Source organism: Beta vulgaris, chromosome 8 (genome assembly GCF_026745355.1).
Source record: "Beta vulgaris subsp. vulgaris cultivar EL10 chromosome 8, EL10.2, whole genome shotgun sequence".
NCBI classification, from domain to species: domain Eukaryota; kingdom Viridiplantae; phylum Streptophyta; class Magnoliopsida; order Caryophyllales; family Amaranthaceae; genus Beta; species Beta vulgaris.
In genome coordinates, this window is record NC_079209.1 from 41,957,447 (window position 1) to 42,101,625 (window position 144,179).

At 35.7% G+C, this 144,179-nt stretch overlaps 5 protein-coding genes, 2 long non-coding RNA genes and 2 other non-coding genes across 10 annotated transcripts; 4 read left to right on the forward strand and 5 right to left on the reverse strand.

The window, feature by feature from the left end:
* Positions 1–1,142: 1,142 nt before the first annotated feature.
* Positions 1,143–35,528, reverse strand: LOC104901581 (dnaJ homolog subfamily C GRV2). 2 transcript variants are annotated; one of them, XM_010689171.4, is made up of 22 exons: positions 34,414–35,528; positions 30,023–30,256; positions 29,738–29,825; positions 29,421–29,629; positions 28,130–28,231; positions 27,980–28,042; positions 25,612–27,843; positions 24,017–24,379; positions 23,675–23,815; positions 16,805–17,197; positions 16,105–16,599; positions 13,702–13,925; positions 13,257–13,601; positions 12,267–12,561; positions 8,623–9,078; positions 8,199–8,544; positions 7,782–8,125; positions 7,238–7,708; positions 6,677–6,801; positions 5,740–5,863; positions 2,234–2,302; positions 1,143–1,575 (listed from the first exon to the last, which is right to left on the reverse strand). In XM_010689171.4, exons 1-22 carry the CDS (start codon positions 34,903–34,905, stop codon positions 1,378–1,380), a joined length of 7,809 nt encoding a protein of 2,602 aa, XP_010687473.2. In that variant the 5' UTR covers positions 34,906–35,528; the 3' UTR covers positions 1,143–1,377. The 2 variants fall into 2 exon arrangements, with proteins under 2 accessions (XP_010687473.2, XP_010687474.2); XM_010689172.4 differs by lacking the exons at positions 29,421–29,629; positions 29,738–29,825; positions 30,023–30,256; positions 34,414–35,528 and having other exon boundaries at positions 27,976–28,042; positions 28,130–28,186.
* Positions 35,529–49,854: 14,326 nt separating this feature from the next.
* LOC125492989 (small nucleolar RNA R71) lies at positions 49,855–49,961 on the reverse strand. The gene has a single exon (XR_007269374.2). It is a non-coding gene; the product is annotated as a small nucleolar RNA R71 (small nucleolar RNA).
* A 13,628-nt stretch (positions 49,962–63,589) lies between these two features.
* On the forward strand, positions 63,590–65,268 carry LOC125492325 (uncharacterized). The gene is made up of 2 exons (XR_007268898.1): positions 63,590–64,580; positions 65,058–65,268. It is a non-coding gene; the product is annotated as an uncharacterized LOC125492325 (long non-coding RNA).
* Positions 65,269–71,104: 5,836 nt separating this feature from the next.
* LOC104901600 (uncharacterized) lies at positions 71,105–74,283 on the reverse strand. Its single transcript, XM_048635487.1, has 5 exons — positions 74,004–74,283; positions 72,929–73,114; positions 72,627–72,817; positions 72,137–72,545; positions 71,105–71,547 (listed from the first exon to the last, which is right to left on the reverse strand). The coding sequence occupies exons 1-5, from the start codon at positions 74,281–74,283 to the stop codon at positions 71,105–71,107; spliced, it is 1,509 nt and encodes a 502-aa protein (XP_048491444.1).
* A 1,631-nt stretch (positions 74,284–75,914) lies between these two features.
* LOC125492992 (small nucleolar RNA R71) lies at positions 75,915–76,021 on the forward strand. The gene has a single exon (XR_007269377.1). It is a non-coding gene; the product is annotated as a small nucleolar RNA R71 (small nucleolar RNA).
* A 16,631-nt stretch (positions 76,022–92,652) lies between these two features.
* LOC125492769 (uncharacterized) lies at positions 92,653–93,728 on the forward strand. Its single transcript, XM_048635485.2, has 3 exons — positions 92,653–92,765; positions 92,847–93,009; positions 93,306–93,728. The coding sequence occupies exons 1-3, from the start codon at positions 92,653–92,655 to the stop codon at positions 93,726–93,728; spliced, it is 699 nt and encodes a 232-aa protein (XP_048491442.2).
* Positions 93,729–95,840: 2,112 nt separating this feature from the next.
* On the forward strand, positions 95,841–98,116 carry LOC125492768 (uncharacterized). The gene is made up of 7 exons (XM_048635484.2): positions 95,841–96,008; positions 96,096–96,363; positions 96,511–96,595; positions 97,130–97,247; positions 97,347–97,504; positions 97,615–97,735; positions 97,835–98,116. The coding sequence occupies exons 1-7, from the start codon at positions 95,841–95,843 to the stop codon at positions 98,114–98,116; spliced, it is 1,200 nt and encodes a 399-aa protein (XP_048491441.2).
* Positions 98,117–98,556: 440 nt separating this feature from the next.
* On the reverse strand, positions 98,557–101,716 carry LOC125492583 (uncharacterized). The gene is made up of 2 exons (XR_008967457.1): positions 101,602–101,716; positions 98,557–101,489 (listed from the first exon to the last, which is right to left on the reverse strand). It is a non-coding gene; the product is annotated as an uncharacterized LOC125492583 (long non-coding RNA).
* A 14,038-nt stretch (positions 101,717–115,754) lies between these two features.
* On the reverse strand, positions 115,755–126,264 carry LOC104901580 (heavy metal-associated isoprenylated plant protein 7). The gene is made up of 3 exons (XM_010689170.3): positions 125,592–126,264; positions 120,253–120,328; positions 115,755–116,226 (listed from the first exon to the last, which is right to left on the reverse strand). Exons 1-3 carry the CDS (start codon positions 125,895–125,897, stop codon positions 116,105–116,107), a joined length of 504 nt encoding a protein of 167 aa, XP_010687472.2. The 5' UTR covers positions 125,898–126,264; the 3' UTR covers positions 115,755–116,104.
* Between the last annotated feature and the right edge of the window lie 17,915 nt (positions 126,265–144,179).

Below are 144,179 nucleotides of genomic sequence, written 5' to 3' on the forward strand. Positions count from 1 at the left end.
GCTATGTGAAATTTATTGTACAAGAGTGGTAATCCTTCTATTTTTGTCCAGACTAGTGCTTTATAAGGTTGAAACGATGCTCTTGCACTGGAGTGGGTAAAAAGGAAAAGAGCACCTTGGAAGCTAGTAGAGCCAAGAGCTGACAAATTCTTTTTATCTCTTGCATCAAGACAAAAGAAGAAGAACTTACCTATTTTTTTTAATGGAGATTTCATCATGGGTTGTCCAATGAAAAAGGACTCATTCCTCAATAGTACTTTCCTAAAAATCTCTAAGGTCTTTCACTTTCCCTATTACCGCATTTAGAAGGAAATTATCTTCAGAGACTAGATCTCCATCTTAAGCGGAAAAACGAAATTACCAATATAAAATTTCATTGTAACAAAAACTTTGAAATGCCATAAACCCATAAGGCCATAAGTCCATAACCTTGACTTAAACTTTCAAGGTTAGCAACGGAGCAAATTTTAATCGATTATTTTATCACATAATTTATCAAGTTCTACTCTGCGAGTTAACAAAAAAATGATATAAACAATAGTCATAAAATATAAAGGTTGTCAAAGCTGAAATCTTGGAAATCAAGCAGGTTCTTCAATGAGCAACGAATTGCAAGAATGCCCTTCAAGAACTAATGGAGCCGAACAAGTTAAACCATGAATTGCAGCGCATTCCGTAAGCCAATAAAAGAAGCCACACCTATGTTTGAAAGACCAAAGCATTTTCAACTGCAGAAGCTTTTGCTTGAAGGACGATGCCTTTCAAACTTTAATTTGTTAACGGAATTGTATGAATTTCTGAAATTGGGTGCTCAAAATAATTACAGTACTGCCGTAGCTACCAGAAACATAGTTCAAGCAAGGTTTCTTAGAGAACCAATGCTCTCTATTAGGTAGTCTTTCTAGCACAAATTCTATCTAATGCCGGTATTATAACCCCCCTCGGGATCCCTCCCAAGTCCCAACAAAAAAAGGTTCAGAAACCACAATTACATTCAAAAATGTTTTGGATCATTCTAAGCGTTGGCGATGCTTTTGAAAATATTAAGTCCAACTTTTTTGAGAGAGAACATCACCGAAAAATCCAAAATAATTTTTTCTTCTCTGTCTCCAGCGTTGCCAACCTTCACAATTACCCTATCATGTTCCAACTAATTTTACTTTTCTATTGAGTAAACTTAAAAGAAGATACAATTTACAAAACTCAGTTGTCACCTATACAGATTCCTCTGATCTCAGCGTGAAATCACTCAAATCCGAACAAGATTGGGCCCACCAAAAATAAGAGGGAAACCATAAAACAAAAAGACTGTACAATAAGCTATACACACAAAAAAAAGGATCAGGAAAAATCACAGAACGTTTTTATTGTTTGTCATTATTGGTACAGGTCCTGCACTCCATTAGTTGCAGATGGAGGTGACCTTGCTATGGAAGGTTGTGACGGAGGTGCAGTTAGGGCATACGTCAGTCTTGAAGAATCGCTCTCAATTAGGCCAGCAACACCAGCAGCAGCAGATTGGGCATTAGAAGGAAGAAAGAGGTCATGCCTTTGATCTTTGTAAGCACTCCATACCTGCAAAAGGTAGTCATGCAGCAACTTTCAAGAACATCCCCTTAATAATATTGTATGTACATAGGTCAGACAGGCCACTGAAGTACCTTAAAATGGAAGAATTAGATATACGTATCACCTTCAGATGGTGCCAGCAATTACATTACTCGACTTATATATATATAGGGGCAAGATCACATGAGAATGCTCCTTACATGAGAAATGAGAATGAATCTCAACCACACGATTGGATTAGAGTTACAACACTTGTTCATTAGAGTTATACCCCTCCTAAAAATTTTGAGCCCAAAAAAAAAAAATTTTTTTGAATTATTTTTCTTATAATTTTTTTTGGAGTTACATCACTTATTCATAAGAATTATAGCGAGTAAATTTTTTTTCTCATTTCTCATGTGAGTATGCATTCTCATATGAACTCACTTCTATATATATATATATATATTGTGTGTGTGTGTGGAAAGGAGGGAGTCAGTATTTTATATACTACAAAAGCTTCATTGTTCCTACAAGTACTAATTCAAAAGCTTAGTTTCATCTGGCTTTATTTTTGTAGCTTTCAGCCCAATGTTTTCACTCTTCGGTGTAGTAACTGTGTGTCATGCAAACCCCCCTCCTCATCAGAAGAGAAAGATACCAAAAAAAAAAAAAGCAAACTTACATCAGAGGCATCTAATATCTCACGCACACTACTGCAGTGAGCTCCTTCTGTGGCAAATGCATGCAATACCTGGATCAGCAGCATAAAAGATAAAACATATGTTAGACAGTCATAACAAGTAGAATATGTGCCAAACATTGTGTAACAGAATTGGTGAAGTGAATTTGACCTCACTGGATCAAATTTAAAGCCGAAATTTTTCCCGCAATTAAAAGGTTCTCATTTATCCTATACAGGGAAGTGCTGCTAGGGGTAGTGTGAATATATATATTTTTTTGACGAGCAACCTGAACTCAGTCAGCTAAATCTCATGTCTGTTCCTTAAGCGAAAAAATGAAGCGAGCTTGAACAAGTTTTAGTGCTTGGTCAATAATAAAGCTTCAGTCAAACAAAAACCAAAAAAAAAAAAAACAAACAAAAGGTTGAAGTCTTCTATACAAGCATAAAGATCCTAATTTACGTCTCTTCATGAACACTTTTTTCGTTCAGAAACATGATTCATGAATGCCTTGTTAATTCATGTTCAAGAGCAAAAGGTCCATTTATGCTTAAACCTAGTTCAGTTGTTCATTAAAGTTATACTTCCATTGTTTCCAAAGTGCAACAGTTTGACTTTCATGCTTGCCAAGCACAACTTTGACCATTAATTTCTCTAATCATCTACTTATAAAAAATTATAAAAAGTTGATATTGCAAAAATATTCATTGAAACAAATCCAACAACATATTAAATGACAATTTCTGTTTTTATAAATCAGTAAAAGAAATTTGGTCAAAGAGAGGTGTGTGGAAGTGCAAAACTCAAAGTGTTGCACACTTGCACTTAACTTTTTCCTATGAATTCATTTTTAAATCACAGTAATTATTGGTACACTATGTATCTTTACTTGTATTGATACTGTAAAACTATCTATACAGAGAATACTTGAGTTTATTAAAGTCAAGCGTTAGAGAACTGTGAAAGCACAAAGCTCATCTTAATTGAAACATAAGCTACGCTCGATCACTCTAATTGCTAAAAGAACTGAGCCTAGATAAGGTTTTAGCTCAATTGAAAGCTAAAACTCGAACCTATAATCAATTCCGTTCGAGTCATATGAGCTTGATTATTAGCAGACTTTTAGTAGGCTCATAAACGCTTAGGTTGTGGTCTCCGTCACACTTTACATCTCCAGATTAGTTGTTTTAACCATAATAAAGTACCCAACCTCGTACCACTTCAGACACACAAGAGCACAGTACTGGAGTGCTTGACATATCTACATATCAGTGGATGAAAAGTTCCATGTAAAACATGCCCAGTACTGTCATGCAGCACAGTATGTCACAGTTGCTCATAGTCAAAACACACATGAATGAGTATGAATTCAGTCTGAACTACTGAATTATCCATGAATCCAATCCTGCTAAGTTCGCTTGAGGCCAATATTTAATCAGTCCAATCTTGCTAAGTTCACTTGACGCCAATATTTAATCCTATCTGATTAAAAATATAAAGTCTACCTATTACTTTGACACTAAAATCAAGCAATCTTCATTTCAAGAGAGAGCCCACATGTAGATTTGAATCCAGAGAAAGCCGCAACAGAGGTAGATAGGCATAATTGCATAGATGTCATGCTCTAAAACTAATAAAGTTCAAACATGTACCTGCGTAAATTTTATGAATTATGCAACTAAGACTTTTGATGTTATTTGACGTACAATAATTTCTATATGCCTATTATGGATTTGCACCCCATTTATGGGATCAGATCAATACGTTCTAAGAAAAAAGATTTGAATATTAATCTCATCGATCTCATTGTTTTCATTTATCAACTGAATTTTTAATTTTTTAACTCCTAGTTTGGATTTCAGCAATACTTCATAAAATATTAGTCCACAAGTACTCTGAACTTTGTAAAGTCCTATGTATTAGCTACTAATGATTGGATTTCATCCAAATAAAAGGTACTTTATACCTTGTTTTCATTAAATGGAGACACAATTATGAAAATAACACAGAAAAATCCTCATAAGTTCAAACACTAAGTTCAGACTTCAGAGCCATAAAATTATAGATAGATATAGGTATAATCAAAGTAGAAGAAGAAACCGCTATCTTACACTCCCATCATAATCCAATATTGATATCAGAATCAAATAACCTCCATTTCAAAGAGGTTGTCCAAATCCAACTTCCTTTGTGAAATTTGTAAATCTTCTACAGTACTTTTATAAAAAAAAAAAAAAAAAAAAAAAAAAAAAAAAAAGGCAAGTGAACTCCAAACAAATTCAAAATTTTGAAGAATACTTCTATGTCATGAACAAAAAAAGTCAATTAGGATGATGAAGGTTTTTCGGAGTTCAGTCTCTGTGAGGCTTCAAATTACTGTGAAGAGGGTGGAGCAAATATGCAGACTTTGCTGTGGCCACCGAGAAGTTTCCATCTGAAAGAAATGATGTCTTTAACTGCATGGAAGTGTGAAACAAAGTAGCTCTAACTAAGAGTAGGTCATGTAGGATAGCAAAGTGTAGGACATGACTCCACTGGCAAGCAAACTTGGGATGATATGACTCCACTGGCAAGCAAACTTGGGATGTGCTTATAGCAAAGTGTAAGACACTCTTTGCTCTGATTCATCAACAAATTTCTAAAATGGATAAGGATGAGCTGGCATTGGTTGGAAATGAATACAAGCACAAAGAAAGAAAAAAAAATTAACTCTTTGTTTTTATAAAGAAAAAAGGAGCTGAGAGCTGTCCATGATGTTGGAGAGTATATATTGATCTTCTGGTAACAGAGATATCTAATTTGTGAGGAGTGGCCATAACAGGAAATGACTCTGAAAACTGACATGAAGTCGGACCTCAGTTGCTATGAGAAAAATAGTTGCACAACATGTCTATAGTTATGGAGCTGACTTGTTTCTCAACTGGGATGTATGTCTTTATACTAGGCTCCTTTTAGTGAATATTGTTCAGTCTAGCACATCACTCAGGTATGGTTTGGGACCCAGGATGTGTTTACTTGAGATATAGTTCAAACAGGCCCTGCATGAGGAGCTCACCCCTCTCTGTCTCACTCACACAGATGCACACAACAGATGCAAGTATGCAGCATAACTTAACGTCACTGGAAGGCCATCTAGTCACTGGCGCATCAAGGCTCTACAAACTTGTCACTTTAAGAGTGCGAAACCCCACATCAACCCCCCCCCCCCCCCCCCCCTTCAACCCATTTTCTAAACACTTTTCTTTTTCATGAACTTTTCTTGAATAACCCTCAATACAAGTGAAGCTTTGCAAGCTATTGCTTTTGCAAAACTATGAATATGGTCTGCCAGTTAAGACGTGTCATTTATTTAAAGTAAAGCACACAACAGAAAGATGTGTGGTTCATGGTATATAATGAGAGAGGTCAACCAAAATCATGACCTGTTGGGAAACAGGGTGACATAGTTTTCGAGTTGAGCTCAAAAGAAATTATGCTTGTGATAAACAAACATAGAATAACTACAAACCTCAACAGCAAGCACGCGGCCAATTGATGCTTCAGATTCATTCCACTTCATTTGTGAGCAAAGACCATTCCTTCCACCAGCTCGCCAGTCAAGAAGACCAAGGAGAACTTCAACAAGACCAACCCTTAACAAACAAGAACGCACTGATAAGAATACTAATTGTACCTTATTTATCCAGGCAAAAATAAAATCAAAGGCCACAAGAAAAGTAAACAGTTCACTAAAAGGAGCGTTTAGTAACACATTTTACAATTGTTCTTTCTTTCCACAAAATTATATGAAAGCAGCTCAGAGACGTTGCACTTTTCCCACCTCTTAAGTTAGAAACGACTCATTCTTTATCTTTGTCAGCCATTTAAAAAGTTAAAACTTCCAAATTAAAACAGATTGATGTCATAACTTCTGTTCAGCAAGATAAACCATATTTGTTGCCTAAGGGAACAGGGACATGTGAGCAAGTTGTATAGTAAGCTGCTTCTAATAATCCACAAGAAACAAATCTTTTGGTACCCTATCAGCCTTTCCTGTCATCAAATAATCTTAAAATTGCTTAACAAAAAAATTGATCTAGATAAAAAGCAAGAAAAACTGATTATAAGGAAACCCAGTCAGGAAAAGAGAGAAATGACACATTGATGGCAAAAAGGAAATGTTTGGAATATCCAAAAGATGCTTTTGGGATTTGTTTTGCTTGTTTATTCGTCCTTTGTTATGGTTTAACACCTTCCCTTATCTTTCTATCATTTTTTTTGGGGGGGGGGGGGGGGTGCAGGGAGGGGAGGAGGGGGGTTAGAAATTGGATACCTAGGGTTAAAATGGCAATGGGTTAGGTTCAAGTTGGCATAAACAGGTTCAAAAGCAAAAGTCAAGCATCAGTCCATCATAAGACATTCACCATTTAACTGTTGCCCAAAAGCAGTTTACTTCAGAAACTTACTTTAGCCCTTGTGCCACAAGTGCATCACGAGCACGATTTCCGGCAACTACAACACGTTTGAGAGTCTCAAGGGCCAATATGCTTCCACCTTGCCATCCGATGGCTTTCATCAAAAGTGGGACCACCTGCAAAGATAAGAAGTGAAAAGATTGAGCACATGAACATATTTCAAGGCCTTGATTTTTTTTTTTTTTTTTTTTTTTTTTTTGGTAAGAGCTAATATTCACATAAACGTAAGTTCCCCTTCTTAATACAACTTTCAGCATGGATATAATAAAGTACATCAAGTATTAGAAGTGCGCATGTTGAAACATGTGCCACACTATAAGAAACAGTTTATGCAGACAATTCAGTGAAAGCGAATTCACAAGCATGATGGCATTGAAGAACAAATATTATATTTTTGCACATAATACAGTTTACCTCATTAAAGATAAAGAGAACAGACCATATCACAACATTAACATTGTTGCGTGTTTATCGTTAAGACGTTTTGGGGACGGGGGTCACGTTTTGGGGACGGGGGTCAAGCGGGAAGAGATGGCAATGTAACCAAGTTACCTGAGGAGTCCCTACACTAGTTGCAGCCATAGCTTCAGCACATGTCGTACTAGCTGCAAGCTGATGCAACACACGCAAACAACTAAGACGAATTCGTTCTCGTGGAGTTTGTTTATTAGGCTGTGATGAAGCATCTTCAGTATCGTAACTACCATCAGCGTCATAGCTTCCAGTTTTAACATCAATTGAAGCCATGGACTCTCTCCTTCCTTCATAAGCCATTGCAGCAACGAGCTTTGGCACATACCCAAGATATCCTACATGATCTGAAAGAGCAGGGTGTACCCGGAGCAGTGATACAAGTGCAGCGGAAAGAAGCAGAGGGAGTTCAGGATCAGCAGCTTGCGTATCATAATGTGTAGCCGCCACAGACGAAACATACTGGTCAAGGAGACCTTCTAAAAATCTTTTTGGGTTTCTAAGAGGGAACTTGGGATCCTTCAAGAATAGTCTCACATATATTCCTCCAACCTGTGTACAAAATATCAATGTCTTCACTAACAAAAGACTATACAAATTACATTATGTATGCAGGATTGCATACCTGTGGCTCATCTCTCATATCTTGCTGGCTCGATGCTTGTTCAGGTACATCCCAGTCAATAACTGGACCCTTCATCTGTTCTTTATACAAATCTGAAGCCATAGTAGCAATTTGCGCCGATAAGGAAGCTGCCATAGCTGGTGTCCAGACAAGTTCTGGTGTCTCTGTTGTTTGATCAAGGGCAGAAACCACAGCTTCACCTGGACCATCTCTGATTATTGATACCAGACCATCTGGAAAGAATCTTGCCAACGTTATAGCAACTCGAGGGCCATGCATGGGCTGGCCAACAAGCCTTCCTAATAAAGAGGCAGCTGCAGCTCTCTGCGGCAAGGGAATTTCTTCTGCACAAGATCAAGTCACTATAAAAAAATGCCACCTTAGAGCAAACTCTAATTCTAGTTAGTCCAATATTACCTTGCAATGGCAGCAGAAGTTCAAGAATGTAAACTACTCCACCATGCTTCGCAGCAGCCCAAGCGAGTTCCGATGTGCTTGCTAAGGCTGAAAGAACATGAAGAGCTCCTTCACGACAGCTTGGAGAAGAATGGAGCATTTGGAGTAGGAGAAGAAGACTGGATCCATCACCAACCATAGCTTCTAAACAGGGAGCATATGCAGTCAAGAGAGACAGCACATTCAAGCATAGTTGAGAAATGCCAGTATTGGATGCATCAGAAACAGAAAAACATTCGAACAGAGGCAACAGCCTTTCCTTGATGGAAAAAACGGAAGCCAAATTTGGATTACTAGTCAGCAGGTTCTGCAACACAAGTAATTTATTGTGAATACAATTAACTGCAGGCTCACACATTATTCTTATACACAAAAGTTGATTTACCTTAAGCGAAGTTAACACGGAGCGAAGATGTTTCAGCATACTTGAATCATCCTCCTGTGAGACCCTCTCATCAGAGACGACTACAGAATCATCAGTGCTTGTCTGCTGACCATATGATGGATCTTCCATTTCAGTTGCTGATTTAAATTTATCTGTGGAGATACTCAGATCTTCATTACTGGCAAGTAAAGAAGCTGCAGTGCTTTGCGCATGTACTAGAGAATATATATAATCCACTAGGGAAATACAGAAAGCTTCTGGTTCACTGATCTCAAAATCTGGTTGGTCATTATAGACCCTCAAGTAAACATTACCAACACAGAGCTCCTTGGATAGAGAAGTATATGAGAAGTCATGAGCATCTTTTAGATCATATGATCCATCAGGACCCTGTGATGTACGCTGGTCCTCAACAAACTTCAACAGTTCCGAACGTGTTGAAGAATTCCATATAACCTGTACATAAAAAAGTAGGACCTTTTAGAATCCACAAGCAAGTCACCATTATGTCAAGAACAACCGGGTGAGAAGAATATGATTTTTATCACGGCTATTCTCTAAAATCCCTTAGAACTCACTATTCTCTAGGGGAACGGCTCACTATTAATTCCGTGGTTTAAAGATTTGTTGATTAAGGCTCAAACTCAAAATATCACATGCAAAATTAGCTTTATGTTTAAAAGACATGTTCTGCAAATGAAAGGGTAAGTGAACATAAACCTCACCACCCCTAGGCTGAACATCTTGTTGGAGAAATTGGGCTTATGATATGGCTTAAATAAACTGAACATATGGTACATAGTTATGGCATTATAGAATTCATAAGTAAATAACTTTACACGATCTACTAATTAACAAATTTATTAATCAATAAAGATTAATTTTATGTGAAGTTAAAAGGTCGATGAAACTTAGTTAAATAGAGGTGAATAAATAGATATGTTGGTGGATATTGTTATTGTCTTCAATTGAGGTGAGAGAAAGAAAGACCATGATGCTTGAAGGGAGAACGAAGAAAGAAGAATAAAGAAGGAAAAGAAAACATTATTATACGTAGTGGACCCAATCTCAAGGAACAAAAACGAAGTCACTTGAGACAAACTGAAGGACCAATCTCAAGGAACAAAAACAAAGTCACTTGAGAGAAACTGAAGCAGATAGATCAGAAGTTTATAGAGGGTGTATGATATAACTTCGCACAGATACGTCAAATTTTTTTACTTGGAATTTGGATTTAAAATTGCTTTAATTGAGATAATAAGCATGTCAATATGTTTATAATCTTATAATTTGCAGTCTCTTTGTTCTTTTCCTCTTTCCTTTCTGGGGTAGATTTACTTCTTTCTTTCCTCTTTTACTATTCCTCTCATAATAACTACCCATGTGATCCTATCCGAATCAGATCCAAGTTTAATTATAGTGGAAGAAATAGAAAACATTTCCAAAGCCAATAGACAAGAAAATCATGTTTGAATTATTGAAGTGATAATGTTGGATTGTCATTGGACAAAAGTATAGTGAATAATGTTTAGTGAATAGCCAATAGCCAATAGAGATTTGTCTGCACGTCAACTTCTCTTTCCCATTGCCTTAAGAGATTTAATTGAGTACTTGAAAGTTAAACAATTTTGATTACGAAATATTCTTTCACAAAAAAAGAAATTTTTAACATGATTCAAAAATTTATTTTCTTGTCGTGATTCTTGAAAAACGATATAGTTTGATCGGCATACAGTTTTAGGAGCTTTTTGACTTCTTTATTTTCTTGTTGGTAGTTTTTTTTTGGTTACCCACCTGGTTCACCGGAGCTTGCTCCGATTACATCCGAGTTCGACCCGGGCCGGCGGGCCGCACACCTGGCTTTGGTGGGTGAATCTCCCAACAAGAGTTTCTGCATATGGTGAGGCTCGAACTCGAGACCCCCCTTAAGCGACATCAAGCTTCTTACCACTTGAGCCTAAAATTTTTGAAGTAAGAGTGTGGGTGATTGGTAGGGGACTATCTTTTTCTTAGTAGTTACTAGATGGTAGGGACTAAAATTTTTGAAGTAAGAGTGTGGGTGATATTTCTTTACTATTGTTGGGTTTCCCATGAAGAGAGGAATAATATTAAATTAGTGGAACCTGCCCTTTTAGGAAGAGTATCAATTAAATGTGGGACGAACGAAAATAGGAAGTGCATCGATTTATATGGGACGGAAGGAGTATCACAATTAGTCAATTAGATTAAGATATGGTTTGAGAAAGTTTTGTTGTTTCGAGAATGTCTTAAGTTCCTCGGTTCCTTCAGCAACGACGGGGGGTCGATGAAGAAGGTTGACGACTACATGAGAGGGATGTCTACAAAGCTTAGCGTATGCTTTATCATATTCAGTAGAATTCAGGTAATACTTTCAATTTCCAAAGCAACTCTCGAGACTTGTGGCAACAGCCAGAATGAGATACTATTTAACCATTGGCGAAGAGAAAAGGTAAGGGAATAACCATACATTAGAATGGATGAAGGGGTTTCCCCGAGACTTGTGCATATTTAGTGTAAACAGCTATATATTAGGTTAATACTAATAGATCATAACATCTTTTACTTCGACAATTGGTTCTGTACTCAACATTGCTGATGTTACATCGTTCGTGTGACTCGTCTCATGGTGGGAGGCATACCACTATAGTTTGCAAGTCGAATAGTTGTCAAGGCTACAGAGTATTAGTCAAGAGTGGCTGGGTGTACTATGTCTCAACTCTCAAGCTGCATATATTGTTGTGAATTTCAAGGAGAGGACACTGACTGCGTAATAATCACTTAGTTATACATGAGGTAGTGTTTTGATTCTAAGAAATAAAAGTTCTGAATCAATATTTCAATTAGGTTAGTAATTTATTTATTTTTTTAGATTTGGATTTTGTGTTTGATTCTCTTATTTTACTAAGTGAATGTCATGGTAATAAACTGGGTTAACTTGACCAAAGGCGGTCAGGAATATCCTTAGTTTTAAAAGGCGCAAGGCGAAGGTGCACGCATCTCGTAGGTGAGGCACACCTTTGAGGCCAAAATCTTTAAAAATCAATTATATAACATATTACTACTAAAACAACATAATAATTACACTAAAGATGCAAAGAAGGATATAGGACAGCATAGTTCATCACTAAACTACCGCAAAAGTTCAAAAGTACTAAGCACAAACTTAAATAAACCAAATAAAAGTAGAAAGAAAAACAAAAATAGTTTCTTATTATTCATTCTTATTCTATTTTATTTTTGGTACTAAATTTTTGGTAAAATAACTCAAATATAAGCATAAAAGAAACAATTTAGAAAAGAGGTTTAAAAGAATGGGTTGGAGAGAGAATCACGTGAGTACCAATTTATTATAAGGTGGGTACCCATTAACCACGTGAAATAAATGGAGAGGAAAAAAAGAAAAGAAAAAAAACTGGGATTGTCGAGACTTCTAGTAACATATTTATCATGAAAAATGTCGAGGATACTATGAAAGAAATCCGGAATGTATCAAGATAGAGCCATTCACAAGCCATGCAATGATATAGCGAGCAATCAATCACATCCAATTAACTTTTTCCTAATATAAAGAGAGCCGGTAGTAAGTCAGAGATGATATATCAAGGTAAGAAAAAGGTATTTACCTCTGGGGACTCCAAATTGGAATTTAATTTTGATAGCAGTTCTTTTGGGGATTGTTCCTTTAACATACTAGCCAGCTTAGGAGTCAGCAAAGCCTGAAGGGCAAGCACTGAAGCCTTGTTATATGGTGCTGGAATCCCATCTGTACACAGACCACTTAGCCTTGATAGAGCCTCAGATGCTCGAGCAGCATGTAAATTTTTAGCAATTTGAACACTAGCACCAACGCCATGTGTTTCAGTCATATCAGACTCCTCTGCTGTAGAATCATACTGAAGCAACAATGGCAAAAGGTACCTAAAAATCACGACGACTCAGTGATTCACTAATTACTCATCATGATAAAGTTGCACTACATTTGTAACAAAAAACTTCTATAAGCAAATGATTCAAATGTTGATTTATACTTCATGTCTAATCAGCTAATCTCAATAGGGCACAAGCACTAATTTAAACTTCAAAGGTAAACCCACATCTTATATCCCTGTTATCTCACGGCTCTTGTCAACCTGGTCTCTATCTTATATCTGCTGGTAGGCATCCCCCGACCCCCATACAACCAACCAGCCCTCCTCCCCTCAATCTGCCCCAACCCCTTAACCGTCATCGCTTCTTGCAAGGACCAAATTACAGCCATTGGCCCATTGCTCTCGTCAATAAAAGAAAATGTGGAAGCCGGATGGCCTGCTCAAGTATGAAAGATGGTTCCATTTGCAATTTGGGGGTGTGACTGAAAAGAGAAAAAAAAAATTGAGGATGTAGCCTCCCCACGTGATGCTATCACAGTAGAGTCGAGTTTAAGCTTCTCGGCGATTCTTGATGTTCTAGATATTGTACATAACTTGCTTTAGTTCAAGAGCACAATTTTTATGTCCTTCCCTCTCCTTCTGTAAGTGCATGACACCCACTTGTTGTCTTTATAACATTTATCTATCACTTTTAATCACTTTTTTTAAAAAAATAAAGGCAAATGTGCCAGTTCAATCACATACCATAGTACTCCTGCCTTTATCAGTGCATGTTGTAGCTCAGAGGATACAGAAAGATGAGCAATTGTCTGAAGTGCAGCATCAACGGCTCCAGGAGTCAGCTCAAGTTCAGTGCAATGTACAATGTCCTCAATCAGACCAGAAAGTTGAAGCATCTCAACCCTAGCAGTCTCAAATTGACTTAACACAGCATATGTCTGCATCACATTTGTGATAATAATTGCAGATGGTTCACTAGCTGGAGTAGTTGGCTGCACAACACACATGCACCGAGAGAGAAGCGTTGCAAGAAGTTGTATCCCTCCATCCCTCACAAGCTCTTCCCCATTTAAAGAGGAAGATGCACATCTACAAAGAGAAATGCAAAGACTTAATAAACACAAGCAACACATCAAATATAATACAAGTAATATACATAATTGTAACATGATGAAAAAAGCTGGTATACGTGAGCCAAGTAAGCTCCGAGGCCGCGACGAGAAGTGAAGCTCTATCAGATGAGAGAAAATTGTTATCATCCTTATCAACAGTGATTGCATTGAACAACATTGGATAGCCAGCATACTTAAAAGGCTCCAGAACACTTCCATATCGTCTGTATAAGATACACTGTCCCTTCAATAAAAGCAACACCCTCCATGCCTGAGGACCTTGCAAACCTTGCATAGAAGCCTACAAGAGTCACATCAGGTAAGGTGATCAAAATACTGCACGAGATAGCTCCATCCATTGTCATTATGAAAGCCATTAAAATTTATTAATTAATATGCAAACAAATGACCAAAGAGACAGGACGTCATCAGGCAGTATACAAGCACAGAGGAAGTGGATGTTTGCCCACAAGAGTACATAATAACAAGTCTTTGAAGATGATATACATGGCCAACTTTTAGATTCTTACCCATTGCTCCAGATTCAATGCCCTACCCCTTTATTACCATTACACATGGCAACAAAAAACCCCCGTGTCCAACTACAGTCTAAGAAGGTTAAGCAAAACCATGGCACCTGTAAATCACATTAATGTGTACTGAAGAAGCATATCACATGGGCAAATTCAAGATGGTCATAATTCCTCATTTGTGAAACACTGTATTACAAACAACACGGAATTATACAAGCAATCTCATCATTAGATTATTTCCATAATTCCATAACCTTCAGGTTTTCCCATCTCTTGGACAACTATGTCCTACTATCCTCCAAATCAAAATTGTTCTACCAATCTCTCCTTTGTATCAGACTCTATTATGTCCAACTGATACAATATCTTATTCTCGGGGCCAGACCTAGTGTTTCTGTCCTTATCAAAATATAAATAAAAAATAACTCTATTTATGTTTAGTTTGATGTTTTAGAGGGTGGCACAAGAATAGAGATTGAACCCAATCTTATGCCCTTTTCCGACTCACTCCAAATTACATGGCACATTATCAGTGGGATAATTTATAATTTTTGTCCCTTCTAACCCGTCTGTCTCTATTCCAATCCCAACCCTCATGCCATTCCATATTATTCTATTTGCAAGGCATGAGCTAATAACTGAATTCAAAAATGTCAGATAATTCCAATTGGAGATAAACAGAGGCCGCATAACTGCTGCCCTCATTCCTTTTTTTTTTTCTTTTATCTACATATAAAACAGAGGCCGCATAACCGCTGCCCTCATTCCTTTTTTTTTCTTTTATCTACATATAAAACAGAGTTTAAGAGTTGTTGGTAAAGGCTGTGTATTTTAAAAACAAGACCCATAAAGACTTTCACAAAGTAAAGAGAAAAAAAAATTACGTGTTTGTACCCAATGTGTAATAATCATCAGACTAAGTCGATAGGTGCAGACCAAGTTGTCTAGAGCTTTACAAGAAACAGGACTGGTACAAGTGATTCTAAACTGCCAAAAAGGGGAAGCTGTAGATGTTAACACTTTGGTAATCCAACACTTTATATATGGTAAGGCATTCTTCTGCAGCGTTTTCTATAAGTTTGAAGAAAATATTTCCAAACCCTGGTCTCATTGCCCTAGAATCAGGCAGTTCAACAAGTAATGTGTAGGATAAAATAAAGAATGAGATCAAGGTCAAAAATGTCAGATAATTCAAAAATGCACTAATAACTTGTATAGATAAAATTAGTGCAACTCTCTCAATTACAACTCATAACAATTCCAGAGGCTAACGACTCTCCCAGAGACCAGATACAAAGCATAATTTCAAATAGATCCCACGATCTCTCGTTTTATTTATATAGCCTTGCCACATTTCTCTATTTCTAACAAACTATATAACTTTTGTCCGCTATATTTCAGTGGTATAATCCTATTTACTGATATCATGTAACTAATTCAGTTATGTGTGCTTCCCACTCTGTACTCCTTTCTTCCTCTTTCTAGAATAAGTGAGCAGCCCGGTGGTCTGAGTGGGTTCCCTGCAATAAGCTAGTGAAGAGCTACATCCGACTATCCATAGTCATGGATGGTTGAAGAAGATCTAGATTTTCAGGGAAATAGATCAGAAGGAGAGTCAGTTTAGCATTCCGCTTCTTAAATGTATTATAAATTAGGCATTTCAGACCTCTCTCATCACCACGCACCAATTAACAGTTAAACAGATTACAGTGAAAAATATTATACATATTTCAAACTACAAGAATGATACTCGCAGCAAAAAAAATCCTTTAGTCACAAACCCTAAAAAAATAAATATCCAAGCATCAGATTCAAGCCAAACTGTTGGAGAGCTGAACGTCAATAAACAAGCAGAAGAAAATGAAGGGCAGTATCTTTACCATATATGTAATGTTTATAGCCACAGGCCCACAAGTAGATCAAACAAGAGATAAATTCAAGACCTACCTGCAAACGTTCATAAGCTTTCTGAACCGCGAGAAATTTTTCCCTCCCTTCAGGATTCTTGTCAGGATGATATCTGATTGCCAATTTCCTATACTGTCGTTTCAGTTTTTCTTCATCGACATTCTCAATTTGCTTGGACAAGCTACCATTCTCCTCTAAATTTTCAGGAAAACGAGTCTTAGGAGAATTCTCAGCTGATATATCCTCAAAACTTATCTCCAATATCTTGCAAGCTTCTTCTTCAGAAAGATCCATGGGCTTCCGTGTCAACTCCTCACGCCACATTGCCAATAATGACTGTAGAAACTCAACATGTTCAACAATAGGCCAATTTGGAAATCGGATCTCATCACACAAATTCCTGAGGTAATAACGATGGCACCACATTTCATCTCTTAGTTCTGGATAAGTAACTGGTGGCATAGGAGCATAATCATAGAGCGCATGACAATGCTGGGACAACTTCTGAGGAAAGTCACCAAGATGCTGCAACACCTGTAATAAGTCTAAGAGCTTTAGGTAGACAACAGTACTAAAAAGCAACAATATAACATTTCTGTATGCACTCACATAAATCCATCTTCGAGTAACCCCAAGAGACTTTCTTTTTTTTTTTACAGGAACTCCAACAGACTTTTTACAGGTTTATCCCCGAAACATTAAAAGGAACATGTAGAAAACAAAAACATGACCATGATACCTGTCGAATAAGATTTTCAGCCCTCATTTTGTGAGTCCAAATAATCTCAGGAGTATCAGAATCAGAGACCATAGCTGCAGAAAACGCTGCTGGTCCCGAGCGCTCCAATACATAAAGCAATGATTCTGGGAGGAGACCACCCAAAACACTACGTTTTGCCAATGGCAAAGAGGAAGAAACAGCTGCCTCTTCCCCGCCATGAAATGCTTGGTAGACATGTGTCACATGGAAGAGTTGTGCTATTGAAAAAAGATTAGACCCAGGGTATGCAAGGGCAAAATAAAATGCCCCTGTGCTATATAGGCGTATCATAGCCTTTGGATTTCTTGCAACAATTGCCTTCAGTAAGGCAGCAACAGCCTCCACAATATTTGGTTCTCCCGAAAGCATAGCCTATTATACCAACACAGAGAAACATACATACTATGTATTCAGTCAGTAAAGTCTCAGTATCTGCAGAAATTAACAGGAATCATACTAGCATTTATTGTAATGCAAATAAAGCAGGACACATAATATTCAAACTTCAAGTACAGATAATCACTGCTCAACAAAAAAATGGACCTTTATGCACAATGTTTCACCTAATTGAGTTCAAAACCCTGAATTCTAAACATACTACCCAAAACTCTCAGCATAGAGGCTACCAAGCCAAATGTATATGTGGTTTCCACTTTCCAGGATAGTAACAATCAATGTTGTAGGCAGAACAAACAGGGTACACTAGATAATAAAGGTCCTGAAGCCTGTGCAAACAGCACTCAGAAAAGGATCATGCTTAGACAAGCAATGCATACATGTTCATAAACACAAATAATGCCTTATATAAAATAATATCATATAATCTATAATTCCATATCGATATTGTTTGGGAGAAAATAAGCCTCTTTAAAGGGAACCACTCACTCAAGCACCCCATACCAAGATCCTTATGTTTTAGGCATAGGGGTATGACCTTAACGGTATTAGGCAAAAAGCTCCAAAGCCCCATGGAGGAGGGGAAGCCAAATGTTGAGGAACCTTGGGTTAGGCAACATGGGTTGAAATTACCAAGGGTTAGGTAACTACCATCATGAATGACGCCTTAGTAGGCAACATGGGTGAAAATCACCATAAGTCGGTATTTACCCAATAGTTAACCAGTGGCCCTTAAGGTGCATCATGGGAGGAAGTTATCATGAGTGGATAACTAACCAACAATCACCAGAATAAAGAAAAGTTGATCATAGTAAAAAGAAGCGTTGATAGTGAGCGGTTAAGACACCCCACATATGGCTCCCATATCTTCTTGAAATGAACTGACATCATTAGGGCAGATTAGAGAAGAAGATAAAGAAGTAAAATGGACTTGAATGATATGTTTCTGGAAAACAGTAAAATAGAGATAGTGTTCACAAGCTTTCGAGAGGCTTGCTCTCTCCCAAAAGAACTCTTAAAAGTTCACCCACACTATTACTCAATATTCAACATCATTTCTCTCTCCCTAATCTATTCTATTTATAGAGATACTTCCTCCCTACCTCACTAACTTATTCTTCAAGCAACTATTAAAACTAACTAATTATTTAATACCAAAAGTGCCCCTCTCCCTAGGCTAGTCTATTACATTACCAGGCTAGGCAATAGTCGTTACCATAATCTTCAGAATACTGTTTGCATTGTAGTTTAATCTCCTCTTTGTCGAGAGTGGACTTTAGCAGCTTCTGTGGCTTCCCCATGGCAGAAACATCCGACAGTATATCCAATGGAAGGGTCTGGTTATGAGCACAGTGGGTGGGTGGAAAATCAGCGTTCGATTCTCGGCCTTGGTAGCATTCGTCAATGTACTCACCAACAAAGTCAGAACGCTGCTGCCACAAATGCTCAAAATCTGATTTGTTGAATGTTGCATGTAGAAGGTTTTGAGTGCGATGGGAGTAGAGAATACAAAAGGTCCTTTGGTATAATTTTTGAAGAAGTGAAGAAATGAATTGAGGTGTGGAAGAAAGGGTCCGAAAAATAGGTTGGTCACTTGGTGGAGTTGTGGGGTTAAGGGTAGAAAGTATGGGTTGAAAGGATCATAGGAGTTAGTATGATCAAACTTGCAGATGGGTGGTTTTACTAGATTAGGAATTGGACTCTTGACATTGGATGGGTTTAAAGAAAATTGGGTTGGAATTTAGATGGGCTTGTGAAAGATTAGTGGAGAAAATAAAAGTTGAGTTTGATTCTAGAGAAGTGGGCTTAATATTAGAAAGCCCACCCCCACAGTTGGCCTTATGAGTTGAAAAACAAGGGGGTTTTAAATGGTGGGGACCAACTTCAAAGCATTCCTGATTAGTTGAAGTAGAGTTGGCTTTTAGGAGGATTGCAATAAGGCACGTGCCTTTCCCCATTTTTTTGACATATTTTATAGCTTTGACCGAATCAGTGAAACCAGGAACGCGGGACGTACGGCCGAATCGCGTCCTGAGTCGTTCGTACCGAATCGCGGAACGAACGCGACCCAAATCGCTGCGGTTCGCGTCTCAGTACGGTGGTCATGGCGTTTCCTTTTTCTTCTTCAAGGGTCGACACTAGAGGACCGAGAGAGAGAGGAAAGAAAAGAAGATGAAAAATCACAGATCTAGGGTTGATTCGAAAACCTAGATCTGGAAATTGAAGAGGAAAATGCTTATACTAGGATAAATTACCATGGGGCTTTGGTTCTAGCAAGAATTCCGAGCCAGATGGTGTTGTCAGATCCCCGAATCTCCGGCAGCGGCGGTCGGCAGCGGCGGTCGGCAGCGGCGGTCGGCAGTTGGCTTTCTCTCATTCTTTCCCTAGCCTCCGACATTTCCTTTCTCTGTCTTCCTCTCCTTTTTTTTTCATTTAATGGGTCTCCAGTCAGTTTTTTCTAATTACGTGGGTGTGCCCCTCCCCCTTCTCTTTATTTTTTTTTCTTTTTGACTTTTTCTTAAAGTTTTACCAAGTAGGGTTTTAAAGAAAGCATTAAAGTGGGCTAGGTATAGTTGGGCCTTTAAAAAAAACTGTCATAACTCATAACACCAAACGTTCTCGATTCACTCAAGGTAGCGTTTCCCGTTTCCGTTTCCGTCCCGCGTTTCGTATCGAATTTCGTTCCTTGTATCATTGGACCGAATACCCTTACCTCCCCTTTCTAGATCTTTTTCCATCGTCAAGCTTGTGCAGTACTCTATAACTCTTAAACTTACTCTACAACTCTTAAAGCATATTCCACAATTCCTTGCTTTTGTCACCTTGGAGGAAAATTACCAGTTTGCCCTTACTATCATCATAATCTGAAATTGGCTTCTTCCCGAAGCCATATGTAAAGCTTTTCCCATACGCCTCTCTTTCAACATCACTTTCTGGCTCCTTCTGGAATGTTCCACCGACGAGCCACCTTGTTTTTCCACCACCAGTCCTACCTCCGGCGAGAGTACCTGGACCACCTTCGGATCCCGCGCCACCGGCACCACCTCGCTCAAATCTTCTAATAGTTGCTTCACTATGAGACCCACCACTAAATCTATCATCTCCACCCATGATTGGCCAAAAGCTAGCTCAAGAGGAGGAGAGCCCATTGTCCTATATAAACTACACACCAACCTCCCATACGGTCGAAGTGGGATCCTTTCTCGGGGATCATTCCATAACATTCGTCCCTCCATAAGGACCACCGTCCTCGTTGGTCACGACCACATTGGTTACGGCCGGCTGGTTCCAGGCAACCACTCCGAGGTTGGCTCTGATACCATTTGTTATAGGACAATAGGAATGCACTTCCCAAAGTTGTCTTATATAAACCACACACCAGCCTCCCATACGATAAATGTGGGATCCTTTCCCTCGGATCAGTCTATAACAAGTTATTATCGCTAATTTCTCCTATAAAGTATGAGATGTGGAGCTCTAAGAGGTTGTGACATCCACTGCCCGGTAAATAGGGACATAGCCTAATGGAAATTCACGCTAATGGGTGCCTATAGTAGTGGGGTTGTAACCTCTAGGCTATTCACAAGTGGGTGTGTTACACTAGTGGATGTCTCTTGCACCTGTTGATTATAAGGTGTTCATCGACAAGTTGAGTTGTGGCCTTCATTCATTAAGCGATTAAACTATGATATTAAGGGAGGAGGGAAATTGGGAAACTACCCCACATCTATCATGGGCTTAGTGATAATAACCACCATTCAGTAACATCAAAATGCATGTTCTCCTATATTAAATAAGTATGGCTGCTAGTTTGTGTTTGGACCAATTTGTGGGTGGTTTTATCCTCCTTTCTCTAGCTGAAAATTCTAAACATATGGGCATGATGTCCTAAATACTACCAAGCATATAATCCCTTAGTGGGGTGCTCATGGCTTGGCACATGCAGACTATGATGCACGAGTATGGCGGAGAAGTGTCGTCTCACATCAACCATGGATAAGACGGGGAAGGTATTGGAATGGCCAGATTCTTCGAAGGGATATGTTATGGACGGAAGATAACTCTCAAGGGCGTCCTTATAGAGCAAAAAATTGACATATTTAATTCAAAAAGAAGTCAACTTTTTACGAGGTCAGAAGAATGGGAGAAAGAGTAGTAGCAACAGTAGCAGATATACAATTGAAGAAGAGAAGGAGTAAGGTATCTCAGTAGCCTTACACTAATACAAGAAAGAAGAAGAGAGAAAATAATTTTTACTTAATCTCTGCCTTGTTGCACGTGGTATTATTTTACCTATATGACCTTTATTGGTCACGTTTGTCCAACTACTTGACTTCTGAGAGCTATTTTTCTTTTATGTTATAATCTGACACTCTTTTATGTTCTTGGCCTATAATGCACGGTATTACAGGCGTGTACTCCCTCCGTTTTTATTTAATTGCTACATTTTCCATATACGGGTGTTTCTTTTTAATTGCTACATTGTTTAACCTTTCCTTATTTGGGGTACTTGGCCCACCATAAAGTATTAATATTATATTTGTTTTTCTCTTTTTCTACCCAAAAGTACTTATTTTTCACTTTTTCCCATTATTTTACTTTTTCCGTCTCTGTACCAGTTTACATTCCCATCCCCGTGCTACTTTGCCAGCGGGGAAAGTGTGTAGTTATGGGTGTTATGCCTAGTTGGCTGGTTGTAGCAGCACCTCTCTATCCCATAAATAGGATTTCTGATTGGTTGTAAACTTATGTAAGCTAAGGATGAGAGTCCTGATGAATGGAATTAAATGATATTGCTTGTGTGAATTAGCTTCTTGTTGCTGCTCATCTTGTTTATCTTCTTCCTCTTGTCCCATAAACTGCTATGCTGGTATAAGATTGGCTTAGAGGTCATCATATGCTACTTCGTGAGCCCACTTCCGAGAGTAGACGCATAAGCTTTGATCTTAATCTTGAGGCAGAGAAAAATGACCCATCCTTGGCAACTGTATGGAGCCACTAAGAATTTAAATCCAAACGGAGCATGTACAATCACATTACTGTTCTGTATACAGCTATGACTATTACTTACTATCCTAGCCTTTAGAGTTATGATACATCAAGACAATACACATAAGTTCAAAGTTGATAATATATGTTCATCTAAACAGTAGAATTGTTAAGATGACACAATTAGTTTTAAGAACCAACATTTATGTGTTTAGATATTGGAGAAGTATGCCTTTTAAACAAGGGTATCTTAATAACAAACAACTAATCCTTCTACTTTCAGGGTTTTGGAAAGAATTAAACAGTGTGCTAAAAAGTTTTCATGAAGTTCGAACTTACCCTTGTGAGTTCAACTGTAGAGTTTCTTTTGAGACTTCAACTTACCTGCCAGCGTTTTTGCATTTTATGCCGTGAGGCCCGTGACGAGCACTGGTGATGTACTTCCTAGGTCCTTCGTCTCCAGCTATTTATCACTTTTCCTATTTTATGCTGTCCCGTAAACAGTCAACTAATACAAAATGGTATCTTATAACTATAATTGCAGTATCGCACTACCAAATATTCTCTCTTAAATATTGCGAGAAAAGTGCAATCTTTTGCAAAGATTGTTGCAGTAGGAGTGGCTGCTTCTCAGCTTTATCGTGTTTTAAATCTTGAACAGTGTAAGCCAGTCAAAACGTACAGAGTTCAAAAGAATGAATAAACAGGGTGGTTAAAGCCATAAGTTTTATAATAGGTCAGCAGAGAAAGAAAGTTTACACCTTTCAGAAGAGTTAAAGCAACACACAGAAACACTATTCGGGAAGCAACACGGGCATGAAGGGTTGTTTTGCACCCATTCTGTCATTAACAAACAAGTCAGATAACTGTACCGAAGATTCAATTATCACTCATTCGGTCATTCCGTATCTTAGAAACCAAACCTTCATTGCTTCACTTATGGTGATGAATTAAGGAGGGGTCACAAAGGAGAGATATTCTATATACATGTATTGCATGACTCAAGCACAACTTATCTTACAAACTAAGAATTTACCCCCCTTCACATATGTGCTCTGTCAACTACGTCACTATGGTTTGTTGACAGATCAGTTATGAATCAAAATAAAGATCGTTAAAACTTAACTTCAAACAACCATAGCTGACGCATGGTGGTCTACACCCAAGTAAAAGAAGCCTTTGTACAATAGGTAATGCAGGAAGCAACCACATGATTTTGAAGCCATTCATCAAATATAATATCCAGCAATGATTCAAAATGTGTCATTTACATTCAAATTCTACATCATTAGCATCTCAAACCTCTTATCGTTATAGATCCCATACCATGCATTCTTGATGTAAATAAAGCGTCCAGTCATTCAAAGAGGAAAACAGTGATACCACAATAGAATTATCCAACAGATACCAAAAGCGATAGAGGTCACTCAAATAAGCTAGGGACCTAAACAGATCAAGCGATACCTGAGCAATATGTGGAAGACAACGTGGGCTGGATAAGATACGCTTCACTCTAGGCGTTGGGGTGACTACCTCACCAGCATCATCTAGATCTGACCGGGCGGCAACCATGCTATGCAAAATGGACAATGCAGCCTCCCCCACCTGATAACCATACAATAAAATGGTAAACGACATAAGTGATCAACTCCAGAAAATCACACACACACAAAAGGATTAAAATCATAATTTAGAAAAAACAGGTGATCCAAGGCGCAAAGGGTCTTTCACAAAAGCAAAGCAATCATAAGACTCAGAATTCAAATGAAAGGTTCACCAGACAAATTGCACCCAAAATACACCTACCTGTGTAGGGGTGAGAACTGGAACTCGAATAGCCAGCGCCCACCGAAGCTCACGAATATCACGCAATTTTTTCCAATCTGTCATTCCTAACGCCCGACACCTTGTGGTCCAGTCGATTGCATTCTTTGACCACAACCTTCTAATAGCATCCTTCTCCATTGGCCCAACTTGGACCCCGTCCTTGTCAATGAGCATCCATTCCTTCAAGGGCTCCATAAAAGCACTTGCAGCAATAAGATTAGATTGCAAAGGAATGGCAGTTCTTTCAGAAGCTTCATGGACCGCTGTTAGTAAATCTACACCTAATACACAGCCTCCAACCAAGACACAAGCCTCGATATTTGACAAAGCCTTCATCAACACCTAAATAAAAATACATTTAAACTTATTATACTATCATCACCTTTCCATATGAAAAGCAAATATATAGTTATTAAAGAAGTGCCAAGATTATCAATCATGCAGAGCATCACATCATCATGGGAAAGAAAAACCACCCATTAAACAAAAAAAGAAGAATTTGAAGCTTGACCCAGTAATTCTTGAGTGATTATTCCCAGAAATTCCTTGGGTTTGTTTCCTCCCAGATAACACAGTTTTATAGGAAGTAAAGATGATGCTTTCACTTGAATTTCAAAAGCCCATATAAGTATTAATCCAGCTTTACCAACTATATTTAGATAGACAAAGATGCATCATAGGAGTTAGTCCATGCACTAATTGGGTCCAAATGAAGCAACTAGGGATAAATTTGGCATGACACAAATCACTAAGAGTGCCAATGATGTACAATCACAGTCTTTTATATTTCCAACAGACTCCAATATAATGCAGCTTGATGGAGAGTTGACAGAGAGCTTAGTTATAGAACATAAACAAAAAGATCAAGGAAAGTGTTGTATATCAATAGAATCCATGCATTATAATTCCCTTCAATCCTAGCAAGATGGAGTTCACATACTGCAAATAGAATATTTTTACTGAATAAATATATCAAGAGATAATTACAACATGAACATTCAAAAATGAAACAAACATGCATATCCCACATTTTTCTGATATTCTAAAAGATGATCAAAGGCCCTAAAATCATAACAGTGAATTTCTTTGTCTTCCCAAAGAGGTCGTCACAAAGAGAAATAAACAAAATGTCACACAAGGCTATAAAACCAATGAAAAATTGATGGATCCACATGTTCTTTTTGTAAAGCACACATGTAGCCCATAAGACAACGAAAACTATAAGCAGATAGTTTAATCATCCCAGTGATCCCCACAGCTTGAAATAATAACTGGAAGCATAAATGAAGAGAAAACATGTACTAAGAATAGAAGAAAAGGCCAAAAGGACTACTAACAGATAATTAAAAATTCAATCATCCCCAAATCTGTAATAAATTTACACAGAATTAATTGTCATGAAATGAACTACGAACCATACTCTCCAGGAAAGAGTTTCTTTACCATAATCGATTGCTATTTTATATGTGCATACATCTCGATGCATACATATCAAGAAAAGGTTAGAAAAAAAAAATAAAACAAGCAACCCAAAAGTAGCAGACACAAAACAGAAACATTTAAAGTACAAGTACCTTTAGCAAAAGAAGCAAACGATGCCTCAAGGTTCTATCATCAGTCCTATCTAGGAGCACAGTAACATGCGCAGTACCCTCAAAAGGTCCAACAGTGAGGCAATGCTGTTCATAGACAATTGCCATAGCCCGTGCACACAGCTCTCTTACAGAAGAGCCGCCTCCACCACCAAAACCATCTAGCCTTCCCATATCACACCAATCATCAGATTTACCGAGTTCATCAGGAATGGCACCATCCACTGTAAGCCCGATATCAGCATCACATAGAAACCTATGGTATAGTGCTCTAAAAAAAGCAACCGGATCACGAAGTGGAAAGTCTTGTGCTCTGCCACTATTTCCACTCTCGAGAAGCAAACGAAGATAGTATTGACCCACACAAACTTCTTTAGACAAGCTAGGATATCTTACAGAAAACTCAGAATAGTTCCATGATATTTGAGGCACATTATTTGGCCCAGTCACATTCTCTGTGGCTGAACCTCCTGGAAAAATATCGTCAGTACGCTCTTTCTCTACATCAAGATTATGAACCTCTGCCTGTAAAGCCTCCCTCAGCTCTTGTCGAGTACGTTCATTCCAAATAAGATCTGCACGATTATGATCAAGGCTGAATTCTCGCCAAAACTCAGGCCAGTTAAGCAACAATCTTCCCGATCCTACAGGTGTATTCTCCACAACAACCTGAGCAGGAGCAGGAACTCCAGAATTCTGGACCCCGCCCATATTTACATCAGAATCAGCTGAATTCATACCGACTGTATCTAAAGCCTCATTACCGGCTAATTGACCATCAGATGGAACAGAAACCCCTGAATGATCATGTTGTGAAGCAGACGGGGGTATATCAGCATTCGAGTTCTCTACTGCATTAACAGTAGAAGGGTGCACTACAGCGTTCATTTCCGGTGAAGGTCTCTGATCAAGGCCGTTATACACACCTGTCTGCTTTTCAAAATCACCAATATCATTGGTATTTGCAGATGGCAAGGGATGCTCCTCAGTTATTGCGGATTTCATAGTCCGGCGCTTCCTTTGCTGAAGTAATCGTCTCTGTCTTCTACTGATTGATGTGCTTAATGGATCAGTAGAATCATGTGAATCTTCAACTTCCTCACAACGTGTATGTAGATACGCAACAAGCCCTGGTGGCAGGACTCTAGACAATAAGTCAAGAGCTGGTTGGTAAGAGTCAGCCCAGAGAGCCACAAGCTGTCGACTAACTTCTCGCCGCTCACCTGCAGGTAGAAAAAAAGCATGCAACAAATGCCTCAACAAAGCACCGTCACGCAAAGCTGCATCACGCATCGACTCTGCAGCAATGGCATCTTCCTCTGCTATTGTGCGCATGATGACTGCAACAGTTTCTCTCACACTTTCGGCAGGATGAGCAAATAAGGCAAAAAGGCGACGACGTAAGCCAGCAACTTGCCGTAGTAGTTCCACAAATACCGTATACTGTGTAGTTTCTCCATGGGGCTCGCATATCATAGCTTCCCAAACCTCGACTACCGCCATGGATAGTAATGGTGAAACTGACATAGGTTTCAATCTGTTGACAAGGACAAATGCATAACTGTGATGGGCAAACAGGACAGACTTTGTATGCATAACAGTTGCATGCCACTCCCCTTTTGTGTCGGTCAATGCAATTGTATCACCAGGACCACCACCAATCAACAAAGCAACAAGGGTCGCCGCTTCAGCAGCTACACCTTCAGATCCATTTCTAAGCAGGCCCATTATTCTTCCAACAGCAGCAGGAAAAGAAATAACATGAGAAGCAGCACTTTTGGAGGCCAGCAATCTACGTAGACATGACACAAATCCAGTAATTGTTGCAGCTGCCTTAGGAGAAGGTGCAGGCAAGGGTGGGGACTCTGGTGGAAGATTTGGTGTGGCAGGCAGCATCGTTATTAAGGCCATCAATGTCACTTCTGGTACGTCAATGTTTGGAGGCACTCCACTATATGGAATACATGCATTAAATTCCCTAATTCTGCGCCATAATTTAGCTCTTGAACCAGGAATAGAACCCCCTTCAGCAACGGCATCTTTGGAAGCAGCTGCAAGGTGTTTCAAATGCATAGATGCGCTTTCAATATCAACAACACGATGAAAAATGCTGGAAGGATGTTGCAAATTCAGAAGATGAACTCTCCCACACGGCGGATCAATACGATGACCAGGCATAGTTAATCGTGGTAGAACAGGTATCGCACACTGGACCTGGACACATCCAGACAAACTCTCCTTACCAAAACTAAATAGAAAACAATTCCTTCAAAGTATATCAATCTAGTAATAGTAACTTTTAGATCATTAGTGCGAGCAATTGTAATCAAGAAAGAACACATCTACCTACTTCAGTCTGCAACAGATCACAAACTGCAGCAAGCAAGCTATCACGAGATGTGCTTGAGTAGACCTAGAAACAAAAGGAATCAGACAGCCGCTATCAGAATGTGATACTGCAAACACATTCAGCATCAAAAACATTACAAATTCAACTCACATGAATAGGGCAACCATCATTAAATTCAACAGCAAACATCTGCGGCTCCTCAGCAAATCGAACAAGAGCACTGACAGCAGATAGTGGACGGACAATGACAGCCTGCACACATCAACAGAAAAAATTATTTTGGTAGGGGAAAACGTAATAGGCATCTCACATGTTGTTTTGACAGTTTAGTCAAAAGCATAAGTGATGTAATCCAACGGGATACTTTGATAGGAGAAGTCATGTTAAGATGATATGCCTTTCAAATTACTCCCTCTGTTTTTAATAGTTTATCCACTTTCCTTTTTGGGTTGTCCCTTATTAGTTTGCGCACTTCTTCTTTTTTTTTGTTCCTGGAATGATCCCATACAATTGTTTTTTATTATCTTTACCTTCTCACTCTAATTTCTTGGCCCACAACATTAACTTCAATACAATCTGCCACTAAATTATACTTTCTCTTTCCTTCTATGACCTGCATATCTATTTCTCCTAAAACTTTGTGTCAAAAGTGGGTAAACTAATAAAAACTGAAGGGAATATAACTTAAGGAATTCACTTTTATATTTGTTTGTTTTTGAGTATGAGATTCAAGTTTAAACCATTACTTTCTCTTAAAAGTTTACTATATAATTCATAGTTGATGACAGAAATAATAGTATTGAACTACTTCTAATACAAATGTAATAACAATATCAATAATATAAAATAGAGTTGTAGTAATAACAACAACAACAATAATAATAACAATAATAATTAATAATAATAATAAATAAATAATGATGATGATGATAATATTAAGATTCTTCATATTTGAAGCAACACATTACGATTTGTTTTACCTTGAAAAAAATGACCATCTGTCACGAAAAGGAGGGAGTATACATACTGAAGACATGAGCAAAATTATATTCCAAATCTAAATCTTCATAACAAGCTAGTGGACGTACAAAAGCAATGGTTCAACATTATATGACTCATAGAATAAGATCCTTCAATATAAGATATATCTCCTACACTACAGTATACACCCAATTAAACGAAACTCAGAAAAAAGAAACTAGGAATAAGCAAATTAACATATAAAGATATATAAACCAATTAACAAAATTGAATGCATATGTAACGACAAAAGGATGAGAGACATGCATCTCGGAAAATATCAATATAACCATATTCACTAACAAGATAAACAAAAAAAATTGAAGGGGAGAAGCACAGCAAAAACTAGACGGCAAATCAAAACATAGGTTATTGACAAAATGTAGGCTGTGATATAGTATTTCATTTTAGGATTGCACACCTCATAATTCTCTGGCCGCCTCTCAACCAATGAGACTTTGGTAAGAATCAGTTGACGTGATAAGGCATCACCATGATCCCCCAGTCCTCCTCTTGGCCCAATCCCTAAACTCAAACTTGGAAGATTTACAGTTCCATGAGCTGCAGTTCTGAGCCTTGTAACTAACCAACCCCCGCAAGGGGTTTCATCTGCTCCAACTGCCTCTTTGGCTGCAGTTACAGAGAGAAGAAGTGTCAAATTGGCAGCAAGAGGCAAGTATAAAGTCAAGAAGAATGACAAGTCACACATCAGAAAATTAAAAAGGAAAAGAAGACTACCCCTTTGTTTGATGTACTCAACCGCAGTGAGTGATTGTGAACTATCCACAGAAAGTGAAACCCCCACCATGGTTTTTGCTGTTTTTGTCTGCGCAAATTCATTAACACATAAGATGCATGAGAAAAGTGCTGAAGCAAAATCATAAAAATGATCTTACTTCTTCCAGGTTTCAGTGACTTTAATCCCTACCAATGACATCTTTGAAAGCCCCATTAGCCAAGATTCTAAATTATGGTAACAGAAGCTATCATGGCAAACTGCAGCTAACAAACTACTATCCATACCAGGTTGGCTATTATCACATTGATTGACGTCCCAGAAGCAGCTTGAAAAGCTTTTGACTTCCTTCCATATAATGGGCAAAGCACAAATCCACCATGCTCACCACCTTTTCTCCCGTAGGTATCAGCCAGAAGGATAATAGCAGGGGAGCTCATATCTCTGAAATCTAAGCACCAGCGAAGGTCCCCAGACTTTAAGTCGATAAGTTCAACTCCAATTGATGTAATCATTAATTTCTGAAAAGAGCCAATTCAACATAAGAAATTATAAAATTACAAATCAAGTGTACGACTGTGCAGAGAGCAACGAGAACAAAATTAGAATGCAGATCCTATACATTCTGATTGGGAGAAACTAAATGAAGTCCTCCATGATTATTGGTGTCGCAGGCAAACAGAGTAAGGGTCCTTTACGCAAAAGCGGTCTATAAAAATGAAACGTTGCTTTTCTTCATAGCCACTTTAACATATATAATGGGTCCTTGAAGAATGATCCATGATTAAAGCATTTTTGGCATCCAATCATTGGAAGGAAGGTATCCAACATAATCAGTTAAAAGATATTTAGAGGTCAGCATAAGCCAGTTCAAAATAGACTCACAAAAGTGCTCTTTCCATTGTTTTTCCACTATTGCATATCTTAAGTAGTTATTGAAAGGTATAAAAGGTTAATGAGAAACTCTGCAAAAAAAGGGGTCGAGAAAGAGGTGAAAAATCATCTAGGCAGGCTAAATAAGTCCTTTAGCTCAGGTGAAGGGAGCATTAGGTTTTGGTAATATGATGTTTGATGATTTTCCAAGAATAGCAATTGAGTAAATATACTGTTACTTTCGCGCATACGTTTCACTTCCCATTCATATAAGAGTACAACCCAATTCCCTTTAAGAGCTAGTGACAATAAAAAAAAAAAAAGTTGAGTCTCGGCAAAATGCATAAATTCCTTACGTTGCGTTTGGGAACTCCAATTTTATTTCATATAATGAAATATAATTACAAAATGTTAAATGATGTGTTTCAATTTCAAATCTGGTGTTTCGGAGACACTAAACATTCTAAGTTGAAATTTCCAAATTCCACGTGATGCTTGGGGGAGCAAATAGAATTTCATTTCCAAGATAAAAAATTCCAAGCATCACCCCAATGGAATACAACTTGTGTATTTGTACAACTTGAAACTCAACGTGGTAACCCATTAGCAAAATGAATTAATAAATTGACACTAAACCAAAACCAAAACCAAAATATATATATAAAAAGAACATAATTTATCTACAATTTTGAGAATAGAATGACCATGGCAATAATTATGGATGAAATCTAAATCAAGAACACATCTATACCAAAAACCTTCAAGAAAAATTCAAAACTTCCTCTGAAATTATATTTTTCCGGAATGAAACCTTAGGAAGACTACACAAACTGTGTTGTACCGAAATTCAGATCGAAATCTCGAGATATATATAGGCGACTCATATGTAACAAGAATTTGAAGATTTGAGGACAAGTCACTGGAGTATGAGTTGTGGAACGAAAGTTTCCATGTTCACATGTACCACTAATAAGGGGAGAAATTCTGGTTCATGGGCCAACTAAGGATTGCGGGAGCCTTTTGTCGTGGAGGAAAGGGATTGGATTTCAAAGAGGAGACAATAAAACTTTTGAGAAGGAGGAGCAGCAGCAGCAGATCATAGACTCAAAAAGATAGAGAAAAGGGATAAAGAGAAAAGAAGTCGGGATTTATAGTTTATAAATTGTCATTTCCACATATTCATATATGGGATTTTTTTTATTACTCATAAGATTTGGGTTCAAATTCTTTCGTATTCAACCAATGGATTTCTCTAATTCTAGAATATATGAAATGATGGAAACCAAACAGTCCATTGACTCATTTCAACCCAAAGAACTTTATTTGGCAGGTATTTCCAAATTTCTTCCTTGGTTAAACATAGATCACGATACGTCCAGATTTCAGAATGTTTTGCACACGAAAGGCAGGCGGTAACCTCAGCACAACAACACTGATAACTGATGATAGAATATCACTTTTGAAGCCACAAGAGATATTACCCAAAGTAGAGGCGCATCGACAAGCAGAATACAATGTAAATCCAGCCCTTTCAGGTTTACAAATTTGATTTTACAGTAAATGCAACAAGTGAGAGATGCCATAACTACATTCATCCTAAGAAAGCGAAGATCCCAGCAATATAAACTGGAAAGAAGAAATAAATATTTGATTTTGCTTAGGGCCTACCACACACAGCCCATTTATGATAAGGAGAAAAAAAGTCAATAAGAAGGTATTCAAATAATGTGAGAAACAAAAAACCTCCAACTATAATGAAGAGAACAAACAAATTGTGGTAGATATCAGGCAACTTCGATTCTTAGAAGGCCCCAAAAGCAAAAGATCAAAGAGAAGCCAAGTAGACAACTCCATGTGAAATTCATATGAGAGACTTTTGCCATAAATACAGTACATTCTTTCCAGCCACAACACCCACTTGTATTTTAGAGTTGGTAGGCTGTTAAAAAGAGGACACCAAGGTTGTAAACCATTTACCAAAAAGTGGGCTAGAGTTGGAATACAAGATATCCATATTATCACCGCTATGCATAACGCATTACACTGACAGCCAGAGGACATTCATGATTCATCCTCCTACATCTACATAGCACAAGACGTAACAATTGCAAATGCATTGGAGGGTAGAATGGAAGGTTCACTTCACCTAACAACCATAAGAAGCTTGACTCATAATAAAATGCCACTTCTCAAACTAAAACAAGAAAAAGAGCCGTCGCCACTCCAATGGCCATTAACATAGCATAAATACTACATTGAGAGAGAAAGGGCCTGCTTTGGCCCATGAATCTTCAATACATCATAAGTGCTAGAGTTTATATTATGTATCACTAAGTCCAAGAAAATCTTTAACCTTTTGAAACATCAATTCCAATTATAATTTGAGCAAAGGAAAGAATTGAGCAATTAAAGCTGCAAAAAGTTCAGGAAACGATATACACAAAAGGATGGTAGAAAAATATTGCACTCCAAACTGTACAATTCGCAGCACCAAGCTGTCAACAGAGGACCAATACTACAAGACCTAAATTATTAAAAAGCTCCCAAGTCCCAATCAAAAAGGAATCCAACTGAATTCTACATTGCACGAGACTGTATCTCCTTCTCTTATTAAGGACAGTATGAGAGTTTCCTGGAGCAAGAAAGGTCAATTTAGACGAGCAATCACAGTTATCCAGCCTCTAGATACTTCCAGTCTTCTGTAGCAAGAAAGGTCAATAAAGATGGGAAGAATCACAGTTATCTCTGAGGTTTACATCAAAAGTCAACCATGTTATATACTCCTCCTTTTTTCTCTTTTTTTGTCTCTGTTAAACCCAGGGAAAAAAAATGCGCTCACGGTCGCGTTCGCGGGAACGGTCGCGTTGTCGCGGGAACGGCTTGTAACGGCGAAATAGAACGTTTCACGGCCGACGCGGCGTGAATTTTTTTTACATTAATATGTTTTAACCTTATTTGCATTGTTTTAGTTTATGAAGCATTATTACAACATTAATATAAACAAATCTAATAGAATATCATGTTTCCTCAACTATATAATTAAATCATAAAAAAATTTTGGCCAATGTTTGAAAAGAACGGATGTAAGGGGGATAAAATCGTTCTAACGCGGCGAGTTCGCGTCACGGAACGGACAACGCGGCGCGAAGTACGTGAATTTTATTATGGCGTTCCGTAACGGGATTTCGCGGAACGGCAAATCCAAAATCCGTTACAAAACGGCCGTTCTGTAACGGAACGGGAGAGTTTTAATTCCCTGGTTAAACCTCTTTTTTGTTTTGCTGAGACTTGAAATTCTACAGCATAATGCTTTACGTACTTGCCCTAGTGTATACTTTTTCAATTTAAGTTCACTTGCAACACTTCACTTGCAACACTGCCCTTTTAAGGCAATCTCAAACACTACTACTTTTGGCATTGAATTCTCTCCCCCTCTTCATCACATTGGGCCCACTATTTATTCCTCTCCATCCTCTCACCTCTTCTTGGTTCCTGTCCCCTACCCCGTGTTCCAAGTAAAAGTAACAGAGGAGAACGCCTCTGTTACTGTCATTCTCATCACTCATGATATCATCCCCTTGTTTTTCTCTTCCCGATTCCATCTTCTAGTTCTATTTTTCCATCTAGATTCTAGAATGAGAGCAATCACAGTTATCCAGCACTCGACGAATATATTAATCAGCAAATGATAACTTCATCCAACACTTGAGCTAAATGATATCCATAATCAACTAAGAATTGGCACTATCCAACACAAGAAACAAATAGAGTAAAACAAAGCTAAATTGAGCAACATAAAACTTACTTGAGGAACCCACTCAGAATTCCGCCTGCGAAGATGAAGCACAGGATACTCAGCAACAGTAACAGGCTTGTTCCCCTTGATCCTATGCAGTTCCGTCAATATACTGGCCCTATACCGCGACGAAAGCTTCATAGACTTAAACTTGCCCTTGCCATCCGTCCTAACACTCAAATTAAACTCAGTAGCATTCTCATCCCGTCCCAAAATCGGGGACGCCCCCTCGAAATCAGTCCCTACATCATATGAATTCGTTACCAACAACGTAGAAGGATCAAGGGTTACAATGGCAACATTGGACAAGCACAGAATCCTCTTGTACCGGCCTCGCCACGAGTGCTTAACCACTAAGTAGCGTGCCAAGTACTCCGGCTCTTCCGCCAGGTGCGGGGCAGAAGAAGACGATACGGAGACGGGTTCCGAGTGATGATCAGACGAAGCAGTGGTGGTTGTGGAAGCTGATGATGTGGCGGAGTGTCGTGTGACGAAGTCCATTTGAGGAAGGTATTCTAGAGTGTGAGATTTGGGGACATTGGACCTAAGAAACCAAAACCCTAACCCGGCATTTGCCGGTCTTTGTCGAGACTGATTCGCCCCCAGTTCTTCTGATTATTCTTCCCTTCAATCTTCTCCAGCTTTATCGATTATCTTTACTCCGCAAATTTCAAGCATCAAATTTCGATTCCACCATAAACGATAACGATCTTTGCTCCAGAATTGAATTGAATTGTTCAATTGGATGAATTTCCGATCGAATTGAGTTACAATTGATGAGTGTGGTATGTTGAATTTGGGGAGTGGAAGGTGATGAGAGAGAAAGAGTGAAATTGGGGTTGAATTTGAGGAGAAAGAAGGAGATCGAGTGAGGAAAAGAGTGGAAAGAGGAGAGAGAAAGACAGCTATGAGGCGCCGGTAAAGTTGGTGTCAAATGGGATCTTTTTCGGGGAAGAGAGAGAAATGATGATGCGGCGCCTTGTTCTGTGAGTTGTTTGTGGGTGCCGCGCTAGCTGACGCTGTGGTGGGAGACTTGGGTAATGCTGGGATATTGTGTGTGGTGCGACGCTTTTTTGAGTCATGTGCTGTGAGGAATTCTTGCTGAGAAAGTGTACATGGGGGTTGGAATCACATTATTGTTGATGAGAAGATTTAATGTCATGGACATTTTGGAATCCAATAAAATATATAGAATAACAATAGACAAAGAATCTACATTATAAGGAGCGTCTAATTTATTAAAAGAACGCAAAGTCTTATAAAAGACCGTCTCACGTTAACATTAACGTGAGACGAGTCTGTTTTTCCTGCAATTCTCAGCTTCGGCCTTTAATTATGGTTTTATGGTTGATAGTTGTGGTTTTGGCTATTATTTATTGTAATTGATAAATAGTTATGATATTTGGGTATTTAGTTATTACTGTTTTTTACACGGAAAACACACAAAACTCATATTATCTCTCGGCAATTTCACCACCTTGAATCTCTCTAATGGCGAAAATGTTGAAGAAATTTCAACACTTCCCAAACACAACAACTGGGAAATTTTAATGGGTTCTTCAAACATCACTAAGAAGCTAAATGCCTAAACCCAGATATATTATTCAATCTGTTCTTCATCATAATCAGTTTTCTGATCCAACTAAACTTCTGGGTTTCTTCAACTGGTCACATTCTCAACTAGGTATTCATCAAAATTTGTTTTCTTTCTCAATTTTGGTTGTCCTTCTTTGTAATTCTAGTTGTTTTTCCTCTTGCGGATGGGGTCACTGAATGTATGTTCGAATCCCACCGACATCCTCCCTTCATGAGTTTTTGATTCTATGGCTAGTTGTTGAGGGAATATAGTAGATGTGAATCAAAATCTTTAGTTTTTGATATAGTGATCAATGTTTGTAAGAAAAGAGTTTCTTGATTGAAGCTGCTAATGTGTTTTTGTGTGTTAAAGATGGTGATTTTTGCCCTAGTTTGGTTTCTTGCAATTCTTTGTTGTCTGACTTATTGAAGAAGGGCATGATGGGTTTGTTTTGGAGGGTTTATGATAGAATTAGTGCATTAGTTTTTTTGAGAAAGACATAATTATTTATGCATGCGTGATATTGAAGTTATGGCCAATAAAATGGATTATAATTTGATTTTTATGATATAACTAATATACTTCAGCGCTTAACTAATATTCTTCAGCGTTTAACTAATATACTCCAACGATTAACTAATATACTCCAGCGCTTGACTAATATACTTCAGCACTTAACTAATTCATCCAGAAGCAATTTAAGGCTAGCATAACTAATAGATGCAAGCGCTTAACTAATTCTACTGCTGGTTTGATGCACTTGCGTGATGTCATCATGACATAAGTGGTCTCACGTTAATTCTAATGTGAGACCATCTCTCCAAAAAACGGACTCTTAAAAGAAAGGAATAGAGTTTCACAAAAGGATAGTAAAAACTAAAAAGAATAAAATGGTTTACCCTTTGATTTCTTAAGTTTTTAAATATTATCAAGGGGGACTCTAATATTCCCACAACCACAACTTTTCCCCTAAAACCAGTCACACCTCCTCTATCACCATTGTTCTTCCCCTCCTTCGATGTCGTCCCCTTCCCTTTTTTCCTTCATCGATGATATGTCACATTTGTATATAGTTTTTAGATGCATTTGATTGCATTTAGAACTCCTTTTATAGCATTTAGGTGCATAATGGCATGAATTACGTAAGTTGTGCTCTACTACTCCCCGTTTGCGTGTTTTGATGATTTTCAGGTTACTTTGATGCAAATTGATTATGATTACCTAAGATCAAGCCTATTAATCATTGAAGATGAAGATATCTTGCACAAGGATCACAATGCATCCGTTTGAGACAATTTCGAGTTAGAATGAAGCAAAGAGTTAGTGAGAGAAGTGTAAAACTGACACCTGTGCACTATTTTGATCATACTTTTGATAGAAAAAGGATAATCAAGAAATTCCATTTTTGTTGGAAATTAGACTTCCACGGGTTTCCAATAATAGGTCACACGCCCAATCCGACTTTTGGTTTGAGAGATACAACCTTCGCAAGGTGACGCGAAATTGCAGTAATCTCGCCCGGTCGACCGGGTGGAATGAAATTTTCACCAGGATGCAAGGCATGTTAGCCTGGTCAATCGGGTGAGAAAGGAGCCAAAATCGCTTGGGCGCCCGACCGGGCGGAATTGTTTCTTTGTCGTAGTTTGAGAATCATCGTCGTCCGACTGGGCGGTTTTTCGAGACGGTTATTTTTGCCTTTTTTTAGCCGATTTTGTAAAAAGTATAAATAGGTTTTTAGTGTTTTCAATTAGCCTATTTTATTTTCTTCGTTTTTAGGGCTAAACACTTAGTTTTTCTCTCTCCAGCTTTGTATGAACTTTTACCTTTGAAGATTATAGAGATCATTGATTTCGTTTTCATTGTTCCGCAATCATTCAGTATTCCTCTTTACTTTGTGTAATTTAATGAATTCTTCTACTTGCATTATGTTTATTAAGTTTATTATTATCATGAGTGAGTAGTCTATTTCTAGGGCTTAGAGGGGGAAGCCATGTTTATAACTTTTTTTTATTGTGGTTTAGAATTCTTCGTTATTTGGATTGAATTAGAATAATTCCTATTGATTTGTTATGCTTGTTTAATTCATGTAATTGCGCAATATAATGAGTTATGTTTAGCTAATAAGAATTAGAATCGAAAGATTGTATTCATTATAGGCTTGTTACAATAGGTAGGTTTGATTATGTTGAGCGACCGTACTAGCATATGTTAATCTAAGAGTTGTTAATGCCTGACCAAGGATTAACGAAATACTCTATTTATTCGAACCTCAATCCAAGTATTGTTGAACTATATTGTAGTGATTAAATTGGTATAAGCATGGTGGACCGATTAATTGTCCTAGGTTTTTAATTATTTGATAAACTTAAATCATTTTGTGTTCTAGTTTATTCTAGTTTAGTTATTAATTCTTCAATCAATTCTCTCTCTTGAAGTAGTTAAATAATTGAGCATAAATCTATATAACTCATCTCCCTGTGGATCGACCCGTATTTGCCAGTTTATGCTAAACAATCACCGTGCACTTGCGGTGTATTTTAAAATCCATCAATCGACAACTTCTTTCTTCTCATTGTCAAGGTAATTCTATTTCTCTCTTTCTATCTTATAGTTCTAGAGTTTTTCAGTTGGATCGAGGTGTGTTTTCGATGGAGGATGAAGGATTTCGAGTGCATGGTGGTGGTTTTTGGGTTGAGGGGTAAGGTTTTGGGATGGATGGTAGTAGCTTTCGGGTGGATGGGCAGGTTTTAGTATGGTAGAATGGTGGTTTCGAGTGGGTGTTAGTGGAGGTTTCAACTTTTGAGTGAGAGTGGTATCAGGTGGAGGGGTGATAGTCCTGGTGGCAAATTGGTGGTGGTCATGGTGACCATGGTGAGGAAAGAAAGGGTGAGTGAAACCCTTAGGGAAAACGTTGGAAGAGAAATACCCTTTGATTTACTTGATTCTCTTATCGTTTCTTGAAAATCTCAAACAAATTTCTCCTTATTATATAGGATGAAAACGTCTGGAAAAATAATACAATCAAAATATATATGGCCTCGATAGTAATTTGGTTACCTTGATTGGTGTCGATCTTAATACTGGTGGGAAAAATTCTAATTGTCACAAAAGAACACATCCGAATCTCCCAAAACCGGATCTGTTAACTCTATTTTTTCGTGCAATTTGTAGGATCAGTTAATTGATCCGGTGGGGTCATGAACATGATGAGTTAACAAAAGCTGATCTAGTTCAAGTGGCACAAATTAGTTAATAAAAACTAATCTGGTTCAAGTGGCCCGGATAGTTAACTGATCCACTTAGGATCGCCCAAAAAATGCATATATAAAAGTCCTAGTTAAGCGATCCAACTCCCTCGAACCCTAATTCTTCCTTATTATCCTCTTTCTAATTAGAAAGTACGACAATAATACACCAACTATCTAGGTTTTGCTGCTAATTACTAATTAATTAACCTAATAATTATAATTAAAAGTTCGTGCATTGCATGTTGGTATCAGAGCTAAGATTTCGGTACCTCGAGTAAAACCTTAAAGGTTCTTACAATAATTACTAAATAAGATCTTCATTAATTTTATAAAAACCCCGATAATTCTCTCTTTTCCAAACTCAGAGAATCATCAGGGCATATCACTCGTGTGATAACGTATCGATTTATTCAGAATTTTGCAGCGGAAAACAATACAAATAACTTCAGAATTGAAATTTAATTAACTACAAAGTCAACTTCCAAAAGTCCACCAACAACGTCAACATCAACTTAAAACCAAACCAACTATAAAGTATATAAAACCAAAGTACGATAATTAAATTTAAACTACACAAGCTCTCCAATCCCGAACCCAATGATGCATCATCTTTAAACCTGTAGATGACAATGCACTATTGATTTAGAGACTACTCACCAAAATGGATCATCTGTAACACCCCCCAAAATCCATACACGTCTAAACTACGTCGCATAGACTTTGGAAGTGTTACTGCCACGGTGAAACGTAAGGCTTATTGAAATAAAATATTAACTTCACACATTATTATGAAAACTAAACTGCAGCGAAAATAAAACGATACAACTCGGGAATCATCATTGACCTCTTTTTATTAAACCACAAACTAAGTAAATTATATGTTCAACCAAAATATTTAAAAGTTTATAAATTATAACTAGAGAATATCCCTTGCATGCCCTTTCTTATGCAACATCACCAGCATACCTAATCTGCGCACCATTGCATCATCAATGGTACGTTCATCACAAGTCAACAAACAAACACAAATAACAAACAATCTGAGTGTAAGAAGGGCTGCACTTTTTCCACAAGCGCATCCCTTCTTAGTGAAGGGCTGCGCTTTTTTAAAAAAGCGCATCCCTTCTGTTATGTAGGGCTGCGCTTTTTAAAAAAAGCGCAACCCTTCCCTAGTAGGGCTGCGCTTTCATAAAAAGCGCAGCCCTTCCTTTTTTTTCCCCTAGTGGTACGTACTAAAACAGTGAAATAATATACAAGCACCGTCAACATAATGTGAAACATTCCTAGACATGACGCTACGAGAGTACTACATTAATTACCTTTATAATTTAGTTGGCAGCGAACGGGGACCGTCATCTTACTAGAATCATATGGGTTACTTAATCCATAATATACAACTTGGTCTATTAGATGGGATGTAAATACGGTTTTGTTCCGACCCACATCCATCACCTTAGTATGCATACCCCCAAGATTTTACGAAACCCTCCGCCTACTTGAGTTATCAAAATTTATAAGGACACTATTGTCGTCATAGTAGGCTTGCGTAGGAGTGTAAAACAAGTCCCACACTCCCCCCTTTGTTCATTACTTGTAGGGATTTCGACTACAAGTTTATTGCCAAGTATCATTTCTTAGTATTATTCATTCACATAACATTAAACATGTAATCATTTAATGTTCTTTCTTAGATACATTGCTCAATTTTTTAGTTCCTGTAACATCCACTAGTGGAAAAATAAGGAAGGACTGCGGTTAAAAAGGCCCTTAGGCCTGCGTATTTTGACAGCAGCCCTTTCCATAGCAGCCCTTCACTGTAAAGGAAGGGCTGCGGTTTTAACAACAAACGCAACCCTTCATGCTTAAAATGCACCAGTGGAAAAAACTGCTTTTGCTACTTATCAAATGCTCCGGTTAACTAATCAACCCGAGCATTTGTGAAAATTTCAATAAAAAAATTCACAAACGCTCGGGTTGATTAGTCAACCGGAGCATTTGAATGTCAAATGCTCCGGGTTGGTCAGAACCAACCCGAGCATTTGGATCGTCTCTCAATTCATGCTGCATTGTACCTATTTCTAGGATACTTTTATTTCGACCCTCATCATCTATTTTTCCCTCGATTGTTTTCCCTCCCTCAGTCCCAACTCCCAAGCCCCTCGCTCAAGTGAAGTTTCGCACTGTACTCCACCACCATCGTCCCTCCCTTCGTCGTCCTTTACTCACCCCACCATCCCTCCTCCTTCGTCCTTCGTCGTTCTCTCTCTCTTTCCCTCTCCATCAAACTGCTTCTCTCTCTCTCTATCTCCATCAAACTGCTTCTCTCTCTCTTCCCCTCTTCACTCTCGGTCTACTCCTTGGAATGCAAGTCCAGGTAGTTTCCTTCGACATTTATTATTGTAATTTAGTTTTATTGCTGTATTTTAGGTTTTTTTTGGTTTTCTAGATTTGGGGATTTTGTTAGGGTTTTCTTTGATTTTGTTTAGGGTTTTATTTGGGTCAAAAACTTTATCTCTTACCTCGATTTCCAAATTCTCTCGCCCTCTTTCGTGATTCTTACAGATCCGGAGCCATGATTGTCATCGTCTTCGGTAACCTCCAACTCGCCGGCGAACAACACGCTGTCAAATTTAGTCGAATTGATGACTTTCATTTAATTGTTCTTTACGTCGTAAAAGTTTGAATCACGGGTTCATAATAATTTGTATTCATTTGAGTGTAGTTAGTAGAATTAGATTGTTTTTCTTTGATTTTATTTTATTTTTCAAGTGAAAGTTTTAAGTAATTTAATGTTAACCTGTTATGAATTCGCTGATTGATGTCATGCTTTATTGAAAAATTTATTGGTGTTACATGTTTAACTGTTTGTTATGCTCCCATAGTTATTCTGGAAGAAGGTGGTGGTTACATGTTTGGTCTTAAATTCTTTGGCGTTGTTGTAATTTGTACTCTGAATAACAGTCACATATACTTTTGTGCTATTAAAATTTCCGCCCTTCTTCCTGAAAAGATAGCTCATAAAGAATGTTATTTTTTTACAGTGTGATTTGCTGGACATGCTGTCAATATCACAGCTAGATAATGATGTTAAGTACTCAAAGTTATATCAACTACTGAAGATTTTCCTGACTCGGAGGCTTGATGCTTACGTAGATTTTGAGGCAGCAAACTCTTCCTTGCTGAAGAGCTATGGTAAACTACATTTCTTGTACAATATGTCCTTTTTCTGCCAGGGAAGCTATATGAGATACTTGTATTAAATTTATATTAGGAAAGGAAAGAGTTTTGAAACTTAAGCTAAAAGAGTGCCATACAAAGATATTATAGCTGTCACTGTATACACAAAGCATCCCTCTTCAACCAAATTTCACCACAAACTCTGGAATGATTATTTTTACTTGTTTTTATCCTTTTTGTCGAAGATTGTGATTTTAGTACTAAAGGAAAACTTACATATTTGGGGGGCATATGAAGGCTCCTCAAATACTACAAGCCGGAAGTGCTTAGCGTGGTCAGTGGTATTGATGGTGCAGTGATGATAATGGAGTCTGCTTATATCTTAAGCATATGTGGGTGGAAGGACTTGGATTGAGCAAGGAAGGGACTCAGTGCAAATCTCACATCAGCTTTTGTGTCTTGACCCTGCTACCAATTTATAAACCATTATTGTCTCCACTTGTTATCATATCAAGTTATTAACGTCTAATAGTGCAAGTTCGGTTGGAACGGCATGAATTGTTGCAATGCAAATGATGGTTTTAGAGGGTGGTGAGGGAGGTTAGACTGTTACAAAACTCTTGATAGTCCTTCCACCACCCTGTTCTCCACTAGTTAACATAAGAATTTTCACTGGTGCAACTTGTTTAGAGTATGAATGGAATTGACTCATTGCTATTGTAACATTGTCGCATTTATTTTGTTGGGGGTGGGGGGGAGTTGACTTTCTTCCATCATCCCATAAACCATCCTCTTCCACCATTGGTATGATTGTTGCTTGATGACAGATGAGCAAGGACTCCTTAAAGCCAACTTTTCATAGCCTTGCTGAAGAGCATTGTGCATGGGGTTGGAGGGGGGGAGAGTTGACATTCTTCCATCATCCGTTAAACCATCCGCTTCAACCATTGGTATGATTGTTGTTTGACAACAGATGAGCAAGGACTCCTTAAATCCAACTTTTCATAGCCTTGCTGAAGAGCATTGTGCATCAACCACTGTCGATATTTGTTGTCTGTTAGATACATTCGAAGATCAAGTTGTCCACTTGTCATATCTTGTATTCTATATAGCTCCGTTTAAGCATCTGATTAGAAAAGATGTGGTCTTTGTCTTGTACAACTACAAGGGGCATTTCCATCTAAGTTACAAGATTTTGATAACTATTGACTAAATATCATTTTTTTATGACTTGGTTTGTCTTCTTAATATCACAAATTCATTGTACATTACTAGAAAATCAAGGTCAAAGATTTGAATTTGAGTCAAATTTCAAGTTGAGAAGACAGTGGGGTGGTGCACTGGTTAGGGTGATGGAAAGTTTATTGATCTCTTCCAAACTAATTAATAATTTCTTTTTTGTTTTTGTTGTTGTAGTCTTTACGTTTTTAAATAATGTTGCTTACTGCTCAAGCTCTGTATACTTAATATTGATCTGTTTTAGACTTTGTAGGTGATGAAACTCTCCAGAATATCGATATTTCATTAAGAATGGATTGTTCTGCTATTCTCCAAGTGAAGACTATTCACATTAGTTCTCCAATATTAGCTTCTTCATTCTTCTGGTATTTTCTTTTACAAGACAAGAATATATACATGAATTTTTGTTTATTAGTTTTGAATTTTGAATTTTTGTTTATTAGTTTTGAATTTCGATCGAAACGAATGATTCGTTCCCTCATTGTGTGGCGAAACATAATAACAACATTAACCAAAGATTTTGGAAAACCAATGGTTAGAAACACTGCCAGTTGCATGGGTGCCAATTATTTGCTAATTTTAGTAGCCAATTGATGCAGTTGAACATGCTGCAGTGAAGTTTCTCTGTTTATACGACATGGGATTTGCTGCCTTCAAATTCTACCTTATGTCAGAAACCAATATAATGTGTTAGTATAATATGAGGTTCTCCGCTCCTTTAGCTTGTATTCTTTCTCTAGTATTGGTTAGGCTAATATGTTATTTATATAAGTACCCTTTACTGCTAAAATGTTTTTGTTCTGTTTTGTTTTTTTACCTGAATACATGGTATAACTGTAATTTGACAGCCTGACGGGGTGAGATTAAGTTTGAACTTCACAACTTTTTCTACAGCGGCTTTATCTTATGGATATAATATATCTGAAGAGTAATGAAGTTGATAAATGGGCATTTTCTGCTTCCTGAATAGGGGAAGTTCGCTAAAATCTGTTGTTTATTTGCCGTAGTCACAAAAGAAAGGAAAAAACTTATGGATGTATTTCTTTGCTTACCTATACTGGGCACCAATCTTCTGGCTTAGTAAAACAATGTGAATGCCTCTTTGCTATGCTTGTGAGTTTCAATGGATTATGTCCCGAAATTTCTTCACATTCATGTTATTCTAATCATGTATATGAAGCATACTAAGAAATGAAAAGCATGAGATAAAAGGATAATCTCACTGATATATCTCTTCTGTGATGTGAAATACCTGAAACTCTCCAAACTAACATTTTGATCAATTGGATGATCAGGTTTAGATATATGGCTATGGCAGATGACCGACAAAGAAAATTCTCCCAGATGATCGCTCACCTGAGAGAAGCCAGACCCTAGCTTACCCTGAGGCTGTTTTACTCACCAACCTAATTGAGCCAGAATTTAGAGGAGAGGTACCTGTCATCTTTTGATTTTCACTTCTATGATTGTAAATTTTAAAGTATTGACTATTGACCCTGTTACAAAAGTTGCATTACTCGTTTTTTATCTTAATAAAGGTGGTATGTGGCCAGTGGTCTAAATCTTGCAACTGATGAATCATATCTAATTAAGTTATCATGCTAGAACTTTGTCACAGATCTTAGCTCAGTAGAAGGAATATATCATACTTGTTGGAATATGGTGATAATAAGGTTTCCAGATCTGATGAGTACACTGGTTTTTTGAAGATAACCCAGTGTCTCTTATCTTTTGAAGTAGGAATTTTCGTAAAGCAAATAATTTATGCTTGGACTCTGTTGTCTGTACTCATTTTGTAAGTTGAGCTGGCTATAATCTTTCGCAGACGCAGAAGTCGGTCAAGCTCCCCCCATCGTCGTAAAAGCCATTCACCTGTAAGGCGTCGTAAGAGTCGTTCTCCAACAACACGGCATTACAGGACAAAGAAAAGTAGAAGTTCGTCTCGCTCTCCTCCAAGTAAGTCCCGCAGTCCAAGTGTTGCATCAGCTGAGCGCAAGGAAGCCAAAAAGAAACAGAAAAAGGAAGAAGAAGAAAAGAAAAGGTAGTTGCAGTAATGCGTAAATTATGCTTCAAATATCTAACCCTCATCTGGTCTAGTTGTTATTCTGCAAGTCTACGGTCTGCATACTTCCTTACTGTCAACTGATTATGAAAATGTCTGTGAACACAAGGATTCCGCACAAGCTGGTGATTCATTTGTCATCTGATTCTTTTTGAAGTCTGGGTTAGTGTATCAGAAAAGAAATCACTCATTTTTTTCTTCATATTGTTGTAAATATTCTCTGTTTCTACATCTATTTGCTTGTACTTTCAGTCTGTTGGCTTTTGGTTTTGCCTTCGTGTAAATTCTGCTTCCTTCCTTCATGTCTTTGCTTTCGTGTTGGACCTTTCTGTGTAGCTATCTGTCTGGTTAGCAGCAGACTTCTTCCATATCTTATGAGCTGATTCTGACATGTGCTTCTCTTGGATTTATAATTATAAATATGCTACAGGTTGCTTGAGCTTTGACTCTGGTGAACCTGTTACGCAAGTGAATGACAGAAAATGATTGGAACGATGACAGACCTAGCTAGCTAAGCTAGCTATACTTAATTGTTTTGTTAATGTAAACATTGTAAACCAATGACACATATATTTTATTGTATTTATTAAGTTCTGGAATGCTTCTCATGTTTCTTGATCCCATGTGCTCAATGGAGCATAGGGAAGAAGAGGGGAAGAATTTGAGACATGTATAAAAGTTGGAGCTATGCTTTATTGTTTTGTTGATGTAAACCAATAAATCATAGATTTTGTTACAGTTGATACATTTCTTGGCTACTCATGTATTCAGCCGTGATTTTTTGGCTCCTGTTATAAGTTGGGATTTTTGTTTCGTTTTCTCGTGTTTTGCAGACTTGTTACTCATGCTGCTGGCCAGCAGGGGTAGTAGGTCTGAATTTTTTTTTATAACAAAAGTTCAAATGCTCCGGTTGTTAAGGAAAAACCGGAGCATTTAAAAACAAATGCTCGGGTTTACAACCGGAGCATTTGTACAATGTACAAATGCTCGTAAAACATTTGCTACGCGTTAAATACGGAGCATTTGGGGCCTAAACAACCGGAGCATTTGAAGTTTTATCTACTAGTGACGGTTGCGTTTTTGGACTAAAAACGCATCCTTTCTTCAAGTGAAAGGCTGCGTTTTTAGTTCAAAAACGCAGCCCTTTTCGACCAAAAAAAATAAAAAATTGAAATGATGTAGTTTGATAAAGCAGCAGCAACAACCAATGGCGTGTAATATAAAACTTCAATCCAGAAATTAAAATTTAGATTTTTATTGATTCTGATGAATATCATACAACCAAAATACTGTAATATACAACTGAAATTAAATAACAGATATAACAAAACAATTTCAATCTTTAACCTAAATCTTTAAATGCTAACTTGAACTTCAGCTTCTAACTTTAAATTGAACTTGAACTTCCATCTTCAACTTAAATCTGTAAAAACCAAAATCAGAACAGAAGCAATGAACCCAAAAAATTCAGAAAATGGAGAGTATTTTTAAGAAAAAAAATCCACAAATTAAATACAAACGAAAATAAACAAAAATAAAAAAAAAGAACGAACGAAAATACAAAAGAGAAAAATTATAGATATAAAATTACATGAACATTAATAAAAACAAACATCAAGAAATTATAGATCTGAAAAACGAATAATCATCATTTGATTTCGACGACAACGAAAAGATGGCCAGAGTTCGACGAGGAACAGCCCGGCGCGGCAAGGTCAACGAATGACGACGACGAAAGGTCAACGAATGACGAACGACAAACCCTTGCAGCGTGAAGGAGGGAATTTTTAGAGATTAAATCTGTCGACAATCAAGTGTCAAGAGTGTTGAGATTGAAATCGAAAATTCGAAATCGAATTCGAAATTGAAAAGTTAGGGATCTGAAAAGTTAGAGAGAAAGTGTATGTAATAGCCCTAATTTTAAGAGCATTTATTTAAGAGTTAATTATAATTATTAACTTAATTATGTTCCAAAAATTATTATTTTACTTGAGTTGTGGAATGTGATTTTTATTTGTCGTGTTGTAATTGATGAGTCATATTAAAATAGGCATTTCATGATGCATTTAGGTTGCATTTTAGGATCATTTAGTTGCATTCTTGGTCCATAATTGCATATAGTTACTTAAGTTGAGAAGATATTACTCTTGTGTGTGTTTTCGGTGTTTTTGATAGTTTTCAGGTATTGAGAACACAATTGGAGTATTATTGGACAAGCTTAAGCATGAGAAGCATTTAGGAAGGAGCTAAGTCAATTGAGAAGGCCAAAGGGCATCTTCAAGTCGGATTGCAACTCAAACATAGCGAAAACGTATTAAAAGAAGTATGGAAATTGAGTCATATGCACTATTTCGATCATAACTTATTATCCAGAGATCGGAATTCAGCGATTCCAGTGGGTTTGGAAACTAGACTTGAAGAGCTTTCCAACGGTATATTACACTCCCCGATACGACTTCTAGTTTGGGAGATATGGTCTTTGCAAGTTGACGCTGTTTTGCACCCCGAAAACCCGCGGCCGCGGGTTATTCCGGGTTTCCTAGTCGAATAAGGCTTTATCTTTTGATGAATTAGACTCTATTTTTCTAGTTGTTTTAGGAAATAGAAAGGTATAAAGACTCAAGGGAATATTATTATTTCCTACCTTATTTTCTATTTTGTTTTTTGGAGAATTAATTCATAAAAGATTAGAACTCTTTTTCTCTCAATTATTGAAAGAACCCTAGTTTTGCTTTTTCCCCAATTACATTGAATTTTCAATAGAAGCTTTGATTTTTGCAAGATTGGTTCTACAATTGGTATTATTTCTCTTCTCTTCTTATTCCTATTCAATCCTTTATTATTAATTCATGTTTGCTTATTTATTATGAATATGTTTTCCCCAATTATGATTGAGTAGTTTATTTCTAGGGTTTAGGGGGATCCATGATCAATTAGGAAGGGATGTTTATTAAAGTATTGATTTTTATTAATGCATGTTGATTCCTATTGAATGTTTTTATGTCTATTCAATCCAATTTGGCCAGATTTGATTGTTATAGTGTTGCAATATTAGGTTATGCGCCGAGAGGTATAAACTTGATATTAAGGCTAGTTTCAATAGGTAGAGTTGGTTTAATAAATTGCGAGAGCCTGTTAATACGTTCTATGATTGATTTAGACTTGAGAGAGCGAATCAATCTGTTTAACTGCATTATTAATTGTTGATTTTTGTGTTTCATCCCGAAATATTGATCATTGGTGAACCTATGCCCTAGACTTTTTATTTTGATAATTCTTGATAAGTTATAGTCTAGTTTAGTATAATTACTCACAAACACTCGTTCCTATACTCTAGATTTGACTGACAATTAGGAAAAGAACACTGTTTCTCTGTGGATTCGACCCTACTTCCCTGACTACTATTTGTTAGAGGACTTTAGGATTACTTTTGATAAGGTGATACGACTTTAGCCTGTCAAAATTTGGCGCCGTTGCCGGGGAAACGGTTTTGTTCCATTTTCTTTAATTGTTTTAGAGTCTAGATTATATACTCTCGTCTCAGAGAACACTTGTTCTTTGGGACAAAATCTCTTAATTGTTTGTTCTTTAGTTCTTCTATGCGCAGGAGTTTGAGTTCAGATTGCCTACAATTTGATCCTGAAATCGAAAGATCCTTTCATAGACAGAAAGAACTTTTCCAGACAGTTGCGAGATAATCCAAGGGAAGATAATCCTTTGGATTCTGACTCTGATTCTACCAGCATTGTCTCTATTGCTCCACCAGAATCAGAGATGGCTCGGAGGCTTACTGACTTTTCCCAACCCTCTTTGGCTGAACTTCCCAAGAGCAATCAAATGCCTGAAATCGAAGCTGTAAATTTCGAGATCAAACCTGCATTGCTAAACATGATCGAAAGAAAACAATTTGGTGGTGGACCTAATGAAGACCCAATCTTCATTATCAAGATTTCTGCCAATATTGCTCTACCATTAAGCAGCAGGGAGTGACACAAGATCAGATTCGGGAGATTCTTTTCCCATTTTCACTTCGAGACAAGGCAAAGATGTGGTACAATGGGATTAATCGAGCCACTCTTGGGATCACTGATTGGAATACCTTGGCTCTAGCTTTCTACAGAAAGTACTACCCTCCAGAGAAGACTGCTAGGTTGCGTAGTCAGATTACAAACTTCACCCAAGGGACTGATGAGTCTTTACATGAGGCATGGGAAAGATTTAAAGATCTTCAGAGAGAATGTCCCCATCATGGTCTACAAAAATGGTTCCTAGTTCAGGATTCTACAATGGTTTGGGGAACAACTCGAGACTTATCCTTGACTCTGCAGCAAATGGGAGATTCATGAAAACTGGAAATTGATGCTGCACATGATTTGATCGAGGAGATGGCTATCCACAACTCTCAATATGGTAATCCTCGAGGACTAGCTAACAAGGGTGGAAAGCATGAGATAGATTCTATATCCTATTAGCTGCACAGATGAATGCCATCAGCAATAAACTTGACAATATGCAGCTCTCCTCTCCTGCAAGTGTTGCTGCTTTGGGTACTACCTCCGAGATTATGTGTGATAATTGTGGCATAGTTGGACATTGGGCACAAGAGTGTCGGAGTTCTCTCGAACAAGTTAATGCTTTTCAAGCATATCGGCCGAACAACCCATACTCCAACACATACAATCCAGGATTGAGAAATCATCCTAACTTGTCTTACAAGAGCACTAATGTCCTGAATCCTCCTGCACCACAACCACAAGCACAACAATTGAACCAAGGTACTACCAACAACCTTCCCAACACCCTCCTGGTTTCTCTAGACCACCTTTCAATCCATCTCAACAAGCACCTCCTGCCGATCCAATGATGGTTGAGATGAGAAACATGATGCTACAAATGCAAAAGGATCGACAAGCTGATAAGGCACAAATTGAGTCCATTCTTGCTCACAATAAGATGTTGGAGAATCAGTTGGCACAATTGGCTACTTCGAACTCTACTCGACAACAAGGTGCTCTTCCAGCACAACCTGTTCAGCCTACAGATTCGGCAAATGCCATCACTCTCCGAAGTGGTTCTCACTACAATGGACCACCCATGCCTATTGATGATACTTTGAGCGTGAAAATGATGAGGAACAGGTCCCAGCTGAAGCTAAAAATGACAAGGAGAACTCTCAGCAAGCCACTGAACATGAAGAGACCAATGAAGCCAAAAAGCCTGCTATTGAGGTTCCTCCTATCAAACTTCCTTTCCCCAATCGTCACCTCAAGAGTAAGCTGGACAAGCAATTTGGTAAGTTTTTGGAAGTCGTCAAGAATCTTCAGGTAACAGTTCCTTTCACGGAATTAATTACTCAAGTGCCTGCTTATGCTAAATTTATGAAAGATATCTTGACTAGGAAAAGGGCTTTTAACGAGGTGGAGACAGTTGCTTTTACTGAAGAATGTAGTGCCATTTTACAAAATAAATCTCCACCAAAATTAAAAGACCCTGGTAGTTTCTCTATACCTTGTCACATTGGTAGTTTGTTCATTGATAAAGCTTTATGTGATTTGGGGGCTAGTGTGAGTGTTATGCCATTGTCTGTTTCCTCAAAATTGAATATGGGAAGTTTGAAAGTTACCAATATTACTCTACAAATGGCGACCGTTCTGTTAAATACCCCCTAGGTATTTTAGAGGATGTACCTGTTAGAGTAGGTAAATTTTTTATTCCCGTGGACTTTGTTGTACTTGATATGGAGGAAGATAGGCAAATTCCAATCATTTTGGGTAGGCCATTCCTTCATACTGCTGGTGCTGTCATTGATGTGAAAAATGGTAAGCTTACACTATCTGTTGGAGATGATGAGGTCACTTTTAATCTGAGCACTGCTTTGAAAAGTCCTATGCTAGAGGAAAAGTGCTATAGTATTGATGTGGTTGATTGTAATTTGCCATGATAACATGCCCCAAGCTCTCTATGGAGATCCCTTGGAGGCGGTACTTTGTCTTGATTCTTCCACAGGTGATGGCAGTATATGGAGCGATGAAGTAGATGCTATTGAGAGGATGCTAGCAAGTGAAGAATCTGACCTTGATGGATGCCAACAGGTAAAGAGGTTCGATCGATCTGTGTGCAATGTTGAGGTAAAGAAACCCGAACTTAAACCTCTCCCCTCTCACTTGAAGTATGTCTTTTTAGATGAGCAAGAGTTAGATCCTGTAATTGTCAGTGCTGCACTCGATGATAGCCAACTTTCCAAACTTCTAGTTGTTCTGAAAAATCACAAGAAGGCTATAGGGTACAGTATTGATGATTTGAAGGGTATTAGCCCCGATTTTTGTATGCACAGGATACACCTCGAGGATGACCATAAGCCTGCATTCAACCACAAAGGAGATTGAACCCAAACATGCAGGAAGTGGTCAAGAAAGAGGTGATGAAACTACTCGATGCAGGTATTATCTACCCTATTGCTGACTCTAAGTGGGTAAGTCCTGTCCAAGTAGTACCGAAAAAAGGTGGCATGACTGTTGTGAAAAATGAAAAGAATGAGTAATCCCTACTAGAACTGTGACTGGATGGCGTATGTGTATAGACTATAGGAGACTCAACATGGCCACTAAAAAGGACCACTTCCCTCTACCTTTTATTGACCAAATGCTTGAACGGTTGGCTTGTCATAAATACTTTTGCTATTTGGATGGGTATTCAGGTTTCTTCCAAATTCCCATTCATCCTGATGATCAAGAAAAGACCACATTCACATGCCCTTATGGCACTTTTGCATATCGTAGAATGCCCTTTGGTTTGTGTAATGCCCCTGCCACCTTTCAACGCTGCATGATGAGTATCTTTTCTGAGTTCATCGAGTCTATCATGGAAGTCTTTATGGATGATTTTAGTGTGTATGGTTCCACGTTCGATACATGCTTAGTTAACTCACTAAAGTCCTGAAAAGATGTGAAGAGTGTCATTTGGTCTTAAACTGGGAAAAGTGTCATTTCATGGTGACTGAAGGAGTTGTCTTAGGCCATATTGTTTCTGATAGGGGCATCCAAGTTGATCGAGCTAAGGTCCAAGTGATTGAGCAATTACCCCCACCAGCTAATGTTAAAGGGGTACGAAGCTTCCTTGGTCATGCGGGATTTTATCGCCGTTTTATCAAGGATTTTTCGAAAATTGCTAAACCACTGACCAACTCCTTCTTAAGGATGCTCCATTTGTTTTTACTGATGAGTGTCTTGAGTCTTTTGACAGGATCAAGCAAGCTTTAATAACTGCACCTATTATCCGCTCTCCGATTGGGAACTCCCTTTCGAGATAATGTGTGACGCCAGTGATTATGCGGTTGGAGCAGTACTTGTCAACGTAAGGATAAGGTCTTGCATGCAATCTACTATGCTAGCAAGACATTGGACGAGGCTCAAGTCAACTATGCTACTACAGAAAAGGAGCTTTTGGCTATTGTCTATGCTTTAGAGAAGTTCAGATCTTATCTGATTGGCTCTAAAGTTATTATCTACACTGATCATGCGCTTTGAAGTACCTTCTTCTAAGAAGGAAGCTAAGCCTAGGCTCATTCGATGGATTCTCTTGCTCAAGAGTTCGACATAGAAATTCGTGATAAGAAGGGCGCAGAGAACGTAGTTGCAGACCACCTGTCAAGGATCAGGCATGAAGATGGTATGAACTCAACTCCTATAGATGATTCTTTTCCTGACGATCATTTATATGCAGTCAACAGCACAGATTCCTTGGTTTGCCGACTACGCCAATTACTTGGTAGGCGGTGTGACCCCTCCTGATATGTCCTACCAACAGAAGAAAAGGTTCCTCCATGATGTTAAATTCTACTTTTGGGATGATCCTCACTTGTTTCGTGAATGTTCAGATGGTCTTTTTCGAAAATGTATACCTGAATGGGAGGTCAAGGGAGTCCTGAATCGTTGCCATAACTCACCGTATGGAGGGCATCATGGCCCTTCCAGGACTGTTGCAAAGCTCCATGAGTCGGGTTTCTTTTGGCCGACAATGTTCAAGGATGCACAATCTTTCATCATGTCATGTGACGCTTGCCAGAGGACCGGCAATATTTCGAGAAGGCATGAGATGCCCCAAACCGGTATTCTAGAAGTTGAAATCTTCGATGTTTGGGGTATTGACTTTATGGGACCGTTCCCCTCCTCCAATGGAAAATTGCTACATATTGGTTGCTGTGGATTATGTCTCTAAGTGGGTTGAAGCCGTGGCATCTCCTACTAATGATTCTAAGGTAGTCATAGCTTTGTTCAAGAAGATCATATTTCCAAGGTTTGGGGTCCCACGAGCTGTGATTAGTGATGGAGGCTCCCATTTTCATGAACGACATTTAGACACCCTTTTGAAGAAATATGGAGTCTACCATCGTACTGGATTAGCATACCATCCTCAAACAAGTGGGCAAGTAGAGGTTTCAAACCGCGAAATTAAGTCCATTCTTGAGAAGGTAGTTGCAAGGTCTAGGAAGGATTGGAGCACGAAATTAGATGACACACTCTGGGCTTATAGAACTGCATTCAAGACGCCTATTGGTACTTCACCGTATAGGCTTGTGTATGGGAAAGCGTGCCACCTCCCGTTGAATTAGAATATAAAGCTTTTTGGGCGATCAAGGAGCTTAATATGGATCAAAAGCTTGCAGGGGAGAAACGTCTTCTACAACTCAATGAGCTTGATGAGTTTCGGTTGCTAGCGTATATAGTGCACGAGTATACAAGGAGAAAACCAAGAAGTGGCATGACAAAAAGATCCTCCCTCGGGAGTTCACGATTGGAGATAAGGTTTTACTCTATAACTCTAGGCTAAAAATCTTTCCTGGAAAGTTAAAGTCTAGATGGACAGGCCCTTTCACAGTTACCAGAGTGAACATGTTCGGTTCTGTCGAGATTATGAATGAAAAAGGTGAAAGTTTCAAGGTGAATGGTCAACGTCTGAAGTTGTACTATGAAGGCGCTCCTGTGGGTCTAGTTGAGGTACTCTACCTCCAAACACCTACCTCTACTAGTCATTGAAAAGAGGTAAACGATCGTGCGGGACCTGCATAAACCAGCGCTATTCGGTAGGCAACCCGAATCTCTAACTCTTCTCTTTCCCTTTACTCTTCATTTATCTAAACAAAAAGAAAAGAACAAAAATATTTGCATATTGAATTCACTTGAATTCAATTTATTTTTCATTTTTTTTGTGTGTTTTTGAATCCACTTGAATTCGTTTCTTAATTTTTAGTTTAGTTACTTTCTTTTAGTTTTTGAATTCACTTGAATTCTATCTTCATTTTTTAGACTAACCATGCTAACAAGTGTTGTTTAGTGGTTTTGGTGTGCTATCTTTGACCCTAGGTGGAACCACAAGCTCCAACATGCACCCCGCGGGAATTCGGCTCTCTTATCACCCATTTTCCTCCAACCCGCGGGGTTGATCCCGCACCCGCGGCCAAAAAAGCTTCCCACCACCCACATATTCTGTCCGCCCGCAGCCATGAATCCCGCGCCCGCGGGATTTCGAACCCCTCCCCACTTGACAAAACCCGCGCCCACAGCACAAACCCCCCCACATCACCAGGCTGCTGTCCACCCGCGGGATGACTCCCGCGCCCGCGGGATTTCAAACCACGCGACCGCACCCCACGAAACCCCGCGCCCGCAGCTACCCACCCCCCCACTTCACCACGCACTTCTGTCCGCCCGCAGCCCCGACCCCGCGCCCGCGGGATTTCACAAGTCCAATTCTCCATCCGCCCAAACCAAAACCGAAAAAAAAAAAAAAATTACACCCCACCCTCAAACACTCTCTCCACCCCTCGACCCCACCAATCCTCTCGCCCACTCTCCCGGCCTCCTGTACCGACGATCGGCGGCGTCCGACCAGCCCCGACCGCGCCGGCCCTTCTCGCCCTCTACACTTTTCGACCCCCACACACTCTCACGCAAACCCTTCTCGCCCTCTACACTTTTCGACCCCCACACATCCTCGCCCTCAACCTCCCTCCTCTCGACCGCCGGGCGCAGCAGCCCTCCAGACCCGCCGGCGACACGATCCTTCCCATCCCCCACAAAACACCTTCCCCCTTTTTCCCATTCACATACACTTCAAACCCTAACCTTTCTCATTGAATTGGGGTTTCTTCTTGAAGGTGCTTTGAAATTTCAATTGGAAATCTTGGACACATATTTGGATTTTCTCAATCAAGTCTCCTACATCAATCACTCGTGTACTTCACGTGGTAGTAAGTTTTCGATTTGTTCATTTTCATTCCGAATTTTGAACACTTATTGTTTGTGCTTACTACTCATCTTTGATACTTGGTGGCTATTCAATGTTGTTTATTGTTGATCAATCTTGATTGTGGTTTCGATTGTGTTGAATTTACAATTGCAATTGACAATATTTTGGGTCCCTTGGTGGCGACAAATTGTTGAGATTGGATTAATGGGCATTACATTGGTTGTGTGGTGATTCTTGTGAAGTTGTTGTGATTGTTTTGTGGTGATTGTTCTTGGTTGTGTGCTCAAAAGCGTCATGAGATCCTCCGCGAGAGTCTTGTCTAAGCCTAAACCCATCTACAATCCCAATGAGCACTCACGCAAAATACAAAAGAAAACCCCCTCCAAACCACCTTCAAAGACCTCCACAACTTCAAAATCCAAAGCATCTAAAGTCACAACTTCTAAATCCACCACTTCCAAAGCCACCACATCCATTCCACCCCCTCCACCTTCACCCCCCCTCTCACCCTCCACTTCCCAAACACGCCTTGCTACACTTCAAAAGCGCACCATCGCCCCAACCCTCTATTTCTCTCTGCATGCCGTGAATAAGATAGGATTTGATTGGGCTTTTGAGTACATTGAGCAGACACATCATTGGGGCCGAGTATTCCGATTGAACGAGCGGATTTATCCTGAGCTCGTATTTGAATTTCTGGATTCCCTTGCAGTGGGAACGTCGAAAGGTGATGTAGTATTCACCCTTAAGGGTACCGAGCATATCATGTCTTGGGATGAGATAAATATTCTTTTTGGTTAGCCTACAGGGGGGCATGTCGGTCCATCTACCTTCATGCAATTACAAGATGGTTCCAGTTGTGATAAATTTGATCCCATCTCCTTTTGGAAGCAGATTACTGGGCGTTCTGATTGGGCATCGGGTTCTAGCAAAACCTCATCTATTGGTTGTCCTGCTCTCCGCCTGCTCCACCGCTTTATACTTCAACTTTTCTGTCCCAAAGCAGAATCAGGGCAAGTCACTCTACAAGATTTGAAACTTCCGTGGTTTCTTTCTATGTCTCCCGCGACTATGCACGGCAAATTGAACTTTGCCAAGTTTCTTATGGGTGGATTTCTTTGGGAGCGGGATGTTAAAAAGGGTGATATCTCCATGGGTGGGTTTGTTTCTGTGTTTGCTCTGGATAGAGGCATCGATTTAGCCTCTAAAGTGACTTCTTCCTCCACCAACCTCCTTAACACCACCGCTATGGATCGATATGGATGGCTCGTCCACCAAGCTAAGAACAGGTATCTCTGGTTCGTTAAGCCTTGTCATTCCACAGAAAAGCGCATCATCTACGATATTCTACCTAATGCTCATCCTAGGATTCTAGTGTTTGGTTGTGGAATCCCGTGCTATCTCTGAAACTATAGAGGTAGGCGACAAGGTTCAGGGGACATTCCCGTGCCCTCATTGTGTTGCATTATCAGCCCCAGTCATCTCATCTCTCCACACTCGAAGCACCCCCACCTCCAGTTCTCCGAGGACCCCTCGTTCCAGCACTACTGTGTCTCCTGAGAGCATGGAAGCCCGTTTCAGTCGCTTCATGAGTTCTTTTGCATCATTTCAGACGACGATATTATCTCGTCTCAAGACCGTTGAGCGTCATATGGAGGACCTTCGTGCCGAGGTCCGTGATCTACGTCGGCCGCTAGACGCTTCTGGCCCATCGCTTCTGGCGTCGACACTACTCCTGAGCCATCCTCGATGGACGAAGCTCCCGTTGCGTGAGCTTTCCTTTTTCCCTTTCCTTACTTTTACACAGTGAGACACTGTGCTGTATTTAGCTTGGGGGAGGGATATTCTATCCTTTATTGCTTTCTAGTGTAGTTTTTATTGCTTTGTAGTTGTTACACGCTTTTGCCTGTTCATTAGGAATAGGATTTTACGTGTAACCAAAAAAATGTACTGCTTTCTTAGTTGCATTTTAGATAGATCATTTCATTATGGTTTTCATATATGGGACTATTGTTGGCACACCTTCGAGAATTTTGTGGATATCTCTACTAAAGCTCTACAGCTTTGTTGTACAGTGGTTTCATGATTCTTCATAGCATAATTGTGATACGATTGATTGGCTGTGGTAAGACTGTTTGATCTCTCTGGCTGGCTTTAACTTTACTGTGCAGACAAAATTGACCCATGTGAGCTTCTGTGCCTAATAAACTGACGAATCTGTGTCAGTTATGTTCTTTCATGAGTGATTAGTTCCTCAGTTGATGTATTGATCTTGATTTTGACCTGGTACTCCTTGATACTTGATTTGTACACTATTTGATATGATTGAGGCGTTCATTTCATGATTTTAGCTCCAGAGTTCTATTTATTTACATATTTCCCGTCTCTAGCCCCGCTGAGCTTTCTTGACCCTTGCTTGCTACTTTCACCCATATTACAACCCTTAACCTCATTTGATTATTGTCCCAAGCCTAGCTTGGGGGAGCAAGTGTTAGTTTTGGTCATACTGTATTACATGGATGTAGTTAATGCATGGTTTTGTTGAAGGAAAGTGTTATTAATGAGCTTTATCATCGATTTCGAATGTGGTGCAAAGAGATTTTGGCAATATGAAAAAGAGTGAAGAAAAAGAAATGAAAGAACAAAGAAAGTGAACATATTTTGAAAGAAAAGTGAAGAGGTTATATATGGGTTACTATGCATGAAAGATATTGTGGTGATATTTTGGTAATGATGGTGTTATATGAAGTTGTGATGAATGCCTTGTTAGGCCGTTTTACATTGATATTTGCTCCCCTTCTTGGCTTTTCCACCACATTTCCCAAAATATGATCCATACCCTTAACCCTAGCCTCATTACAACCCTTGAAAGTCCTCTTGATCTTTGTGTGTTACATTTTTCGTGTTGAAAGTGAGTCAAAGGTCAAAGTTAAAGAGTACTGCTTCTTCTGAGTTGATATATATAGGTTGAGATCGTTGAGTGTCATTGATTTTTTTCCCTAAACACAAGAGAGTATTAGTTCACATATCTATAGTGAGGTCTGTCAAGTTTTGTTAAGTCCAGCTTGGGGGAAAGGGTTTGTGGTAAGATTGTCGAGTTGATTGGTCACATGACGTGCTATGCGGCTTTGTTTCATTGTACTCGATGCTTGTTCATATAGGATTGATATCTCCGTGTTTTGGATTGTGTGCTTGACCCTGTTTTAGTCCCATATTGTAGGTTATCATTTTCTTCCCGTGTCTATTGTTTGATTGCTTGAGGACAAGCAACAGTTTAGCTTGGGGGAGTTTGATGAGTCATATTAATATAGGCATTTCATGATGCATTTAGGTTGCATTTTAGGATCATTTAGTTGCATTCTTGGTCCATAATTGCATATAGTTACTTAAGTTGAGAAGATATTACTCTTGTGTGTGTTTTCGGTGTTTTTGATAGTTTTCAGGTATTGAGAACACAATTGGAGTATTATTGGACAAGCTTAAGCATGAGAAGCATTTAGGAAGGAGCTAAGTCAAATGAGAAGTCCAAAGGGCATCTTCAAGTCGGATTGCAACTCAAACATAGCGGAAACGTATTAAAAGAAGTATGGAAATTAGTCATGTGCACTATTTTGATCATAACTTATTATCCAGAGATCGGAATTCAGCGATTCCAGTGGGGTTGGAAACTAGACTTGAAGAGCTTTCCAACGGCATATTACACGCCCCATACGACTTCTAGTTTGGGAGATATGGTCTTTGCAAGTTGACGCTGTTTTGCAGCCCGAAAACCCGCGGCCGCGGTTATTCCGGGTTTCCTAGTCGAATAAGGCTTTATCTTTTGACGAATTAGACTCTATTTTTCTAGTTGTTTTAGGAAATAGAAAGGTATAAAGACTCAAGGGAATATTATTATTTCCTACTTATTTTCTATTTTGTTTTTTAATTAATTCATTAAAGATTAGAACTCTTTTTCTCTCAATTATTGAAGAACCCTAGTTTTGCTTTTTCCCAATTACATTGAATTTTCAATAGAAGCTTTGATTTTTGCAAGATTGGTTCTACAATTGGTATTATTTCTCTTCTCTTCTTATTCCTATTCAATCCTTTATTATTAATTCATGTTTGCTTATTTAATTATGAATATGTTTTCCCCAATTATGATTGAGTAGTTTATTTCTAGGGTTTAGGGGGATCCATGATCAATTAGGAAGGGATGTTTATTAAAGTATTGATTTTTATTAATGCATGTTGATTCCTATTGAATGTTTTTATGTCTATTCAATTCAATTTGGCCAGATTTGATTGTTATAGTGTTGCAATATTAGGTTATGCGCCGAGAGGTATAAACTTGATATTAAGGCTAGTTTCAATAGGTAGAGTGGTATTAATAAATTGCGAGAGCCTGTTAATACCGTTCTATGATTGATTTAGACTTGAGAGAGCGAATCAATCTATTTAATTGCATTATTAATTGTTGATTTTTGTGTTTCATCCCGAAATATTGATCATTGGTGAACCTATGCCCTAGACATTTTTATTCTTGATAATTCTTGATATAGTTATAGTCTGGTTTAGTATAATTACTCACAAACACTCGTTCTTATACTCTAGATTTGACTGACAATTAGGAAAAGAACACTGTTTCTCTGTGGATTCGACCCTACTTCCCTGACTACTATTTGTTAGAGGACTTTAGGATTATTTTTGATAAGGTGATTCGACTTTAGCCTGTCAGTAATTTATTTATTTATTTAATTATATGAGATTATTTTTTTTATTATTATTATTATCTTGGGTCTTGTGCAATTAGTTGAGCGGTATTTCGCAAATTGGAAAATCAAGGTTGGTTTCCTTCTCGAACCACTCTCGAACCACCCAGCCCTTTTGTTATGTTTATCCGTTAATGAAACCAAATCACCCCCCCTTGTCATTTTGTCGGTTTAGTGAAACATAACCCAAACTCTTAAGAAATCCAATCTTATTCATTTCTTCTTCCCCGTGAAAACCCATTTCATCCAAAACCCCAATTCTCCTCTGCGTCGCTGTCGTCACTAAAGCTCGCCGGAGCTCCTCTCGTATGCACTGTTGTTCGGCCGTTTTCTTCCCACCGAAGCTGCGTGTGGTCTTCCTTTTCTCTCTGTCTCTCGTCGCTCTCTGGTGGTTCACGGTCGATGTTGTCGCTCGCCGGTGAAAGCCAATCGTCGCGGAGTTGTTGTTGCTGCTGCTGCCGTGGTTTTCCCTCCCCTGTTCTGGTTCGCTGCTGCTCTCCCCGCCGTGTATTGCTGGTGTTATTGGTGGTGCTTCTCGACAGGGGTTAGGTGTTCTCTTTCTTTCTTCTGGTTATTATTGCTACTCTTTGTTGTTGCTGTTGTTGCATCGTTGTTATTGGGGTTTTTGTTGTTCGTGGTTGTTGTTGTTGGTGGGTTTCGTTGCTCCTTTGTGCTATTATGTTGGTGCACTTCTTTCTTCTGCAATTGCTGATTTAAGAACTCTATTATGGGTCAGGTACAACTTGTTTCTATTTTGTTTTATCTCATATTACTTGCTAGCAATTTGTGGTGAAGTGAATTGTTTAGGAGTTTAATTATGGAGTATAGTTTCATTGAGAGGAGTTGTGGTGGTAGTGTTGTTGGGTGGTGGTTGTTCGGTTATTGTGATTGATATTGTGCGGTTGGAGTTAATATATTTGAAGATAAGGTAGAAGTTATAAAATTAGTTAGTTTCTATTTGCGGGAATTAGTTTGATTAACATAGTGGTTGTATTAAGAAAAGTTAATTAGATTAGTTATTGATTATTGTTATTTTTGTGAGGTAAATTATTTTGGAGTTCAAGTTAGAGTTGGCGATCAATTGCCCATGATTATTCTTGGTGGTGAATTACTAAGGAATCAGTGATGTGTATAAGGTAACTTTTATGTTCAGTAAAATAATTTACTCATGCCCATGTGTGTGGATCTTTGTTCTGTTTTGTAAATAACTTCGTACTATGGCCATAGATATGAATGTGATGATGAAATGTCATTGATTGATTATGAATACGAAAACTGTTTTGCTGGCTTAGTTTATGAACTGAAAATAGAAAGTGGGCAAGGTATGGGTGGAGGATGGTTACTCTTTGACCTGATACGGTCGGCTACGCTCCATAACGAACCTTGGGGGTAGTATTGCTGGGCTCCATAACGAACCTTGGAGGCAGCGTTTGTCCTTTGTCCAAAGCCTGTACTTGCCACTGATTGTTTAAGAAGTGAGCTATGCCAACGTTATACGAAATGAAAACGATTTGAGAAATAAAACATTTATAACGGGCTGAAGTAAAGGTTACGAGTTTTCCACTCATTTTGGAATTTTGTTTGTTTTGTATTTCTCCCCTTAATTTGCAGGTTTGATGTTCAGAGCTCAGAATTCAAAGTGGAGCAAGATCAAGGTGTCATAGTGGCTTAAGGATTAAGCTTGTATTTTAGATAGTTGGTTTGAGAACAGTTATTGATATTTTCGGTGTATAATATTTGGGAATATTGGTTGAGATATTGGTGTAATTAAGGATATTTTTCCGCTGCAAAGTTAATTTACTTAAGAGTTAATTGTTGTTTATGATTGTCAAGTGTATTTCGCTAGCAGCTCGGAAGAGCGGGCTGTTACAAAGTGGTATCAGAGCTTGAGTAGTTTTTGGACACGTTGTGATCTCCATATCATAGTGTAACGGTTGGAAATAGGTTTAATGGATTGACTAAAGAGTTAGTTATAAATGAATCAAGCCGTATGAGTGTTGCGCTTATGCGTGTGCTATATGGATCCATTCATATGAATAAGTGATACTTGTGTGTATAATAGCTAATGTGTATAGCATTATCTTGTTATGACTTGATTTTCTTTGATATTATTTACTTTAAAATGTGTATTCCGAGAAAACTTATATGAATTGCTTTATTAAATGATTTTCAAACGAGATCTCTGCAAATGAGATGATTGAAATCCAATGCCAACAAGTTTGCCCCTTTTGCTCTTTGCTCCTTGATATTGCGCGCCAAGTCGGAGTAGAGATTTTCTTTGCTGCTTGTTTTCGCAAATCAAGTTGAAGTAGAGAACCAAAAGATGATGATAGAATGGAGGCTGGACGCCTAATGTCTTGCGAGCTAGAGTTTTTGGTTTTATGGGAATAATTGTTTGCAAGTTTCGAGGACGAAACTTTTGATAAGGGTGGTAGTATGTAATAGCCCTAATTTTAAGAGCATTTATTTAAGAGTTAATTATAATTATTAACTTAATTATGTTCCAAAAATTATTATTTTAGTTGAGTTGTGGAATGTGATTTTTATTTGTCGTGTTGTAATTTATTTATTTATTTAATTATATGAGATTATTATTATTATTATTATTATTATTATTATTATTATTATTATTATTATTATTATTATTATTATTATTATTATTATTATTATTATTATTATTATTATTATTATTATTATTATTATTATTATTATTATTATTATTATTATTATTATTATTATCTTGGGTCTTGTGCAATTAGTTGAGCGGTATTTCGCAAATTGGAAAATCAAGGTTGGTTTCCTTCTCGAACCACTCTCGAACCACCCAGCCCTTTTGTTATTTTTATCCGTTAATGAAACCAAATCACCCCCCCCCCTTGTTATTTTGTCGGTTTAGTGAAACATAACCCAAACTTTTAAGAAATCCAATCTTATTCATTTCTTCTTCCCCGTGAAAACCCATTTCATCCAAAACCCCAATTCTCCTCTGCGTCGCTGTCGTTACTAAAGCTCGCCGGAGCTCCTCTCGTATGCACTGTTGTTCGGCCGTTTTCTTCCCACCGAAGCTGCGTGTGGTGTTCCTTTTCTCTCTGTTTCTCGTTGCTCTCTGGTGGTTCGCGGTCGATGTTGTCGCTCGCCGGTGAAAGCCAATCGTCGCGGAGTTGTTGTTGCTGCTGCTGCCGTGGTTTTTCCCTCCCCTGTTCTGGTTCGCTGCTGCTCTCCCCGCCGTGTATTGCTGGTGTTATTGGTGGTGCTTCTCGACAGGGGTTAGGTGTTCTCTTTCTTTCTTCTGGTTATTGTTGCTACTCTTTGTTGTTGCTGTTGTTGCATCGTTGTTATTGGGGTTTTTGTGGTGGTGTTGTTCTTGTTGTTCGTGGTTGTTGTTGTTGGTGGGTTTCGTTGCTCCTTTGTGCTATTATGTTGGTGCACTTCTTTCTTCTGCAATTGCTGATTTAAGAACTCTATTATGGGTCAGGTACAACTTGTTTCTATTTTGTTTTATCTCATATTACTTGCTAGCAATTTGTGGTGAAGTGAATTGTTTAGGAGTTTAATTATGGAGTATAGTTTCATTGAGAGGAGTTGTGGTGGTAGTGTTGTTGGGTGGTGGTTGTTCGGTTACTGTGATTGATATTGTGCGGTTGGAGTTAATATATTTGAAGATAAGGTAGAAGTTATAAAATTAGTTAGTTTTTATTTGCGGGAATTAGTTTGATTAACATAGTGGTTGTATTAAGAAAAGTTAATTAGATTAGTTATTGATTATTGTTATTTTTGTGAGGTAAATTATTTTGGAGTTCAAGTTAGAGTTGGCGATCAATTGCCCATGATTATTCTTGGTGATGAATTACTAAGGAATCAGTGATGTGTATAAGGTAACTTTTATGTTCAGTAAAATAATTTACTCATGCCCATGTGTGTGGATCTTTGTTCTGTTTTCGTAAATAACTTCGTACTATGGCCATAGATATGAATGTGATGATGAAATGTCATTGATTGATTATGAATACGAAAACTGTTTTGCTGGCTTAGTTTATGAACTGAAAATAGAAAGTGGGCAAGGTATGGGTGGAGGATGGTTACTCTTTGACCTGATACGGTCGGCTACGCTCCATAACGAACTTTGGGGGTAGTATTGCTGGGCTCCATAACGAACCTTGGAGGCAGCGTTTGTCCTTTGTCCAAAGCCTGTACTTGCCACTGATTGTTTAAGAGAGTGAGCTATGCCAGCGTTATACGAAATGAAAACGATTTGAGAAATAAAACATTTATAACGGGCTGAAGTAAAGGTTACGAGTTTTCCACTCATTTTGGAATTTTGTTTGTTTTGTATTTCTCCCCTTAATTTGCAGGTTTGATGTTCAGAGCTCGGAATTCAAAGTGGAGCAAGATCAAGGTGTCATAGTGGCTTAAGGATTAAGCTTGTATTTTAGATAGTTGGTTTGAGAACGGTTATTGATATTTTCGGTGTATAATATTTGGGAATATTGGTTGAGATATTGGTGTAATTAAGGATATTTTTCCGCTGCAAAGTTAATTTACTTAAGAGTTAATTGTTGTTTATGATTGTCAAGTGTATTTCGCTAGCAGCTCGGAAGAGCGGGGTGTTACAGTGTATGTGTGTGTGAGAGAGAGGAGATCTGCTGTTTCACAAGTATCTAATTTAATGGTGACGAAGTGAAGTGAGGAGATTTGCGGTTGTTGTGGAAAGAGGGAGGAAGGAGGGTGAGAGAGAAGGACGTGAGAGAAGAGAGAATGAGGAGAGAGAATTTAATTGTGTTTATAGGGCTGCGTTTTTTAAAAACATAGCCCTATAAGCCATAAAGGGTTGCGTTTTTTAAAAAACCGCAGCCCTTCACTAAAAGGGTTGCGGTTTTCTTTAAAAACGCAGGCCTTCATAAAAGAAGGGTTGCGTTTTAGAGAAAACGCAACCCTTCTAGCGTAGCCCTTCCTTTTTTTTCCCTATTGATCCTTGCTACACAATAAATCAAAGGATTCCAATCCAACACATTTTATGCTTGTGCTACGATAGAATTACGCATTTTGATAATAATGCAATCCAATTCACAAGTCATACAACTAGGAAATTGTAATAGCCCATATTTTTAAGCATGTCTTAAATAAAGTAATTATGTTTATTAGTTTAATTAAGCTTTAATATCAATAAAAAATTTATTGAGAATTATTATTTTAAATACATTTATGTTAGTGTGAGTTTTAGTAAAATAAGATATTGACTAAGTGATTGTAAGCTTTAAAAAGAAGGGAAAAAAAATCACATTCCCTCATTTTATCTTCCCTCACCCGTGTCATCTACTCAAAGTAACACAACATCACTCTCTCTTCTTCGTGTCTTCTATTGAATCAGCCACAAACGATTTCAATTGGTATAAGGTAGACACGGGTCTACCATTAGGATGGTAGACACGGGCCAAAACGCAGCCCAAAATACATAAAACGCGCATTCATTAAGTGGACCGCGAATTCAATGAACAACAATTATTCTCTAATGAATATCGATCTCCAATATCTTGAATCTCCAATGAACACCGAAAAACATAAAACATGTTTTTTTGAATTCATTACTTTAATTTTCCCACACAAATTTTTAGAGACTTTCTCTCTCTTTTTCTCAAATACTCCAACATCTCTCTAACTTCTCTCATCAAATTCTTCAAATTTTTCATTTTCTTGCACAATTTTCGTACATGAAGATGAACACAACGAGTTGCAAAGAAAAATCGACAACATAAGGTATTAAATATATGCATTTGATAAGAAAAAATAACATTTTTTACTTTTTTGCACTTTTGTTTCTTATTTTTCCCCTCGTTTGTGGTGTAGATCTTGATGGTAGTTTGTGAAAAAATGAAAAATTCTTTGCAATTGATGTCACAATGAACGAATGAGAGAGCACAGTGAATGGAAGGGGTGAACGAGCTTGACATCAGGAAAAAAGGCAGCAAAAACCAGGTAATGTTCATTGTACTGTAAATATATGTTCATTGTATTATTATAATTACTCATTGAATTCGTGTTGGTCATATGTTTGTCGTATTTAGCCATATGTTTATTATATATTTGTTCATATGTTAGGTACATTTATTCATATATTTAGTGTGTGTTTGACACATATTAATTCATTAATAACATGAATTATGAGTTATGACATATGTTCACTGAAATAAATGTTGGTTAGATGTTTGTTGTATTTCAGTCATATGTTTATTATGTGTTTGTAATATATTCAATAAAATGACATGAATTAATGATAGGTTAATCATCATGTATTTGTCTATAAATGTTTGATATTTGTTCAAATGTTTTTTGTATGATTATATAATGTTAATTTATTGTTGCACATTTTTAGGCCAATGTTCATTGTATTACTAACATGTATTCACTAAAATCATTTTAGTCACATGGTTTTTATATTTGATCAAATATTTATTGTTTGTTCTAGAAGCATGTTCATTATATTATTATAATATGTTAATTATATGTATGAAAGATTATGTTTATTGTATTATAAACTTGATAATTTTTGTTTTAGCTATTGCTTCTTTCTTTCTTGTATCAGTTCAGTTTGTCTAGTTTGGACAACTAATGATACGTTACGGTCTCAAAATCTCACAAATCAAATCAATCAAGAATGGGAGGAAGCTCGAAAGCAATAATATATTTAGAATGAACTCAATAGTGTTTAGTTAGTAATAAATGTTCTTTTGTAAGACCTTGGTGTTCATATGAGATATACTGTATATTTTGGTTATATTTCTATCTTTGAGTACATACTACATCTTTTGTAATTACTTATTTTTCGATAATTATATAACTACTCAGTTAGTTTATTCATTATATATAGTACATTGTTTATTGCAAAATCATATTTCTACATTGCAAAGAATAATAATGTCATCACAATGAACATATAACTAATTTGAAAGAACATTTTGAAGAACTTGGATGAACAAACTACAATTTGAATCAATAGTAGGTTGACTAAAGTGAGAAATGAACAATAGTAAATTGAAACATATTTGAATTTTGAGTTTTGAAAATCAGTGGCAGTTTGGAATTTTGAAAATTTGTAAGCAACTGAATTTTGGAATAAATCGAAAAACGTTCAATCCACAATTGCAATTGTTCATTCAACATAAATAATGTGTTTATTACACTACATTTTTCATGAATGTTTATTTTGAAATTGCAAATGTGCAATCAACAATAGCGTGTGTTCATTGTATTACAATGTTCATTGGAATTAACTAAATGTTTATTGGTGTGTTTATTACACTAATTTTTTCATAAATGTTTTTTCTGAAATTGCAAATGTTCAATCAACAATAGCGTGTGTTCATTTTATTGCAATCTTCATTGGAATTAACTGGATGTTTATTGGTGTGTTTGAGGAAATATAAAGTGAGGTTGGTCCCACAATGTTCATTGCACAATTACAAATGTTCACTGTAAAACCGTGCCTACCATTCTCATGGTAGACCCATGTCTACCATCTAATTTGCGAAAAGATTTCAAGTTCAATATGTTCCAAAGTCTTCAACTTTTAATTGGATTTGAGTAATTTTCTTCAAGGAGGAAAACTAATTGGTTCAAACAAGTTGTTTAGGGCTAAACCCCAAATCTTCCTTTCTCTCTCATGAATTGCTTCACTGATTTACTGGTTTTTGAGTTGAATTCGGTCTGGTGACCATGTTGTGGTCTTTTGCTGGCGAGCTACTGGTGGTCCTTTTGCGCTGTCGCTGCTGGTGGCTCAAATGACTATAGTTGTGCAACGTTTTCTCTCTCCTCTATCATCAATCTGTTGATGCAATTTTCTCCAACATGCAACCAAAATTTGCTCCTTGTTTCTGCATCAAAGTTGTAGATCTCTTTGAGTTATTGAATTTAGGCACAAAAATCGTCCAATTCGGAGTTTAGAGCTATGAGTTATGACCTTTGCAAGTTTGGTCTTGCTGCTGCCATTTTCTTTCGAGGTCTGTTATTGTTGCTGCAGCTTCGTGGGTGCTACTGCTGTTGTTGTGTTGATGTTGGTGATCCCTTCTTCTTCTTCATTTCCATTTTTCTTGTGTGTTAGTGTTCAAATCTTTATCTTATTCTCCTTAAGTTCATAAGCATAAATTCATATTTCTATGGGTTTAATTTTATGATTCCATAAATTAATTTAGCTCTAAACCTTGGTTTTCTTAATTTTGATTTGTAGAATCAGCATGTAGTAGTGTGTTACAGTTAAAGATTGATAATCTTTCCTTCTTGTTTAATGGATTGGAACTTGTTTTGGAACTTATAATCTTAGTGAGTTTGCCAATCAGATTTTATAAATTTTATCATTCAAATTGAAATTATAATTTCATGTTTTGCAAATTGGTGTGGTAATTTCCAAAGTGTGTTTATTAGAGCCAACTTGTGATATTAATGATGGGGGGTAGATTAGTGGAATAATTTGCATACATGGGTTTGTAGTTAGTGCATAAAATTTTTTTAGAGAGTGAGCAAGTCAATCCTTAAATCTGAATTGTAATGAGAATGAATGTTTATTGTCGGTGTGTGGTGATGGTTAGAGAATGGCTATTGGAGATATGTATGTTTATAACCAAGAAGGAGATCAAGTTCATGATTCTTGGAGGTTGCATATAATCGTTCTTGAGTTTATTATGGAGTTGGATAGTATTGAGGTAACCTTTATGTTCAGCGAAATCTATTTATATGCCCGTGTTTTCGTTATATTGAATTTTAGATATCATATATCTTTATAGTCATTACCCTGGTCATAGATGCATCTTCATATATGTGGATTTGTGGAATATGATTTTGTTCTGTTATTGGAATTGTTCGGAAATATTGGTGTTTCTTGGAATATGATTTGAGTATGATAATGAGAAAATGATTTCGAAATTGTTTTAGCTGGCTTAGCTTATGAACATAAATGAATAGTCGGCAAGGTACAAGTGGAGGGAAATGATGTAGATATGAGTTAAGACCAGATAAGGTCGAATATCGTGTTATGTTATATTATGTTAAGTTTATGCCTGTACTTGCCAGCGATTTCTGTTATGTTATTAAGCTATGTCAACGATATATTTAAAAGATGAATTCTTTTCCGAACAATTACCAAGTCAGTTCTTATATGAAAAACGTTTATGAACCAAAATCGTTTTGACGGGCTGAAGTAAAGTTACTGAGCTTTCCGCTCATTTTAGTTTTTGTTTGTTTTGTATTTCTCTTCTGTAATTGCATGTTCGTGTGGGAAGCTTGGAATGGATCAAAAAGGAAGACTTTGGTTATGAAATTATAATTAGATTTGTTATTCAGAGGTTGTATTTAGGAGTAGATATCCCTATTTGAGAATAAAATATTATATTGTTTTTGGAATCGAGTATGGTATTATGTAATCTGTTATTTGGTTTTGAAGATGATTGGTTGTGGGCCCATAACCTACAAGTCTAGGATCGTTTTATAGATTATGTTTCCGCTGCGAGTGAATATAATTCGAGGTACGGTTATAAAGTGTCAATTGAGATTTATGAATGTTAAGTGTGATTAGCTAGTGTTCCGATATGGGACAAGTTTTAGGGTACGAACCGGTAAGTCCTCAATCAGTAAGCCGGTTCTAGTTCCTGCAAGAGAGAACACGTAAACTAGCCTCGGGGGTTGATCCGAGGAACGCCCCTCCGATGCCTAAGTCAGTAATGGGTAAACCGGTAGCTCTCAAGTGGAGTATGATTGTGTAAGTCAACGTACCTCATTACTCAGATCAGCGGAGTATTTATAAGGGGCCCGTCAAAGCCCGTATTCAAGTAGGACTCTGCTCCTCTTGGAATATTCATAGGCATATCCCTTTGGGATATTCTTTTATCCTGTGCTGAACTTCTATCTTTAGGCCCGTAGGCGTATGTGGATGGAAGTTGGATCAAGCCCAGGCCCTTGGAGAAAGGCCCAGTGATGGATACCGTCCAGGTATCTTAAAGGAACCTGGACGACGTGCGGGAGCACCACACTGTTCAGTTTTTTCTTCGAAAATTCTTTTGAAACAGGTGCGGGCGCACCTCTAAGTGGTGCGGGCGCACCGTTCTAAATTTTCTAAACAAATTTAGAACGGTGTGGGCGCACCATAGGCTTCTGCTTTTCTCAGAATTTCTTGTTACAATTTGGTGCGGGCGCACCAAACTCGTCTGTTTTTCTTTACCAACTCACTCCTTTTAACTCAATTTTTCATAAGAATCAAATTTCCCAATATAACTCTCATGGCTAGCTGATAAATCAAAAATCTAACTAACAACCAAAAGAAAAATAAAATAAAAGAAAGGGAAGAAAAGAAACAGGTTGCCTCCCGTGTAGCGCTTGTTTTAAGTCATTAGCTGGACTAAAAAGGATACGTTCTTCACGAGATGCGCTCGGGTGAGCGAAGGATCAAACAACCAATGGAACGAATAGCGTGATTATCATGATAAAGTTTCAATCTCTGACCATTCACCCAAAATGGATCGTTCTCCCCCAAAATCTCATAAGCTCCATAAGGGGTAGTTTTCAACACTGAGAAAGGCTCCGACCACTTGGACTTTAACTTTCCGGGGAAGAGTTTTAGTCTTGAGTTAAACAGCAAGACTTTGTCCCCAACTCGGAATTCTCTTTGCTGAATCCGATGATCATGCAATTTCTTTGTTTGCTCCTTGTATAATCTCGAGCTCTCATATGCATCAAATCGGAGTTCCTCAAGCTCAACTAACCTTTCCTTTCGAGCGTCTCCCGCCAAGTGAAGATCCATGTTAAGCTCTTTAATTGCCCACCAAGCTTTGTGCTCTAGTTCAACCGGCAAATGGCATGCTTTGCCATACACAAGACGATAGGGAGTGATGTCTATAGGGGTCTTGAAAGCCGTGCGAAGAGCCCAAAGAGCATCAACAAGCTTCAAAGACCAATCCTTTCTTGTCTTATTGACCACTCTCTCAAGGACGTTCTTTACGTCTCGATTTGAGACTTCAACTTGGCCTTGGGTTTGGGGGTGATAAGGAAGACTGACTTTGTGATTTACCCTGTACTTTTTCAAAAGTGCTTCTAGTTGCTACTTGGCGAAGTGAGAACCGCCATCACTTATCAATACTCGGGGTACTCCAAACCGAGGAAAAATGATCTTTTTCAGGAGCTTGGTCACAACCTTGTGGTCATTGGTGGGGGAGGCAATGGCTTCAACCCATTTAGTTACATAGTCGACTGCAATAAGTATGTACATATTGCCCAAAGAAGGAACAAATGGACCCATGTAGTCGCCTCTCCAAAAATCAAATGGTTCAACCTCGAGGATGTTTTGTTGAGGCATCTCATGTCTTTTTGTGAAGCCACCACTCCTTTGACATCTATCACAACTCAAAATAAAAATCCCGAGCATCCTTTTGCAATGATTGCCAAAACATACCACATTGGAGCACCTTAGCAACAGTTTTGCTTGCTCCAATGTGCCCTCCACATGCCAAGCTATGGCAAATGTTTAACACCAATGACATCTCATGATTGGACACACATCTCCTAAACACTCTAACGGCGCACTTCTTAAACAAGAGCGGGTCATCCCAATAGAACCTCGAAACTTCCTTGAAAAACCGTTTCCTTTGTTGGAAATTAAAACCATGAGGTTCAATCCCACAAGACAAATAATTCGCAAAGTCCGCGAACCATGGAATCTCATTGCTCATGATGGCGAATAGCGCTTCTTTTCTCAAATATTCTTCAATAGGGATCTCGTCGGGATCCAAGAGCTTCTCATCAAGAGGAAGGTGAGAAAGATGATCAGCTACCACATTTTCCGTCCCCTTCTTCTCTTTCATCTCAAAATCAAACTCTTGAAGAAGCAACACCCACCTAATGAGTCGAGGCTTGGCATCTTTCTTACTCATCAAATAACGGACCGCAGAATGGTCCGTATACACAACAGACTTATTACAGGTCAAGTAAGATAAGAATTTGTCAAATGCAAAGACTACAGCCAACATCTCCTTCTCTGTAGTTGCATAATTCCTTTGAGCGTCATCCAAGGTCCTACTTGCATAGGTTATCACATGTAGCCTTCCTTCCTTTAGTTTCCCAAGAAAAACACCCACTGCAAATTCACTAGCATCGCACATTAGTTCAAAAGACAAGCTCCAATCCGGAGCTTGCACAGTGGGGGGAGAAATAAGGGATTTTTTCAAAGTTTCAAAAGCCTTAATACAAGACTCATCAAACTCCAAATCTATTTGAGAAAAATCTTTGATGGAACGCCGGTAAAAAGCCGCATGTCCAAGGAAAGCACGAACTCCCATCACCGAGTTCGGTGGCAGAAGCTTCTCATTAACCGAAACCTTTGCCGAATGCACTTCAATGCCCTTCTTCGACACTTTATGTCCAAGGACAATGCCTTCCTCGACCATAAAGTGACACTTCTCCCAATTCAGGATGAGGTTCGTCTCTTGACACCTTTTCAATACACATTCAAGACTAACCAGACATGTGTCAAAAGACGAACCACACATACTAAAATCGTCCATGAACACCTCAATAGAATCCTCTAGCATGTTAGAGAAGATTGATGTCATACACCTTTGCAAAGTGGATGATGAAATAACACAAACCAAAGGGCATCCTTCGATATACGAATGTCCCATATGCACAAGTAAAAGTGGTTTTCTCTTGGTCATGCGGATGAATACGGATTTGAAAGAATCCGGAATAACCATCGAGAAAGCAAAAGTGTGAATGACGAGCAAGCCTATCCAACATTTGGTCAATGAAGGAAAGGGGGAAATGGTCCTTGCGGGTATATTTGTTCAACTTCCTGTAATCAATGCAGACTCTCCACCCAGTGACAATTCTAGTGGAGATTGTTTCTTCTTTCTCATTCTCAACTATAGTCATGCCTCCCTTTTTTGGAACCACGTGAATCGGACTCACCCATTTGCTGTCTGATATAGCGTAGATGATTCCCGCGTCACGCATTTTTATGACCTCCTTTTTTACAACCTTTTTGAGGTTAGGATTGAGTCTTCTCTGATGCCCTATGGAGGAGGCATTACTATCGATGAGATGGATACGATGCATAGCAAGAGAAGGGCTTATCCCCTTAAGGTCATCAATCGAATACCCAATGACATCTTTATATTTTTGTAATATCTCAATCAATTTTGATATAGAGATATCATCAAGACTCAAATTGACAATAACAGGATAAGTACATGCATCATCAAGAAAAACATATTTAAGAGAAGAAGGAAGGGGTTTGAACTCTACCTTTGGAGGAGGCTTAGAACACTCCTCTTTGTCATTGGATGTAGCTAGAATCTCAAATGCTTCATCTTGTGTCTCTTCAATGGTAGTGTTAAGAAGCATGGAGAATTCTTTCACCTCTTCCATGTCCAAGCTAGGGACTTCGGTAAGAGAAGCATACAACTCATCCCCTGTGTAAACCACACTCACGACATCCTCTATCTCATCCTCCACTAGACTTACCCGGCAAATTCTCTCCATCATATGCCTCTTCAAAGTCTTAGAGAACTCAAATACAACCCGCTCATTAGCAACCTCAACCATGATGGTATCACTTTTTCAGTTTATCACGGCACCCAATGTCTTTCGAGCATCTCTACCAAAGATAAGAGGAGTCTTCGGATCTTCTTCCATATCCATTACTACAAAATCACATGGCACAATTACATGCCCAACTTGAATTGGTATATCCTCCAACTCACCATAAGAGACTCTCACAGTGCGGTCCGCCAATTGAATCGTTTTTCGCGAAGGATGAAGAGGAAATTTAAGGTGCTTAGCAATAGATAGCGGTATCAAATTGACACTCGCTCCTAAGTCGGCCAATGCACCCTTAGGCTCTAAATCATCTATCTTCACCGGCAAGGTGAAACTCCTGGGGTCCCTTTGCTTCTTGGGCATGGTTCCTTGCACAAGAGCACTCACTTGGTAGGGTAGGGTAGGGTGATAAGCTCATTTTCAAGTTTGCAATTGTTGGAGAGAATCTCCTTCAAGAACTTAGCATAAGCCGGAATTTGAGACATAACCTCAAAAAAGGGAATGTTGATTTGTAGGCTCTTCATCACGTTGAGGAATTTAGTGAACTTGTCACTCAATTTTCTCTCAACCAACCTTTGAGGATAGGAAACCGGAGGCAATGGAGTTTTATCACCAACTTGGACTTGTGGCTCATCTTTTTACACAACTTCTTCTTTCTCACTTTCCTCAACTTCATCCTCCTTCTCAACAACCTCAACTTCTTCTTCCTTCTCTAACTCCCCATTAGGCATCTTAGGACCCTCATAACTTGTTCCCGACCTCATATGGATGGCTTTGGCTTGAAGGAGGTTGGGGTTAGGGATGGGTTGGCCCGTAAGTTGATTTGTGGGAGTTGAGGGATCCTTCTCGGCTACTTGGACGATTTGGGTTTCAAGCATTTTGTTATGGGCTTGTAGCTCTTGAAACCTTTGCTCATAGTTTTGGAGAATTTGGTTCATGGATTGGAGTTGTTGGAGAATTTGGAGAGAGGTTGGATCGTGGGATGGAACGGGTTCGGGATTTTGCTTGGGGAATGGAGTATTAGGGGGAGGTTTTTGGGTATTGGCTCTTTGATGTGGAGCTTGGTAAATGTTGGACCCTTGTGAGGATGAACCCGTTGGTTATATTCATTATATCCTTGCACATACCCTTGGTTTTGAGCTTGGTTGTACCCTTGTTGAGGTTAGTTGAAGTCTTGTTGAGGTTGGTGGAAGCCTTGGGTGTAGTTTTGTTAAGGTTGTCTCTAACCGCGTTGTTGATTGCTTCTATACCATTGGTTCCCTTGATATCCATCTCCTCTAAAATTTATCGCCGCCACATGCTCCGAATGAGTACCTCCACAATAATAAGTTTCATGGTTAGTACCACCACAGATATCACAAGAAAAAGAATTTACCTGCGAAGGATTAGATGAGGCGAGATTTTTCTTTGAAAGCTTCTTGTCAAGTTGGTCCATCAAATTCAAACTTCCCCCGCTTCTTGGGTTGAACACCTCTTTGTCCTCACCCCATGAATAGTTTTTGATCACTTCCTCTATAGTGGACTCAATTTGATCTTGCGGGATCATAGAAAGTTGACCTCCCGCTCCAGCATCAAGGTTGGCACATGATATAGGATCAAGCTCATCATAGAAAAACCGCATGAGGAGGTTTTTATTGAACTCATGAGGAGGACATGAACGGATCATCTCCTTAAACCGCTCCCAAGCTTCCGCAAGTCTCTTATCACTCTCTTGCTCATATGAGGATATCTTCCTCCTTGTGTTTGTTGTCTTCCACTCCGGGAAGTATTTCTTCAAAAAAACGATTGTGACTTCTTCCCATGTAGTGAGGGAATTAGCAGGCAAGCTCTTGAGCCATGATTTTTCCTTTCCGGTAAGAGAAGATCGGAACAAATGCATCTTGATATAGTCCGAGAAGACGTCATTTGTTGTTATCATAGCACAGATCTCAAGAAACCTATCAAGATGGTCAAGAGGATCCTCATCCGACACCCCCACAAAATTGCTCTACTTTCACCATCCGAGTATACTGAGGATGAATGTTAAAATTTATAGTGGTGGTGGGGAGTCGAATACCACCTTGAAGAACATAGGAACCCCGATTTTCGAAATCCCTAAAGAGTTGTGGATTTGCTTCACCCATTTCTGCTTCAACTTCACTTGTTGTACTTGAGACTGGTGAAGATGGCTCGGAACCCAAAGACAAATCTTCCAAATTTTTCCGAAGCTTTTTTCGCAATGTACGGTCAATTTCAGGATCTAAAAGCAAAGTGGGTGAAGCGTGAGCTCTTCTTCTCATGTAACACAACAAAGCTAAGTAGATGATTAGCAAATAACAACCACAATCAAAAAGAAAATAAAAGAAAAATCAACTAAGCAAGCTAAACTTAAATAAACTTCAATGAATAGCACAATGTCCCGGCAACGGTGCCATTTTGATAATAGGTTTTTAGTGTGTCGTTAAGACACCAAAAATCACTTTCCAAACAATATTTGTAAAACCTAACACGCGATTACTAAGAATGTAGTAAAGGCAAGTCAAGGGTTGATCCACAGGGAAAAAGGGATTAATTAAAGTCTATCAAGTTTAGAATACCTAATTGAAGGGTATTTGGGGGTTTGAAATGATTTGTTAACAACCACTATCTAATATCAAACAACTATCAAATAAAGCGAATTAAAATATCAAATAGGAAGACACTAGAGTTAAGGTTACTAGTATGTATAAGAATGGATAATGAATGTTAATGCGATTGTGAAGTAACGGAGATGATTATGCAAGGTTTAATTTTTCTCTAAAATACTCGTGTCCTCTCTTGAATGGTCCTCAAGAATAATCACCACTAGTAGAATAAATGCTTATTCCTGCGGTCAAAAAGTGGCATATTGCTGCGATTTTGGGCGTGCAGCAATTAAGGGGGCAGCAATAGGTAATAATAATATTGTTGCGGTTTAAAACCGCAGCAATATCTACAAATATTGCTGCGGTTTTTAGGCCAAACCGCAACAATATTATTATGTATTATCTATTTAACAGATAGTATTGCTGCGGTTTTGGGCCAAAACCGCAGCAATAGGTCCTGGTAACCAAAAAATTTTTTTTTTTTTTTTTTTGCATTTTGCAGTCACATTTGAAAGATTAAAATCAGGCAACAAACCCATTCACTATCCACCAATTCGCAAATGAACTTAAAATAAAATGACATATGAATCTCTAATATATAAAAATAAAAAAGCTAGTACGTAAATAATACCAAAAAATTAGAAAGTAAAATAAAAAAACAAGAATTAGAACTAAATAACTAATTACTGAAAAAATATATGAAAAAAACAAGAAACTAAAAATAAAAAAAAATCCTAAAATAAAACTGAAATTAAGAAACTAAAAGATCGCCCAAGAGCTCGAAGAAACTCGCGACCTACTGCGATGATCGGCGCCAAGAACACCAGCGAGTGTTGACGAAGAGCCACGAGCCACGAGTGTTGACAAAGAGCCACGAGCCACGAGTGTTGCAAGGACGAACAGGAGATCGACGAAGAACGAACCACGTTTCGACGAACAACGAACCAGATTTCGACGAAGAACGAACCAGATTCCGAACGTAGGATGAACGACCGACTAAAGAACGAACGAAGGATGAACGGCCGACGAAAGAACGAACGAACGATGAACGACCGACGAAATAACTAACGAACGAAGGGCGTGAGAAAAGAAAACCCTAAATATTTTGGGCAGCGTTTTTTGAGTTTCAGTGGAACGAAAGAATGGTCGACGAAGGACGAACTAACGACTGGAAGAGATAGAGAAGGAAGCGCCGGTGTGAGTCGTTGAGAACGGCCGACGAAGGACCGATGAGATGAGAGGTTGAGAGAAGGGTGAGGTTGAGAGGAAGTAAAACGGCGTGTGAGAAGTTGAGAGTATGAAAGAATGAGATTGAAAAAACCCTACCTGATACACGCATAGTTTATACTTTTTAAAAAAAAATATTTTTTAATGATATTGCTGCGGTCCTACGTGGAAACCGCAACAATATTAGCTGTACAGGGCCCCACATGCTTTTAAAATGATAATCGTTTGACAATATTGCTGCGGTTTTGGGAGGGAACCGCATCAATTTTTTTATTTCTTTTTGCGTGTTATATTGCTGCGTATAGGTAAAACCGCAGCAATATCACCGCAGCAAATAGCATTTTTTCTACTAGTGCACTTAATCAATCAACTAAATTCTCTCTCTAATGGTCTTTAGTCAATTGATTAAGAGATTCGATAAATTCGAAAAACCCCTAATAAAGGATCCCCTTGATTTCTACCCAATATATTGGCCTAGAAATTAAGTCGATTCTTGGAGATGATGAAAGAGTTCAAAATTCGATTTAAGAACATTTGAATTCAAAATACCAAAGTATAAATGTGATCAATATCTATCCTAAGGTCTCAAAACACCAAGATCAATGCATAAACTTCTTTAATACATCACAATCACATCAACAAAACATTTAAAACCCTAATCCGTACTTTCACCCTAACCCTTGATTAAAAAACTACTCACTAATCATGGATTCTAAGCAATTAAACATAAAATCTATGACTAATCTAAGGCTAAACATGATTAAGGGATAATTGAACTAATAGAAATAACAAGTATGAAACTATGAGAATGAAGATCTAAAAGTAACTAAGAACAAGAACAAACACGAAAAGAATGAAATAAAAACTGAAACTTCAAATTAAATTGAATGAAAAGTACCTTGAATGTTATGGGAATCACAAACTATGATTAATTAATCTCAAATTTCGATAAAACTAAAGTGTTTATCTCTCTAGTATAAAACCTAGCAAATACTCTATAAACTCTAGAACAAAGCATAAGTTAAAACTAAAAACAAAACTATCGTTTTTAATGAAGGCTCGATTTTTTTTCTTTCTGGAAACAAAGGGTGCGGGCGCACCTCACCCTTCTGCCTCAAACTTGGGATTTCTCGTCAAATAGTGCGGACACACGTTTGTTATGGTGTGGGCGCACCAATGTGGTGCGGGCGCACCTTATGTCTGGTGCGCGCGCACCATGACTGTCTGTGTTTTGTCCTCTGAATCTGCTAAAGGTGCGGGTGCATCGCTTGTATGTGCGGGCGCACCATTGTGTGCGGGCGTCTCCTCAAGCTCCCTCGGTTTCTCTAGCTCATTCCTTAAGCCATATGTCACAATACTCGGCCACGAAAAGGGTCATACTTACACTGAAAACACGAGAAAACATGGTGAAAGCATATGTACTAGAAATTCGATAAAAATAGATCGAAAATCTAGCAAAATGTCACTATGATCAATCAATGATCAAGTGAAGAAGTAGAAAGGGAAATGAGGAGAAACGAGTGGAGAAAAGAGAATAAAGAGGATCAAAATAAACCAGAAGGAGGTCATAAAGTGCGTTAGAAATGCACTTATCAGGGTGGGTTAGGGTTCGGGGCCGGTTAGGATTAGGTTTAGGCTTTAGGGGGTTAGGGGTTAATAATGTCAAAATTGTAAATAATGTTAACGGCGACTTAATGTCCGTTACCAAAAAAGGGAATTTAGTTCATATTTGAAAAGTCATGGGTATATGGTGAATATCTGAAGCAATGAGGGTATATGGTGAATTTCTTGATTTGTCTGGGGTATTTGGTGAAATGACCATAAATTTTTGTATCATACAACCTTTTTTAAATTCATAAATGATAAATTTTTTCGTTGATCGAGAAAGAAAACTAAGAGAAGCATTGGAATGGTCTTAATCCCCAAATATCCCGACAATAAAAATAAAAAAGGAGAAAAATACGATTGAAATATTTATGAATTCGATTGAGTTTCCAGTACTTGATCGATAGCCCAAAATTCAGTTATTTCAACTAAATCAAATGATCTTTCAAATTGGTCCAGACTCTCTAGTTTATGATCGCTTCTCTATGGTACTAGTTTTTGCTTCCTCGATTTTTATTCATTAATAGGTTCGCGATTCGAATTTGATCGTTATGTACTGTTACCAAGATTCAGTGTCTCTACAACAAAACACCACCTAAAGCATCCCGTTGGATATTACGAGCTACAACCTTCAAGCAAACAAAAAGAAGTAAAAGAGCACAGAATAATACAGCTAGAAGCTTCGCCACGACACAAAAAAACCTTTTCCCCGGGCCCAACCGAAGATACCTTCTTGTAACCCATCACGAGGGGAAAGAAGAACACCACTGAAACATAATAGGCTCCCTAATCTTCCAAAAAAAGTCCTAACTTACTAACTAGAAAACAACTGTGAGGTCCACCGGCATGGAAGCAGGAGAGGCGCCTGTTTCCCGCAACCAAGTAGCAAAACCTAACCCGATGTCGACGAACAAACCTCCACCGTCACAGTTGCCCAAAGGACGCCTTGATGCTGGAGACCGGCTTCGCTGACCCGATGTAAAGTTCTAGTGATACGATGGCCAACCGTAGATGGAAAGAGAAAGATGAATTGGAGAGGCTAATAAAAAGATTCCAACTGAGGATAAGATGAAATGGCCAACAAAAGACTAATTAGCCATAGAAGAGGATGTAAGAGATTATATCTAAGGGGAAAGAGAGAGCGAGGAGGGCGGCAACTAGGGTGAATTTCTGATTTTTGGGGCGTAGGATTTTTAGAGAAAAGGGGGAGTCTCTGTCCATAGAAACTTTTATGAAACATTTTTCGAGATGTAGAATGATAATTATAAAGTTAATTTGATGAATGGTGTAGATCTAAATTAAAAATGAATAATTCAAATTACGCTAGATAATGGTGGCTATAATTTTATTGTAGCCATTGTAAAATTATCCTATATATATGTAAAGTTTTATTGAATAATATTTGATAGTCGATACTACCAACCATATCTATACTATTATCTAAAGCAGAAGAAAAAAAGCTGACGTGTCAAGCTCACATTAACCAAGCAATTCTAGAGTGTCCACGTGGCAATGCATATTATTTTGGCCGAAAATTTAATGAAAATTGCAAAGGAATTCGGAAATTAATTGATTCATTTTTTAAATTAGGCAATTAGTATCATGATCTCATAAGAGATTTCCGGAAATCAAGGATATTCCATTCATATATTAATGTGATTGAGAGTTAATTATGGGTACAATTTCGTAATTCAAAATTCAATGTAATATTAGTGTTGGCTGAATTTTTTTTTTTGCCTTTTTGAAAGTTTACGAATATTTTACTAATCAACTAAATACGGGAAGTAATTTAAATTATCAATCAATCTTAATTATTGCCTCGCTTAATGGTAATTGTCAATCAATGAGTTAATTTAAATTGATACTTTTCGAAATTATATTACTAATCAATCAATCAATAGTTATTCTGATTGTCAATCAACCATAATTAGCTAGATACCGTATTTTCAAAAAAAAAAAAAAACGGAAGATTTTTCAGTATAAATAGTGTCGTTTTCTCTTCAAACATCCCAACTCAATTTCGGACTTTCAATTTGCATATTGATGTCAACTTCTTCCTCTACTTCTACATCAATATTATGTTCTCCCCCAAACATAATGGAAACCGAAAATCCATCAAAAAAATGGCCCGCTAAAGTTGAATATTCGAATTTCTTAGATGTTGAATCTATGGTTTTAACACTCTTCCGTGGAGGCCATCTTTATTTCCACAATGTGTCCAGTATGTTTACATATGATTTTAATAAAAGCAATGAAGTTTGGGCTTATGTTGAAGACGTTTGGACAACAATACATGGTTATCGTCCATATTTTGATTATTCGAATATGATGTTATATGATCTACAATGCATTCCATCAAGAGCTTACAAGATTGATTGATTGAAGATTTTTTTTAAAACAACATGGAATGTTGTGGCGTTAACAACAATGTATTAGTTGATTATCTATCAATCGATTAAAACGTAGTAATTAAAGTTTGATTGTAATTGTCATTACCATTTTAATTATCGATAACCTTATTTAATTTCTTTTGGTTCATATTTTTTTTTAGTACGTAGTTGTAATAATATGATTTACATATCTTTATGCGCTTTATTTATGTACTTATTTATTTTGTTGTCATGTCATTATCAAATTATTAAGTTCTTTGTCTAATGTATTGATTTTGATGATTCATTGATATATCAATTCAAATACTTTGACCTATATAAAATCCCCACCATCTTTTCAATCAAAACAATGACCTACTAGATTTAATGCAAAAGTCACATTGAATGGCAATATATTTTGTACTCAACTACATATCCATCTCTTTATATATATTCTCCACCATCATACAACTTATATTTATCCGAAGTTTTATATGTCCTATTTAATTAAGCCACTAAACAAATTGTGTTTTATTTAACCATAACTAATTCGAATTTCATAAAAAATATGTTTAAATAATTCAAAGATACCGGACATGTTTAGTTTTGGTATTTATTGAATCATCAATATTATTTATAAAGTTACCTTATTATATGTATAGTATAATAAAAGATATATGTCGGTTTTTAAAATAAGGAATGTTTTCCTATTAACTTGATACGTTTAGTATGGCAATTTTTTGTGGTTTATATATATATATATATAATATATATATATATATATATTATATATATATATATATATATATATATAGGTGTATTGTTTCGAATAATACATTCAAATATCTCATATCTTCTTTAGCAATGAAGAGAAAATCCGAAAAAAAGAAGAACTCATCTGCAATGAGAAAAAAGTCTCAATGTAGGCGTAATATTTTTGAAAGTTTACCTATTGAAATAACAATTAATATTCTTGGACGTGTTGCTTCACAAGTACCATTCAGTTTGATGTGTTGCAAATTAAGGTATTTCTAAATAATAACATATTTTTTTAATGTGTTAGTTCATGTGAAAACGTACTTAATGGTTATTTATTGTTTTATCAGTTGTAAGATTCTGAATACACTATCAAAGGATGAACATGTGATGAAGAAAGTTTACGTTGAATTTTTAATTAATGGTGGAGAGTTGGTGAATAGTAATGCCAAGTTATTTTTCTCGAAATGCCTTGAAGTGAAAAATCCTGCTGCACTGGTTCGTCTTGGATTAGTAAGTCACTTTATTGTATATATATCTTTATTTAGTTAATTTCATATTAATGTTACATTATGATATAACGTTTATAATATTAATAGATAAAAGATCAATATTTAATAACATTGTTTGCTAAAAGTTTTTATTAATTATTTTACGAATTAAAATTAAAATAAATTAAATTTAAAAATCAAATCGTTTGTGAAGCGTTTTTATTATTTTGTTTACGAATTAAAATTAAAATTAATTAATTTTAAAAATCAATTCGTTTGTTAAAAGTTTTTATTATCTATTTTACGAATGACAATTAAAATAAATTAACTTTATACGAAACAAGCATATAAACTGATGCACAATTTAAATAAAATTCATTGGCTTATTAATTATATGTTTTTAATATTGTTAAAATAAACTTTTTATTTCCTTATATGTTTTTATGCAGATCCAAATTTTTGAAGAAAAACAATATGACACTGGATTTTGGACTTTGATCGAGGCCACCAAAGTTGGAGACACTATGGCATGTTACTTGCTAGGCCTAATTTGGCTATCATCAAATTACCCGAATTATATAAAGCTTGGTCATGATAAGCTAAAAAAAACATTTCGAGACTAAATATGGCGAATATTATTGAATGTAGAGATATCTTTAAAAGAATGTTACGGACGATAAGGATTAGACACAACGAGAATTTTGCAAAGGAGCCACCATTTGTTTGTCAAAACAACAATAAGGATCATATGAAGGGCAACATGTGGGCTCTACATGATTACTATAATGTTGCTAATGCTTATAGTAGATTGAAGTGTTATGATTGCAAGTGTGATAGAGAAGTTAGATTTTTCTTCACTAGCTTGAAGGGTTGAAAAACATTTATTGCTTTATATAATTTTTATTAATCAATGTTGTCATTTTTAATAATTATGAATAAAATTTTATATCCAATACTGTCTACTTTTATATTATCTATATATTTTTTTTTGTCAGATTAATGTTATTAGTATTTTATTGTTAGATAATATTTTTTATATAGTTGCAAGCCACTCAATATTATTTGTGAGTTATCAATATAAAAAAATAATTGGCTATGTGGTGTCCGAATTCTTAAAGTTTTCGGTTTTTTTGAAATGTTAATTAGGGGTGATTGAGGTAATTATTGATGATTGGCATAAATTGTGGAATAAAAAAAGGCAAGTTCGGATTCTAAAATCTCCAATTATGATATTTATTGTCCGAATTTTTTTTTTCTATAATGTCATGTACATACGTTTTTTCCTATATACTTTATATATGGTAATGAAATCAAAATATCAATCAAGGATGATTTATAGTTAATTGTCAATCAACCTTAATTTCGGCCTGTCAACTATTGAATTTTTTAAAAAATGCCGAGATTAGTTACATTATAGATAGCTCCCTTTAAGTATAAATAGGACCGAATTTTCATTCACGAATACAATAATTTGTTGTGCTTTCAACAATTAGTATCATGCCAACTTCCTCCTCTACCTCAAAACCAATACAATGTCCTCCACAAAATATTTTAAAATCTCATATTCGAAAGGAAAAATGGCCCACTAAAATTGACTATTCTAATTTTCTTGATGTGAAATCTATGGTTTTAACACTATTTCGTGGAGGGCGTTTATATTTCCACGATGTGTCGAGTATGTTCACTTTTCATATCAATAGAAGCAACGAAGTTTGGGCTTATGTTGAAGATCAATACAACAATAGATGGTTATCGTCCATATTTTGATTTTTGGAATATGATGATTTATGATCTACAATGCCATCCTCCTAGGGCTTACAAAGTTGATGATGACTATTTTGAAGACATTGATTTAAATAATACGGATTGTAGTCGTATCAGTAATAAAGTTTTACTCGATTATATTTGTAATGAAACGACCCATGTAGAGTTGAACAATAGTAATTTTTAGTGTTGTTTTCTATTGTTTTTATTTTTATTATGTTCAAGCTCTTAATAATGTCGAATTATGGAATTATAATAAAGTAATGGTATATTATTTAATACTTTGTGCACCTTTGACTATGTTATTTGTTGGTCTAAAGTCAATACCTATCAAGGTACCTATCATAGTTAATTGCATTGCCTTACTTGCAATAAATTAAACCTAGAAAATCGGTTCTACTTGGCCTATATAAAGATCTATTTGGTATTTCTATGTTCATCCCATCACCTCCCAAAAAACGATTTCTTTCATTCTTCAAAAAACTCCTTATTTCATTTTACATTTCATTGGTTGTAAGTATAAGATATAGAAATTATCATCTTCTAATGGATCCAAAATGTCTCAAAGATGTGAAGGAAGTTAACAATGTTATGTTCGAATTCTTGGACCAGTGGTCCATGGTTGATGATAAACTAACTAAATGTCTTCAAAATTTAAATAAAATAGAAGAAGAAGAAGAAGAAAGTGAGGATGCTATGGGTTATATTGCTATGATAATATCATTTCGTAATGCTATTGAACTTGCTACCAAAGAGGCAAAGTGCACCGTTGAGTATTTGGATTCTCTTATTAAAAAGTGAATTGTTTATGAAGAACTATTTGGTAGGTAATACTAAGTTATCTAGCAAAAAATATTAACCTATGTTTGTATTATTTGTAGTTGTTTAGAATATTAGTTTCGTATTTTCAATGTCTAAGTTATTAAGTGCAATTAGTTATTATGATATATTTTATGTTCGGTTATGTTAGAATGTTTTGTATTATTCGTAGTTGTTTAGAATGTTTGTTTTTATTTTTAATGTTCTAATCTATTTAGGTGCAATGAGTATTTATGATAATATATATATATATATATATATATATATATATATAGGAAAATTTGTCAAAAAGCACCTTTTATAATCACTTTTTTGTGAGAAACCACCTTTTAAAAAAATTTGGTTAATTAGCCACCTTTTTTGTTCTTTTTTTGTTGGAAGCCACCACTTGCCGGAATCCGGCGTTGACCTTGATTTTCTGGCGTTGACCATCAGATTTTCGCCATTTTTCCCCCTTTATCTTTCTCCCCCTCCCCACTCGCATCCCCGGCAACCCCCCCTCCCCCCTCGCATCCTCGGCAACCCCCTCCTCCCTCGCAACTCGCCGACAAACACCCCCCACGACCATCCCCACCCTCCCAGCCCTAAGCCCATCACCTCCCTCGCATCCCCCGACATCTTAGGTGGAAGAAATGGCGAAAAATCTGGAAAAAAATGGCGAAAATTTGATGGTCAACGCCGGAAAATCAAGGTCAACGCCGGATTCCGGCAAGTGGTGGCTTCCAACAAAAAAAAGAACAAAAAAGGTGGCTAATTAACCAAATTTTTTTAAAAGGTGGTTTCTCACAAAAAAGTGATTATAAAAGGTGGTTTCTGACAAATTTTCCATATATATATATATATATATTATTCGGTTATATATTATTTCATGTATAATATGCATATTATAAATTGTTATAATATAAGTAGTTACGTACTAATCACGCTTTTTAATAAAAATATATATATATAGTTGTTTTCTTTTTGTTTTCGGATTTTGCATTGATTATTAACTTATGGTGAAAACCATCAAATTCGTTTAATATTGAAAATATAAATTAATGTTAATTGATATAAGATTTATTAATTAATCGAGTTCAATCTCACAACATATAACAAAAACGTTTTTTAGGATATTTCTCATGGTTGGATTATATTATTAGTCCATGCAATACATTAAATTATGAATTACCAACCAATGCATGCAAAACATTAAATATGAACTACCACCTAATGCATGCAATTCATTAAATGATGTTTTCATGCCTATAAAATGCATAATACTAAACCGGTTTTTTGCACAACCAAACTAAACAAAAAAAACACGTTCAAAAAATTGTCTAATATTGGTAGCCATCTACTTTCTGAAAAAACGGAATTACTCTATTAGATGGATCCTAAAATTGCTGAACATGTCAATGATATTAATGATGCTATGATAGAATTATTTGAAGCATGGTCTGTCATTCATGAGCAGATTGCAAATTCTCTAAAAGCACTAGAGAAATTAGAAGAAGAAGATCTAGAAACCATGGGTTATGTTGGTATGATTATCTCCTTTCGTAATAAGATTGAACTTGCAACAACAGAAGCAAGGAGAACAGTTCAGTATTTGGATGATCTAATAAATCAGTAATGTAATTAAAGGTGTTGGGATCAAAAAATGAGATTATGTATTGAATAACATAGCTACTATCCTTTCTAATCTCATATTTTTATTTGAAGTTACTAATTTTATTATTCTAGCAATTATGTATTAGTTGTCATTTTCAACCTTGACTCCAATTGGTCAATGATTATAAATGCCATACCAACTTATATCAAACATTCATTATATGTTCCTCAATATTTCGTTTTTTATAATTACAAATGAGGTTTTTTTTTAAGAATATATATATATATATATATATATATATATATATATATATATATGAAGATCCGAAAATTATTGAGGGACATAACATATTTCCTTAATAACTAATGTTGCTTCCAACATATTCAATGCAAAAAAAAAAAGTTTTGGTCAAATCTAGCTAATGTGTACTTCATGCAACAATGTCATTTTCAATATTGACCACACTTTGTCAATCCTTATCAATTCATATCTACTTCCACCAATATGTAATAAATTGCCTTAATCATAATAATTCGGCCAACCTATTATAAATAAGGTAAATTTGCTAATTTTTTTACTAAACATCTCCTAAAAATTACCACTTAACCTATTCGTTTAATATGGAAAAATATATCATTCTATATTATTTAAATTTTGAATTACTTAAATTATATAATCATGTTCAATTTCATAACATCTATCAAAATCATTCCTAATATGAATAAACGAAATTTTTTGGATTGACTAAATCATACTTTCGTTTTCAATGGAAAAAATCAATTATTCTAATTCAAACTTTAATTAATTTAAGTAGTTAATCACGTTCAATTTCATAACATATATAAAAATCATTCCTAAATAGATACGTGATTTTGGGGATTGACTAACTTTAAATTTAATATGGAAAGTATTTTGAAGTATAATGTTTGTTTCATACGGAAAATATCAATTAATATTATTTAAACTTTGAATTACTTAAATTATATAATCAAGTTCAATTTCATAACATATATCAAAATCATTCCTAATTATATAACGTATTTTGGGGATTACTCCATTTATGTTATGAACGAAATTATTTTGTACTCTCATATACGTTTAATATGGAAAATTAATTAATCGTATTAATTATGTAAGGTTTTCTATAATAAGCTTATTATTTTTATTCCCCTTACACACTATAAAAATTATATTATTTAAAAAACGTGTACATTAATTTTGTAATAGTATGATGAATGACTATTTTTCTTTAGACTCACCTTTCTTCACCAAAAGTTATAAAGACTTGGCATCCAAAAGTGGAACATTCTAATTTTTTTGATCATCAAGGTATGTTACTAACAATGTTTCGTTCCGGTGATATTAAATCTTATAAAGTTGGCAAGAATGTTACGAATCCTGAAGGGTTGTATTCAGATGATTGGAATATGACGGAGTATGTGTTCTCACAATCAGAGATTCTAGGATTTATATTGATCTAGAATATATGATACTACATTTCCTTCATTGCAATCCTCCACGAGCTCATTACGTATGTCGATATCCAATTGAAGAAATCAACATGAACGATGGTGGTGTAATACCAACTAAGAAGCATATTGTTGGATTATTTATCAAATTAAAGTGTTTAGTTGAATTTTGTTTTTTACGTTGTATTATCTTTAATTACGTAATATTGTTCATCTAAATTTCAATGGAATAAGAAGTTACGTTTATGTTTCTATTTATGTTTTACTACATTTATATTAGTTGTCATTATAAAATTTGACTCCAATTGGTCAATGCTTATAAATGTCATACCAACTTATAACAAACATTTATTATATGTCACTCAACAAATTCGTTTTTTATGAGGCTTTTTTTAAAAAAATATATATATATATATATATATATGAACATCCGAAAAAATTATTTAATTGTTCCTTAGTAATAACTTTTCCTTCCAACTTATTCAATGCAAATATACATAATGTGTAGTTCATGCAATAATGTCATTTTCAATTTTGACCACACTTGGTCAATCCTTATCAATTCATATCTACTTCCACCAACATGTATTAAATTGCATAAGCCATGAATTTCGGCCAACCCCACTATAAATAAGGTAAGTTTTTGAAATTTTGTTACTTATACATTTCCTAAAAATTACCATTTCACCTATTATTATCAAACTTTTCCAATTTAACCACATCATACTAATGGATCCTAAAATAGCTAAGCATATAGTAGAAGTTATGGAGGCTACTTTCCAATTCTTAGAGTATTGGTCGACAATTGATCAAAAACTTTCTAATGCAGTTTATAAATTACGTAAATTAGAAGAGTATGAAGGGATGGAAACAATGAGTTATATGAGGCAAATTACATATTTTCGCAACCAAATTGAACTTGCTTCTCAAGAAGCAAGGAGTATTGTTGAATATTATCGTGATGAATTGGAGAGAGGTGATGATTGAAGTTGGTGTTTTACAATCTATGATTAATTAAGAGTTTGATATCTCTAATGTAGTCATTTTCATCATTTGTAATTGATGTTTATTTTAGTTGTGTGTTATGTTTTATTTGATTATGTATTTTGTTATGAGTTAAAATGCACTAGATTTGTTCTTAGACTACCTTATTGTATCTTTCTTACCATCAATGTAAAATATGTTTCCAAGTTTAAATTTATTGTTCTTATACTACTTGACAATTACGAATTTTTACTATATATGATTAAATATTTATTAACAAATATTGTTATTTATTAATGACAATTTAAGTCATTTATGATATGAAAATATAAATTTTTACACATTAAACGGATTTATTTATGAAATATGTATATCACGATTTTATGAATAATTAAATAAACACTTCATATTATAAGTGTGTGTTCGTTTATTATTTGTTGTTTGTATTTATCCATGAAAAAATTGCACTATTTTTATGGCAATTTGTTATTATCAATCTAAACATTTCATCTACGATTCGATTGTCGTTATCCTAAATAAATCAATCAAATAAGATTGGTTTTAGAGATTCATTCCACGAAAATTATATATTTATATTATTATATTATATATTATATTATATATATATAATATATATAATATTATATATATATTATATTATAATAATATAAACAAATATCAAATAAAATTCAAAATTCTTTATACTTTGTTCAACTTTAATAATACGTTTTGTTCGAACCTCATATAAACAATTATGAGTCTTTTCATTACAAGTAAGAATGATTATTCTTCAAAGATCATATATTACGCTTGGATACAATATACGATAACACAGTAGAAAAGGTTAATCATATAGTAGGTAATATATATAATTTTTATTCTTTTTATAAAGTATTATAAAATTTTTGTTATTAAATTGTCTTTTCATTTCGTTTTAGATATATTTGGAATTATCGTTTCATTTCGCGTACGAGAGTTAATAGTTATGGATGAAAGGTATTGTATTTATATTTGCATTAAGTCTTATATATGTTATATTAGTTTGAAATGTATTCATATTAATTCCTCTTTGTACATATTGTTCAGTTATATAGCTATGAAGATCAAACTTACTACTCAATTAATTGAAGAACATGAAAGTATAGATGAACCTATTTGTATTATAGGATGTGCCTTAGCCGTACGAAATGATGGAGGTATTATATTTATATTAATTTTTTTATTATTTATCATGTAGATCCTAATGTTGCTCTTCTGTTGTTAAGGTGTTTACTTGCACAGTACAGATATTTCGAATATTTATGTTCGACCCCGGACAAAAAAAGCATCTATATATGTTGATAAAATGGTAACATCTTACTTATTAATTCATAATAATTGCAAAAAACTTATTTCAAATAAAGCTAATTATGTTTCGGAAATTTGAAATTTAATTAATTCCAACGTACAGGTTTAAAAACAACCGTTATGCGCAAGAAAAATATAAGTTCATACGTCATTGCCCGTTACCTATTACACGTACTCTACTTATAGCAAATGCAACCCGTTCATCGATATTTAATTTCATAAATATTATCCATGTAAGTTTTTTCTTTAGTGCTTACTTATTTATTTCTATCATTTTATTATTTATTATGTCTCTTAATTGTATTTTAATGTAATATGTAGGACAAACCAATTAGGGTTATTTGGAATATAGTTGATATCAATATGGGAAGTTTCAAGTTGTTGAATAAATGTAACTTATCATTTATCTTCACAATTTATGATGCAACTGGAACTATATGCATTGAATTAAGCGATAATAATCAAATCGAGTTCGTATTTAAGACAAGTTTATCTATCATAATTCGGTATTTAATAGAGGTATGTCTACCTTTATTAGTTAATTGTTCATTTTACATGTTCGTTTTATTTTAATTATGTAATTAATGTAATATTATATTATATACAGGGTTATGATATGATATTACTTCGTTCAAATTTACTATCCCGTATAACAATGAAGTACGTATTTATTATTCAATCAAATATTGCTTACATGAACATGGGGTTGAAGGTGCATGTTGTTAGAGACATTACCTACGTGCGATGGTCAGAGGAATGTGCTTATTTGTTCAAGTAAAATTTTTATTATGTTATAATGTTATATTCTTTTTAATTATAATTATAATTATTATTATTATTATTAAATTTATTGACTATTATTATTGACTACATTTATATTTCTTTTTTGTAGGTCTCTATACAAATATTAATTGTCAGAGCACTACTATTCAAATAGTCATAATTTGTGTCGAAAAATAAAAGTCGAAATAGATGTATTATGAATATTTGAAATTTTATTATTTCCAATATAAATTGTAATAATATCTTAATAAATATCGAGCATTTGGAAACGTTTCCTTCAAATTATTTGGTATAGTATTGATCGAGATTCTTTAACAATATTGACATGTATATGCTTACCTTAATATATAATCCGTATTTCTTTATATATGGAAGTTTTTTTGAATTTTATTGAATTCATGACAGTTGTTTGAGTTAAGTATTAATATATATATATATATATATATATATATATATATATATATATATATATATATATATATATATATATATATATATATATATATATATATATATATGTAGATAAAATCCTGCGTTAAAGGATCCAATTCATTCAAAAGAAAAATGTCGAGTTTAAAACTTAATTTTTTCAACCGTTTGCCTAATGAAATAACAATCAACATTCTTGGACGTGTTGCTTCTCAACAATCATTTGATTTGTTCTGTTGCAAATTAAGGTATTGTAAATTTGATTGTTTATAAACTATATTATTAATTATATATTCTAATTATCTTTTTTTGTTTTACCTTTTCAATAGTTGCAAGATTCTAAAGACCCTTTCAGATGATGACTCTGTCATGAAAAAGGTTGCTATCGAAACTATAATTGATCGTATTTGGATGGTTAATAGTAATGCTAAGATTTTCTTTGGAAGATGCCTTGAGTGCAAAAATCCTGATGCCCTAACTCGATATGGCTTGGTAAGTTAATTTATAATAAAGTTATGGATTATAAATAGAAAATAATATATGAAATCTAAAAATATTAATTTAATACAGATTATAAAATGTTTCAATTTGTTTTTTTTAGGGGATAAATGTTTATATTAATTATGTTAAATGAGTGTGCATAAATTTAACACCATGTAAATGTTCATATTAAAACCATATAATGTTTCACATGTGTTTATTGCTATTTATTAAATTAAAACGTATATATTAAATTAAAACGTATAAAACTTAATGTTGTTTATATGTTCCTTATATTTATTTTGCAGGTACAAATTTATATCCATAATAATTACAATAATGGATTGTGTAGTTTGATTGAAGCTACAAAAGTTGGACATGCTATGTCATCATATTTGCTCGGATTAATTTGGCTATCTTCTAAATCCGGATATGATATAGAGAATGGCCACTATATTTTGACAACACTACTTAAACAACTAACGATGGAGTCAATTATAAAGTGTAGAGAGATATTTAAGAGAATGTTAAACACTATTTGGATAAGAAATAGATCGAATATGTCAGACAAGCCACCCTTGGTTTGTAAGACCAATGAAAATCAGCATATGAAGAGCAAGATGTGGGATATAGAAGATGTCTATTATGTTCCTAATGGTTATGATACATTGGACTGTTATGATTGCAAGTGTGATCGAGAAGTTCGATTTTTCTATAGTGTTATGAAATAGAATATCGTAATTTATGGATTATTCTTATGTATTATCAATGACTACTTTTCGATGGAATAAATTATATGAATAATACTACTTTTGTAGCTATTAATTTATTGTTACATTTTATACATTATTTCGAGTTATTTTATTAAAATTAATGTTCATACGTTATTAATTTAAGCAATTGGATGTTGGGTGAAAAAACAATAAACTTTTTATTTGCATTGTTATTATTAATTTCAACCACCAATCCTTACATAAAATAATTGTATAAATTAATAAAACAATAAATTGTGTCATTTTCTCTCAACCATATACTTTATGATGCAACAATGTATTCAATGTGAACAACTAACATATTAGGGTTTGAATGAGTTGGCCGAAATTTTTGTCTATAAATAACCCCATTAACATATTTCTTTTACTTACCTTCAATACTTTTGTTTTAATATCTCTATATAAATTCTATCTTATTGTTATTAGTTTTCTTCTTTCCATGGATTCAAGAGTTCAAACATAATTGAAGAATTATGTTGAAGCAACAAAATTATTTTTAGAAACGTTTTCAAGTTATGAAGAGAAGATTATAGATATAGCAACAAAGTTAGATCGATGATTTACATTGCAAAGGTCATGAAGCTATGGGTTATATGGCTCAAATCATGCATGCACGTAACCAATTTGTTCTTGCACGTGAAGTTTCAGATGAAGTGATTAGTGGTATATAAGCATCTTTGAATGATTAGGAAGATTAATCTATATATTATTATATATTATTAACATTTTGTCTTTTAATATAATCCTATTTTTAGAATCTGTCGAAAAAATAGGAATTATGTTCGGCTATGTATTTATCTGTTTTTTTTTAATTAATAAAGTATATTTATCATGTGTTGGACTTTGATGAATAAACATTGGCTATATAATTGCATTTTCGTATTTGTTCAAATTAAATTGTGAATAAATGCAAAATTAACAAAAAAGACATTAAGACCAATACTTTAGGTTTTTTGTTTTTTTTAAAAAAACATAATAAAATAAAAAAATACGATTATATAATATATTTGAAAAAAAATACATCTATTACATCTTATAGCATATATAAATAGTATGTAATTCCATATTTGTATAGATTTGGTTATTAAAAAAAAGTATTGTTACATTTTATATAAATATAAAATTATTATATTAATTGGACCATGTTTATTCACAAAAAATTATATTTATTGGACCAGACGCGATCTTTATATCTTCTCCATATTGTTTCTATAATTAAACATATTGTTTCTATATTTTGATATCTTTAGTTGTGTGATATAGTATAGATACCAATTGATAATTTCCGAAAATGATATGAGAGTCACGATTATTTTTATTTATATGGAAATTTTAAAATGTTGTCATTCTAAATAATGTACTCCTTTAATTAAACTCATCAACCGAAATTATGTCAATCAATAAATATGGTAATTTCAATTAGTTGTTTTATTTAACATAATAGCCCTTTATATCTGTATATATCCTAACATACATAAACAAATCATTCCTAAATAATCGTGATCATATATGTCTAATTCGATTTTAAAATCTTTGAATATATCAATCCCTATTTCAATTGAACATATATTTGACAATATAATTATATTAGTTAATAACGAATATAATTTTATTTTTTATTCCATATACTCCCTCCGTTTCCTAATGATCTTCCCTCTTTCGGTTTAAGGGTGTTTTCAAAAGATCTTCCCACTTTTGCTTTATTCCTTATTTGGCAAAACAAATTTCCCTATTTACCCTCTCATGTCACTATCATATGGTCCACCATTACATTATTAATTCAATTTTACTCCCTTTCTCTCTCCTACTTTAACCTCTTTTTATTTGTTTATTTATCTTAACCCCTTTCTCTCTCCTACTTTACTCACACCATGCCCCACACAACTTGATTTTCCTTGGTATCTGTAGGAACAGTAAGTGGGAAGATCTTTAAGAAACGGAGGGAGTATATGTTATATCTCAATGTGATAGCTTGCTTATAAAAACACGTCCTACACACCTATTAACGTGTACAATTAGTACACGTTCAATATATTTGAGTGTTTTATCCCCCCTTAGAACTAATTTATAATGGCTTCTGGAATACAAAATGAAAAGAAAATTGTGCCTATTAGTGAAATAGGAAAGGGGATGAAATTATGCACTATTGAGGTTCGAATTATTAGGGTTTGGGAGAGGCCTAATTTCAAAAATCAACTTGAAACTGAAAGTATTGAAATGGTCTTGATGGATTCAGAGGTAATGTCACTACATTAGATTACTTTTAAATTTCATATATTTTATAAAAGATATGGTATACTGAATTTTATTTTATTTTATTAATAGGGAAGTAAGATTCAAGCTAGCTGTCGAAAAGGCCTAATATTGCAATTTATGCCAAAAATTAAGGAGGGGGAATTTAAACAATTCTCCAATTTCTTAGTTCGTGAAAATGGTGCTATGGAAAAGCCAATGACACACAATTGTGTATTATCTCTTAATTACGGATCACGCATAGAGGAATGTCGAGTTCTTGATATTCCAAAATTTGGATTTACATTTGCTAAATTTGAAGATATTATATCAAAGCGGTTACCGGACACGTATTATATTGGTAATGTTTATATAAACAAAAATTCTAAAATTACTAATTAACATATTATTGTTTATGTATAAGTGATTCAGTTTATTATGGTCTATAATAAATTAATATATTCATTGTAGAGTTTGATTTATGTAAAGCTTTTATATGATTTAATAGATATCATTGGACAACTGACGGGGTACAGTGGAATAACTGAAACTACTAAATCCCGAATGATGACTATTGAGTTGGTTGATACATGGTAAGTTATATGGTAAACAATTTAATTGCTATTTAAATAATAATATTTTAAATAATACGTTGTACATATGTGTATTAATATATATTGTTATTTGTATGGATTTTATGTTTAGTAATACAAGCTTGAATTGTGTGCTTTGGACTACCCATGCTGACGAGATGACTCAATTTCTCAAAACTACCGAAGGAAGTGATGGTGTTATTATTGTCATCATACAGTTCGGGAAAATAGCTAGCTTTCATGGTTTGTTTAAATTTTATCTATTTATTTTATTTTTCATTTCTCTATATATTAATATGTATTAAATTAATTATATTATGTTACTTTTGGAAATATATTTAATTTTTTAGGAGAGATACGTGTTTGCACTTCCCGCTATGCTTCAAGATTGTTCATTAATGACGATATTCCCGAAATTAGTAACTTCAAGAATAGGTTGGATTTCGATAATATATTTATATTTTTTTAAATATTCATGTTTTTTAATGTTATATATATATTGCTATGTTAATATATATTATAATAATTATGTAGCTTTCCTTCAAGTGGTGAACAAAAGAGTGGACAATTGACACAATTATCTAATGACACAAATGACTTTCTAAAGGAGGAATCAATCAAGGATATATCTGATCTACTTGAGATGAATAAGGTTATTGAATGTTGACTTTGTCTATACCTTTTAATAAGTTTATTTACTATAATATTATGAAGCTGATGAAAAATGTATCCTTATATTTGTTTATCATAGGCTGGAATATGTGTTAGCTTAGCAACTATTGAAGATATTGATATTCAATATAGTTGGTACTATGATGCTTGCAAAAGATGTAATAGTGGATTGGTTAAAGAAGGAGATGTAACTCGATGTAGGAAGGACAATCATGTTGTCAAATCAACCGTCCCAAGGTAGTATTTACTTACATAATTAAATAAATAATTTGTATTAGTTTTGTAATAAACGAAAAATAATAATATAAAATTTGATAACACTCATTGTTATATATTTAATATAATAGGTTCAAGATCAAGTTCATCGTATCAGACAAGACTGCCGATGCTTCGTTCTTAATGTTTGATAAAGAAGTATGCAAGTTGGTTGGTAAGACGGCCAAAGAGATACTAGACTTGCAAGACAAGGTTATTATGAATTACTTTAATTCATTAACAGCTTTTTTGTATTTAATTCAATTAATTATTAAATTTACTTATCTATACTATTACATTATTTATCTTAAGGATGCTGAAGAAACAACATTTCCCGAGGATTTCAAGTTTTTGCTTGGTAAAAGATTTTTGTTTAAAGTTAAGGTTCCAGATAACAACGCCATAGATGAGAATTCTACCTTCACCGTTGTAAGCACAACTAATGAGCACTGCAAGAATAACGCTCATCAACAACGGGAAATCCTGTTGTTAATGAAGCGTTTCTCGTCGCAGACGCCTTTTACGACGAGATTTCCGTCCCGTCGTCCCCGGTCGCAAAAGGCTCCGTCGCAAAAAACATTACGACCAGTTTGAACGAGTCGTCGTCATTGATTTTTTACGACGAGGTGAAAAACTCGTCGCAAAACGTTGTGTATCTGCGACGAGATTACCGGCCGCAGTTCAGTTTTTGAAAATTCAAATGATTCTTTTTACGACCAAAATTTCTTGTCGTAAATCTCATTTTTCAAAGTCATTGTTGACCTAACTACGACTAATTTCTAGTCGCAATTATACTCTTGGAACTATTTCATTACACCACTAACGACCATAATTCTTGTCGCAATTCTTTTTCATGCATTTCTTGCAACACATTTTACGACCATAATTCTTGTCGGTGTTCTTTTATTAAATGATTTTTATAGCACCTTTTTACGACCGCATTTGTTTCGTTTTTTGCCGGACCAAATTGTTACATTTTGCGACCACTCTTGCTTTGCATTCACTATATTTACCTGTAAACCATATACCACTAGTGATAAAACATAATTCATAAGTACATAGATGTCCAAAAGTACCAATAATAAAAGTATCTACAATCTTAGCTAACGGTTCAATACGATAAAAAAAGTTAGAGAATCTGTCAAAAGTTTCACAAGCTAAAAAACCATAACTATTGTAGTTCTTCCACATTGTAGAAAATGTATAACCCACAATGTTAGTCCATATCATTCCAACTCAAGCTTCAAGGATCTCCTCCACATGTCATTGTTACTATTAGTTTTACCCAATCATGAGTCGCCTCGCTACTAACCTAAGCTAAACAAAAGGTAACAAATTATAAATTACAATGTATAAATTTTTAACACATAACAGACAAGTAGAAGTATAAATAACAATGAGCAAAAAAAATTAGTGTAAACTATGAAAATTCAAATGATTCAGACCATGCAACAAGTTGTGGGTTATCCATCTCTACCTTTTATCCAACAAGTGATTACTCCATAAGCCTAAATGAAAATTGCCAAAAATGTCAATGTTACAAGTAATATTCAACTTCCTAAAATATGAAATGTTGCAAGTTAAAAAAAATGGAGGAAGTATACAACAGAAAGGAACAGAGCTATAGACCACTAAAGACGAAGCCAGTGCTTACTTGCAGTAGTGCTTACTTGCAGTAGTGTACAGCAAGAACAAAGACAATTTGAATATTTTGCCAACATGATATGTGAAAAGCCCTGATCGCAAGTTCGTCTAGTTTCTAACAACACAGCAAAAGATGATAGCTCATCCATACTTGTAAAGGAATGCAATTACATCTACCTCATGTTACAACATCTACTATTATCTGCCTTAAGATCAGTATGTTAGCCCAGATTGCTAAACTAAATCAAACCCTCTCCTTCCAAAATAATTATCACCCATCAGATAGGACTATAGAAGAACATTATGTAGCAGCTTCCATAATTATCACCCCTCTCCTACTTGAAACATTATTAGTGGCCACTTATGAAATTTTAAACCAAGCAAGAAAAGGAACAAACTGTAGCACTAGATGGAACTATTCCTAATTAAGTTGTAATTTTTTCTAACATGTTGTAACCAGCCTAATATTGCTATAAGAAGAAGGGGGTTTTGCATTAAGCGATCTCGAAAATAATGTAGCTTTTAGTCCTTTGCCACAATTTTTACCAAGTATTCCAGGTGCCAGAAACATGTTCTTTTTCCCACCTAGTGTCATTATGACATACACGAAAACTTAACCTGTCCATGTATTACTTTTGGTTAGTGGCATGTCAAGAGATAAAGTTCGGGATCACAACCGGATCCAAGATTTAATACCATAGTCCAAACAACAAAACAAAGGTATAATTCTATTTACAATTTGCAGAAATATATAATAAAAAGACCCAATACGCTTATAAGATCCGCTAACAAACATCTAACAACAATAGATAATTCTGTGACACAAAACCTAGCTACCTAGGTAAGAGACCATTACTGCTAACAAACATCTAACAACATAAGCATGACGGGCAAGTTCTTGGAAAATAAAACTGGTTAGTGGAGGAATTTGTTATGCAAAAGAACATTCAGCTATACATTTAGGCAAAATGAAAATTTGAACTACCCTTGATTTTCTCATATGACAGGTATCTTTCATATTTCACCAAATATTCTATCTCATTCTGTAATGCCCTTTACTGTGCAGTAGCTTGCATTTACGTAATAGCAAGGAAGTCCTGTTCACTTAACAAACAATTAAAACCTACATGTTTCTTCATTGACTTAGAAGGATCTATGGCATTATCCCTATACAGTTGAAAGCCTATAAAGTTATTTCATAATATATAGTTGCAAGCAGCACGACTGCATGAGGTTTTTGTAAATGCTCCACATTAACAGTTGAGAAATGTAACAGAGATGAGGAAAGTAATCCTACTAATGGTTTGAAGAACCGGAGGAGGTGCAAGTCGTGCTATCTTGCCCTATAATCCGTCATAAATTCATAATGTTTCCCCACCACCACCATTTGTCCCAACCTCCGCTGACATCAATTCTTCACCATGAATATTATTCTAGTTCTGAATTTATAATACAATGCCATGGATATAATACAAATGCCAAAGCCTGTCATTCTAGTTCTGAATACATCCCAACATGATGACATGGATATGTATTATATGGATATGTTGGGATATATTCACTGAATAGAAATCAACATATATGTTATTATTAATATCACTGAATAGAAATCCATATTCAGCCAAATACAGAATAGATTACTGAATATGAATAGAAAGCAGAACTAAAATCACTGTATTCATAATCCCAAATACAGAACTAAAATACAGAACTAAAATCCATGTTATGCTTTCTATTCATAATCCCAAATACAGAACTAAAATCCATATTCATCAAAATCAGTAACAGAAGAAGAGTATATGATTTAAGTCTCGTCTCCCCCCAAAATCGTTAGCTCTTTCAAAGTAACAATAGGCATGGTACCAAAAATGCACAAAAGAATGTGAAAAACAAAAAAAAAAGAACATCTTTAACACTGCAGTAGACAGACAACGTAGTCCAGCATTTGGCAAAGGGGTGGGAAGAATTTTTGGTGCTATTCGTCCCTTCCACCCTCATGTACTAGTGTACTACGATTTGTAACAAGGAGAATCTTCAAAAGCAAGGCGAGGAAATTTACATCAAATTATAATAAAATCAAACCAAATGAACATAATACCAGCCAAATTCGACAATTGTTCTTCCAGTTTTTATGTTCGTTTAATGAAATTCTAATAAAACCAAACGAACATAATACCAGCCAAATTCTAATAAAATCTTAAACGAACATAATACCAGCCAAGATTATGAAAATATTAAATCAAAATTATGCCTTGAAACTCGAAGAATAACACCTAATTCCCCTGAATCTGATGCCCTAAATCCAGTCCAAGAAACGCTCACTCTTCTCGCCAATGGGAGAACAACAAAAACATGAAGACCGTCAATTTCGGCCAACAAAAACAAAAGAAAACATCTGATTTCGGCTTTATAGCATGAAGGATGGAGAAACTTACCAGATAATCTGAACAAACGATTCACCAATTGGAGGAATTCGGATGAAGTTGAACAGAGGACTTCGCAAGTGAAGAAGCTCGAAGAAACCGCAATGGAATAGCGTAGGGCTTTTTTAATTTTTTGGGAATTAACAAACTTATAATATTTTTTTAATTTAATAATCTTTTACAACCGTTGGTTCGGTTGTACTTACTAACTATATGGACGTTAAAAGTATTAAAAAAGGGGGGAAAGCTCCCGCCCAAGTTTTTTCGCACAAAATCGGACTTTTTACGACCAGGTTTAACCATTTACCACCAAATTTAAGACTCGTCGCAAAAAAACCTTAATATCTACGACGGCTTTCAAAACTCGTTGTAATTGCTACCTTTTTACGACTGGATTTCCGCACGGTCGTTAAGGTTGGTCGCAATTGCCATTCATTCTTGTAGTGGAGCAAAGTGTGATTGACAAGTGGATGAGACTTTACATAAAGATTGAGGTAATTACAACATGAACCCAATTATTAGAATAATTAAATTGAATGAATATTTAATAAGGTATATTCTTATATTAATTTTTGTTGTTTACGTATTTTCTTTTTCATAGCATGACTTATATATGAAGAAGCAAAATGAGGCGGAAAGTGTCAAAGATGGTGGAGAAGAGAAGGTATGTTGAAATTCAAATAAATACGATTTTTTTTATGAATATAGTTTTTAATTATAATATTTAAATAATTTTTGTTATTTTCTTTTTTTACATATCCTTCTATAATTACTCAATAAACGTTTCATTTTATAATGTGTAACTTTTACTAACATATTAATTTCGAACTTATAGGATCCTATAAATTCTGAAGGTGAATCATCGGCTTCTCAAATAACACCACAAAAACGACTTATCAAGTTGGAAAAAAATGGAGAGAATGATAATGACAAGTCTCCACTTGAAATGCAAGAATCTACTACAAAGAAGCTTAAGGCCATTGAAGAGTAGTTATTGAGACTATTTCGTAGTAACTAAAGAATAAAATCCTGGATTTTGGATTATTTATTTCAAACTTTTTTTCAATAATTGCTCCGTTCATAAAGACCTATATTATTGTGGTTGTTTTTAAAACAATTTATGATATTTCATATTGTGGTTTACTTGGATGCTATATTCATATTTTTTTTTTAATAATTGCTAGGTTCATATATTGATTATTTATTATGTATGCGAAAACATAATCACTTTAGATATATAATTTAAATAATAATTTTGATATATAATTTGTACAAGTTTGATAGGTTTCATATAGAATTATAGGATATGATTACTATTAATTGAATAAGTGTATTTAAATAAATGATTATGTGATATATGTTTTCTTGATTTGTACTAAATGAAATAAGGGGAAAATATGAATCAATCTATACTATAAAGCAACATTTAACTACCAAAAATATTATTGGTTATCCGAATTTCATTGTAAATAATATATAGATAATACTTTCCTTATAAGAGTTATTAGAATAAGTTTAATTTTGGTTAAAAAAATATACGTTTACCTTTATGCCTTAAGGAATTAACTATAAGTACATATACTTATATTCTATTAGATCATATATTATTATCATATATTATTATCACATATTTTTAGGAAAGTATATTTTCGAATATTCATTATTCCGAAAATTTATACACTAAAATCATGACCAATATATTTCGAGTTATATATACATAAGTTCATTACACAATTTAATAGATTCAAAATTACCGAACCACTTTAGTTAAAACAAAAAACTCATTATTATTATGAAGCGTAAGTTAGTAAAAAAATGTATACTAAAATGTCTTCCCCGAGAAATTATTATAGATATAATTTCACGTCTTGGAGCTATTTCTATTGCTGATTTATTTAGGTGCAAGATAAGGTACGTTATATGTTTAGCAATTGATTGAGTTTTTTTGTAAATTACATATATATAACATCTATATAATTATTATTATTTATTTCTAAATGTAGTTGCAAGACACTTAATGATATTTGTGACGACGAAAAAGTTCTACAAAAACTATCTATTGAAAGCTTGCTAGACTTATCGTGGGATTACATTGATAAGATTGATGATTTGTTTGCACGATGTTTGGAGTGTAACAATTTTGAGGCTATTCTACGAGTTGGAATGGTAACTGTTTTTTGGTAAATTAATTATAAACATCAGTTAAATTATTTGTATATATTATGTTGATAATTAATATTTTATTAATTCTTCCAGGTACAATATTTTACTCAAATGAAGATTAAAGAGGGTATTGCAAGTTTTAAAAAAGCATCAAATGAAGGCTATTTAGTTGCAACCTATTTATTGGGCCTAATAAATCAATGCAGTGAAGATGTGAATTCTAAGGAAGTTGGTTTATTAATGATACCAGATACTCTAATTAAGATGGGATTGGAAGGGATTGTCGAATGTTGGAAGAAAATTCGCTATCATTTTTACAATATGGATAGAAAATAAAATTACTTCAATCAGATTTATTTGTATGCTATAACAATATAAAATGTGAGGTGAAAAGGAACCTTTGGGAAGGTGATAATTACAACTATGAAGTTTCATACGAACCTATAATACTATGTAATGCTTGCAAATGTAATCGAGAACTTTTATTCTTCCTATCATTTATGTCATAATAATATGTAGAGATTTATTTTTTAATAAAGTTTTTTTATTATATTTGTTTACGCATTGTATCCATATTGTCTCATCAATAATAATGTAACTTTCAATTAAATTTATTAGTTAAAAAAATTTTAAATAGTTTAATATTTGATTTGATTAGTATCCGATTTTTTTTCTTTTTCTAAAACAAGTAGGTAAATGTAAAAAAACATCTGTCAATTACAAATTGCCTTTTTCAAATTGATTTCGAATAAGTCATATATTTAGTTAACATAAGTATAATTGCACATTTTTAAAATTTCACATATGTTAGGATATATTTTATATAGGAAAATATCAAGATTCACAAAATCAAATCTTATGACAATTTATTTATTGCATAAAATATTGTGTAGTATACGTTTGATAAGATTTCGTAAAAAGCAACATATATATAATGCTTCTCGATTGCTAAATATGTTGTACTTAAAAAATAATTATTTATACAACTTATATGATTTATAATTTTATAAAGCCAAACAGTATAAACTAATTCTTAGTATGAAGTCTGATAATATATGTATAATAGAACGCCTTCCCACAAAAAATGTTGTTGATATTATTTCACGTGTTGGAGCTAATTCTATCAGAGATTTATTTAGGTGCAAATTAAGGTATGAACCATGATCAACTAATTATTCATACGTTTTTACAATATCCTTTATAAATAATGTGTTAAGATAATATTTTTTTGATATAGTTGCAAGACACTCAATGTTATTTGTGAAGATAACAAGTTCTACAAAAGTTATCAATAGAAAGCTTGCTAAGATTATCTTGGGATTACATAGATAAGATGGATTTCATATTTACACGATGTTTAGAGTGCAACAACGTTGAGGCTATTGTTCGAGTTGGAATGGTAATTTTTTCTACAAGAAGTTATTCATAATATTTATAAATTTATAGGCCTTTACATTCACATTATAAAGTGTATGTTATTTGATTTTTTTTTTCAAGTATATTTTATATTGGTTTATTCATATATCTATATGTTTTTTTATAGGCATACTTTTTTACTGATTTGAGGATAGAAGATGGTATTTCATTTTTCGAGAAAGCATCAAATGAAGGATATTTAGTTGCAACTTATTTATTGGGACTTATATATCTTTGTAGTCAAGAAGCGAGTTACAGGAAGTTGGTTTCAAAATGATACCAAGTACGTTGATGAAAATGGATTTGAAGGAGATTGTAGAATGTAGGAAGAAAATTCGTTCTAATTTTTCGGGAGTATGGATAAAAAATAAGATGTCTCTTGAATCAGGATTTTATTTATGTGATAGAGAACAAGCATGTAAGCTGGATAGAAATCTTTTTGAAGATCATGAATGTTACTACAAAGTTTCAGATGATCATAGAATATTATGTGATTCTTGCAAGTGTAATCGAGAACTTATGTTCTTTTTATCATTTATGTATTAAGTATAATTATATGTTCGTACTTATAATATAATGATTTAATGCATTAATAATTTGTGTCTCCAAAATTTATTATACCGGAAATATGTTTGTTATTATAAACGTTTTTACATTGTTTACTCTCACCCCTTATTTCAATATAACTTTGAACTAATCATAAAATAATGATTAGAGTCGACTAATATAATATATTGAGGACTAAATTCAATTATTTCAACGTTAATATATAAATACGTTAGTAGTATTGTATATTTAATAAAGTTTAAAATTTTAAATGGTGTGTATTAACAGGAAGTATGTCTAATTTAAGGTAATGTTATCTTATAATATCCGTTATGATTCTAAGGTTGACAAAAAAAAATATTAAGGTTGTAAACCTTCCATATATATTACATGATAATTTAACCTAATCGTAGCTAGGTAATATTTGATAACTAAAATTAAGGCTAAAATCAGGATTGAAATATTTGCCAACTATACGTAGATATGTATTCCTATTACATAATATATATTATGTATGTATATCAATTCTCATAGTTTATAATATTCATTCAAATAATATATTAAGAATATATGATTATTTATTTTTAATATTCAATTCATTCACCAATTCGAAATGAATAATGAAAATGGTGATCCAAGTGCATCAAATCAATATCGTCATGTTAAGAAGGGAAGGGGTTCGAAACGACATGCATATCATACAGGTATGTATTCATCAAACCGTTTATAGTTAGGTTTTATATATGAATATATGATATTCCATCTTCTTCCCAATAAATACAATATAACTAATTATTACATTACAATTAAACTATAAACAAATTACAATAACTAATTATTACATTTAACATTTCACAATATTGATGGAATATCATATATTTCTTATAAAACTAATTATAAACGGTTTAGTAATCATTTTTTAAATCAAAGAAAAATAATATATAAATAGTATAATATATAAGTATTAGGATTCTCACCTAAATTCTTCATATATTTGTGCGAGTGTTATAAGTTGGCTGATTATACTAATGTTATTCGAATGCATATCCACATGAAAACAACAAAACAAATAAAATATTATTATTTTAATACAATATTATATTTAAGACTATTAATTACAATTGATGAAGTTTTAAACTTTCAGAAATATCAAACACTATATAATGTATATGTATTTTATTCCATGGCAATATGTACGTTGATTAATTATACAAGTATTCCTTCAACTAAATTCTATAACATGTTACATGGTATGTATTGTTCATTGTATTTGTCTATACATATTTGCTTCTAATATATCATTTAATATTCGTGGTTATGTGAAATATAACATTTTTTTGGTGTTTTGCAGATAATGTTAGTCAAGAACAAGAACTACATTTTCATTCCCAAAGAAGTCACATAAGTTGTATTACACAAAGAACTCCTTTATGCGACATATCTAATGGTATTTCTATTCTATAATATTCCCATTATAATGTTAAAATAGTTAAAATCTCATGAATGTAGTTTTTTTTTTGTACAACTCTATATGTAATTATATATGACATACAATATGTTATGGTAATAATAGATGTCATATTTGCTTCTAATATATCATTTAATATTCGTGGTTATGTGAAATATAACATTTTTTTGGTGTTTTGCAGATAATGTGAGTCAAGAACAAGAACTACATTTTCATTCCCAAAGAAGTCACATAAGTTGTATTACACAAAGAACTCCTTTATGCGACATATCTAATGGTATTTCTATTCTATAATATTCCCAGTATAATGTTAAAATAGTTAAAAGCTCATGAATGTAGTTATTTTTTTGTACTACTCTATATGTAATTATATATGACATACAATATGTTATGGTAATAATAGATGTCATATTTGTTTGTGTATTTTTTTTTTTGAAAACTAATAGAAACAACATTTTTATCAATTTACTATAAATAGAAAAAAATTAATTTTGCTTCATATCATTAACAATTGGTTCACATAATTTCATGTTGCATTTGAAAATTAAAGTTAATCTAATTACAACGAGCACTATACATATGGTGCATAAAAATACAAGAATAAAGAAATTAATACCTTACGATGTATTTTCTTGAAGTCTAATAAATCTCCTTTGCAACATACTGACATGCAACCCAGTTTTTAATTTTAACTACATAATTGCAAAATTTGTTTAAATAAATATTATAATCTACCTTCGTCAAATATATATTTATGTACATAAATAAAAAATGTTAAAAATAAGAATTTACCTGAAAGTCCGAAATTCAGCTCAACCGAATATAAAATATACAAACTGATTGTTGATATTCCACCAACATCTATATATATATATTTAAAACCAATAAAATCATATTATTCAATAGTACACTGTTTTACATGTAAATTATAATTTAAAAAAATATTAGGACTTTATTTATTATTTTCATTATGTTGAAGATAATATTTAAATTTTAAAGAAACATTAGCATGCAATCTAAATAGTCAATCACATTTATAATAATAACCAATAATATATCTTATGTATATTATAATCACGTATATTATATATGTATAGAAAAAAATAATATTTTTTGTTCACTTTCTATTAAACTTATGTATCTTGAATTGACCCAAAATTCACCAATTTTTTACATGCAAATGAATATAACAATATAATTTATTTTAGTTATTCATATCTTTTTAAGATCTCTAAATAAAAAAGTAAAAAATGCATATAAATATAATACAAACTATATATACATAAACGAAAAAAAAACATGTTTAAATTAACAAAAATAGTTGTTTCTTACCTTAATTTTCAATAAACATTAACATGCAATCTAACTACTCAATCATATTTTTATTAATAACCAGTAATATGAATTATTATAATTAAAGAAAAATTTAAATTATAGATTTATCATGTATACTATTATCGGAAGAAAAAAATTATAAACGAAATAATTTTGTCACTTAATATTAAAATTTTTAACTTAAATTCACCGATTATTCATCATAATTTATACATGCAAATCAAATTTTGAATATTCATTATTGTATTTATTCATATTTTTATAAGCAAAAGCAAAAAAAATATAAAAATATAAAACTACATATCCACATATCCTATACCATATAAACAAAAAACGAAAAAAAAAGTATTAAAACTTACCAAAAATCTTTAATTTCCATCTTGAATATGTTGAGATGATGACATGCAACTATATTTTGCAAGTAATTTGCCCATAACTAATCAACATTTGAGAAATTCCCCAATTAAAACTTTGAAAAAATGGAAATATGTAGAATTTACATATTATTTTCTACCGAGACATTTTGAACCAAAAAAATTTGATTTTTTTGTGTTTTTTCATGATTGATGTTCAATTTGTGTATTTGATTTTGAGAATAAAAAATTTGTAGGTCAAAATCGTGAGAAATGAATAACGTTTTTTGGGAATTTTTTGAGGAGTAGATGAAGAAATTTGTGAAGATTCTAGAGAGAAGTTAGAGAGACATAGAATAAAAGAAGTTGTGTCATGATTTTGAGAAATGAAATGAAGTAAATAAGGAATGCATGTGAATCATCATAAATATAATAACAAAGCTTGCTTATAAATGTTGTCTTGACTGAAGTATAATCACTACATGTTAGCTTATATTTGATATTTCGTACACAGTCAAACAGTATGTTACTAATGTTATTCTATGTTTTTAAAATAAAACAAATAATATATAGGTTAATTTAATGAAAGCAGTCTATTTTAATGTAAAAAAACATGAATTTTAAGAAGACTCTATATGTAAACATTTTATCTTTAAACCTCTCAATATTCATTTATTTGTGATACTATGATTACTTAAGATATAGTCATAATGAAATATTATTATTCTAAATTTAATTAATTAGTATATTAACAAATTATATTTTGTTTTGGTTTTCATTTGGCAATTATATTGTCATTATATAAATTCACTTTTTGTATTGTATTGTTTTTGTTTGTTTGCAGTATCCTCAAGATCTCTAAATCAAGTTGTATCAAAACAAATTGAACAACGATGTGCAAGGCAAAAAAGAAAACTAATATATATTATCACAAAGACGTGAAAAAGTTTCGGCCAATTTAGGGACGCAGCAATCCGTATTTAATTCCAATGTTTGTTGTCGTTCATTGAACGGTATAGATGTGTACTATAAAGGCTATTATTATACGAAATATTATCGTATGTTAAATATAAACTTATTTTATCTTTTCGTATTATATTCAGATGGATCCGTTGTTAATTCACCGTCAATAAGCACAATATTCAATGATTCAAGTATTATTTGTACTACTCCATTGGGGCGTATAGGTAAATATATAATAAATTCCCTTTATATGGTAATTAAATTTGAATGTTGATATTAAGATAATTAATATACAAATTTTTATTTTTCTAGATTTGCAATCATCATCTTCTAAGTCGTCTTTTGAGGCCGCTAAACACAGTTATTGCTAACAATAATCCTACCAGCATTGTTATTAACGGTATAGCTTTACATACATTCCGATATGTAATTATTATTATTTATATTAAACGACTAAATAAAATTATATGCAAAATCTATGAAGATATTTATTTGACATTTACTTTAGCCACACAATCTCCTTCTGATATTGCCAGAAGTAACAGAAAGCGATTATGTTAGAAAAAAGAGCTCGAGGTATGCATTCTGTACTATTCAATGAATGATTGTATTCGATAATTACATCGATTTTTTTTATATTAACTAAAACGCAATAATTAATAGGCAGCTCTATGTTTCTGGAGACATGTTGGAATTGGCACAATCTCATAGTAATGTTAGATCTAAGAGACATGTGGTTCGAAGTTCAAATATCCTTAAATCAGTTACACGGAGAATTATAAATGGTATTAATTTATTATTTACTTATTAAATACAAGTATCTAATATTTGAAGTACTTTTCGCATCGTATCTAAAATGTATTGTTTTTATGACTGTTATATAAAGATGAAAATATTGAATCAAGTTCTCATGACCAATCAAATACTACCGTTCAAGATGACTGTGTTACAGAAGACGATAGTGACAACGACGTCAATTATATGGATATCGTTACAGGTTGGCATATAATTTGTAATAACTATTGCATATCATGCGAAATGTCGTACTTATTATTATGATTTATTGTGTTTTCTTAATTATGTTTATATCCATATTTATTACTGATTTTGTTTTTTCACAGAGAGCTACTCAGATTTAGGAGACCCAACACATGTATGTGAGTTTTGTGGCGCGGAAATGTGGTTCAATGAGAGAGCTAACAAGAAAACCAAAAACATCAAGCCAAAGTTTTCGTTGTGTTGCATGCAAGGGAAGGTTCAGCTACCTCTGCTAAAACATCCACCTCAAATTATTTATGATCTATTGAAGAAGAAACATAATAGAAGCAACCATTTTCTTGAAAATATAAGAGGATATAATATGATGTATTCGTTTACATCAATGGGTGGAAGGATTATTGCACCTACACTAAAGGTCGAGGTCCATATAATTACAAAATTGGTGGTCAAAATCATCACTTAATAGGTACTTTATTGCCTGCTGATGGTGCACGACCAAAGTTTTCTCAGCTTTACATATATGATACTGAGGATGAAATAAAGAACAGGAAAACAGCTGCAAGGTACAACATAGTAAATGGATTTAAGTATCATTGTAACTTTAATTGTTTAATTTATATATTCCTTTTCAAATCCTAACTTATTATTCATTATGTCTTACCAGTACATCAAACCCAGACAAGTTTGAAGATCGCTTAGTCGCAGAATTACAAGATATGTTAGATCATAATAACCCTTTAGCTCATAATTTTAGAATGGCTAGGGATAGGTTTGCATCTAACACGTGTGAGAATTTGAAATTAAAACTTATCGGCAAAAGAGAGTCTGATGGAGAACTTACAATTTGCCAACAACATCAGAAGTAGCTGCACTTATCGTAGGAGATATTGATAGTGCCGACAAAAGAGATATAATTATCGAAACGAAGGGTGGAAAGCTACAACAAATTTCCGAACTTCATCCTTCTTACCTCGCTATGCAATATCCACTATTATTTCCATACGGAGAAGATGGATTTAGAACAGATATTATGCACAGGGATAAGACTCCATCAGACGGTTCAACAGGAAAGAGGTTTAAACTCACAATGCGTGAGTTTTTTGCATACAGAATACAAGACCGAGCTCTGGAGGCGGCAACAATACTATTATCTCGAAGGTTGTTACAACAATTCATAGTAGTGCTTACACAATGATTGAAGCTGAAAGGTTGTCTTTTCTTAGACACAACCAACAAAGCTTGAGAGCTGCTAATGTCAAGAATTTAAGAGGTGCTGTCGAAGAGGTGAAACAGAGGGATCTTCGACTGGAAGTCGTATAGTATTGCCATCTTCCTTCACAGGAGGACATAGTTATATGAGAGAAAACTATCAAGATGCGATGGCTATTTGCAGATGGTATGGTTATCCAGATTTATTCATAACATTTACGTGTAATCCTAAGTGGCCTGAGATTACTAGATTTGTAAAAAAAGAGGCCTAAGGCCAGAGGATAGGCCAGACATCATATGTCGAGTTTTTAAGATGAAACTAGACCAGTTGGTGAAAGATCTGAAAGATGGCAAAATATTTGGCAGGGTTAGGGCTGGTATGTTAGACATCGTCCTTATTTTTTATTATTATTTTATTATATGTTATTTTTAATTGGATTGCTATCTTTATATTTTTATTTAACTTGAATATCAAAACTATTTTGTTGTCTGCTTATTTTCAGTGGTCTATACAGTTGAATTCCAAAAGCGTGGTTTGCCGCACGCTCATATTTTGTTGTTCATGCATCAGGGAGACAAATACCCTGTTGCTTCAGATATTGATAAGATTATTTGTGCTGAGTTGCCTGATAAATCTGAAGATCCAGAACTATATCAAGCAGTAAGCGAGTACATGATGCACGGTCCATGTGGCTCAGCAAATACAAATGCTCCGTGTATGATTGACAAGCAATGCAGTAAGCATTTTCCCAAGAGGTTTAATGAGGCAACTAAGGTAGATGATGAAGGATATCCAGTGTACAGACGAAGAGATAATGGATCTACAGTTGAGAAGAGTGGGGTTCACCTTGATAATCGGTATGTTGTCCTATAATGCTGAATTGCTTCGTAAATATCAAGGACACATAAACGTTGAATGGTGTAACAATCTAGATCAATTAAATATTTGTTCAAATATATAAACAAGGGATATGATAGGGTTACGGCTGCGGCTTATCAAGATAAACAGAAAGAAGGTGAAGGTAAAGAAATAGATGAAATAAAGATGTACTATGATTGCCGATATATTTCGGCTTGTGAAGCAATTTGGAGGATTTTTGGATTCAAATACATTATCGAACCCCTGCTGTTGAAAGATTAAGTTTTCATCTACCGGGAGAACAAACCGTTTTGTTTAACGACCATGCGGATGTGGAATCCTACTAGACAGACCTCATATTGACAATACGAAATTCCTAGCTTGGATGCAATGTAACCAAAAATATGAAGAAGCTAGGGAGCACTTATGTGGAGTTCCCTACAAAATTTGTTTGGAAACAGGCACAGAGAGAGTGGAACCCAAGATCTAGAGGTGTCACAATAGGACGAATCTACCATGTCTCACCGGATCTGGAGAGAAGTTCTACCTTAGAACTTTATTAAATTTTGTAAAAGGCGCGACATGCTACGAAGACATTAGAACGGTTGATGGTGTAGTGTATTCTACATTCAAGGAAGCTTGCTACTCAAGGGGTTTACTTGATGATGACAAGGAATATGTCGATGCAATAACAGAAGCAAGTTTTAGAGAATCAGGGTATTATCTAAGACATTTGTTCTCTATGTTACTATTATCTGGTAGCATGTCGAAGCCGGAGGAAGTTTGGCATAAGACATGGCAGTTATTATCTGATGACATACTTTACAAGCAGCGTTGTCTTCAAAAAAATAAAGGTAAATAACTACGAAAAATTTTTTAGTCAAAAACCATACTTTTTAGCAATTTGCATTCTTAATATAGGTTACTGTTTTGTTTATATGTTTCACAGACCTGCATTTAACCGATGATCAAATCGAATCTTTTGCATTGGCTGAGATTGAAACCATGCTCCAAAGTAATGGTAGCAGCTTGCGTAGATTCAGTGAAATGCCGTTTCCTGATGAACTAATCATGTTTGAAGGACAAAACAAGCTTATAGCAGATGAGCTTTCATATGACATTGAGGAAATGACCGTGGAACACGACAAATTGTATAAAGGTTTAACTGATGAGCAGTCGATGATTTATCGAGAAGTATTGGATGCTGTCTCGAGTGAAGAAGGAGGTCTATTTTTCGTTTACGGCTATGGAGGGACGGGTAAAACATATGTTTGGAAAACATTATGTGCTGCAATAAGAAAGAAGGGCGAAATTGTATTGCCAGTAGCTTCAAGTGGAATTGCTTCTCTCCTCCTTCCACGTGGAAGAACAGCTCATTCTAGATTTGGTATCCCTTTGAATGTAAATGAAAATTCTACTTGCGCCGGAATTCGCCCTGGGTCGGATTAGCTGATCTTCTCATTGACAAAACTTATCATTTGGGATGAAGCTCCGATGATGCATAAGTATTGTTTTGAAGCACTTGATAGAAGTTTGAGGGACATAATGAGGTCTGTTGATAGGGATAACTTGCATCGACCATTTGGAGGTAAAGTGGTAGTATTCGGTGGTGATCTCAGGCAGATATTACCAGTTGTACCAAAGGGAAGTAGGCAGGATATCGTGTTCGCCACCGTTAATTCGTCTTACTTATGGGATTCGTGTAAGGTCCTTAGACTTACTCGCAATATGAGATTACAATCAGTTCCTCAAAATCTTCTGTTGATGAATTGCGAGAATTCTCAGAGTGGATACTAAGCGTTGGAGATGGAAATGCTGGCGGTCCTAATGATGGTGAAGCCGTCATCGAGATTGCAAAAGATATCCTTATAGATCCCGGGGCCGATCCGATTTTAGCAATTGTTGAAAGCACGTATCCAGACCTACAGGAACATATTTGGGAAGCTAAATATTTCCAAGAAAGAGCTATTTTGGCCCAACAAATGAGATAGTGGAGATGTAAATGATAATGTTCTATCTACTATTCCAGGAGAAGAGAAAGTCTATTTGAGTTCGGATGCTATAAGCAAAGAGGAAGGAAACTTTGGAGTCCACGAAATATACTCCACTGAATTCCTCAATACAATAAATGCTCTGGTCTCCCAAATCATAGCATACGATTAAAGGTTGGTGCGCCCGTTATGCTTCTACGTAATATTGATCAAACATCTGGATTATGTAATGGCACGAGGTTAGTCGTCAATCATTTAGGTAATCGTGTTATTGAAGCTACTGTTATTTCCGGAAGTAATGTGGGTGCAAAAGTTTTTATCCCAAGAATGACATTGACGCCGTCGGACTCCACCAAGTTTCCTATCAGATTTCAGAGACGTCAATTTCCTTTAATGGTTTGTTTTGCTATGACTATAAATAAAAGTCAAGGACAATCTTTGTCTCATGTAGGCCTGTATCTCCCGAGACCTGTTTTTAGCCACGGCCAATTTTATGTTGCTGTTTCCAGAGTTACGAGCAAAAAAGGTCTGAAGATACTTCCTTTTGACAAAAAACACGGAGTGCGTACAAGTACAACAAACGTAGTTTACAAGAAGTGTTTTCAAACATATAGATTGCGTTAAAAAATCATTTCTGTAAATAACGATTTGATGCCTTCATATATGATTAGTTAAATATGTTTCGTTATTTTGATTCTTTTTATTGATCATTAGTTATGCTATCAAGCAATTAATGCTCCCGTGCATCATGCACGGGTCCTAAAACTAGTATAATCTTCTATAATCTCATATATATGTGACCATGTCAATAGGAATGCTAAACAAATTTGGAAAGTAGTTAGTATTTCAAATCGTATGCAATATTTCAAAAACATATCATTTATCTTGTATATTCTATATTCAATTATTTTTTACAATAATCTTAATTAAAAAATTATATATTATATCACTTTTTAAAATGAAAATATATTATTTAGATTAAAATATAACTCATTTATGACATGGGTCACAAATCTAATTAATTTCATCTGACAGAGAAACTACTCCATTGAAAATATTGCCCACATGCTATATTTGCATAAGACTCAAATGTCTGAGTTAATTGATCTTAGTAATCATAGTTTTATTAATTAAAAAAAGGAATTAGACACTTCAATTTGACATACGCTTAACTAATGAAATTAAAACTTGAAAACCACGAATAATCCATAATTCAACAAGTCCAAAACTCTGCCTTCTTAATTTTGGAAACGCTTTCAAGAACTACTGTTGGCGAAACTTGTCCCCTAATAGTAACCTTTTTCGTGTCCAGGTCTATGCTGAAGGATGTTACCCCTATCACAAAAAAAAATTAGTTTAGTTAATTTTTATAATTGTATAATAAGAACAAGGAAATGATAAAGTAGAATAACATTACACATGCATCTATATAGATTCGCGGACATTAATTAGGTAATTTAAGTCAATACGAAGATTATAGTTATTTTTCCTAAAGAAAGAGAAAGATTATGGTTATCTTCTTACTTGTTGTGTTATTAAAATAGTAAGGTTACCTGATGTATTTTTCAAACTATAGGGGTAACTTATGAATTTTAAAATAGGGGAGATATAACCTAATCCCTACTCCCAAACACAAGTAGGTAGTAAGATTCAAACTTGTGATTTCAAACTAATAAGGTGAGTTGGCCATTACTTCCACCAAGCAAGCTTGGTTATAATGTATACTAGCCTTTTGTGCACGCGATGCATGCGATGATATTTTTAGGCCTAATACTAAGTAGTAAATAAACTGAAAATGCAAGTTAGTATGTAAGTTCACCTCTATTTTGTGAATAAGATTCTTCCACGTTCTTTTTTTGTTGTCATTCATTTTTGTGATTTTGAATAGTTTTTTGTTTCTCAAGTCTTATATGCGCATGTTCTTTTATAATCAGTATGATGTTCTTTACTATATATCGTCATGTTCTTTTTTTTTTTTTGGTTTTATTCATTATTTTTGTAATTTATAATAGTTTTTTATATGGATTTCAGTAATTTCTCTATGATCCCAAAATTGTAACCGAAAAGTATAATACAATTTTAGTTTTTTTTTCCTTGTCTAACTTCTAAATTCTGATTTCACAGGATATTTAAGAATTTTCATCATTTTAATTTTTCTCCTTTTCTAAATGTTCACACTTTGAGTTTCAATTATATTTGAAAGGAAATTTAAGTTTTTCATACACAATCTGATTTTGCATGAAATGGTCGTTTTTAATTTTTCTCCTTTTCTAAATTTGAACACTTTGATTTTCAATTATAGGTGAAATGAAATTTCAAATTTTTCATACACAATCTGATTTCGCATGAAATGATTTTTGCAAAGCATTTTATAGAAATAAAATACAATTATTTGTTCATTATTTATACTTATTTATTAAAGTGTTTTTAAATAATATTTGATTGTAGTTCAAAGAATCTTATTTCTACAAAATGGAGGTGAACTTAAATACTAACTTGCATTTTCTTTTGTTTACTACTTAGAAATAATTAGGCCTAAAAATGTCATCGCACGCATCGCGTGCATAAAAAGCTATGTATGTGTAGTCGTCAATGATAATAACATGAAACATATTTGTTGACCAGTGAAAGTAGAAGCTAATCAAGCAGGTATTTTATTTCTATAAAGTTATAATAAGAGGAAACTTTAATTTTCCTCATATAAGCTAATCAAGTAGAAGCTAATCAAGCAAGTATTTTGTAATTTAGAAAGGAAAGGGGGGCAAAATAGTCAGTTCAAAAAAGGACACCGTTGTTCCCCCCTTCCCTTATGTAATAGAGATATGATTCTCGAGCAAAGCATATTAGAAAGTTCCTAAAAAAAGCATAATGAAAAGTTAAAATAATGATTTGAAAATAATTATAGCTCATTAATGACAAAGCATTTATGTATATATTCTGACTCTTCAGAACTATTTTCAATGAAATTTAAAATAACTTTTTCTTAATAAAAATATTGTACAATAAGTGTAAAAGTAGCGCAACATATACACTTAGTTTATAAAGTTCTGTGTTTCCTTTTGTGAGTACTCTCTCCGTTTCCTAAAGATCTTCCTTGTTACTGTTCCTACAGATACCAAGAAGGATCCATCTGTGTGGGTGTGGGGTAGGTAAAGTAAGAGAGAGAAATGGGTGAAGATAAATAAACAAATAAAAAGAGGTTAAAGTAGGAGAGAGAAATGGAGTAAAATTGAATTAATAATGTAATGGTGGACTATATGATAGAGACATGAGAGGGTAAAAATGAAAAAATAAATTCCAAATAAGGAATAAAGTCAAAGAGGGAAGATCTTTTGGAAATGCACTTAAACTGATTAGTGCTTTTTTCCAAAATTTTTACCCCTTTTTTACTTTTAGCATTACCCTACCCCTTAAATTGATTCCCCACCCACCCCAAGGTTTAGGATTACCCGATATCCCTCTATCATACAACTATTATTATTATTATTAATAATATATTTTATATTTTATATTATTATATTTATTATTACTATAACAATAATAATGTTTATTATTATAATTATTATATTTATCATTATTATTACTCCTTATTATATTTGCAATTTTACTATTATTATTATTATTATTTTATGTATTATTATTGTATTAATTATTATTGTAATTATTATATTTATTATTATTGTAATTATTATATTTATTTATTGTAATTATTATATTTATTATTATTATTGTTATGTTTATAATTATATTTATAAATATTAATTTAATACTATTATTATTAAATTTATTAGTATTTATTATTTTTATGTTATTATATTTATTATGATTACTATAATACTCCATCTGTTTTCTAAAGATCTTCCTTGTTACTGTTTCTACATATATCAATGAGAATCAATTTGTGTGGGGTGTGGGGTGGGTAAAGTAGGAGAGAGAAAGGGGTTAAGATAAATAAACAAATAAAAAGGGATTAAAGTGGGAGAGAAAAATGGAGTAAAATTGAATTAATAATGTAATGGTGGAACATATGACAGGGACATGAGAGGATAAAAAGAGGAAAGAATTCCAAATAAGGAATAAAGTAAAATAGGGAAGATCTTTTGGAAATGCACTTAAACGGAAAGAGGAAATATCTTTAGAAAACGGAGGGAGTAATAAATAATACTCTCTCCGTTTCCTAAAGATCTTCTCTCTTTCCGTTTAAGTGCGTTTCCAAAAGATCTTCCCTCTTTTACTTTATTCTTTATTTGGAATTTTTTTTACCCTTTTTACCCTCTCATGTCTCTATCATATGGTCCACCATTACATTATTAATTCAATTTTACTCCATTTCTCTCTCCTACTTTAACCCCTTTTTATTTGTTTATTTATCTTAACCTCTTTCTCTCTTCTACTTTACCCACCCCACAACACACACAAATGGATCTTCCTTGGTATCTGTAGGAACAGTATTAAGGAAGATCTTTAGGAAACAGAGGGAGTAATAATTAATAATAATATTATTGATTTATTATTTAATTATTATTTATAATTTATCATTACTAATATTGATTATTATCTTTGAATTTTATTTATTATTTTTTTAAATTGATATTCTTATTTTTATTTATTTATTTATGTATTATTATTATTAATTATTATTATTATTATTAGTATCATTATTATTTTTATTATTATTTTTTATAATAATCATAATAATATTAAAGGTAGTATATTGTAAATAATAATAGTAATAATTTTTCATTTCCTTTAATATTCCTAACCAAACAATATTTTTAATTCAAAAGAAACCCTTTTCATTGTCCTTGTAACTATTTTTCATACCATTTCCCTTATATTAAGGTAAAAAAAAAAATCAAATGCACTGAGAACTCCTGCTTAATAGAAACTTAAGGACAATTGAATTATTATACTAATAAAGTGTAACACCCCAAAATAACGTGGAATCACAAGATGGAGAAATGTGACAAATTATGAACATAATGCGCACCACATGACTCAAGGCATTATGTACAGAATATAAGCACTGTTCATCCCAATTAGCACTTCCTCAAAAAGACAAGCCACAATAAAAGCCGAAACAAATTGTAATAGACACAATGTCCCTCTGTATTGTTTTGGTCAGTTTTTCTTCCAACTTTAACTATACGCATTTGTTAATATATTTCTTTGAATTTAAATATCTTTAATTATGACAATTGAATATTAATAAAGTACTCATTGAAACGAATCACACAAGAGTCAAGACCCTAATGACCATATAATTTCGTATATAGTGGGAAGAATGTAAAAAATTCTCTCTAACTATAAATAGTCTCAAGATTCTAAGCAGAGAAGAAAAAGAAAATCCAAAGTGAGTACCTTCCATCCTTGATAAATGTTTCTTCACTTTACCAGCACAAGCTTGGCAATGGAGAGAGACTCTTAGGACCACCACCTGTGTCCAGAGAGCACCGATAGAAGGAAGAAGTTAACAATAGTCGCACATGTTTTTCTTGTAATATTAGAGCTCAAGGGCCAACTACTAACACAACTCCATGAGTTGTATTAAAACTTTTTTTTTACTCAATTAGTTGTTGGCTCAGGCGATATTCCTAATAATTTATCAATGTAAAATTGAATTATTGAATCAAACACTTGAGAAAAGTGAAAAAAAAAAGAGTTACAGACATTGGATTATGCTTATGAAGTGGTCTTCCAGTTTCTTTTAAATTTTCTACATAGTAAACTATAATATGAATTATTCATCAATATAACTCGGCTTCTAAGAGAGTACATATTTATAAATATATAATTACTTAAAAAAATATAATACAATCTTTTTTTTAGATGTAGGTTAATGTGTAAGAATACAGTTGATGTAGTGAAATGGTGTAGTAGTGTTAGTTATGGTGGTTACAAATTGAAGAGCTTTTGCTTTAATATAAGATTGTTGAAACTTTGAAAGGTAGGACACAGAATTATTATCAATAACTTAATGAGTATTAATATATAAATTTGTATTTAATTGTCTTAAATGTATTTGATTGTCTTAAATAGAAAATTATGTTGTCTTTAAATATATTATTTTTCCCATAAAAATCAATATGTGATAATAGAGTAGTTGGTTAGTGCATTTGTATCTCAAATGAGAGGTCATGGGTTTGAGTTTTATAACATACATTTTTATTGTTTAATATTTATCATTTAATTGTGTGGGGGAGGGGGAATAGTACATGTGACAGCATAACATGGGTTTGTCTTGGGTTTTATTAGATATATACTAGCCTTCTTTACACACGATGCGTGCGTAAATTACTTGATGAAGAAATTGTTTTCTTGGTATATTTATTACTTGCTAATGGATGTTGGTATTGTTATTGCATTTCAAAAGTTTAGGTAAAATTAAAATTTTATGTCTTTGATTTTGTAATTGATTTGAAAACTGATTTTTAGTTATGTTAATTTGTTCTTCAATCATAAACTTTTTCTTTCAATACACATATTTTTATGAAAGTTTATTTAGCTACTTTGAATTTCCTTTGATATACATATTTTAAATTAGGAAGGGCTATGATTGAGGAAAATCTCGAAATCCTAATAGGTAATTTTTTTATTGAATGAAGGGTTAAAAAGTATTTTCAAAGGGGGACACCATAGCTCCCCCTTGGTTTATACTCACTCAGTTTTCTAAAGATCTTCCTTGTAACTGTTCCTACAGATACCAAGGAGGATCCATTTGTGTGGGGTGTGAGGTGGGTAAAGTAAGAGAGAGAAATGTGTTAAGATAAATAAACAAATAAAAGGGGTTAAAGTAGGAGAGAGAAAGGGAGAAAATTTGAACTAATAATGTAATGGTGGATCATATGATAAAGACATGAGAGAGTAAAAAGGGGGAAAAATTCCAAATAAGAAATAAAAAAAAAGAGGAAAGATCTTTTGAAAACGCACTTAAACGAAAAGAGGGAAGATTTTTAGAAAACGGAGAGAGTATAATAGAGATATATGTAGATTTTAATACATTGCTCACGTCAACCAAAAAAAACAGTCACACATGATATTAAAACCTTTGGCGGAAGAAGGAAAATTAACAAAAAGTTTCAGCTGTAAAGAAATAAAAAAATCAAGTCACGTTGTTGTAGAGGTCAAAATTCACTGACTTTGATCTTAACATATTAAGAATATTGGATAATTAATGTGAAAATGACTCTGCTTGATTGCAAATACTCATATATATATATTATAATATATTATATATATATATATATATATATATATATATATATATATATATATATATAATATATATATATTATATATATATATATATATATATATATAACTGAGTTCATATGAGAATGCATACTTATATGAGAAAATGGGAAGGTCATAGCTTATGCATCCCGGCAGTTGAAGCCATATGAAATCAACTACCCAACACACGACCTAGAATTGGCCACAATAGTATTTGCCCTAAAAATCTGGAGACACTACCTTTACTGGGTGACTTGTCGAATCTTCACTGATCACAAAAGCCTCAAATACATCTTCACCCAGAAAGACCTTAATATGAGACCGCGCAGATGGTTAGAGCTCATCAAGGAATATGACTTAGTCATCCAGTACCATGAGGGTAAAGCCAACGTCGTTGCTGATGCGTTAAGTCGCAAGTCTAGCCATAGCCTGAATACATTAGTCGTTGCCGACAAACTTTGTGAGGAGTTTTCTAGACTCCAGATAGAAGTTGTTCATGAAGGGGAGGTAGAAAGATTGCTAAGTCTAAAATACTCCTCACAACTTCTATCTGGAGTCTAGAAAGCTCCTCACAAAGTTTGTCGGCAATGACTAATGCATTCAGGCTATGGCTAGACTTGCGACTTAACGCATCAGCAACGACGTTGGCTTTACCCTCATGGTACTAGATGTCTAAGTCATAGTCCTTGATGAGCTCTAACCATCTGCGCTGTGTCATTTTAAGGTCTTTCTGGGTGAAGACTTATTTGAGGCTTTTGTGATCAGTGAAGATTCGCAAATCACCCCGTAAAGGTAGTGTCTCCAGATTTTCAGGGCAAATACTATTGCGGCCAATTCTAGGTCGTGTGTTGGGTAGTTGACTTCATATGGGTTCAACTGCCGGGATGCATAAGCTATGACCTTCCCATTTTGCATAAGAACACAACCCAACTTCTATATATGAACTCACTTCTATATATATATGGCATACTAAAAAACAAAGAAATAGTGGTAAAGAAAGAATTGAATACATTGAGATTGCAAGATCAACACTCAATAGGTGTAAGTGACCCTCCTGACTAAATCAAAATTTTCTTGCTCGTAGTAATTTATCCTACTAAATAATGCTGCATGAATGGTTTCACTCCATTTTGCGGAATGCCTAACAAGTTCCTCTAAATTCCATCCACGTCAATTTCCTTTTTGTCAAGGTGAATGTTTCTTATGTTCTCTCTTTTCATCCCAAAAACATCATTTTTTTTACTTTGAATATACGGTTTTTTCACCAAATACCCCCGACTTTTCAAAAAATTCACCTGGTACCATCCATGTTTTCAAAATTCACCAGGTACTCCTAAGTTTCAAACTGATACACGGGGTACCCTTAACTACCCTTAATGACTACCGGTGTTAACCGCAGTTAGTTAATAACCCTAATTAATGTCTAATCCTAACCCTAAACCCTAAATCTAACCCTAACCACCCCTCCCATACCCTCCCACCACCCTTGTAGCCCCCCCACCCCAGCCCCCACGCCTCCCCCACCCTCTCACCACCCCTGTAGCCTCCCCCACCCCTCCCCTCCCCCACCCTTACCCCTCCACCGCCGCTCGACCATCGCATCCCCTCCCCCACCCTCGACCGTCACAGCCCCTCCCCTGCCACTGCCGCTCCGTCGATTTTCGTTGCTCCCCTACCATTCTATTTTCGCTGGCCAGATTTCCCCCACCCCGTCGATTTTGTTGCTCCCCTACCCGCCGATTTTCGCTCCCCAAATCTTCGTCCACGCCGCCGTTGATCTTCGCTGCCCATAGCTTCGTCCACGTTGCCGTCGATCTTCGTTGCTGCCCAGATGGTGGCTTGTGTGGGATGCCCAGATCTTCAATTCGGGACTTAGGGCGGGATATGCCGAGAAAGATGGTAGGGAGGGGGTGGGGAAATCGATCGAGGAGAGTGGGGGGTGGGGACGGGGTATCAACGGGGTAGGGGAGGAGCAAGGGCCTGCGGGGGTGGGGGGTATCGACGGGGTGGGGGAGGCTGCAGGGGTGGTGGGAATGTGGGGGAGGGATGGTTAGGGTTAGGTTTAAGGTTTAGGATTTAGGATTAGGGTTAGCTAAGGGTTAGGATTAGGGTTAGCATTATGGGGTTAATTAGGGTTTAAAATAGAAAATTAGGGTTAATGACTAACGGGGATTAACGTCGTTAATCATTAAGGGCATCTGAGCGAGTGTATTAGTTTGAAACTTAGGGGTACCCAGTGAATTAGTATAAAATTTAGGGGTACGTGGTGAATTTTGAAAACTTGGGGGGTACCAGGTGAATAGTCTGAAAACTCGGGGTACTTGATGAAAAAACCGTTGAATATATATTGGTAACTTATATTTATCCATCAATTATAACTGTTGACGTACGAAACGTAAAATCTTCGGAGCATTGACTGTCATGGAGCATTGCTCGGACCTACTATTAACAATTTTATGATAAAAAAATAATATCATAAGATTGAATAGTTTAATAATTATAGTTTAATGATAAATTTGAGAATGTTTTGTCAGATAAGACCTATTAAAAATAACAATTTTGTTGGAAAAGGTCTAATAAAGCTTTTTTTTTGTCTAAAAAACCTATTATAGTACTTTTCTTTGTTAATTCAAATCATCTGGACATTTTCGGCCAAAAAGACTATTTTTCGCCCTTGACTTATTTCCTCCTATTCTCATTAAATGGAGCAACCAAATTTGACTTTTCCCCCTCCCTTTCACGTAAAATGAAAAAACGTCAAGGCCGAAAAAAAGACTTTTTTAGCCGCATAATGTTGATATGGTCCAGAAGTGACAAGCGGAAGTAATATAATAGATTTTTTAAACAAAAAAGTTTATATTAGATCTTTTCCAATAAAATAACTATTTTGACAGGTATTATTTAACAAAAACTTCTAATTTGATAATCCAAACTTTTATCTGCAAATTCACTTTGCTCTATATAAGCGACTAAAACTGAATTCTACCAAATTTTAATCATGTGTGAAAATGATGCAACTTATGAACTGAACTAGATGATTGAGCGAGAACTAGTATCGTATAAGAAAAAAATGTAGTTGTAGAGTACGTATCACGGAGGTCTAGAGCTGCAACTGCAGCGATTTTCCATATTACACAACTTCCTAAAGTTCTTTAGTATTGAAAAAATACTTGAGATTCTCCCCACCATAAAAGAAAAAAAAATGATACATGACTGTGTTTGAGAAACAAAAGAGAAGAATACTCCAATAACATTAACAAAATCCCATCTAGTTAAAGAAAAAAAGGCTCCCACAAAAAAATAAAAATCCAGAAGCTTCACGTATGATTTACAGGGATATTTTCCAAGTTCCACGTATAACGTATTACTGTAGAGTAAGTCATATATATTGTTAAGCTACAAATAAAAAATTAAAAACTACCCTTTTTTTTTTGGTTTCCAAATCAGTTCATAAAATAAATTCTAACCTGAAACATGTCAGTTGAATCCGATGAACTGAGTTGCAAAGATCTTTGCTTCTTTAGCAGCTTATGAGAGACTTGTAATCCTTGATCACCCTTAAGATTCCCCTTTAACAGCTTATCATCTGACTCAACAAGCCTAGAATACTTAATACTATTCCTACCAATTCCACCCTTCTGATTAACCACCATGGCTCTTCCATGCGCCTTACCGGGCACGACAACCGACCGCATACCATCCGGCATACACGCAACAGCGGTTGATGCCGGTGACCGGCACATGAACCCTCTCATCTTTACCTTGTTGTTCATAGTTATTGTGCTCAACTAAACTATTTTTCACCTTATGGAATGTAATAGTAGTGAGCTAAAGTGAGGTGAACATGGTGTTTTAATGACTTAGCTAACTGACTGTTGGCAGAACTGTCTGTACCCTTAAGCGTTGTTTGGTTTAAGAGAGATCAGAAACAACAACAACAACTCTCTAAAGTCACTTTCAAAGGCTTAAATGTGTGATAGTTAATAGCCTAGGTTAAATTTATACTACTGATAGAATGATTTACTTTTTGTTAGTAGAAACTGTTGAGGGTGTATTCATAGAAACAGACAATTCTTTGGCCTTGGAAAGGAATAAATTTCCGAAATTGTAAAATCAAACAAATTTTTAATAGAGCACACCAAATATTGTAGCTCTTGCGTTAATAGTCGTTGTCTTTTCTGCAAGGAGTTAAATGAGTAGTATTCATGTAGGGTCTGTAACATCTGGCATTCCAAGTACAGGAATAGATCAAACAGAAGGAGAAGGATGGAAGAATTACTAATACTAGCTATTGACCTTGAGGACCAGTCACATGCACGTTTTACTTTCTTTTTTTCTTTTTCTTTTTTCTAAATAAGTAAGTAGATTCATTGATTCCGTCAACATAGATCCTAAACAAACTCATAGCTAAACAAACCAATTAGGTTGGACTCTTTGGCATAAGAGCATTGTTATGTCCTAATATTTGCTCAAACTGGAAAATGCAGGTAAGATGTTTGCCACTGTTATCTGGAGATCAGCTAAGGAGAGTCAGGTAGCAGTAACTACGAGCATCCAGAGGTTTCGGAAGATTTTTCAAAAGGAGTACATGTTCGTTGAGCAAGACTCAGTTAAAAGAATTGCCACAACAGCTTTTGCCTAAAAAGTAGGACGAGACTTATGGTTGAGCAGAAGATGAAGTTATTTCCTTGATTTTAGGAGATAGTGGCAAAAGAATAGGAATCTGTTGTAACGGGTAGAATAGAGCAACGTTGAGTAGAATTCACTTGTATAAGTAGAGAAAAAAATCATCTAAGGGAGGGACAACTTGAGATCATTTACATTTAGTTTACACTTTGTTCTCTACAACATTCAAAAAAGTACTTAGCCTAAGCTGTAATTCTCTGATATAGTGGATTGGTGGACTCATTTCCACTTGCGGTTTTTTACCCTTCTTCCTGGGGTTTTTCACGTCACCATCTCTTGGTGTCTTGTTTCTTTTCGCATTGTTTATTTAGTAGCTAGCCTTCTTTCTTGTTGTTAGCTAGATTTCTATTACCTGTAGATCCTCAGCTAAGTTTTGCCTATGCAAAATTTGGCATAAACAGTTTGGCGCCCACCGTGGGGCTTTACAGCTAAATTTTTGTAAAAATCCCAAAAAGAAAATATACGCATTTCATTCTAGACAAAAAAAAATATGGCTGATGATGCTGCCGAAATTATGAAAGCCGCTTTACTGAAAGCTCAGGAAGATCTTCGTGGCACTCAATCTGAATCTCAGCAGACTATTGATAGTCTCAGGAAAGAGCTGGAGTCCGTCAAAAGCAGCAAGGCGCCCAAGCCTCGTGGCCAAGGACTGATCCCCCGTGACCTCAATCTCAATTATTCCAGCACCAGCAAGGACGAGGAAGAAGGAAAAGAGACCAGGTTTGATGAAGAGGAAGAGGAAGCAGATCCTGCCACTAAGAAGATGGCGCTCCCGGAGTCTCAGAATAGAAAGATACTCCGCATGCTGGCGAAGTTGCTTGGAGCACCAACTCCCGTGGCTGAAGAATCTCGTAATGGCTACTCGCAGTCCCCCTTCGTTGATGAAATCGCAAGGGCCAGGATCCCCAAGAAGATCAATGTATCCCAGCCTCATAAGCTGTATGACGGAGCTGCAGACCCTTATGATCATGTGGCGCAATACAAGCAGAAGATGTGGACCTTATCCATTTCTGAGCACCTCCTAGAGGCCACCATGTGCAAATCATTTGGAGCCACCTTAACCGGACCAGCTCTGCAGTGGCTGATCAGCCTAAAACCAGGTAGTATCCCAAACTTCGCTCCTTTAATTAACAAGTTTTATCTGCAATTTGCTAGCAGTAGGTGACTAGAGAAACACACAGGCGACCTGTACCGGATCACTCAGAAAGCAAATGAAGTTGTGAGGCAGTACCTGGACCGGTTCAACAAAGAAATGATCTCAGTCAAAAGCCTTGACGTTCCTACCGCCATTGAGGCGTTCAGAAGGGGCTTAACGTACAAATCCAGGTTATATTATGAGTTGACCAGGTACCCCTGTAGCACGTTCGAGGAAGTTAGGGCCAGAGCCATGGCTGAAATCCGCGTAGAAGAAGATGAGGTGTCTAGATATGTAGGCGAGCCCAACTATGATCGAAAGGCTCAAAACCAGAAAAAGAATGACTGGCGTCACCAACCGTATCAAAAGCGTGAAACCAACAACATAGCCAATAAGGCCACAGGTAAGTCAGCTGACAATGATTATCCATCTATTGCTTCCTATTGCTTTAACATAGACGCAAGAGGCGTAGTGAACGCGCTTGAAAAGTTGGGGACAACAGCCAGATGGTCACGCAAGAGTGATAGGCCGGATAGGGAGAAAGACACCACCAAGTGGCGCAGTTACCATGGCGACCATGGCCATCGTACGGAGGAATGCAACGCCCTCAAGAAAGAAGTGGCGTGGTTGCTGAAGAAAGGTTACCTAGAGCACCTCATGGGAAAGAAAGGTCAGCAAGGAGATAAGAGTGGCCCTAGCCATAAGCAGCCTTGCCCTCCACCTGAGCCTACGCATGATAAGGTAATCAATTCTATCTCTGGTGGATCAGAAATATGTGGACTAACTTATTCTGCAGCTAAAGGATTCGCCCGAGAAGGCTCAAAAGCTGTACCAAAGCATTACAGAAATGCAGAGGAGAAGAAGCTCAGAAGCATGACCATCAGCTTTGACGAGGAGGATGGAGATGAAGAAGCTGATCACCATGACGGTCTTGTTGTATCCCTCACCGTCAGCAACTGCCTCATGAAAAGAGTGTTGATAGACAACGACAACTCGGCCAATATCATATTCAGAAGTGCCCTTGAAAGCATGGGGTTGCAGGTGGCTGATATCATCAAAAGAGCAACCGTCCTATTCGGATTCAATGGCGAGCCAGCTACAACACTTGGAGAAATCACATTGCCTACCTATGCAAAAGGAGTCAACTTGCAGACAAAATTTAATGTGGTGAATTGTCCCCCAGCTTATAATATCATCATGGGGACACCGTGGATCCATAAAATGCGAGTTGTGCCCTCCACCTATCCTCAGACTGTCGAATTTCCCACCAAATGGGGAATGCAAGAAATCAAGGGCGACTGCAAGCTGGCAAGAGAATGTTATAGCATATCCCTCAAGGCAAAGAAAGAAACTAGCTAGCAATTACAGCAAAGTCTAGCGCCAGCTAAGTCTGCAGAGCAAGACGTAGATGAAGTAGCGGTGGACCCAGCAACGTCGGAGCAGACCGTTCAGATTGGGGCATCCCTACCAGCTGAAAAGAGGGAGCGGATTATTGAATTTCTAAGAAAAAATATAAGCTGTTTCGCATGAAGCCATGAAGATATGGTAGGCATCGAGCCTGACATCATTACTCATAAGCTGAACGTTGACCCCAACTCTAAACTTGTCAAGCAAAAAAGGAGAAAATTCGCACCAGAAAGGAACTTGATAGTCAACGAAGAGGTAGAGAAGCTGCTAAAAGCTGGGAAGATCAGAGAGGTCAAATACCCAGATTGGCTAGCAAATGTGGTGGTCATCGGCAAAAAGAACGGCGAGTGGCGAGTATGTATTGATTTCACCGACCTCAACAAGGCGTGCCCAAAGGACCCCTTTCCACTGCCACATATCGATGCATTGGTAGACGCAACAGCTGGACATGAGAAATTAACTTTCCTAGATGCATATTCTGGCTATAACCAGATACTAATGGACCCGGAAGATCAAGAAAAGACGACATTCATGACCAAAAAGAGGTATTTATTGCTATAAGGTGATGCCTTTTGGATTGAAAAACGCAGGTGCCACCTACCAGCGGCTAGTTAACAAAATGTTCGAGAAGCAGCTGGGAGATACGATGGAATTCTATATAGATGATATGCTAGTCAAAACAAAGCAAGCTGAAGATCACTTTGCCCATCTGCAAGATACTTTCGAGGTTCTAAAAAGGTATGGAATGAAGCTTAACCCTAGCAAATGTTCCTTTGGAGTCCCTGTAGGAAAATTTCAGGGGTACATAGTCACCCAGTGAGGCATAGAAGCTAGTCCCAGCCAAGTGCAAGCACTGATTAACATCCAATCACCCCGGAACTTAAAAGAAGTCCAGAAGCTGACTGGAAGAGTAGTTGCGCTCAATCGGTTCATATCCAAGTCTTCCAATAAATGCCATATGTTCTACCACGTGCTGAAGAAGAACAAAGGATTCGACTGGACGGCCGAACATGAAGCTGCACTGCAAGATCTGAAAGTTATCTGGCCCAACCCCCTTTGCTCTCGAAGCCAGATGCAGGCAAAACGCTTTAGCTTTATTTAGCTGTTAGTAGCAAGGCAGTAAGTGCGGTGCTATCTAGGGAAGCTGAAAGCCAACAACTCCCAGTATATTATGTAAGTAAATGCTTGCTGGACGCCGAAACCAGGTACACATCACTAGAAAAATTAGTGCTAGCTTTATACATGGCATCACGCAAGCTAAGACATTACTTTGAATCTCATCCCATTCATGTCATGACTAACTATCCTATTAAAGCGGTACTAAGAAAGCCAAAGTGCTCAGGGAGAATGGCCAAATGGGATATATTCTTAAGCGCACATGACATCAAGTATTTGCCTAGAACAGCTATAAAATACCAAGCTTTAACTGACTTTGTGGCAGACTTCAGTCCTGACCTAGCAACTGTAGCTAAAGAGGAAGTGCGTCACATTAATCAGGTAGGTAAGTCTGGAACCTGGCAGTTGTATGTGGATGGATCCTCGAATTTTAGAGGAGTTGGCCTAGGTGTAGTCCTAAAGTCGCCACAAGGCACTAGTAGAATAAATGCTTATTGCTGCGGTCAAAAAGTGGTCTATTGCGGCGGTTTTGGCCGCGCAGCAATTAAGGGGGCAGCAATAGATAATTAATATATTGTTGCGGTTTTAAACCGCAGCAATATTTGAACATATTGCTGCGATTTCTAAGAAAAAACTTCAGCAATATACTCTATTTTACTAATACAGAATAAGCATATTGCCGTGGTTTTGACTAGGAACCGCAGCAATATGTCAAGGTGTAGGTCAATTTTTTTTTTTTTTTTTTTTGCATTTTACCATTAAATTCGATAGATGAACAAAATTCAAAAAAAATAGCAAAAATTCATACAAACTTAACATTGATTCTAACACAGACAAAAAAATAAAGTGACTAACTTATATTACATCAGAAAAAAAAACAGATCTGAAATAATTACAAAAAACGAAAAAAACAGATATAAAATAATAAAAAAACGAAAAAAACAACAAATATGTAACAACAGACTTGAAATAATACAAAAACGAAAAAAAACAGATAAAATAAAATAAAAACGAAAAAACAACAAAATATGTAACAATTGGAAAACGAAAAAAAAATCTGAAAAACAACAAAATGAAAAAAAAAAACGAGAAAAGATAAGAAAAAATAATTGAAAAGGGTCCGAGTCTTCAATCTTCAAGTCGAATCTTCGATCTTCGACAAGGAACTCAAAACGCCGACGAAGACGAAAAACGAGACGACGAAGAAGACAGCCGATGAAGAACTCGATTTTCAGATCTGTTTTCAGATCGATTCTTCCGATTTGCCGACGAAGAACTCGAGACGCTGCGGTTAAGACCGGCAACTGAAGACATGTGACACGATTTCGGTGATGAAGACCGGCGAGAGAGATGAGTGAGTGATGAGTGGCCGGTGGGTCGAGGATGAAGAACGGTCGATGATGAAGACGATGAGATCTGATAGTGGGAAGCACGACGGAGAGACAACCATGGCGGTAGACGTGCGACATCAAACTAGACGACCACCGCGTTCGGATTTTACTGGGCGACGGAGGAGGAGATGCGAGAGAGTGAGGAGAGAGAGAGGAAAGCATGATTTTTTTTTACTGATCTGTGAGGAGGAAATGAGAGGGAGAGAAAGGAGAGAGAGGTGAGAGGGTGAGGAGAGAGGTTTAAAAAAACGGCTGGAGGAATTGTTAAAAGAAAGGAGGAATAAAACCCTAATTGGGCTGAGCATTTTATTTTAAAACATCATATTGCTGCGGTTTTTAGTAGGAACTGCAGCAATATGTTCAAAAATTAATAAAAAACTAATATTTTAATATATTGCTGCGGTTTTTACTGAAAACCACAGCAATACATTTGGTCAAAAAGCTAACTTGAGTTAAAAAAAATTTCCTGTTGACACAATATTGCTGCGGTTTTTGTCCGAAACCGCAGCAATATCCTTATTTCATATTTTACATTTTTTTTACGTGATATATTGCTGCGTATGGGTAAAACCGCAGCAATACTACCGCAGGAAATAGCAATTATTCTACTAGTGAGGGGACATGATAGTGCGTGCTATATGTTGTGATTTTAAAGCTACTAACAATGAGGCTGAGTATGAAGCCTTAATCGCAGGCATGATATTAGCATATGATTTAAAGGCTAACAACCTACATGTGTTTAGTGATTCGCTACTAATAGTAAGCCAGGTAAAAGGAGAATACGCAGCCAAAGATTCGAAAAATGGCGTCGTACCTGGATTTGGTCAAAGAAAAAGCCAAGCTACTCGAAGAGTTCAGCATAAAGCAAATTCTAAGGGACCATAACACCAAAGCCGATGCCCTAGCCAACCTGGGATCAGCGCTCAGAAAATGCGATTTCAAATCAATACCAATAGCTCACTTAAAACATGTAAACGTCGCACGACAGGATGATAGCTGTGAAAAAAGTACCAGCTAGACCCAGCCAATACTCGAGTACTTGGACAAAGGCATCCTAATAGAAGATAAGCTGGAAGCCATGAAGCTGCAGATGAAGGCTATAAGGTATCATGCCATCTCTGTCACCCTATTCAAACGAGCCTGTGCCAGCCATGACTTGCTGCAAAGATGCTTAGAGAAAGACCAATGGGAATCCATGCTCAAAGAATTTCATGAAGGAGAATGCGGATCCCATGCAGCAAGAAGAAGCTTGTCAAACAAGATCCTAGCTTACGGATACTATTAGCCGACAATGCTCCAGGATGCAAAAAGGTACGTGCAGAAATGCGAAAGCTGCCAAAAGCATGCAGGTATGTCCCATCAACCAGCTGAGGTATTGCATCCCACCTTGACACCCTGGCCTTTCATGAGGTGGAGAATGAACATCGTGGGAAAACTACCTGTTGCCCCAGGGCAAAAGGTCTTCATGCTAACACATATAGATTACCTCTCCAAATGGATCGAAGCAGGGGAATTCCAGCAGGTAAGGGACAAAGAAGTGATATCTTTTTGCACACTAACATTATTTGCAGGTTTGGAGTACCTAGCGAGATCTTTGTGATAATGGATCACAATTCATAAGCGACAAAACGAGGCAGTTTTGCCATGAATGGAACATCAACCTGGTAACCTCGACGCCCAGGTACCCGCAAGCAAATGGGCAAGTTGAGTCCAGCAATAAGGTAATCATCAACGGTATCAAGAGACGGTTAAAAGCCAAAAAAGGAAGATGGGCAAAAGAGTTGCCTAAAGTACTCTTGGCCAATAGAACAACACCAAGAGGCGCTACAGGAAGGACTCCCTTTTCCCTCGTGTATGGGTGTGAGGCAGTGTTACCTGCAGAAGTGACCATCCCCACAGCTAGATATGGCCTATTGACTCCGGAAGCCAACAATGACGAACTCAGCTATGACCTTGACACCATTGAAGAGCTAAGGGATAATGCGCTAGTAAGAATGGCTGCCCAGCAGCAGGTGGTGGCTCGCAGTTTTAATAAAAACGTAAAGGCCAAAGTGTTTAAAATAGGAGACTGGGTTCTCAGGAAGGTGTTTCAGAATACTCAAGAGCTGAATGCATGTAAGCTGGGAATCAGCTGGGAAGGTCCTTACCTGATCGACCAGGTCGTTGGAAAAGGTGCTTATCCCCTAATCACTAAGGATGGAAAGGCAGTACCTAGAAGCTGGAATGCTTCTCACCTTAAGTTGTATCATTTTTAACCTGGAGCAAGAGCCAGGTTGTTCACCGGCTGCAAACACCAGAATCCCAAGAAAGGTAACCATGCTTCACAGCTAGGACATCGGTCCGCAAGGTAAGCATGATCCTTTTATCTTTGTGAATTTATGCTTATACATTTGCTAAGGAAAATACTCACTTAAGCATCGGAGGGCCGTTGGCCATACTAACGGCCAACCCTGGTTTTACCCATGTGCAGATAAGCGCAAGGAGGTCGCAACACCTAGTCAAACAGCTAAAGGTTGAAGCACCTGAGTTTAGCTATATGGTCGTAGCACCAAGAAAACGGGCCCAACCAAAGGAAAACTCGAGTCATCAGGTAAGAACATCACCAAAGTTGAGAAATGTAAATGTGCATGCAAGAAGAGATGTTTCTTAAAATCAAAGATCAAAAGTTCAAAAGATCAAAAGCAAGTTTGTTTCTACAAAGACACGTTGCCCCCATAGGCAACGGTAAAAAGTGTTCAAAACTAAGAAACTAAGAAATTAAGAAATTATGCTAACATCATCGCCAGTGGCCTTGTCCTTGTCACCTTGGGCAACACCCTCTAGCTAAGCAGCTGCATCTGGAGACTTCGCCGTAGAAGCTTCGAAATCATTTGGTTTGCCACCTGTAGCTAGAGCTTCCAGAGCTGCCATAGAGTCCAATTACAGGTATCTATCAATGTAGGAATTGATACCTTGGTCATCCAGCTTCTTAAAGTGTATCAGGTATGCCAACTTAGCAGTCTCAATAATCTTGGCCTCAGCTTGGACATCCAGGATTCTTTCGTCAGCGTCCTTGATAGCTGCTGCCAGCTCCCCCTTGAGGCGCCCAATTTCTTCCTTAGCAGCTTCCACTTCTTTCTTAGTTGTGGCCACCTTCCGGTCCTTCTTCAACCTCTCATTTTCAATGAGGCGTACCTCTGCAGCCAGCTTACTTTTGACATCTAGCTTCGCCTTCTTCTTTTTCTCATGGTCTACTTGAAGGCTCAAATTGTCTTTTTGGAGACGGGACATTTTGGCAGAGAGAGAAGCCACGTTCCGTAGGCTATCCCGAGCAGCTTGGCAGTTTTGAGCAGCCTGGCATAAAAGAAACAGAGTATAAATATAAATGTATGCGTTGTAATCTGGCATGTGCCCAATAAAGTAATCAGTAGGGTATGGCTTACCTGCAGTGATGACTGCACTGCGTGATTCAAAGTAACTTCTGGATCTTGTCCTCTGAGCCTCTTTTGCGCAACTGGGAAAAGAAGCTTTTCAGCTGAGGGCTAGATCCCGCCTTCCAAACCTTCTTCAGCTAGAAAGTCAGTAGGTAAGCTTATGATAAATTCATCCTTGTCAGCCTTGGATGTTTCAGTTGGGATATCGATGACAGTTGGAGCAGTGGACGAGCGTAGCTGCTTGCGAGGCGATTTTCAAATTACGATTGGTCGGAGGAGGCTGCTGATCTTTTTTTGTTCTTAAGTCTATCCATGGCGTCTTCATCATAAAGGTTGTTGGATCTAACTTGAGCTGCGTTCAATAGCTAGCACAGCTGAAGATTAAAGTAATACTTCAGAATAGAAACCAAAGTCATAATGCGTGATTACCTGAAGACATTGAATCTATGTGAGAGGAGACTTTGGAATCTAGCGGGGTAATTTCAGCAGGAGCAAGGTAAGTACGATCTTCAAGAGGTAACCTGAACAATTCAGCTAGCCTTTCAGCTTGTTTAGGGATTTGAGAGATTATAGCACCAACTCTTGCAACGAAAACAAGGTAAGAACCTAGTTAACTCATTTTTAGGAATAAGAGAAAATTGAACGAATATATACCTTTGTTAAACCATCCCCTAACAAGAAAATTCCTAGCTTCGCCAGTGAATCCTTCACTACGAAGAAATATCTAGTCTTCCATATAGAATCAGAGGCATTTGTTCCTTCTATCAGTGGTGGGTGAGGTACCTTAGCCCTAAGGGTAATATTTCCTGTTGCTGATTTCCTAACACTATAAGCTGTTAAGAGTTCATTCAGGGAAAGTGGAGGTTCCCATGTAAGGGATTTTAGAACTAGGCAAGTCTTCCAAAGGGTTGGCATCAGCTGGCCAGGAGAAAGGTGAAGAACCTCCATAAAAGATCGAGTAAGGGGTGAGAAGTTGTAGTTGTAGCCTAAAAGGAAGGGATGTTCGTAAAAACATATGTAGTCTTCTGGGCAGGTTTCAGGTCTGCATGTGGGAGAAGGAACAATAATTTCGTCGCAATCAGGGAAGTTTCCCAGTATTTTGAGTCCCTCAATGTCTTGAGCAACAATGGAGGAAGAAACATCTTCAATTGCTCTGCCCATTGGAAGATGAATCGAAAAATACTTCGAAAAACAAAAGAAAAGAAAACAGAATTTTACCTGTGAAAGAGAAGTTTCAAGAAGCAAGAAGAGAGTGTCATTTCAAAAGCAATTAGGAAGCCTTAAATACTTGGGGTACAACGGCATAAATCTCCAACGGATAAAAATTTAATAAGCTTAACAGTTTTTCTTTTTGCTACTTATGTCAAATCAGGTAAAAATAAATTATCTCTTCTAAAGGGATATCATCCCAAGGTAAAAATTTCTTATCTCTTGAGGTAAAGAGATAGATTTTGCAAGCGTAATAATTTTATCTCAATTCTTCTCATAGACTGATATTTTTTACTAAAGTGTTTGTTTTCTTTTGGTAACTTGTGAATTTAACTAAGTTGCGCCTAGGTTGGCATCACAAGTTAGGGGCAATTGTTATGTCCTAATATTTGCTCAAGCTGCAAAATGCAGGTAAGATGTTTGCCACTGTTATCTGGAGATCAGTTAAGGAGAGTCAGGTAGCAGTAACTACGAGCATCTAGAGGTTCCGGAAGATATTTCAAAAGGAGTACATGTTCGTTGAGCAAGACTCAGTCAAAAGAATATTGCCACAGCAGCTTTTGCCTAAAAAGTAGGACGAGACTTATGGTTGAGTAGAAGATGAAGTTATTTCCTTGATTTTAGGAGATAGTGGCAAAAGAATAGGAATCTATGTAACGGGTAGAATAGAGCAACGTTAAGTAGAATTCACTTGTATAAGTAGAGAAAACATCATCTAAGGGAGGGACAACTTGAGATCATTTACATTCAGTTTACACTTTGCTCTTTACAACACTCATAAAAGTACTTAGCCTAAGCTGTAATTCTCTGATATAGTGGATTGGTGAACTCATTTCCACCCGTGGTTTTTTACCCTTCTTCCTGGGGTTTTCCGCGTCACCATCTCTTGGTGTCTTGTGTCTTTTCGCATTGCTTATTTAGTAGCTAGCCTTCTTTCTTGTTGTTAGCTAGATTTCTGTTAGCTGTAGATCCTCAGCTAAGTTTTGCCTATGCAGAATTTGGCATAAACAAGCATGTAAACCGTTCAACAACAAACAGCGAATTCACGTGTACTCACAACACATTACAAACTATCCAACCACCTATGATCTTTCCTAGAAATCTGCTTAGGTAATACAAAAGTAATTCTGAGTTTAGTTTCATTTTTGATACTAATAACACTGTTAGCTACAATAGGAATACAATGACTCCAATAAGCTCCATTACTACATTTTCAAACCTGGTATAGAGTTGCTGCAATGCCTGCCAAAATCACCTGCTTCTGAAATTTTGTCTTTGAACTCCTTCTTACCTATCTGCAACTCCAGACTAGCTATATGTAAACCCAGCCAAACTTTAATCAACTTCAAGCATTCTGAGTTGAACTTACATGTGAAGAAAAGGTGTGAATGATTTTCAGCAGCAGTCCCACAAATCAAACAAAAATTTGTACTACTGACTCCTATTTGCTTCAATTTTGGAGTAGTTTGTAATCTCTGCTGCATTGCAAGCCATAAAATGAATTTGTGTTTGGGTGTACTCAACGTGTTCCATACAATCTTGTCCCATGAGACTTTCTCCTGTGCTCCAATAATCTTCTCATATACTTTATTGACTAAATAATGAGTCATATTACTCATCTCTTCTCAAGTGCGTGAAATGTGCTTTCAATTTTTCCTTAACTTCACAAACTTTTCTCCAATACCAACTAGCATAATTCCTAGGAGAAAAACTCCACGAATATGCTCCCCTAATATATACTTAATGAACCCATTTAATCCAATCATTGTCTTGTTTGGAAGAAATGACCCACAAATACTTTTCCATACTAACTAGGTTCCATTTAACTACATCTCTAAAGCCCAATCCCCCTGCTTTCTTCTCATGACAGGCTTGAAAGTGAAACGGTCTCCGATCCACTTCATAAAAAAGATTTGCAAATGCTAGCCACTTCTTTCAACACATTCTTAGGCAAAATGTGTAGCTCTCCCAATATCTATGAAAGCTAATAAGAACATAATTTATTAGCTGCACTCTAGCCATGTAGGAAAGGTTCCTAGAACTCCAAACCCTGATCCTTGCTGTCATTTTTCAATTAACACCTCACTTTGTGCTGCAAATATCTTTTTGGAGCAGATTTAGACTCCAAGATATATGAATGGTAAAGAGCTTCTAATAACAAAACTAAAAGCCAGAATAAGTCTTTGCACTTCAACTTCCTTCATTCCACACATGTACATTGCTGATTTATGTGTGTTGGCTTTGAGAACAGATGAATCATGGTTTAAAGTTTGAGAGCACCTAGCAACAAGTAAGTAGATGCATATTCTCCTTTACAACAGAGAATTAAATCATCTGCAAAACATATGTGAGTCTATTTGAGTTCCTTGCACCTAGGATGAAACTTCAATTGACTAAGCTCACTCATTTTGTGCTGCGTCCTATAAAGATTCTCCATGCGTACAACAAAAGAAGGGGAGACATAGGGTCACTCTGTCTCCACCCTCTCTTCGCTTGGAAAAGGTCCTTCATAGCTCCATTAATGACAAGTGAAAACCTAGGAGTGGTCACACATTCCATCACTAGTTGTCTGAACTTGGAAGGAAAGCCCAACAGCTCCAACATTTCCGCTAGAAATTTCCAATTGACTGTATCATTAGCCTTTTGAAGATCAATCTTCAAAAGACAACTAGGTAATACAGATTCTCTCCCATAATGCCTCACCATATCCTGAATCACCATCATATGGTGTACAATATACCTTCCATGTACAAAAGCTCCGTGATTCTCTAAAATTAAATCAGGAAGGATTTGTCTCAATTTATTGTACAATACTTTTTTAATGTATTTGTATATAGTATTACAGTAGGAAATTGATCTGTATTCAGTAACATTTTGTGGACACTTCACTTTAGGTATGAGTGTTATTGCAATTGTATTCACTTCTTTCAAAAGCCTCCGACAGTCCCACTTTGCAAAACATCTTTCACAACATCAATAATATCTGCACCCAATATCTCCCATTAATCCTTGTAAAAATGGAAACCAAATCCATTTGGTCCTGGGGATTTAATCCTAGGAATTGAAAACAAAGCATGCTTTTTTTGTTTTAGTAAAATGTAACTCATTACCAAAAGTGCATACGCTTCGAAAAATACAACCTAAACTCTACCAGTACAAGCACAAGAAGAGCAACACCAAACTACAACAATAGCATACAAAATGCAACTACATAACAGTAATACTATCTTCTAATTTTTGCAGCTAGTTTTTATCATTCGTAGACCATTTTTCATTCACCTGCAATCTAACTCTCCACACCACCTCCTACTTAATACTAATGCAAACTTTCTCAAGGCGTGGCATTGCTTCTTCCCATAAAGCCTGGTTTCTAGCCCTCCATACCCAATACACTAGAGCAGCCAGAGGTGCATAACAAATATGTTGCTTCTTTTTACTTCTAAATCATCTTCTCCATTTCTTGTAGGAAGTATATAAATATTCATCATTGGCATACCTCACACCTAACTAGTTCATAATCATAATGAAAACTCTTCTACTAAACTGACATCTAAAAAACAAATGATTGCAACTATCTGTTGGGTATTTAGAGTATCGGAGTGTTGGTTTTCATGGTTCGTTATGTTAAGTCACATAGTATAAGGTGTCGTCACTTGAAGTAACGTGTGGATTAGAGTTGACTAATGTACGTAATACATTATTGAAAGGGCGCTCGTTCAGGCTCGGAGCGTTCGCACGAAATCAGCAGGGAATCGAGAAAAAAACGCAAAGTGATGAAAAGGGAGGAGGAGCGCAAACTCCTCCTTGGAGTGCTCGTTCCCTTAAGGAGCGATCGCTCCTTTGAGGAGAACAAGCTCCCCTGTTCCTTCGGTTGTTCTTGCGGTTTCTCGAGTGACGGTTATTGTTGTATTTTGCTTCTTTTAAAACGTTGCAAAGGCTCTAATAAGTCATATTTAAGATATGTGAATGAAAAGAAACCAGAGAAACTCTCTCAAAGTTCCATAAGCACAAGTTTTCTTCATTACAATAAATTCTTATTCTCTTACTCTCATTCTATGAATTTCATAACGAGCGTGATCTTCGTTGTTATTCTTTGTATCTCGGAAGTGAATTCCTTGTAACCCGTGCTCAGTGTAGGGTAGGAATATTGCTTATGGGAAAGTATCCCAACACACCTAGAAGATTCATTGTTCATCTTGTAATCATCTTTGTCACCCTCAATCTACTTCTAACAATCCATAAGCAATAATACTTGAAGATGGCTACGGTACGTGAGATGACTTCGAATTTTCAGAAACTTGACAAGTTTGAAGGCGTGGGTTTTTGTAGATGGTAGAAGAATATGCACTTCCTTCTCACTTCTCTTTCGGTTGCATATGTCTTGAGTACTCCAAAACCCAAGTTTGTGGAAGAAGAAACTTTGGAGGCCTCAAGGAGAAGGAACAAGTGGGAGAACGATGACTACATATGCCGTGGTCACATTCTTAATGGTATGTCTGACACTTTGTTTAATGTCTATCAATTCTATGAATCTGCTAAAATGCTTTCGGATGACCTTGAGTCGAAATATATGGCCGAAGATGCATCTAATAAAAAGTTCTTAGTTAGCAATTTTAATAACTTTAAGATGGTTGAAACTAGGCCAGTGATGGAACAATTCCATGAACTCCAAAGGATTTTAGGAAGCTTTAAACAACACAATATTAGTATGGATGAGACCTTTATTGTATCTTCAATAATTGACAAATTACCACCAAGTTGGAAGGATGTTAGGAATACTGTTAAACATAGAAAAGATGATATAAATGTGGAACAATTGGGTGCTCATCTTCGGATTGAAGAGGGCATTTGGGTTCAAGATGGACAAAAGGAGATAAATCCTAATTCTTCTACCATTAACATGGTGGAGGATGGAAAAGTCCAAAGACTCAAATCCTAAGAAGAGGGCTAAGAACTACACCAAAGGCAACAATTCCAAGAAGCCTAAGAATGGTGGAGTTGGTCAACAACGTGGTTGTTGGGAGTGTGGCAAGCCCGGACACTTCAAGAAGGATGGCTTCCTTTGGAAGAAGAAGATGAACAAAAAGAATGAGCAAGGTGGAGGGAAAGGCGAGTCTAGCCAATCCCAAGCCAAACAAGGTACTTGTGCACAATTTTCATGTAATTCAGATTTGAATTATGTGTGTACGATTTTTGAAATCTTTTGTGTACAGGATGATTGTTCATGGTATATCGATTCGGGAGCTTCAAGGCATGTGTGCAAGGAGCGGTCTTCAGTCAAAACCTTCAAGGAGGTGGACAATGGAGAACTTCTATACATGGAAAACGACTCTACAGCTCAAGTTCTTGGTGTAGGACAAGTAGAGTTAGTTTTTAGTTCCTGAAAATCTCTAGTGTTGAGAGATGTTGTATTGGCTCCGAAACTTAGGCGCAATCTTGTATCTGGAGCTATCCTGAATCGTATAGGGTTTAAAATGGCTTTTGAGTCGGACAAGTTTATTTTATCTAAAGGTGGTTTGTTTGTTGGACTTTGTTATCATTGTAATGGTATGTTTAAACTTAGCATTTCGAATGCTTTAGTTAACAATGTGTGTGTTATTAATGACAATTCTTCTCTTTGGCATTTAAGACTTGGTCATGTTAATTATAGAAAGTTATATTCTATGGCTAAGGATGATTTAATTCCTTCTTTTGATCCAAGTATTGAGAAGTGTAGAACATGCATGCTAACCAAAATAACCAGTAGTTCTTTCCCTAATAATGTGGAAAGAGATACTAAGTTGCTTGATTTAGTACATAGTGATCTTTGTGATTTTCATAGTACACCGTCTTTAGGAAACAAGAAATATATTTTAACATTCATAGATGATCATTCACGGTTTTGTTATGTATATTTGTTGTCCACTAAAGATGAAGCCCTAGATAAATTTGAGATTTATAAAAATGAAGTAGAATTGCAACTAAATGACAAGGTAAAACGGTTTAGAACCGATAGAGGTGGTGAGTTTCATAATCCTAGTTATTTCCAAGCTTTAGGAATAATACATGAAACAACCGCCGCTTATACTCCACATCAAAATGGTATAGCGGAAAGAAAGAATAGAAGAAATGGTAAATTCTATGGTATCCTATTCGGGTTTGAGTGATGGACTTTGGGGTGAAGCGGTTTTAACCGCTTGTTACATATTGAATCGTGTTCCAATGAAAAAGAACAAAGTAACCCCTTATGAATTATGGTACAAAAGAAAACCAAATCTAAGTTACATTAGAGTTTGGGGATGTAGGGCAATAGTTAAAGTGCCGGAACCTAAATGTAAAAAGTTAGGTGAAAGAGGAGTTGAATGCATCTTTATAGGGTATGTTGTTCATAGCAAATCCTATAGGTTTTATGTTATAGAACAAAACGACTTTTGGTCGGTTTACACTATTGTGGAGTCAAGAGATGCTATTTTTGATGAAAATAGATATTCAACGGTTCCTAGACCAAAGGACATAACTCCAAGTACCGATATTCAAGAAATTGATCAAACTAATGATCAAGAGTTAGATGAACAAATTCTAGATGAAAATGTTGCATCTACATCATCACAACCTAGGAGAAGTAAACGGGCTAGGAAAGAGAAATCCTTTGGCCCGGATTTTCATGTATATATTTAGTTGAGGGATCAAGATATAGTGTTTTAACTAAGTTTCCATATGTCTATAATGTGGAAGGGGATCCTTTAACGTATGATGAGGCCATGAAATCTCAAGATGCTCCATTTTGAAAGGAAGCTATTGATGATGAATGGGACTCGATCATGGGGAATAACACATGGGTTCTAGTGGACCTACCTCCTAAATGTACACCAATAGGGTGTAAATGGATTTCCAAGAAGAAAATGAAAATCGATGGAACTATTAACAAGTTCAAAGCCCAATTAGTGGCTCAAGGCTTTTCCCAAAAGCCGGATATCGATTATTTCAATACATATGCACCCGTAGCTCGAATCTCCACTATAAGATTATTGATCACTCTTGCGGCAATCTATAATCTTGTGATCCATCAGATGGATGTCAAGACCGCGTTCTTGAATGGAGAGTTAGATGAGGAGGTTTACATGAAACAATCGGTTGGGTTTGTTGTCAAAGGTAAAGAACAAAAAGTTTGCACATTAATTTGATCTTTGTATGGGCAAAAACAAGCACCTAAGCAATGGCATCAAAAGTTTGATGAGGTAGCGTTGTCTATCGGTTTCAAATTGAACAATTCAGAAAAGTGTGTATATGGCAAATTCGATGACAATGGTCATGGTGTAATGACTTGCTTATATGTAGATGACATTTAATATTTGGAACTGATTTATCCCAAGTTGAGTGGACTAAATCTTTTCTTTCGTCTAAGTTCTCAATGAAAGATTTGGGGGAGGCGAATGTCATTCTAGGAATTAGAATTAAAAGAAGCAAAGGTAAATTGAGTTTGCCTCAATCTCACTACATCGGAAAGGTTCTTAAGAAATTTGATGTTAGTGGTTGCTCTTTTGTATAAACACCAATGGATCCTAGTAAGAAATTACTATCTAATGAAGGTAGTGTCGTGTCTCAACTTGAGTACGCGAGGGTGATTGGATGTTTGATGTATGCTATGACGAGTATTAGGCCGGATATCGCATTTGCGGTAGGCAAACTTAGTAGGTATACTAGTAATCCTAGTATGCA

Bases quoted from the DNA above. Each gene is read 5' to 3' on its own strand.
- LOC104901581 (XM_010689171.4), bottom strand. From the start codon at position 34,905: ATGGACTTCGTCACACGACACTCCGCCACATCATCAGCTTCCACAACC. The intron at 24,380-25,611 runs GTACTTGTACTT...ATTTTTATTTAG, and splicing joins GTTTGCTTCTTTTGCTAAAG to GTGTTGATGAAGGCTTTGTC. The intron at 8,126-8,198 runs GTAATATTGGAC...GATCTTGTGCAG, and splicing joins ACTTCTGCTGCCATTGCAAG to AAGAAATTCCCTTGCCGCAG.
- LOC104901600 (XM_048635487.1), bottom strand. From the start codon at position 74,283: ATGGTTGAGGTTGCTAATGAGCGGGTTGTATTTGAGTTCTCTAAGACT. The intron at 72,818-72,928 runs GTATTAAGGCTT...GTGAATTTGCAG, and splicing joins TTTGGAGTTTGATGAGTCTT to TGGGTGTTTTTCTTGGGAAA. The intron at 72,546-72,626 runs GTCCGTTATTTG...TTTGATTTTGAG, and splicing joins TGTATACGGACCATTCTGCG to ATGAAAGAGAAGAAGGGGAC.
- LOC125492769 (XM_048635485.2), top strand. From the start codon at position 92,653: ATGTCGAGTTTAAAACTTAATTTTTTCAACCGTTTGCCTAATGAAATA. The intron at 92,766-92,846 runs GTATTGTAAATT...CCTTTTCAATAG, and splicing joins TTGTTCTGTTGCAAATTAAG to TTGCAAGATTCTAAAGACCC. The intron at 93,010-93,305 runs GTAAGTTAATTT...TTTATTTTGCAG, and splicing joins CCCTAACTCGATATGGCTTG to GTACAAATTTATATCCATAA.
- LOC125492768 (XM_048635484.2), top strand. From the start codon at position 95,841: ATGGCTTCTGGAATACAAAATGAAAAGAAAATTGTGCCTATTAGTGAA. The intron at 97,248-97,346 runs GTTATTGAATGT...TGTTTATCATAG, and splicing joins ATCTACTTGAGATGAATAAG to GCTGGAATATGTGTTAGCTT. The intron at 97,505-97,614 runs GTAGTATTTACT...TTAATATAATAG, and splicing joins GTCAAATCAACCGTCCCAAG to GTTCAAGATCAAGTTCATCG.
- LOC104901580 (XM_010689170.3), bottom strand. From the start codon at position 125,897: ATGAACAACAAGGTAAAGATGAGAGGGTTCATGTGCCGGTCACCGGCA. The intron at 120,329-125,591 runs GTTAGAATTTAT...CTCTGGACACAG, and splicing joins ATTCAACTGACATGTTTCAG to GTGGTGGTCCTAAGAGTCTC. The intron at 116,227-120,252 runs GTACTCACTTTG...TTTTTGTGATAG, and splicing joins ACATTTATCAAGGATGGAAG to GGGTAACATCCTTCAGCATA.